The 137,729-nt window shown below is 38.1% G+C and overlaps 13 protein-coding genes and 3 long non-coding RNA genes across 17 annotated transcripts; 7 read left to right on the forward strand and 9 right to left on the reverse strand.

Moving 5' to 3' along the window:
- Nucleotides 1-16,135: 16,135 nt before the first annotated feature.
- LOC122989849 lies at nucleotides 16,136-18,104 on the reverse strand. Its single transcript, XM_044362867.1, has 6 exons — nucleotides 18,062-18,104; nucleotides 17,636-17,962; nucleotides 16,917-17,273; nucleotides 16,687-16,812; nucleotides 16,427-16,488; nucleotides 16,136-16,337 (listed from the first exon to the last, which is right to left on the reverse strand). The coding sequence occupies exons 1-6, from the start codon at nucleotides 18,102-18,104 to the stop codon at nucleotides 16,218-16,220; spliced, it is 1,035 nt and encodes a 344-aa protein (XP_044218802.1). The 3' UTR covers nucleotides 16,136-16,217.
- Nucleotides 18,105-18,845: 741 nt separating this feature from the next.
- On the forward strand, nucleotides 18,846-34,757 carry LOC122990108. Its single transcript, XM_044363230.1, has 6 exons — nucleotides 18,846-19,298; nucleotides 23,534-23,912; nucleotides 24,035-24,382; nucleotides 26,639-26,755; nucleotides 33,835-33,899; nucleotides 34,415-34,757. The coding sequence occupies exons 1-6, from the start codon at nucleotides 18,846-18,848 to the stop codon at nucleotides 34,562-34,564; spliced, it is 1,512 nt and encodes a 503-aa protein (XP_044219165.1). The 3' UTR covers nucleotides 34,565-34,757.
- Nucleotides 34,758-35,077: 320 nt separating this feature from the next.
- On the reverse strand, nucleotides 35,078-36,894 carry LOC122990109. The gene is made up of 6 exons (XM_044363231.1): nucleotides 36,891-36,894; nucleotides 36,376-36,702; nucleotides 35,884-36,252; nucleotides 35,587-35,694; nucleotides 35,313-35,362; nucleotides 35,078-35,215 (listed from the first exon to the last, which is right to left on the reverse strand). The coding sequence occupies exons 1-6, from the start codon at nucleotides 36,892-36,894 to the stop codon at nucleotides 35,081-35,083; spliced, it is 993 nt and encodes a 330-aa protein (XP_044219166.1). The 3' UTR covers nucleotides 35,078-35,080.
- Nucleotides 36,895-39,641: 2,747 nt separating this feature from the next.
- Nucleotides 39,642-41,808, forward strand: LOC122990740. The gene is made up of 3 exons (XR_006405469.1): nucleotides 39,642-39,755; nucleotides 40,693-40,757; nucleotides 41,266-41,808. It is a non-coding gene; the product is annotated as an uncharacterized LOC122990740 (long non-coding RNA).
- An 856-nt stretch (nucleotides 41,809-42,664) lies between these two features.
- LOC122990110 (immunoglobulin superfamily member 2-like) lies at nucleotides 42,665-43,963 on the reverse strand. Its single transcript, XM_044363232.1, has 4 exons — nucleotides 43,836-43,963; nucleotides 43,358-43,684; nucleotides 43,171-43,214; nucleotides 42,665-43,009 (listed from the first exon to the last, which is right to left on the reverse strand). Exons 1-4 carry the CDS (start codon nucleotides 43,876-43,878, stop codon nucleotides 42,665-42,667), a joined length of 759 nt encoding a protein of 252 aa, XP_044219167.1. The 5' UTR covers nucleotides 43,879-43,963.
- A 9,896-nt stretch (nucleotides 43,964-53,859) lies between these two features.
- LOC122990112 lies at nucleotides 53,860-58,842 on the forward strand (the record flags this gene model as incomplete). The annotated part of the gene is made up of 4 exons (XM_044363233.1): nucleotides 53,860-54,238; nucleotides 54,355-54,702; nucleotides 55,501-55,632; nucleotides 58,835-58,842. Coding segments are annotated over 4 exons (867 nt in total), but the record flags the coding sequence as incomplete, so codon positions are not given.
- A 4,356-nt stretch (nucleotides 58,843-63,198) lies between these two features.
- LOC122990521 (signal-regulatory protein beta-2-like) lies at nucleotides 63,199-65,447 on the reverse strand. The gene is made up of 6 exons (XM_044363881.1): nucleotides 65,163-65,447; nucleotides 64,690-65,022; nucleotides 64,114-64,470; nucleotides 63,786-63,917; nucleotides 63,611-63,669; nucleotides 63,199-63,504 (listed from the first exon to the last, which is right to left on the reverse strand). Exons 1-6 carry the CDS (start codon nucleotides 65,203-65,205, stop codon nucleotides 63,382-63,384), a joined length of 1,047 nt encoding a protein of 348 aa, XP_044219816.1. The 5' UTR covers nucleotides 65,206-65,447; the 3' UTR covers nucleotides 63,199-63,381.
- A 6,786-nt stretch (nucleotides 65,448-72,233) lies between these two features.
- Nucleotides 72,234-76,088, forward strand: LOC122990113. Its single transcript, XM_044363234.1, has 5 exons — nucleotides 72,234-72,276; nucleotides 72,399-72,764; nucleotides 72,886-73,227; nucleotides 74,696-74,812; nucleotides 76,078-76,088. Exons 1-5 carry the CDS (start codon nucleotides 72,234-72,236, stop codon nucleotides 76,086-76,088), a joined length of 879 nt encoding a protein of 292 aa, XP_044219169.1.
- Nucleotides 76,089-80,757: 4,669 nt separating this feature from the next.
- On the reverse strand, nucleotides 80,758-83,621 carry LOC122990547. Of its 2 annotated transcripts, XM_044363919.1 has the most exons (6): nucleotides 83,401-83,621; nucleotides 82,928-83,260; nucleotides 82,351-82,707; nucleotides 82,027-82,158; nucleotides 81,846-81,904; nucleotides 80,759-81,739 (listed from the first exon to the last, which is right to left on the reverse strand). In XM_044363919.1, the coding sequence occupies exons 1-6, from the start codon at nucleotides 83,441-83,443 to the stop codon at nucleotides 81,605-81,607; spliced, it is 1,059 nt and encodes a 352-aa protein (XP_044219854.1). In that variant the 5' UTR covers nucleotides 83,444-83,621; the 3' UTR covers nucleotides 80,759-81,604. The 2 variants fall into 2 exon arrangements, with proteins under 2 accessions (XP_044219853.1, XP_044219854.1); XM_044363918.1 differs by having other exon boundaries at nucleotides 80,758-81,739; nucleotides 82,928-83,621.
- A 6,474-nt stretch (nucleotides 83,622-90,095) lies between these two features.
- On the forward strand, nucleotides 90,096-92,095 carry LOC122990114. Its single transcript, XM_044363235.1, has 4 exons — nucleotides 90,096-90,466; nucleotides 90,627-90,968; nucleotides 91,090-91,431; nucleotides 92,058-92,095. Exons 1-4 carry the CDS (start codon nucleotides 90,424-90,426, stop codon nucleotides 92,093-92,095), a joined length of 765 nt encoding a protein of 254 aa, XP_044219170.1. The 5' UTR covers nucleotides 90,096-90,423.
- Nucleotides 92,096-92,912: 817 nt separating this feature from the next.
- Nucleotides 92,913-96,904, forward strand: LOC122990555. The gene is made up of 3 exons (XR_006405404.1): nucleotides 92,913-93,016; nucleotides 95,358-95,422; nucleotides 96,013-96,904. It is a non-coding gene; the product is annotated as an uncharacterized LOC122990555 (long non-coding RNA).
- A 50-nt stretch (nucleotides 96,905-96,954) lies between these two features.
- LOC122990557 lies at nucleotides 96,955-97,528 on the reverse strand. The gene is made up of 3 exons (XR_006405406.1): nucleotides 97,339-97,528; nucleotides 97,152-97,210; nucleotides 96,955-97,045 (listed from the first exon to the last, which is right to left on the reverse strand). It is a non-coding gene; the product is annotated as an uncharacterized LOC122990557 (long non-coding RNA).
- A 110-nt stretch (nucleotides 97,529-97,638) lies between these two features.
- LOC122990115 (signal-regulatory protein beta-2-like) lies at nucleotides 97,639-98,813 on the reverse strand. The gene is made up of 3 exons (XM_044363236.1): nucleotides 98,695-98,813; nucleotides 98,223-98,555; nucleotides 97,639-98,003 (listed from the first exon to the last, which is right to left on the reverse strand). Exons 1-3 carry the CDS (start codon nucleotides 98,735-98,737, stop codon nucleotides 97,639-97,641), a joined length of 741 nt encoding a protein of 246 aa, XP_044219171.1. The 5' UTR covers nucleotides 98,738-98,813.
- A 7,434-nt stretch (nucleotides 98,814-106,247) lies between these two features.
- Nucleotides 106,248-111,272, forward strand: LOC122990549. Its single transcript, XM_044363921.1, has 6 exons — nucleotides 106,248-106,337; nucleotides 106,484-106,825; nucleotides 106,946-107,293; nucleotides 108,760-108,876; nucleotides 110,299-110,357; nucleotides 110,537-111,272. Exons 1-6 carry the CDS (start codon nucleotides 106,295-106,297, stop codon nucleotides 110,684-110,686), a joined length of 1,059 nt encoding a protein of 352 aa, XP_044219856.1. The 5' UTR covers nucleotides 106,248-106,294; the 3' UTR covers nucleotides 110,687-111,272.
- Nucleotides 111,197-112,762, reverse strand: LOC122990554. The gene is made up of 5 exons (XM_044363928.1): nucleotides 112,651-112,762; nucleotides 112,121-112,477; nucleotides 111,809-111,940; nucleotides 111,634-111,692; nucleotides 111,197-111,528 (listed from the first exon to the last, which is right to left on the reverse strand). Exons 1-5 carry the CDS (start codon nucleotides 112,685-112,687, stop codon nucleotides 111,406-111,408), a joined length of 708 nt encoding a protein of 235 aa, XP_044219863.1. The 5' UTR covers nucleotides 112,688-112,762; the 3' UTR covers nucleotides 111,197-111,405.
- Nucleotides 112,763-123,983: 11,221 nt separating this feature from the next.
- Nucleotides 123,984-136,301, reverse strand: LOC122990116. Its single transcript, XM_044363237.1, has 8 exons — nucleotides 136,254-136,301; nucleotides 135,979-136,109; nucleotides 132,197-132,606; nucleotides 131,622-131,978; nucleotides 131,291-131,428; nucleotides 130,291-130,349; nucleotides 130,074-130,184; nucleotides 123,984-124,391 (listed from the first exon to the last, which is right to left on the reverse strand). Exons 1-8 carry the CDS (start codon nucleotides 136,299-136,301, stop codon nucleotides 123,984-123,986), a joined length of 1,662 nt encoding a protein of 553 aa, XP_044219172.1.
- Nucleotides 136,302-137,729: the final 1,428 nt, after the last annotated feature.

The raw sequence follows: 137,729 nt of genomic DNA on the forward strand, positions 1-137,729 counted from the left end.
GTGAGTCCCAGTATCAGAGCTGCTGACATTGTTCCTGAAGAAGTCGTAGACGCATTTCTGTAAAGACTGAATGTCAAGACTCTTCTCACTTCGATCATTACTGTTTTCATGAGTATAAATAAAACCGGCGTTAAATTTATCCAAACTGGCACTGAACCAGTAAACACTGTGTTCTTCTAGACATGTTTTGTTTGCCGAGAGGACTGAACACTGGAGAGTCACAGAGTCTCCTGCACGCACTGGATCAGATGGAGGGACTGTAGTGATATCTGCATGTGGTCTTGATCCTTGGAAATTGAAAAAAGGATAAAAACTTCAAAGATTAATTTATATGTTCAAGTCTGGAAATTTTATGTAAATTACAATAGACGCTTTGATGTATTTACCTTCAACTTTTAGATGTGTTCCTCTCAAAAATATCAACTCTTGTTGTGATGTTCTCATACAGTAGTAAACTCCAGTATCACTAAGATTTACATTTGTAATACGTAGAACAAATTTTCCATGTTCTTCTATGGCTGTAATGCGACGATCATCCTCAGAGCCATATGGTCTTCCGAAGACCTGAGGCACATTTTCAGAAACAAGTTTGAACCAAAATATGGTTTCAGCTGTCTTGTGGGGACATGTCATTGTCACATAACTTCCAACACCAACAAACTTTGTCATATAGATCCAATCGTCTGCACATCCTGAGAAGACATTAAACAAGAATCATATACACTGTCTCCTAAGTTACTGTAAGAGGATGACAATACTTTAAATATACTGTATATCTGGAGTAAATCTGACCTTTCTACATATACTTACGCCCAACTCTGTGCATCAGCAGTAAATAAAGTATGATCAGCATTTTCCTGTTAATCCACTTGAGACTGCAGTTAAATCATACTGTATTAGAAGAGGATTCGCCTTAATGTAATCATATCAAGTGGGAGGGAACAATTTCAGAGCAACCTGATTGGCCTCTCACTACGTTGATGTTTCACTGTACCACAGTGGAAATAATCTTGACTAGCTTTCCAAACACATGACACAAAACCAGCATGAACCCCTCTCATCTCATATTTGATTCTCATTGTGGGTTTCTATAACTGCCACTTACAGTAAACATGACTGATCTTTTGTTTACAATATCTTTGCTGTAAATATAAGGTACAAAAACAAAATAAAGTTTTTTTTAAATATCATGGCTCTTATTTCACTTGATCTTGATGTGAAATAATCTCCCACTGTCAATATATAGATGGACTTTTCTGCTGATAGGCTTGTGTGAAAATGCCATCCAAGCTGTTGAAGCCACACACAAATATCTCCAACTTAAATATCATTTTATCCTGTGGGGTCATGTATCAAGTAAATATGCCCCATTTCCCTTAAAGGGGAACTCCACCAATTTTACACATCAAAGTCTGTTTACAGGTGTTGGGGAGTACTACTTCATGTGTGAAAAAAGTTTGTATAAAAAGCGTTTTGTGGCTGCAGGGGATGCTTCACAGAGTTTCATAAATTACCTCAAGTAATGTTACTTGAGTCAGCATCAGTTGGGACTGAAGACTACTAGGTTTGAAAATGAAAAAAATTCTCAGGCTGTGGAGTTAGAAAGAAGTGAATTTACCAGGCCTCTGTAGCCAGCTGCTCAACTCTGCTTGAGCCTAGCGGCTAAAGGCTACATTAACCACTACTTGCATAATGCACCCTGATCTGCACAGTCAAGTGAATCAAGTCAATTTGCATTGTGGGTAATGTAGGCATGAGGTTTTGACAAGGACGACAAATGTATGGAATAAGAAATACGATATCTCTGGTTGTGCTGCATAAATTGTCATCCTTTTTGTTAACTATCCGTCGAGAGTCTGATAATGTTATGAGTGCAATACTAAATCAGTGGATTACTCTTTTAGCACAATACAGTACATTGTACTGTTTTGTACATCTTGCTCTGTCTCACTGTCATTCACTGTAGCACTACCATGTTTATGGGGGGATGTGACCTGGTTTCTAAAATCCCTGAAATAGACTGTCTGAATTTATTGTCTTGATTTGAGTCTTTTCACAAACACCCAAGATTACATCAATGATGAAGACAATGTTGACTTCAAATGTTCGATGCCATTTTTTATAGCATAATTAAGACATGGTTAAGGTGAAGCAACTGCATGTTGTGATCTGAGAGAGGGAGGTGAACCTGGGAGAAAACCCAATTAAATTCAGCGAATAAAGAATCAGGGCCGAAATGTGAACTCAAGACCTTGCTGCTGTGAGGCAGCATGTTTATGACAGAGAGACTAGACTAGAAGCTTTTCACTTACAGTAAAAATACCAACTTAATTAACATAAAGAAAACCTTGGCTACCCCACTGGTGAACACCCTGGTCAGAACAGGAACACACATTGCTCTCTCTTTGACCTTACAGTCACCCTGACACTGCATAAGACAAATACACAGCACTCACAGAGAGAGTGCACAGAGGAGAAGTAACAGTTACAAAATTCAAAAGTCCTGTGATGAATACTTTTATGTGCTTTGTGTCCTGCTTTGTACTTTATACTTTACCCTTGCGCACGCATGCACAACCACATACACACACACACACACACACACACACACACACACACTTAGTTACAGTTTGTTTACTGGAACAAACAATGTATGGAAAGTTTAGTATTATTGTGGTTCGGCTTTTAAAATAAGGTGTGAATTCAAAAGGGGCTCCTCTTCCTGTCCCACTCTCAGTCTGAAGTCTGAGCACAACTGTTTGACCTGTTCATCAAGGCAAATGCAATAACATTACATGATTGTATCATCACAACCATTTACAGGAGTAGACAGGGGTTTTTGCTTTTTAATGATAGTTGCTGAGAGAAGATGCCACAAGGATCTGGTTGAGACCATCATTCTTCTGAATGAGATCATTGTGAAGGTGCTGACGCAAGTGGTCTGGCAAAAAAGCTGAACCTGGCTCAACCTTCCAGGGCTGTAAAATCCTTCATCATTGCATCACATTACACAAATTCTTGTTGCTTACAAAATTGAAGATACATTTAGTCATCACGCATGGGTCGCAAGTATGACGCTGTTTTGATAAGTGAAATGTGTCCAAATTAAAGAAAGAGGGAATGTTGCAAATTTCAGCTTGCATATCGCACACTTTGTGAAATGAGCTCCAGGATTGTATTTCATCATCTTTCTGTTATCTAAAGCAACGCACCTGCACTAACCCCCTGCTTTTTTTTAATGCAAGGCTGTTTTCGGTATGAATGCCCACTTACTGGCACATCTTCAATATCAAGCACCTCCACTTCACTTACCCTTCATAAAACCGTGGAACCAAAAGGTAAAATACATGGTCATAATAACTCTCTTAGCTGAAGTCAGCGTAATCAGCAAGGCTATCATCACCAAGTGTTGTCTCCTAACTCCCAAAAACCCTCATGACAGGAGGAAACAGCTGTTGCATATACTTTAACAGTGGCATGAATCAGCCCCTTTTCAACCAGATATTGTAGAAAACCTTTCTCACTGCACATGTCAGGAGGTCTAATCTCCTTTACTCATACCAGCGTTTGAATCCCAATCACTTTGCTTGTAGCAAGCAATGGTGGATCCTGCTCTCGCTGCCTGGACTGGTCTTCACCATCTGTCTGTCAGTCTGTCCCTCTCAGGAGCCAAGTCTCGAGAGATTGGCCCAATGTGGGCAGTGCACCTATCAAGCCGGCTTCCTGCGACAGAGCCCCCCAAACTTGAAGGATGGGCCAGGGCTGGGCTGCCAACATCTGGGTCATCTCTGCTTACCACAGCACTGAATGGCAGTCCAGGGCTATCAGGATGACTGACAGCTGCTCTTGTCTCACTCTTTCCAACAGAGGGGGAATGAGACAAAGAGGAGTAAAGATGTAAAGCAGCCTCCCGGCCAAGGCGCACATGCAAACGCACCCCCCCCCCCAGGGATGGATCCTCTTGGAGGAGAACCAGAGTGGGCAGTGGGTGTTGTTTCGACTGGAAAACAGGTCCACATCCACTCTCCTGAACCGGTTCCAAATCTGCCCCCACTCGTTTGCCAGAGGGCTGCCTCTTAACGTGAAGTCGGCACCCCTGAGTGAAACAGACATGACGTCTCCTCTCCTTGGTTTGTGTGTGAGCCTGTTGCTTTACTCCTTAAGGAGGAGATAATGCTGCTGGCCACGCCATCATTAACCCGAGAAATAAGCTGTGTGTGCTGGTCCCATGAGGGATGACGACAAGATCAGCGGGAGACAATGTTGACACTAAGTAGACATGTAGTGTCCTCTCCCCGCCCAATGTGTGTGCACAAAGCTTTATTCCTCAGTGAAGAGGTAACATTGCTAGATGCATCACCATTAGATGCATCACCGTTAGACTCATCACCATTAGCTGGAGAGATGAGCTGTGCTAGCTGGTCTAAGATGATGCCAGGGAGCACAGTGAGAGACAGATCTGCTTCTCTGTGTCACTGTGTCGGGTGGGATGTGTTTCTTTCTCACAACATCGTGCCTAACATAGCACTCGTGCATGGTCTTGGCGCTGAGCTTTTCCCGGCTAGCATAGCATGTAGTTGAATGAGGCCGCCCCCCATCTGCTTCCCTAACAGTGGGAAGAGAGGCAGGGGTGCCAGCTGAATGAGTGACGCTGTGCACTCTTACACAGCCTCTGTGATCAGCTGAATGAAGCAGGCTGGGCCGCTATCATCACAGTGTCATGGAGGGCCTGAGAGGTGGTAGAGGGAAGGGTGGAGGATTTTGCTCTTTGATGGAAAATGTCATTTGTTTTATTAAAACATTTTCAACACAGCAGAACACATGAACATGAACAGTGGTGGGAGAGGCCAGTGAACTCCACTGACACATTCAGGTGGGGCGCTGTTGAACATAACCCGTGCTGATATGATGCTCTCTCCCACTAACAGTCACTTCAGTGCTGCTGCTCTTCCTACATGCAGGGCTTCTGCGTGGGACTGCCGGCATTTTTCATTCTGGCATGGACCGCTCCACGGTTACGGACAGCAGAGGGAAGGAGGGAACAGAAAGGGGAGGGAAGGGAGATGAAAGGAAGGGAAGGAGTGGCTACCAAGTCAAAGTTGACTTAATCCATATGTACACATGATAATTCACCAATCTCTCTGTCTACTCTCTCTCTTTCTCTCTCTCTCTCTCTCTCTCTCTCTCTATATATATATATATATATAAAAATTCACACACAAATTCACTGTGTGTGTGTGTGAATTTATATATATATATATATATACATTTGGTGTGAATGCAGCCTTACAAAGACAAAAACTAATGACACTTTTCAGTGGTCCTGAACAACAACCAAATATACATAGGCCTATGACAAGTATCAACAGTATGAGCTGGGATGTTTCAACATGGACAACTGACCATCAATGTAGCAGGTTACTGTTAACATATAACTTTGATTATTATGTCATAATGTGTTAAAGAAGTTTGTGATGCTATCTATCCAGATATGCTAACTATCCAGGCTGCTTACAAGATTAGTGAAGGTTATTACTTGTTTACCATTAACCCTGCAGTGTTTTTTTCAGTACAGTTAATATCAGATTTACCAAGAACCCCCGAACTCTGACCACCCGAACTCAAACAAACGCCTACAGGAATGCAGTTTCTTTTACCTGTATTTAGTCATAAACTCTATTTTCATATTCATATGTCATGGTCACAGGTTGCCATTTGTCATTTGTGATAGGTTGCTAAGCTTCAAGAGGGCAGGTCTTATCTAATATGTGTCTGTCACATATTAGAGAGCAGACACCAGGAGATGAGAGTAGAGATATGGACGTATGAGAATAGCATGCTACTGTTTGAAGCAACTCTTGGTTTAGTTTCTGTCTGCGTCTATTTGTTAATCTAAATGAACTGAAACCAACACTGAACTCAGTGCATCAATAGCGACACAGGAAGAGGGTCACGTAGCCGAGTGAGGCCCAGATCCTGTTGTTGGCAATCAAGGCTTTTAGTATTTTGGAGTGGTAGTAACCGGTACAGCCATAAGACTTAGCAGTGATTGAAACCAAATATTTTCGGTCTTCACATTATCAGGGATTATCATCATTACCATTGAATTGCATAATACACAATGACTGTTACACGCGTAAAACGAAGGAAATACTTCCACAGGCAGTTCAAAACCAGTTTGTCTCATATGTTCCAAGACCGTGGCTATTGTGAAGTGCCTCTACAGACAAAGTACAAATCTTTTGAGCAAACACAGTGTGAGCAGCACATTTAGCAGCAGTAGCAGCAGTGAGTCAACTGTTGTGTCTACACAGGAGGCGTTCAGGTACATGGTGGAGTATAGGTCACCGCTCAGAACACAATACATAATGACTGTAGTTATGTGCCTAAAACAAAGTAAATACTTCCAACGGGCAGTTCAAAACCAGTTTGTCTCTTATGATCCGAGAATGTGGCGATTGTTGAGCGCCACGACAGACAAAGCACAAACCTTTGGAGCAAACATACCCACTATGCCTTCCAGAGAGAAAATAGAAACATTTTAAGAGACCAATACGATTGATCCACTTCATTTTAGGATGCACATTGTTTTACTTTTTAAATGCAGCCCTTATTTTACTTGAAATGAAAAAAGAATATCTATTTACTGTCAGAGTATTAATTATTTATAGCATCTGTATATAATATAATGTTAGTTCTTTCATGTTGTTGGTGTATATACTCATTCACACCTCACATCAACTGTATTCATTTTTCTATGCTTTGAGTTAGCGGCTGGAAGCCAAGCAATCGGCCCGTTCTGAACAGACACTGCACTAGTTCATCATTAAACAAGACATTCAGTCAGTCAGTCAAACTTTATTAAGCTAGAGGCAAACTACACTGATTGTGATTTTTAAAATAAACACATCATGGCTAAAATTAAGATAGATGAGAATGTAAAAAAGTGTTTGGGAAAGAATAGTGCAGCAAAGGTTAAACGTTGTGTTCTTAATTTAATCATTAGTTTGGTATCTGTTGTCATAATGTATATTTCTTAATTAAGAAGAAAGCACATCTACACAACCACCAATTCATTTTAATGCAATACTTTGGCATGGCATTGAAACAGATGTGGGTCATGCAGGAAATTAATAGACTTAAAAATACGAAATATACGCTCTGATAAAAACTAACACAATAAAACAAACATTCATAGATGTGGGACACCTACTTCATAGGTCTAACAAAAAGCTTAAATATTATATTTATTTAATTTATTTTTTGCATCATGATAACTAATTTCCTTAAACATATACAGTATATACATGTATAAATAAAATGGCAAAAGTAAATATAATACATGTTGCAGATTATCAAAAAAAAAAAAAAATTCACCAACTCAACAGCTGAAATGTGTACATCAGTATATCTCCCACACAATGTGTCATACAAACATTATATCAGCATCATATTTGTGTTTAGGCTGTTAATTCAACCTGAGAGCACTGGCATCAGTGTAGATAATATCTTCCTCTGCAGTTTTTCTATCCCTTGTCCTGGATTTGCAAGATTTGCTTGTGAAGGTTGCTGTAGAATAAACCAATGAGTCCTCCTCTCTCTGAGTATAATATAAAACATATAAGAAATATATGTGTCAAAAATGAAATAGAAGATGTCAAAATTTATTCAGAAAGAAAAACACACTGATAAGCGTTTCAGTTACATTTTATGCTTGTATACCTTACCTGCCAACTTTGCTGAACACCACTGGCTGCAGTATTTGTGTGCAGATCAACTGTAGCTGTATTATAAAATAAAAACACAACACTCATATGAATCATGTGAATCTAATTTTGCCAAATATGTTTGATTAATCAATGTATGAGTGACTTCTCTTACCGTTAAAACAGTCACAAGATTTTTTCTTGATTTTCTTGATTGAATAAATGAGAACGACTATAACAATCAGACTGAGAGCCGAAGCAGCACACAGCAGAAAGAGAACTGTATTGTCCTTCTGCGAATCACAGATGTTGACTGCTGAAACAGTATGAAATGGTGCAAATGATGTAAAGAACGAGGTTCAGAACGAGTAAAAGTGTATTTAAGAGCAATGTATAATTTGATTGATTGATTTGATTTATTGAACAGGACAGTGTGCAATATTAAGCATAAGTGATGCACTGCACCAGAGTTAGCTTGAAGCTAATTTGCATCTGCAGCTTATGTTATTTGATAAGATGTTAAAGTACATTAAGGATACAAACTAGACATAAATAGGGTAATTCCCCCATTAGACAGAAATATTATTTGATGCAGTTACCTTCCGTGTTGAGTTTTGTTCCATTTCTACTCAGTGTCTCCCCACATGTGGTCACAGCACAGTAGTAAGTCCCAGCATCAGAGCTGCTGACATTGTTTCTGGAGAAGTCGTAGATGCATTTCTGTAAAGACTGAATGTCAAGACTTGTTCGATCACTACTGTTTCCATGAGTAAAAATAAAACTGGCGTTAAATTTATCCAAACTGGCACTGAACCAGTAAACATTGTGTTCTTCTAGACATGTTTTGTTTGCCGAGAGGACTGAACACTGGAGAGTCACAGAGTCTCCTGGACGCACTGGATCAGATGGAGGGACTGTAGTGATATCTGTATTTGGTCTTGGTCCTTGGAAATTGAAAAAAGGATGAAAACTTCAAAGATTAATTTATATGTTCAAGTCTGGAAATTTTATGTAAATTACAATGTATGCTTTGCTGTATTTACCTTCAACTTTTAGATATGTTCCTTTCAAGAATATCAACTTTTGTTTTGGTGTTCTCACACAATAGTAAACTCCAGTATCACTAAGCTTTGCTTTTTTAATACGCAGAACAAATTTTCCAGGTTCTTCTATAGCTGTAATGCGAGGATCATCCTCAGAGCCATATGTTCTTGCTAAGACCTGAGGCACATTTTCAGACACAAGTTTGAACCAAAATATGGTTCCAAATGACTCTCGGGTACAATTCAGTCGCACATTATCTCCAACATGAACAGTCTTTGTCTCATAGATCCAATCGTCTGCACATCCTGAGAAGACATTAAACAAGAATCATATACACTGTCTCCTAAGTTACTGTAAGAGGATGACAATACTTTAAATATACTGTATATCTGGAGTAAATCTGACCTTTCTACATATACTTACGCCCAACTCTGTGCATCAGCAGTAAATAAAGTATGATCAGCATTTTCCTGTTAATCCACTTGAGACTGCAGTTAAATCATACTGTATTAGAAGAGGATTCGCCTAAATGTAATCATATCAAGTGGGAGGGAACAATTTCAGAGCAACCTGATTGGCCTCTCACTACGTTGGTGTTTCACTGTACCACAGTGGAAATAATCTTGACTACCTTTCCAAACACGTGACACAAAACCAGCATGAACCCCTCTCATCTCATATTTGATTCTCATTGTGGGTTTCTATAACTGCCACTTACAGTAAACATGACAGATCTTTTGTTTACAATATCTTTGCTGTAAATATACAAAAAAAGTTTTTTTTAAATATCATGGCTCTTATTTCACTTGATCTTAATGTGAAATAATCTCCCACTGTCAATATATAGATGGACTTTTCTGCTGATAGGCTTGTGTGAAAATGCCATCCAAGCTGTTGAAGCCACACACAAATATCTCCAACTTAAATATAATTTTATCCTGTGGGGTCATGTATCAAGTATATGTGCCCCATTTCTCTTAAAGGGGAATTCCACCAATTTTACACATCAAAGTCTGTTTACATGTGTTGGGGAGTACTACCTCATGTGTGAAAAAAGTTTGTATAAAAAGCGTTTTGTGGCTGCAGGAGATGCTTCACAGAGTTTCATAAATTACCTCAAGTAATGTCACTTGAGTCAGCATCAGTTGGGACTGAAGACTACTAGGTTTGAAAATGAAAAAATTCTCAGGCTGTGGAGTTAGAAAGAAGTGAGTTTACCAGGCCTCTGTAGCCAGCTGCTCATCTCTGCTTGAGCCTAGCGGCTAAAGGCTACATTAACCACTACTTGCATAATGCACCCTGATCTGCACAGTCAAGTGAATCAAGTCAATTTGCATTGTGGGTAATGTAGGCATGAGATTTGACAAGGATGACAAATGTATGGAATAAAAAATACGATATCTCTGGTTGTACTGCATCAATTGTCATCCTTTTTTCAACTATCCGTTGAGAGTCTGATAATGTTATGAGTGCAATACTAAATCAGTGGATTACTCTTTTAGCACAATACAGTACATTGTACTGTTTTGTACGTATTGCTCTGTCTCACTGTCATTCACTGTAGCACTACCATATTTATGGGGGGATGTGACCTGGTTTCTAAAATCCCTGAAATAGATTGTCTGAATTTATTGTCTTGATTTTGAGTCTTTTCACAAACACCCAAGATTACATCAATGATGAAGACAATGTTGACTTCAAATGTTCGATGCCATTTTTTACAGCATAGTTAAGACACAGTTAAGGTGAAGCAACTGCATGTTTTGATCTGAGAGAGGGGGGTGAACCTGGGAGAAAACCCAATTAAATTCAGCGAATAAAGAATCAGGGCCGAAATGTGAACTCAAGACCTTGCTGCTGTGAGGCAACATGTTTATGACAGAGAGACTAGACTAGAAGCTTTTCACTTACAGTAAAAATACCAACTTAATTAACATAAAGAAAACCTTGGCTACCCCACTGGTGAACACCCTGGTCAGAACAGGAACACACATTGCTCTCTCTTTGACCTTACAGTCACCCTGACACTGCATAAGACAAATACAGTGAAATACAGAGAGAGTGCACAGAGGAGAAGTAACAGTCACAAAATTCAAAAGTCCTGTGATGAATACTTTTATGTGCTTTGTGTCCTGCTTTGTACTTTATACTTTACCCTTGCGCACGCATGCACACACACGTACACACACAAACACACACACACACACACTTAGTGTGTTTACTGGAACAAACAATGTATGGAAAGTTTAGTATTATTGTGGTTCGGCTTTTAAAATAAGGTGTGAATTCAAAAGGGGCTCTTCTTCCTGTTCCACTCTCAGTCTGAAGTCTGAGCACAACTGAGCACAACTGTTTGACCTGTTCATCAAGGCAAATGCAATAACATTACATGATTGTATCATCACAACCATTTACAGGAGTAGACAGGGGTTTTTGCTTTTTAATGATAGTTGCTGAGAGAAGATGCCACAAGGATCTGGTTGAGACCATCATTCTTCTGAATGAGATCATTGTGAAGGTGCTGACGCAAGTGGTCTGGCAAAAAAGCTGAACCTGGCTCAACCTTCCAGGGCTGTAAAATCCTTCATCATTGCATCACATTACACAAATTCTTGTTGCTTACAAAATTGAAGATACATTTAGTCATCACGCATGGGTCGCAAGTATGACGCTGTTTTGAAATGTGAAGTGTGTCCAAATTAAAGAGAGAGGGAATGCTGCAAATTTCAGCTTGCATATTGCACACTTTGTGAAATGAGCTCCAGGATTGTATTTCATCCTTTCTGTTATCTAAAGCAACACACCTGCACTAACCCTCTGTTTTTTTTTAATGCAAGGCTGTTTTCGGTATGAATGCCCACTTACTGGCACATCTTCAATATCAAGCACCTCCACTTCACTTACCCTTCATAAAACCATGGAACCAAAAGGTAAAATACACGGTCATAATAACTCTCTTAGCTGAAGTCAGCGTAATCAGCAAAGCTGTCATCACCAAGTGTTGTCTCCTAACTCCCAAAAACCCTAATGACAGGAGAAAACAGCTGTTGCATATACTTTAACAGTGGCATGAATCAGCCCCTTTTCAACCAGATATTGTAGAAAACCTTTCTCACTGCACATGTCCGGAGGTCTAATCTCCTTTACTCATACCAGCGTTTGAATCCCAATCACTTTGCTTGTAGCAAGCTATGGTGGATCCTGCTCTCGCCGCCTGGATGGTCTTCACCATCTGTCTGTCAGTCAGTCTGTCCCTCTCAGGAGCCAAGTCTCGAGAGATTGGCCCAATGTGGGCAGCGCACCTATCAAGCTGGCCTCCTGCGACAGGGCCCCCCAAACTTGAAGGATGGGCCAGGGCTGGGCTGCCAACATCTGGGTCATCTCTGCTTACCACAGCATTGAATGGCAGTCCAGGGCTATCAGGATGACTGACAGCTGCTCTTGTCTCACTCTTTCCAACAGAGGGGGAATGAGACAAAGAGGAGTAAAGATGTAAAGCAGCCTCCAGGCCAAGGCGCACATGCAAACACATCCACCCCCAGGGATGGATCCTCCTGGAGGAGAACCAGAGCGGGCAGTGGGTGTTGTTTGGACTGGAAAACAGGTCCACATCCACTCTCCTGAACCAGTTCCAAATCTGCTGCACCACCTAGGGGTGCAGCCCCCACTCGTTTGCCAGAGGGCTGCCTCTTAACGTGAAGTCGGCACCCCTGAGTGAAACAGACATGATGTCTCCTCTCCTTGGTTTGTGTGCGAGCCTGTTGCTTTACCCCTTAAGGAGGAGATAATGCTGCTGGCCACAGCATCATTAACCCGAGAAATAAGCTGTGTGTGCTGGTCCCATGAAGGAGTATGACAAGATCAGCTGGAGACAGTGTTGACACTAAGTAGACATGTAGTGTCCTCTCCCCGCCCAATGTGTGTGCACAAAGCTTTATTCCTCAGTGAAGAGGTAACATTGCTAGATGCATCACCATTAGATGCATCACCGTTAGACTCATCACCATTAGCTGGAGAGATGAGCTGTGCTAGCTGGTCTAATAGCTGGTGCCAAGGAGCGCAGTGAGAGACAGATCTGCTTCTCTGTGTCATTGTGTCGGGTGGGATGTGTTTCTTTCTCACAACATCGTGCCTAACATAGCACTCGTGCATGGTCTTGGCGCTGAGCTTTTCCCAGCTAGCATAGCACGTAGTTGAATGAGGCCGCCCCCCATCTGCTTCCCTAACGGTGGGAAGAGAGGCAGGAGTGCCAGCTGAACGAGTGCTTTCTGCACTCGTTCAGAGGCTGTGCACTCTTACACAGCCTCTGTGATCAGCTGGATGAAGCAGGCTGGGCCGCTATCATCACAGTGTCATGTAGGGCCTGAGAGGCACTTCTGCACGAGTGCTTTCTGCACTCGTTCAGAGGCTGTGCACTCTTACACAGCCTCTGTGATCAGCTGGATGAAGCAGGCTGGGCCGCTATCATCACAGTGTCATGTAGGGCCTGAGAGGTGGTAGAGGGAAGGGTGGAGGATTTTGCTCTTTGATGGAAGATGTCGTTTGTTTTATTAAAACATTTTCAACACAGCAGAACACATGAACATGAACAGTGGTGGGAGGGGCCAGTGAACTCATTCACTGACACATTCAGGGGGGCGCTGTTGAACATAACCCGTACTAATATGATGCTCTCTCCCACTGACAGTCACTTCAATGCTGCTGCTCTCCCTACATGCAGGGCTTCTGCGTGGAACTGCCGGCGTTTTTCATTCTGGCATGGACCGCTCCACGGTTACGGGAGGGCCAGTGCTGCGGTGTCTCTGTTGAGGTGGTCTGGGAGGTGGCTGATGGTGCTGACGGTGCTCTCCTCCTTGCCATGGTGTTGCGGCAATACACCTCATCACCTCTCTGGCTAGAAGAAGGCCTCTTCCAGCCTCTTGAAGCACTGATACAGTCATGTGACTGCATCACACGATTGTCTTGCTGAAGTATACTTCAGTGTATACTTCATCTATGGTTGCATCATTGAAAACACACATAAAATACACATTTTCAGATACGAGCCCATTAACAAGCAACTAAAACAGTCAATTTGTTCGACTAAACTTAGCCTGCTATTAAAGCTTGCCGCATTCTAGATCATCTGTAGAGGTTTGAGTGTACATGCAGGGAGGCCTGCCAGTAAGGAGTTGCAGTAGTCGATACGTGATATTACAAGAGTTGTGCTGCAAGCTCAGACAGGTAGGGTCTGATCTTCCTGATGTTGTACAGGGCAAATCGACACGATCGAGTGACTGAAGCCACGTGAACCTTAAAGGTTAGTTGGTCATCAATCATGACACCCAAGTTCTGGGCAGACTTTGTGGACAAATGCAGACAAACACACACACAACACAAACACGACATCATCTGACCTTTCCTTGTCTCAGAGCCACGTTGTAAAGTCCATGTCATTGTAGCCAACTTGTGATAAAACAGAAGCCTTGTCTCTGGAGTTATAACATTATATATTGTAAATAAAACCTGGCACTGAACTGCTGCTGCTATTCCTGATTTGAGTTGTGGATCTGCGGTAAAACCCAGAGTGGACTTTTGAGTTGCCATTCTTTTGTATTTGTGAAATTAAATGGGATTGGACTGAACTGATTTGGGGCTGTGGTGAAAACAAAGCGGATTGAAATCTGAGATTTTGGGATGCATTACACTTTTGCGTTAAAAATAACACAAAAGATATGTTCCCTTGTAACTAATTACTTTTTATATGCAATAATTGGTAAAGTAATTCAATTACTTTTTGAGAGAAGTAACTTTAACTAATTACTTTAACTATAACTTGCCCAACACGGTTTAAGACATGGTAAAGGTTAGGCAACTGCATGTTTTGATCTAAGGGAGGGCAGAGAACCTGGGAGAAATCACAATAAAATTCTGCAAATAAAGAATCAGGGCTGAAATGTGAACTCAAGACCTTGCTGCTGTGAGGCAGCATGTTTATGACAGAGAGACTACGACAAAAAAGAAGCTTTTCACTTGCAGTAAAAATACCAACTTAATAACTTAACATAGCACCCTAGTTAGAACAGAAACAGGAACACACAATGTTATCCAGTACAACAACACAAAGAGCTCTGGCATCAAAAAATGACCTTACAGTCAAATTAAGGATTCCCGGACACTGCATAAGACAAATACACAGTGAAATATACAGAGAGTGCACAGAGGAGAAGTAACAGTTACAAAATTCAAAAGCCCTGTGATGAATACTTTGTACTTGTACTATGTGCTTTGTGTCCTGCTATGTACTTTATACTTTCTCTTCGCGCACGGACACACACGCACACACACGCACACACACATACACTTAGTAACAATCTGTTTACTGAAAGAAATGATGTATGGAAAGTTTAGCATTGTTGTGGTTGGGCTTTAAAAATAAGGTGTGAATTCAAAAGGGGCCCTTCTTCCTGTGTCACTCTCAGTCTGAAGTCTCAGGAAGCTGGGCTTGAGCACAACTGTTTTACATGTTCACCAAAGCAAGTGCAGTAACAATGCACAATTGTATCATCACAACCATTTACAGAAGTAGACAGAGTTTTTGCTTTTTATTGATAGTTGCTAAGAGAAGGTGGATCTGAGTGAGACCAGTGACCATTATTCTTTTGAATGGGACCATTGTGAGGGTGCTGATGCAAGTGCTCTGGCAAAAAAGACGAATCTAGCTCAACCTTCCTGAGCAGTAAAATCCTTCATCATATCATGTTACACAAATGATTGCTCCCTGAGAAGACATTAAACAAGAAACATATACACCTTCTAATGCTATCTCTCTCTTTCTCTCTCTCTCTCTGTCTCGCCCTCTGTTGTAAAAGGATGACAATACTTTAAATATATATCTGGAGTAAATCTGACCTTTCTACATACTTATGCCATTTTATATCCCATTTTATTGCACTATAAGTTACTGTAGTTACTGCCTCCAAACCTGAACAAATAAACAACTTGCAGCATAGATGAAGCATTTTAAAGCTGAAGTGACAACCTCTGCCTTAAATATTGTGTCTGTTTTTTGTGTTGCATCCTATATGCTGCAAATTATATGTGTATAATTAATATAGAAAGTAGAATGCAATAATGTGAAACAAAAACATTGTAGGCTGTAATCAGCCTCAACAAGTTTCAAAAATCAACAAATATGTACATTTATTCTTTCATAAAACAATGGACATGGAGTAAATATTTCTAGGACAACACCCCACAATGTAAATACACAACATAGAACATAAAGAGCAATTATGTGAGCATGTATACATTTAGATATGTATATGCATATATGTATAGGCATCTAAATGAAGATATGTGCCTATATGTATACATGCATAAAGGCATATATATGTATGCTCACTCTCAACAAAGTTAGAAGGAAATCCAATACATTTATTTACATAGACTGTCAAAGGTCAGTCCTGTTAACCAAACCTCAAGTTGTCAGCGTTTAACTTGAGCGTAAACACTTTCATCTGTCAACTCTTTTTTCTTCCAACCTCTTGTAGCTTTTGTTTTAGAGAAATGCAACCCAGCATAGTTCAGATCATCTCCACCTTCAGTCTGTGCAGAAAATGAAAGCTCATTATAAAGTCAGGTTGTTATATAGTGCAGTAATGAAATAGCACAAGTGACTTGGTGTCATTACTTACAATCTCATGTACTGGTTGTCTCAAGTTGTCATTTCTTGCTTGTGAAGAGGCGCTTTCTATTCCTAATGATGAATAAAAACATGAATATTATGTTCCTCATTGTTTACTGTAAAGTGAAAGTTTAATTATACACATTGGCTGCAGATTATTGGTAAAAATATTTGCTGCCACACTATTAATTAATTGACACAAGGCAAAATTACAGACTTCAGCTGATATCTAGTATATCTCATCAGTTTGATCCAGTCAACAACACTTACCTTTAAACTGTGCAAACACTGCTCTTGGAGTTCGGTAACAGATGAAAACAATATTTCCTATCAAAGAAATGGCCAAGCAGACTATTGCTATCACCAGTCCAGTAAATTCATAACTTGTTGTTTGCTCTAGATGAGAAAGAAAAAAAAGATATATCAATGCCTCTGTAAGAAAAGTCTTATCAGTCATGACGTTAACATATTACCCCCAGTATTGAACACAAAAATCATACCGATTTGCAATTTAGTTCCATTTCCAAATAATATCACTCCACATGTGGCCACAGCACAGTGATAAGTCCCAGCGTCAGAGGGGCTGACGTTTTTAGAGAAGCGATGAACACAGGTCTTTAAACTGTCAGGTCTCTTGTCACATTCATCAGGTCTATTTCCATCAGTGTAGATGATGTCTGGATGAGATCCATCTGATCTGGCTCTGAACCAGTAAACACTGTGTCCTCCAGGACACGTCTTGTTCTCAGAGTCAGAGAGGACTGAACACTGCAAAGTCACAGAGTCTCCTGAATGGACTGGATCAGATACTGTCGGCCACTGAACAACAGTATAGTTTGATGTTCTTTCAGTGTTTCCTATGAAATACAAAACTATTAGAAGTTTGGAATCTCCAAGCACTTTTAGATATCTTAAAAGTTGTTCAAAGTTCAAAAGTAAAATAAGCATAACATACAATGATTTGACATAGTACTCCAAAATAATGTCAAATTAGGATTTGTAATATTCATTACATGTGTCCCAGAGGTAAAATAAGAACTGGGTGAAACCTCAATGTGGAAGAAAATTACAATTTGATATTTTAAGTTACACCATGTAATGAAATTGAGATTCTTTCAAAAAATGGTTGATGACATACAGTAAGACAAATCATTTACATAGTGCAGTATGAAGTATTTAAAGCAATTCCAAAACATTGAAAAAAAAATCACATAATTACCTTTTAATGACAAATAGGTCCCACTCCAAGTATTCTGCAACCAATCCGTGACTGCACAGTGATACATTCCCTCGTCTTCTTGAATCGTCCTTAAAATAGTGAGATTGCTAATATTCTTATAATTATTTAACTCTAATCTAGAGGCAACAAACCCTGGTGCATATTTAGGTTTTACGTTTTTCAACAGTTTCACAATTAATTTCAGAGTATCTCCGACATTCTGCTTGTACCAGTAGATTTCTTTAATGCCATAATCTTCATCAGGCGAAACACATGTAAAGGTCACAGGTTCACCAAGTTGAACAGTGATCACTGGTATCAGCGTATCTAGATTAAAGGAAAATATACAATATATGAAACAAAAATAAAGGACAATCGCTGTATGATGTAAAAAATCTTGATAATTTGTTATTTGATAACACTTACATCCTTGATGAAGGAGAAGCAATGTAACACACAACAGGATCATCTTGACATTGCCTGTTATTAGGAAACTTGTTGGTATTTAAGTGAAAGAGGTGAGATGGTCGTGATAAGTCAGACCGTCAAATACATCTGATTGGTTATCACAGAATATACAATCAAAGTGCATTTCCTGCCACACTGGTCGTATCTCTCATTCTTATCCATTCACTTAAGTGACTGTTTTTTACTAAAGATTCATGTTTATCTGAATTTCATTAACTCTTTAAAGATTTATTCTCAACTTGGAGTGGTTTTCATTTTTTAATTCAACATTTTCAGTTCTTGCTAATATATCCAACTGATATTATGCCTAAATCATTCATCAGCTCCACTGGCTTAAAAAAGAAAACAAGACATGTCTACAGCCATGCCATCAGCTCTGTGAGGCTGATGGAAATGCCATTAGCTTTGCAGGTAATTGGTCACAAAGCAAAGTATTGGACAAAATTAAGTTTTGACCTGATAATGGCCCCAGAGGAAAGGTCAGGGGATGACCTAAGTTATTACATTTCATCCTGAGGGAGACATGAGTGTGTGTACCAAATGTCATGGCAGTCCATCCTATGTTTAACAGCCCCCACCGGATGTGACCTCCTTCATAGTAATGTTCACAGATGCGCCCCTGACAGGGTGAAGGGGCACCTGCCTGTAGAGAGTGATAGGTAGTGGGAGGCCTTCAGGGTAAAACTGACATATCAACCTCCTCGAACTTCAGGTTGTGCTCTTGGTTCTCCAAGACTGCCTGATGCGGGTTCGGGGAAGTCATGTGTCGGTAAGAACAGACATCTGCACCACGGTTGACCAAATCAACAGGCAGGGTGGAGTCCGATCCACAGCCCTGTTGAAGATGGTGGAGAACCTGTTGTTGTGGGCTTCAGAACACCTCCTGTCTCTGAGAGCCCTCCACATTCTGGGTCCAGATAACAGGGGTGCTGACATCACATTAAGAGGCCCTCTGGCAAATGAGTGGTCTGCACCACGAGGTGGTCATCCTGATAGCCCTGGACCACTGCTCGGCGCTGCAGTACACAGAGATGGCCTGCATGTTGGTGGCCCAGCTCTGGTCCACCCCTCAAGTTTGGGGGGCCCTGTCCCAGGAGGCGGGCTTGATAGGCGCACTGCCTACGTTGGGCCAGCCTCTCCAGGCTTGTCTCCTGAGAAGGACAGACTCATGTGGGCTGAACTGTCTGTACAGGTGGTACAGACCATCCAGGCAGCGAGAGCAGGATCCACCATTGTTTGCTACAAAGCAAAGTAGTTGTGATTCCTATGCTTGTGTGAGGAAAGAAGAGGAAAGAACCGGACCCCCTGACGTGCAGTGGGGGAGATTGATGGGATGATATATTGTCCATTTCCATCACAATTTAGCTCACTGTTTGATCTATACTAACCCTTTCAAACTCAAACTCAAACCAAAATATGTTCAGAGACATCTTTCCAAACAACATTTTGATGTTGAGTAATTCTGCAAACCCAAGATTATGTTTAATTGTGGAGATTTTACTTCATGAACAGCAAACTACTTCCTGCACTGGAACTGAACATTAGCACTGGATATTTATGTCAGCACATACTGCAGAAATGTCTACATAATACCTATATGACTATATACTAAAATGTGCATTTTAGAATGGTAGGATTCATATAAAAATGACAATATTGCCTTTTAATTAGGCGATCCAATAGTTTTGTGCTACAGCATGGCACTAACATGTCAAGGGATGGGGTTCGGTTGGATTTGATCAAAATATATGTAATTTGCTCTTTCTGTACATCACTGCAGTCTTTTAGTGAAAGTCAGATGACTCAACAAACAGAGGATAAGATTTACAATAAACTTCTGACTAACTAAATGTACATTTTTTAAGGGGGTACTGATGCCTCTTAGCCTTTAAATATATATAGCACATAAAATACTGCACATATTGTAAATATAATGTCTCCTGGTCTGGTGTAAAATCCTGCAACAATGTCTGTAGCATCAGAAATTGTGTACAATTTTAAAAAATGCATCCAGCCATTTGCCACACTGACACACAAAGATAGAGGGGCTGTCTTGAATATTGTGGGAGGCAGCCAATCCAGATGTTCCACATCATCAATGATGACCCGCCCACTGTGCCTGTCAGTCACATCAGCAGGAAGAGCTGATGATTCTAGTCAGGGGGCTGGTGAAAGGAGAGCAGAGCACAACTCTGTCACAGCGCTATCACAGAAACTAATTCAGCTGCAGGTAGTTTAGAATTTCTAACTCAACTAACCTGCATGTTTTGATCTGAGGAAGGGGACTTGTGTGAAAAGGGGAGAAAATCACAAATAAAATAACCCAGCTGAGATTTGAACCCAAGGCTTTGTTGTTGTGAGGCAGCATATTAATCACTGAGAGACAAAAGGGTGTTTTTTGTAGTAAAGGGAAGTTTTTTCACATGCAGTAAAACAGTAAAAATGCCACCTTGCCACCCCATGAACAGTGGTGGATACATTCACAATAACAAGACAGAACCAGCTGACACTATAATGCAGTCAAGTGCAACACCACAGGCTCTGATATCAAAAAGAAGTAGAAGTTTCTGACACAGCTCTACTTTCTTCTCCTACTTGCAAGATGTATAGATGTACATATTTGTGGCACACAAACACTATGTGTTTATGAAGTTTCTTCTGGAGTTACTTTCATGTACTTTTGTCCTGTTTTGTACTTTCTGCTTTTTTTCCACTCCTAGTAATCGACACACAAACAGACACAGATAAACACGCATTTACAGTCAACACTGGCCAAAAAATGTTGCACGGAAAGTTAGTCATTATTGTGTTTGCGCCTTCAATGTAAGGTGTGAATTCAAAGAGGCTTTTCTTCCTTTCTGCTTAAGCAACAGGAAGCTGGGCTTGCACTGCTCTTTCACCTCTTTTAAAGGCTAGTTGAATAACATTAAATTATTGTCATGATTATTGTTAACATCACAACATCTTACAGTGTTAGGGTGCAAAAGGGCTGGGGAGACACAACTTTAGAGTTACCCTATATCATGACTATTACACTTTTCTGTGATTCAGTGCTTTTCATTGGGAGTACTACTCATTCACTGGTCCCATTCCAGTCGGTTTGAACCATGATCTTAAATTCAGTTTGCCCGATTATCTGCAAATAGATTTGACAACCTTGCTAAAGTGTGTTCCAACATGCATCACTAGGCGTAGTGATGGACTTGTAGTATGTCCAAATGAATGGTGAATGAATCAATACCTTTACATAAAATTATAATAAAATATGAACTTATATAAAGACTGTGTATCGCAGATATGACTGTAGGTGTCTATGGTTGCACCTTTAAAAACACAATTTAGAGACATTATTTGTTCTTAAAATGAGCATTTCAAACAATCATTTCAACCTGTTCAATAAAAAATGGTCTGCTGAAGCCTCATGCAGCTTTTCTCTCCCGCTTTAAACTTGTTAAGCCCACAGTCACATCTATTCTGAGTAAACAGCCTCAGTGGTTGGTCAAAGGGTGGAGAAATGGCCCACCACAGCTTTTGTCTAACAGTGTAGCTGTTGCATGTGGCTTTGCTCAGTTGTTCTCAAGACAGACATGCAGTATGCATTTGCAAAGTGCTGTGAGACAAGAAAAATGGAGGTGTTAATTTTTTGCAGCTGTCCCCTTACATTTTATACAGCATATTTTAGTAATGTTCTTAAAGAAAGGAACATCAACTTAACAGCAAGTTCTCCACATCACTTGACTTCCTGTGTGGTTTTAGCCACATTTCCTCTGGCTTTCCCCTGCAACTGCCCCTCAAAACTGCAGGCTACCACCTACTCTGTAGTTAATGTCATTTCAGAAGTCTCTTTTCCTCTTCTTAGGTTGTTGTCATAGTGAAGTTCTAATCAGGCTATTTCACAAACAAAACAACACAAACTACAGGTCCAGGATGAGTTTAGCCTAGCTTAGCACAAATACAGAAAGCAAAACAGATAGTGTATACAGAGAGACAAGAAATACACCTTTCAGCTCCAACAGTGTCTGGTTTACAGTGTCTTGTTAGCTAGCGAACTGTATACCAGTGCTTCCAGAAACATCATTGGGGTTTTGTCTTTACTGTGAGGACAGGATGTTTTTGTTGTCTGCAGGCCCAGTTGTCATGGTTTAGGAAATAGCTCCAATGCGTAAGATGACTTCCCATGAAAAGCCCTGCACACCCATGGTACACCCACACAGGTGATTTCACTTATTCTGGTTTATTCTCAGATGTGTGTGGGTGTCTACAGGCTGTTTGACTGAAATCTATGTGACTCTATTGTAAGCTTTATTGCATCTGTTTCACCTTTATCATTGTAACTATTTCAAATAATCAAGTGACGTCATGTAGCCTACACTCTGCCATAGCTTTGCCCACATTCAACCTCAACAGACATCTAACCAGCCAAATGGATTGAAAACACCTTTGTGTGTGGGTTATGTTTTCATTGTTTCTCACCAGAACACGTTGCTTGCTCCTTTGAGGCATACTGTAACTCTTTCCTTTACTTAAAAAATTGAAATCTACATTGTTTACAGCCTTATTTGCTAGCTAGCTATGATCTTCTTTGTGTAGCAGTGCTATGTCTCTTGCCACACGCATGTACACTCACCGGCCACTTTATTAGGAACACCTGTGCAATCTAATGCAATCCAGTACAACAGCTCTGCAATAAATTCTACTTATACAAAGCTTTTATGTTTTCAGTTTTTGTTGACATTATCAGAAAGATGATAATTCTACTTTATGTTTATTATTGAGAACGTAGTGGGTGGTGTTGGTGTACTGGAATGCATTATATTGAAAAGTGTGTCTAATATTTTGTCCCCCTCATGAAGATTAATAGAGTGGACAAAATATTAGGAACACCATTCAATATAATGTACTCCAGTACACCACCACCACCAACTATGACCTCAATAATAAACATAAAGTAGAATTATCACCTTTCTGACAATGTCAACAAAAAACTGAAAATGTATAAGCTTCATAAATGTAGAATTTATGGCAGAGCTGTTGTATCAGATTGCATTAGATTGCACAGGTGTACCTAATGAAGTGGACAGTGCATGTATATCTCTTATCAACGGGAAATGGATCACTGGTTTGTTAAATCTAGGGGGAAGTTCATGTTCTACATTTTAGCCAATCACTATGATTCCCCTCCATAAACCTTTATCACCTTACGACCAAATTTTCCATCTGGGTGGGAGGATATCAGTTGTAGAAGACAAGAGTGCTATACCACAATGATCCGACGACTGGCTGATTTGATTCTTCTTACTGCAGTGTGTAAGTACAATTCTTATCATGTGTAGGAAACCATTGTCTATACTGAACAGTCTGTAATAACAATGCATATGAGACAAAGCACTGTAAAAATCTTGACAAATTCTACATTTTTCATTATTTTAGTGCTGTTTTCTAGTAAGTCTCTTCTGTTTTTCTTCAGCTCTGATTCAGACTGCAGAGGTTCCTCACCTGATCTCACTGACTTTGGTTGAACCTGGTGACAATGTTACTTTTCACTGTCCAGTCTTTGAGAAGGACAAATTCTTTCACTGGTATAAGCAGCCTCTTGGACATATGGGCCAAGCAGTCGCCTCTGGACTTGTTGGCAAAATAACAGTCAGTGAACAATTTAGAGAGTCACGTTTCACATTCACAAGAGAGGATGCTCAGTATTCTCTCATCATCAGAAATGTAAGCAAAGAGGATGAAGCGACATATTTCTGTCACAATGGAGCATCATATTCACAGACTTTCGTCAATGGCACATTCTTGGCTGTGAACGGTAAAAATAATCTTAAATGTATCTTATGTCAATGATCATTTTAGTTTTTAAGTCATTCAAATAATTTAAATTGTGAATTCTTTTTTGTTGCATTTTTAATGTTATTTTTCTAAATCACGCAGACAACAATCAACGCAAATCAGTCTATGTGAAACAAAGTCCGGAGACAGCATCAGTCCAGCTGGGAGACGTACTGACTCTCCAATGTTCACTGCTCTCCAAGAACACAACAGAAAACACAGATCAGTGTCCAGGTGTACGCAATGTGTACTGGTTCAGAGCTGGATCAGGAGGATTTCATCCAGGCGTTGTTTACACTCACAGAAACAGGAGTGATAAACCTGTGGAGAGGAGCTGTGTCTACAGTCTGTCCAAAACTATACAGGACTCCTCTGATACTGGGACTTACTACTGTGCTGTGGTCACATGTGGAGAAATCCTGTTTGGTGAAGGAACTAAAGTGGACACAAGTATGTATTTACAGTTGTATTTAAATCATAAAGAGATTTCGCATATGGATTTAGACAACTTAAAATATATTAAACTTATAGTTTTTTTTTATTAAACTGTTGTTTTATTCTAAGTTTAAGACAGTAACTTGGTGGTGATAAAAACATGATGCCAATAGTTATCAACAAAATCTTTATCCCATTGTGTAAACTTTAATACCTTAAACATTTAATATCCATAAATATTGAAAAAGGAATTAATTCAGTGGTAATAAATATATTGTTATTTAGGAGAAGCATACAAACATATGTGCCTCACTCCATCTATGTGGAGTATTTCACCCAAAACTCAATTAAACATTATATTTAAACATCATAATTACTCTAGTAAACATACACATAAAAAGTGAAAGTAAAACAGGTAAAATACTCAACAGTTAGGCCATCCCAACAGTAATTTAACAGTTTCAGTATTCTATATTTCATTAGCAACAAACAAGGGCTGTGTCCAAAATCACTCACTATATTCACTACTCCCTATGTAATAGACACTTAATAGTTTACTCAATAGTGAGCAGTATATCAAGATTTGAGATATTCACTAATCATTGTCATTTGGTGTCATCAACATCAGCTATAAGTTGTGCCACAGTATTTTCACATCTATAAAATGTGGAGCATTGCTTTGTGGGATTGTTTGCAGAAAGTAGTGTAGGCCTACATGCTATGAACACTACTGTTTTAATTCCATTGTGGAATTTTCGAGGGCACTACATAGCGGATATATATTTAACACACTCTGCATTTGGACACTCAAATGAAATGGCCTAAGGTAAATGTAGTGCACTATATTGTAAACAGGCAGTAATTTCGGACACAGTCATTAGCTCCAGATAGCTAGTAAAGTGGCTAGCTTTGTTAGCAGTAAGCTGAGGACACTACTCCAACAAGGGCAAGAGATAAAAGGTGTCTTTGCTTAGTCACAAATCTGATAAAAGGCTGGATGCACATGCATCATATTCACACAGTGGCCATTTTCCTGACGTCACACTCAGGGTGGGAACCTGTCAAGTGAAGCTTGTGTGAGAATGGTGAGATGGTTGTGTGAACTTCATTTTTTATATGTAAAATTGATCTGATAAGAGTTACACGGACCCACAGTTGTAATATTATTGACTTTTTAACATTTACATAAGCCAATGGATTCATTTGTCATCTGACTGCTTTAATGGCGCTAACATTGACATTAATGTTAATTGCAGACTTCAGGTTTGCTATCCTAACATTACAGTGTTTCCAATGTGGGCCGGGCAGGCTCCGGTCTTACCTTCAACATTGTGGATGTAAGCTTCAATCCAATTGCTGTATCCTTTTTTTTTTTTTTTTTTTTTTTTTTAATCCTTTTGGGGATCTTGACAAATCAATTTTATCAATTTGGTCAGAGAAAGCGATGGTAGGATTAGGGTTAGTCAAGTCAAGTTTTTCAACCATCTTGCACAGGCTTTACTTGACAGTGTTCAAGTCAATCAATCAATCAATCAATTTTATTTATATAGTGCCAAATCACAACAAAGGTCATCTCAGGGCACTTTTCACATAGAGCAGGTCTAGACCCTACTCTTTAATTTGCAGAGACCCAACAATTCCCCCATGAGCAAGCACTTGGTGATAGCGGTAAGGAAAAACTCCCCTTTAACGGGTAGAAACCTCAAGCAGAACCCGGCTCTTGGTGGGCGGCCATCTGCTTTGACCGGTTGGGTTGAGAGAGTGAGAGTGTGTGAACATGTATCCTGTAGTGTGTGATGCACCATTATTTTCAAATCTTGTAGTGTGTGCATATTTAGAACATCTGTGAAGTTTTTTTTGACCATCTTGCACAGGCTTTACTTGACAGTGTTCAAGAGTGTGAACAAATATCTTGTCGTGTGTGATGCACCATTATTTTCAAATCTTGTAGTGTGTCCATGTTTGACATTATCTAGATTAGAGAGAAGAACATCTATGAAGTTTTTCCTTATGTGCGTGATGCAATGCGATTTCAAAATTGGTTAGGATTTTAAAACTCCTGTAGACTGAGCCCGGCTTTAAGCGGCACCTACAATAGAGTTGGGCCAGTAGTGGTTGTTATTAGCAGCAGAATGTTAAACTGAAACCAACATCAATGTACCAATTTTGCCTGCTGACAAAATGTAATTACTGTGGTTTTTTAAATGTATTTATAGTAGCAAATGTTGACAGTCCATTATTTAATATCTTTGGATTGTTTTCTGGTTCCAGGCTCAGGATTGGATCCAGTTGTCCTTGTACTTGGAGCACTGTTGGTCTGCTGTGTGACTGTGATTGCTGTTCTTATTTTCTACATTAACATGAGGAGAGTTTGTGAACATTGCAAAGGTATGTTCACTGTATTTTGCTTTCTGTTTCAGTTAAAGTCCCCTCAACTCAACGTATTGTTACTTCACTTGGATGTTGGACCTTCACTGTGCAGAATGATGTATTGTATGTACATGTTTGACTCTCAAACATTGTTTTCATTAGCACAGGGAAAATTTCTCCGTGCCAACGTTTAATCTGAATTTAAAGGCTGTTTTAAGTTGATTTTCTATATTTTTCTTATTGTCAACAAATCTCAGGTGCAGAGCCAAACCAACCATGAATTGATCCTATTTGTGTGTATCCAAAGTCAGATACATCCTATTCCCCTGTGATGCAGACCTCTATAGTTATCCAATTTTTTTTTTAAACATGTCAGGGAACCACACCGCTGCACTGGGTAACATGTTTATTCATTATGAAGAGTATGGGCACAGTAGTTTGTTTAGAAACAGTTCCAAAGACTATTAACAGCAATCACTTCTTTTCATTGTTTCAGTGTCAAAAGTGTAAAAAATACATTTTTATAGTGATAAAATATTGTAAACCTTAAGGAGTGAACAATTTTATGACTTCACTATCCTGTATGTTTTTTTGTTTTTTTTTAATTATTTTAATTTCCCTAAGTAGCAGTAACTTCTACTGGTCGATGAATGTTCTTTCATCATGTGAATAATGATTGTGTCCTTTTTGTATATTGAACATTTAATTTCAGGTGTTATATGGCATTACAAACTGTAGTTTCCCATGAGCAAAACACTTCACCTCTAACTGCTCAGTCCTCTGGTAGACTTGGTCAAGGGGCAGCCAAGGGACTGAAGTGAACTGCAGAGACAACTGTGTAACTAATGTGAACAAAGATTTGCTTTGTTTATTTCTGTCTTTTAATGAGACACAAATCACACTGATACAACAGCAGTAAACACACTGAAGGATTTGCTTTTATTAACAGGAACAACAGGAGCTTCTCATAATCTTAGACATGACAAGTCAACAGTGGATCAATCAAATGACCCGGTAATTATGCTTCTGGTAAATATGTGACGGTGTGTTGCCCTGTTTGCACTGGCTAGGTCTAGTGATCTTGATGTAGGAGTGTAATGAATATTTTGCCAACTTTTTCCTTTTTTCTTTGGTCAGATCAAGAAGTTACAAAGTAAAATAAAATAAATTCACTGTTAAGTAACATAATGTTTTTGCTATATGATAAACATGAATAAAATCAAGTGGTATGAATACAAAACAGATCACTGAGAAATATCATAGGAGTATTTAAAAATAGTATAGTGACATTAGAAATGACATAAAAGAATGTTAAATTGCTTTTTTAAAAGCAGTTCTATTCAATAATACAACACATCTGCTGCTTTCATGATAGAGGAATGAATAATCAATAAGACATTTAGGCTAATGACACTGACTAAATAAGTCACGTAAGAAAGTAACCTCATTGTTCAGTTAATGATGTTACAGTCATGATCTCTAAATTATTTAATAACACACAAATATATTTTTTGCAGGATGGTGAAGCAAAGGCAGTAAACTATACAGCGCTGGATTTCTCCATGATGAAAGTGAAAAGAGGGAGTAAAATGAGGAGAGAGAACACACAGTGTGTTTACTCTGATGTTAGATCAGATTACCACATCCAGCAACACTCCTCTCTATAGGCAGAGTAGGACCTTTACACTGCTCCCCAACTCTCTGCAGAGGTCTGTAGCTTAGCTTGTTTTAGGGTGTACAGTATATTATGTGCACAGACAGCGACAGGAGGAAGTTGAACATCAGTCCTCTTGAAATTCTTCGCAAAATGCAAATTTCATGATGTACATTTGTTTATGTAAAACAAAAGCAGAACATATATACAAAGACTGATGTCTTTTAGTATAATACCTTAATATGGCATTGATAATAGATGTGGGTAAAGGGGGATTGTTTAAACCTTAAAAATGCAGATCAGATAAAGAAGGCAAATAGGAAATCGTCCTCATGAATCACTTTAAGATGAATGTTTCAAGAAGATAGTTTGGGTGTCATCACAAGCTTAGTGAATACTTTCATGATGATTCATTCATGTTTCTGAAGTAAATAAAAGACATTGGTGTAGACACAATTTTCCTCCGTTGCTTTTGCATTCCTTTTCCCTGCTTTGCCAGTTGTCTTCTTGGTCAGTGCAGAATAAACCAAATAGTCCTCATATATCTGAGGAAATACATCATGCATGTCAATATAAAAAGGTGCAAACAGAAAAAAAACATGCTGATAACTTTTCTCATGATATCTTCTCTTTAAATTCCTTACCTGCTGACCACCACTGGTTGTTTCAGCATGTGTTTGCAGAGCAGCCGCAGCTTTATTATAAATATAATAATAATAATTAAAAACAGAAAATAATGATAAATAATGATCAGCAACACAGGCTTCACTGGTTTCACTTTACCAGCGATAAATGGTCCAGTAATCTGATTTATACACAACTCTAATATGAATCTAAAGATTTTACAGCTTTTACCAAATACTGTTTGATAGACTGATGTTTGAGTAGTTTCCTTAACTTACCATTGCAAGATTTTTTCTTAACAACCAGACTTATAGCGAAAGCAGCACACAGCAGAAAGATAAGTGTGTTGGCCTTCTGTAAATCCCACCAGCTGACAACTGAAGCATTACGAAAAGAAGGAAATGATTTAACATTAAGAAGTAGTAATTAATAATGTTGGTATTATGATACGATGATGTTTCATGAAGAACAAATGTTTTTGTTAGTTGATCTAAAGGGATTGTACTTGACTCCTGATAAAACACACACAAATATAATAATTTCACCATTATATAGAAATTAATTTACCTTCAATGATGAGTTTAGTTCCATTTCCGAATAATATCTCTCCACATGTGGCCACAGCACAGTAATAAGTCCCATCATCAGAGGAGCTGATGTTTTTAGAGAAGCGATAGACACAGCTCTTTGGAGACGAGTGAATGCCAGTTTTCTTTCTACATTCATCACGGCTACTTCCATCAGTGTAGATGATATCTGGATGAGATGCATTTGATCCATCTCTGAACCAGTAAACACTGTGTACTCCTGGACACGTCTTGTTCTCGTATTCAGAGAGGATTGAACACTGGAGAGTCACAGAGTTTCCTGGACGGACTGGATCAGATACTGTCGGCCACTGAACAACAGTATAGTTTGATGTCCTTTCAGTGTTTCCTATGCAATGCAAAAATGTAAAAATTTTGAGATCACTTTTGAAAATATAAATTTATGTTTTGTGATGAAATTGGGGAATTTAGTGACACTTTAAAGTTAAAGTAAAAGAGATCACATTATCACCTTTAACTAACAAATATGTCCCACTCCATTCAAGATTATTCCACTCCTTGATTGCACAATGGTACATTCCCTCGTCTTCTTCGGTTGTACTCAAAATGGTCAGGTTACTAAAATTCTTATCAGTTTGTACATCCAATCTTGTAGAAGAAAACACATACTGAGGTGTTTTAGATTTATACAGTTGCACAAATAATTTCAGAGTATCACCGGCACTCTGCTTGTACCAGTAAAGACTATGTGTGCTGAAATCATAATTACGCAAAGCACATGTCAAGTTTGCAGGTTCACCAGGTTGAACTGTGATCACTGGAATCAGCGCATCTGAATGAAATGAAAATATAGAAAACACATTGTAAATAACAGTTATTGTATGATGTACAAAATGCATTATGCACAAAGATGATATTTGAACCTCCAAACATTTTGTTGCAAATTCTTAGTTGTATACAGAATACACAGAATTAGATGGCACTTACATCCTTGATGAAGAACAAGCAGTGTTACCCATAACACGATCATCTCGACATTGTCTCTTGTTAGGAACCTTTCTGGTATTTCACTGTGTAAAGGAGGTGATGTAACGTGGCCACGACACTGAATCTCACACTGAGAAATGCATGTGATTGGTTATCACAGAATCTAGATTCAAAGACTAACTTCCTGTCACATTGATCTTATCCTGGTCTTAGTGAAGCATATTTCACCTCTCATTGTTCACCATTCACTCAGTCATTTAAATGATAATCTCAAAGATTTTTGTTTCTATGAATTTTGGGAACTCTTCTATTAATGCTCTCATCTTGTAGCGCTTTTCATCTTTGGTCGGCATGTCAAGCTTCTGTCCTCACTCTGCGTGTAGGTGCACAGCTCTGCAGCGAGCTAAACACACTTCCAACAGTGGTTGAAGACAGGAGTGGCCTGTGAGGATTTTACTGGAACAAATAGTAAAACTGTGAAAACAGTATCAGAAAGAAATTTAATGATATTGATTGCAAATCAGAAAAAGCTAAGATACCACAAACAAGTGTCAGAATGTATTGTAAAGATGAATTACAGAAACAGGAAAACTGGATTCACAAAATATTGATAAATATAATTAAATTAGTTACTTGTCCCTCATGTAAGGATGAAACAAAATATAAGTGCAGATCAACATTATAGAGACTATAATTGATACTTTGATATTGATATTTAAATAGACGTTTTTTGCACTTATCTGCAGTGGTTTTTATTGATAGTTGCTGAGAGAAGTTATATCTTTGTGGGACCAGTGACCCTCATTATTTTGAATGGGACCACTGTGAGGATGCTGACGCAAGTGATCTGGCAAAAAATTTGTACCTGGCTCAACTTTTCTGAGCAATGAAATCCTTCCTCATAGCATCACATTACACAAATGATCCTGAGAAGACATTAAACAAGAATCATATACGCCCTCCCCTAAATTACTGTAAAAGGATGACAATACTTTAAATATACATTACTATGCAAAAGTTTTAGGCACCTTAGATGTTTAGACTCTCATCTATTATGCAATACCATCAGAGAGGTGTCTGATTGGTCCCAGTTTTATTCATGACATGACAATGACCCAAGCATACAGCTAGAGTCATAAAGAACTATTTTCAGCAACAAGAAGAATGATAAGTCCTGCTATAGATGGTTTGGCCCCCACAGAGCCCTGATCTCAACATCATGGAGTCAATCTGGGATTACATGAAAAAGCACCTGAGATGGCCTAAATTGTAAATCCACAGAAGAACATCTTTCTCCAGGATGGTTACAACAACCTACCTGCAAGTTACCATGAAAAACAGTGTTAAAGTGAACCGAGGAGAATTGCTGCTGTTTTAAAGGCAAAGCTGCTCACAGCAAATATTGATTTCATTTAGGTTTCTGCTGTTTACTCAACTTGGAAGAAGTTAATTGATAAATTAAAACAATTCACAACATCTTGATGTGAACTAATCTCCCAATGTCAATATTGTGGCTCCTGCTGACAGTCACCATCTCTGGTTGTGCTGCATTAGTTTTCATCCTTTTTTTTAACTATCCATTGTAAGTCTGACAGTGTTACAGGAGTGCAATACTAAATCAGTGGATTACTCTTTTAATACAAGACAGCACATTGTATTGTTTTGTACATTTTGTTGTGTCTTGTTGTCTTTCATTGTGGCACTACCATATTTATGGGAGTTTGTGACCTGGTTTCTAAAATCCCTGAAATAGATTGTCTGAACTTATTGTCTTGATTTTGAGTCTTTCCACAAACACCCAAGATTACATCAATGATGACGACAATGTTGACTTCAAATGTTCGATGCCATTTTTTACAGCATAGTTAAGACATGGTTAAGGTGAAGCAACTGCATGTTTTGATCTGAGAGAGGGAGGTGAACCTGGGAGAAAAACCCAATTCAATTTCACAAATAAAGAATGAGGGTTGAAATGTGAACTCAAGACCTCGCTGCTGTGAGGTGGCATGTTTATCACAGAGAGACTATGACAAAACAGTCTTATTTTATAAAAAATGAAGCTTTTTACTTGCAGTTAAAATACTAACTTAATTAACATGATGAAATCCTCGGATGCCCCCCTGGTGAACACCGTAGTTAGAACAGGAACACACAATGTTCTCCAGTACAACAACACAAAGAGCTCTGGCATCAAAAAATGACCTTACAGTCAAATTAAGGATTCCTGGACACTGCATAAGACAAATACACAGTGAAATATACAGACAGTGCACGGAAGAGAAGTAACAGTAACAAAATTCAGAAGCCCTGTGATGAATACTTTTCTGTTCTTTGTGTCCTGCTTTGTATTTTATACTTTCTCTTTGCGCATGGACACACGCACACACACAAGTGTGCGCACACACACACACACGTAGTAACAGTCTGTTTACTGAAAGAAACAATGTATGTAAAGTTTAGCCTTGTTGTGGTTCGGCTTTTAAAATAAGGTGCAAATTCGAAAGGGGGCCGTTCTTCCTGTCTCACTCTGTCTTAAGTCTCAGGAAGCTGGGCTTGAGCACAACTGTTTTACCTGTTTATCAAGGCAAGTGCAATAACAATACACAATTCATCACAACCCTTTACAGGAGTAGACAGAGGTTTTGCTTTTTATTGATAGTTTCTGTGAGAAGATGGATCTGGGTGAGACTAGTGACCATCATGGGACCACTGCGAGGGTGCTGATGCAAGTACTCTGGCAAAAGGGATGAACCTGGCTCAACCTTCCTGAGCAGTAAAATCCTTCATCATAACATCATGTTACACAAATGATTGCTCCCTGAGAAGACATTAAACAAGAATCATATACGCTCCTCCCCTAAATTACTGTAAAAGGATGACAAAACTTTAAATATATATCTGGAGTAAATCTGACCTTTTTACATATACTTATCCCCAACTCTGAGCATCAGCAGTATATAAAATATAATCAGCATTTTCTGGCTAATCCGCTCGAGACATGATGTAATCTAATCTACCAATGTCGTATACTGAACATTTAATTTCAGGTGTTATATGGCATTACAAAGTGTAGTTTGCCATGAGCAAAGCACTTCACCTCTAACTGCTCAGTCCTCTGGTAGACTTGGTCGAGGGGCAGCCAAGGGACTGAAGTGAACTGCAGAGACAACTGTGTAACTAATGTGAACAAAGACTTGCTTTGTTTATTTCTGTCCTTTAATGAGACACAAAGCACACTGATACAACAGCAGTAAACACACTGAAAGTTTTGCTTTTATTAACAGGAGCAAAAGGAGCTTCTCATAATCTTGGACATGACAAGTCAACAGTGGATCAATCAAACGACCTGGTGATTATGCTTCTGGTAAATATGTGACGGTGTGTTGCCCTGTTTGCACTGGCTAGGTCTAGTGATCTTGATGTAGGAGTGTAATGAATATTTTGCCAAATTTTTCCCTTTTTTCCTTTGTCAGATCAAGAAGTTACAAAGTAAAATAAAATAAATTCACTGTTAAGTAACATAATATTTTTGCTATATGATAAACATGGATAAAATCAAGTGGTATGAATACAAAACAGATCATTGAGAAATATCATAGGAGTATTTTAAAATAGTATAGTGACATTAGAAATGACATAAAAGAATATTGTTTGTTTTATAAAAACAGTCCTGTTCAATAATATAACACATCTACTGCTTTCATGACAGAGGAATGAATAATCAATAAGACTTTTCACATTTAGGCTAATAAAACTGAATAAATAAGCCACCAAAGAAGAAGAAAATAACTTCATTGTTCAGTTAATGATGTTAAAGTCACGATCTCTAAATTATTTAATAACACACAAATATATTTTTTGCAGGATGGTGAAGCAAAGGCAGTAAACTATACTGCAGTGGATTTCTCCACGATGAAAGTTAAAAGAGGGAGTAAAATGAGGAGAGAGAAAATACAGTGTGTTTACTCTGATGTTAGATTAGATTACCACGCCCAGCAACACTCCTCTCTATAGGCAGAGTGGGACCTTTACACTGCTCCCCAACTCTCTGCAGAGGTCTGTAGCTTAGCTTGTTTTAGGGTGTACAGTATATTTTGTGCACAGACAGCGATAGGAGGAAGTTGAACATCAGTCTTCTTGAAATTCTTTGCAAAATTCAAATTTCATGATGCACATTTGTTTATGTAAAACAAAAGCAGAACATATATACAAAGACTGATGTCTTTTAGTATAATACCTTAACATGGCATTGATAATGCCATGTTAAGGTATTAAAGGGTAAAGGGGGATTGTTCAAACCTTAAAAATGCAGATCAGATAAAGAAGGCAAATAGGAAATCATCCTCATGAATCATTTTAAGATGAATTTTTCAAGAGGACAGTTTGGGTGTCATCACAAGCTTCTTTGTGGAATTTAATTTAAAAAAAATCCACAAACATTAAACAAAATGGTATGCTAAAGACTATCCCAAAATGTTTAAATGTTCACTATTAAATGTGAATACTTTCACATGATTCATTCCTGATGATTCATTCCTGTTTTTGAAGTAAATAAAAGATATTGGTGTAGACACAATTTTCCTCTGCTGCTTTTGCATTCCTTTTCCCTGCTTTGCCAGTTGTCTTCTTGGTCAGTGCAGAATAAACCAAATAGTCCTCATATATCTGAGGAAATACATCATGCATGTCAATATAAAAAGGTGCAAACAGACAAAACATGCTGATAACTTTTCTCGTGATATCTTCTCTTTAAATTTCTTACCTGCTGACCACCACTGGCTGTTTCAGCATGTGTTTGCAGAGCAGCGGCAGCTTTATTATAAATATAATAATAATAATAATAATAATAATAATAATTAAAAACAGAAAATAATGATAGATAATGATCAACAACAGGCTTCATTGGTTTCACTTTACCAGCGATAAATGGTCCAGTAATCTGACTTTTACACAACTCTAATATGAATCTAAAGATTTTACAGCTTTTACCAAATACTGTTTGAGAGACTGATGTTTGAGTAGTTTCCTTAACTTACCGTTGCAACAATCACAAGATTTTTTCTTAACAACCAGACTTATAGCGAAAGCAGCACACAGCAGAAAGATAAGTGTGTTGGCCTTTTGTAAATCCCACCAGCTGACAACTGAAGCAATATGAAAAGAAGGAAATTATTTAACATTAAGAAGTAGTAATTATAATGTTGGTATTATGATAAGATGATGTTTCATGAAGAACAAATGTTTTTGTTAGTTGATCTAAAGGGATTGTACTTGACTCCTGATAAAACACACACATATATGATAATCTCACCATTATACAGAAATTAATTTACCTTCAATGATGAGTTTAGTTCCATTTCCAAATAATATCTCTCCACATGTGGCCACAGCACAGTAATAAGTCCCAGCATCAGAGGAGCTGACGTTTTTAGAGAAGTGATAGACACAGCTCTTTGGAGACGAGTGAATGCCAGTTTTCTTTCTACATTCATCACGGCTACTTCCATCGGTGTAGATGAGGTCTGGATGAGAAGCATCTGATCTGGCTCTGAACCAGTAAACACTGTGTACTCCTGGACACGTCTTGTTCTTGTAGTCAGAGAGGACTGAACACTGGAGAGTCACAGAGTCTCCTGGACGGACTGGATCAGATACTGTTGGCCACTGAACAACAGTATAGTTTGATGTCCTTTCAGTGTTTCCTATGCAATGCAAAAATGTCAAAATTTTGAGATCACTTTTGAAAATATAAATTTATGTTTTGTGATGAAATTAGGAAATTTAGAGACACTTTAAAGTTAAAGTAAAATAGATCACATTATTACCTTTTACAAACAAATATGTCCCGCTCCATTCATAATCAATCCACTCCACAAATGCACAATGGTACATTCCCTTGTCTTCTTCGGTTGTCGTCAAAATGGTCAGGTTACTAAAATTCTCGTCAGTATGTACGTTCAATCTTGAGGGAGAAAATTCTGGTTCATACTGAGGTGTTGCAGATCCATACAGTTTAACAATTAATTTCAGAGTATCACCAGCAGTTTGTTTGTACCAATAGAGACTTATACTGCTGAGATCATAATTACGCAAAGCACATGTCAAGTTTACAGGTTCACCAAGTTGAACCGTGATCACTGGAGTCAGCGTATCTGAATTAAATGAAAATATAGAATACACATTGTAAATAACAGTTATTGTATGATGTACAAAATGTATTATGCAAAAAGATGATATATGAACCTACAAACATCTTGTCAAAATGCAAATTCTTAGTTGTATACAGAATACACAGAATTAGATGGCACTTACATCCTTGATGAAGAACAAGCAGTGTTACCCATAACACGATCATCTTCACATTGTCTCTTGTTAGGAACCTTTCTGGTATTTCAGTGAGTAAAAGAGGTGGTGTAATGCGGCCACGATACTGAATCTCACACTGAGAAATGCATGTGATTGGTTATCACAGAATCTAGATTCAAAGACTAACTTCCTGTCACATTGATCTTATCCTGTTCTTTGTGAAGCATATATCACCTCTCATTCTTCACCATCCACTCAGTCATTTAAATGATCTAAAAGATTTTTGTTTCTATGAATTTCGGGAATTCTTCCATTACTGCTCTCATCTTGTAGTGCTTTTCATCTTTGGTTGGCATGTCCAGCTTCTGTCCTCACTCTGCGTGTAGGTGCACAGCTCTGCAGCGAGCTAAACACTCTTCCAACTGTGGTTGAAGACAGGAGTGGCCTGTGAGGATTTTACTGGAACAAACAGTAAAACTGTGAAAACAGTATCAGAAAGAAATTTAATGATATTGATTACAAATCAGAAAAAACTAAGATACCACAAACAAGTGTCAGAATGTATTGTAAAGACGAACTACAGTAAACTGGATTCACAAAATATTGATAAATATAATTAAATTAGTTACTTGTCCCTCATGTAAGGATGAAACAAAATATAAGTACAAATCAACATTATAGAGACTATAATTGATATTTTGATATTGATATTTAAATAGAGGTTTTTTGCACTTATCTGCAGTGGTTTTTATTGATAGTTGCTGAGAGAAGTTGTATCTTTGTGGGAATCATATATGTTCCTTCCCTAAATTACTGTAAAAGGATGACAATACTTTAAATATATATCTGGAGTAAATCTGACCTTTCTACATATACTTATCCCCAACTCTGAGCATCAGCAGTATATAAAATATAATCAGCATTTTCTGGCCAATCTGCTCGAGACTGCAGTTAAATTATAACTATTAGAGGATGATTTGTCATGTAATCAAGGAATCAAACACCAGACACAGAACCAGCAGTGAGCCCCTGTTATCTTGTATTTGATTCTTGTTGTGGGTTTCTATAACTGACTCTTACAGTAAACATGACAGATCTTTTGTTTACAATATCTTTAATCATGATGTAATCTAATCTACCAATGTCAATATTTGGATGGTCTCTCCTGCTGACAGTCACTCCTATGATCATCTGGCTTATCTGAAAATGTCATCTAAGCTTTTGAAGGCACAGATGAATATCTAATAACAATAATACCCATAATATATAACATCAAAAACAAAAGCCCTGTGAACTATACTTCAATGTACTTTGTGTCCTGCTGCATACTTTATTTTTTGTGTTGATGTCTCATTTTTATTGCACGTTATGTTACCGCAGTTATTGCCTCCAAACCTGGACAAATAAACAACCTGTAGCATAGCTAAAGTATTTTAAAGCAGAAGTGACTACCTTCGCATGAATTTCATTTTTTATATGTAAAATTGAACTGATAAGAGTTGCATGGACCCACATTTGTAATTTGATTTCTTTTTGGACCACAGTTGGAGTTTTCTCAGGCTGGTTAGGAGTTCATCTGTCCGGACTGCTGCTAACACAATGCCACTGAACACTGTTAGCTTAGCCTGTTAGCACCTGCTACCGCCAATGTTACTGAGAAAAATAACTTAACATAAAATAGCTTGCAAGCTAATTAAATCTATATCTACAGAGCTATTGGTTAATCAGGGATCCAGGAACAAAACCAGCGTAATCAGATGCATAATTGCAGATAGGCTGAAAATAAAGCTGCTAACATTAGCTAGCCTGATTCACTCAACACTCAACAGTTCATAAATACATCTTAAAAACTCATATTTTTATCCCGCTGATTTGGTTGCTAAACTGTCATATTCACACCAAAATGAAGAGTCAGTCTGTCAGTCAAACTGCCAGGTTTTATCATGTTCTGTGAACATCCTGCTCTCAGAAATCGATATTAAATCTCAACATTTTTGAATGGAATTCTGCACACAACAAGCTGATCTGCTATCATATTACTGTATCTTTGATGCCGGTTGATCATGAAACTATATAATGTTAGTTACTTTTTAATATTTGCATAAGCCAATTGAATGATTTGTCATCTGACCGCTTTAGTAGTAGTAGAAGACTTAATGTTTATTTGCAAACTTCATGTTTGCTATCCTAACATACAGTGTTTCCAGTGCGGCCGGGCAGGCTCTGCTCTTATCTTCAACATCGTGAATGTAAGCCTCAGTCCAGTTGATTCAGTCCTTTTTTTTTTTTTTTTTAACCCTTTTTGGGATCCTGACAAATCAATTTTATCAAATTGGTCAAAGAAAGTGATGGTAAACAAGTTAAGTTTTTTGACCATCTCGCACAGGCTTCAATTGACAGTGTTCAAGTGTGTGAACAAATATCTTGTCGTGTGTGATGCACCATTATTTTCAAATCTTGTAGTGTGTCCATGTTTGACATTATTTAGATTAGAGAGAAGAACATCTATGAAGTTTTTCCTTATGTGCGTGATGCAACTGGATTTCAAAATCAGTTAGGATTTTAAAACTCCTGTAGTCTGAGCCCGGCTTCAAGCAGCACCCATGACAAAGTTGTGCCAGTAGTTGTTATTAGCAGTAGAATGTTGAACTGAAACCAACATTAATGTACCAAAGTTGCCTGCTGACAAAACATAATTACTGTGGTTTTTTAAATGTGTTTGTAGTAGCAAATGTTGACAGTCCATTATTTAATATCTCTTTGGATTGTTTTCTGATTCCAGGATCAAGATTGGATCTAGTTGTCCTTGTACTTGGAGCACTGTTGGTCTGCTGTGTGACTGTGATTGCTGTTCTTATTTTCTACATTAACATGAGGAGAGTTTGTGAACATTGCAAAGGTATGTTCACTGTATTTTACTTTTTGCTTCAGTTAAAGTCCCCTCAACTCAACGTATTGTTACTTCACTTGGATGTTGGACCTTCACTATGCAGAATGATGTACTGTATGTACATGTTTGACTCTCAAACATTGTTTTCATTAGCACAGGGAAAATTTCTCTCTGCCAACTTTAAATCTTTAAAGGCTATTTTAAGTTGATTTTCTATATTTTTCTTATTGTCAACAAATCTCATGTGCAGAGCCAAACCAACCATGAATTGATCCTACTTGTCTGTATCCAAAGTCTGATATATCTTACTCCCCTGTGCTGTAGACCTCCATAGATATCCAAAAATTATTAAAAACATGTCAGTGAACCACACTTTGCATCAGGCGACATGTTTATTCATTATGAAGAGTATGGGCACAGTAGTTTGTTTAGAAACAGCTCCAAAGACTAATAACAGCAATCACTTCTTCTCAATGTTTCAGTGTCAAAATTACAATTAAAAAGTGTAAAAAATACATTTTTATGGTGATAAAATATTGTAAACCTTTAAGGAGTGAACAATTTTATGACTTCACTATCCTTGTATGTTTTTTTTTTTTAAATTATATTAATTTCCCTAAGTAGCAGTAACTTCTACTGGTCGATGAATGTTCTTTCATCATGTGAATAATGATTGTGTCCTTTTTGTATATTGAACATTTAATTTCAGGTGTTATATGGCATAACAAAGTGTAGTTTCCCATGAGCAAAACACTTCACTTCTAACTGCTCAGTCCTCTGGTAGACTTGGTCGAGGGGCAGCCAAGGGACTGAAGTGAACTGCAGAGACAACTGTGTAACTAATGTGAACAAAGACTTGCTTTATTTATTTCTGTCTTTTAATGAGACACAAATCACACTGATGCAACAGCAGTAAACACACTGAAGGTTTTGCTTTTATTAACAGGAACAACAGGAGCTTCTCATAATCTTAGACATGACAAGTCAACAGTGGATCAATCAAATGACCCGGTAATTATGCTTCTGGTAAATATGTGATGGTGTGTTGCCCTGTTTGCACTGGCTAGGTCTAGTGATCTTGATGTAGGAGTGTAATGAATATTTTGCCAACTTTTTCCTTTTTTTCCTTTGTCAGATCAAGAAGTTACAAAGTAAAATAAAATAAATTCACTGTTAAGTAACATAATGTTTTTGCTATATGATAAACATGAATAAAATCAAGTGGTATGAATACAAAACAGATCACTGAGAAATATCATAGGAGTATTTTAAAATAATATAGTAACATTAGAAATGACATAAAATAATGTTAAATTTGGTTTTTAAAAGCAGTTCTGTTCAATAATATAACACATCTGCTGCTTTCATGACAGAGGAATGAATAATCAATAAGACATTTAGGCTAATGAAACTGATTAAATAAGCCACCTAAGAAAGTAACTTTATTGTTCAGTTAATGATTACAGTTACAGTCATGATCTCTAAATTATTTAATAACACACAAATATATTTTTTGCAGGATGGTGAAGCAAAGGCAGTGAACTATACAGCGGTGGATTTCTCCACGGTGAAAGTAAAAAGAGGGAGTAAAATGAGGAGAGAGAACACACAGTGTGTTTACTCTGATGTTAGATTAGATTACCACATCCAGCAACACTCCTCTCAATAGGCAGAGTAGGACCTTTACACTGCTCCCCAACTCTCTGCAGAGGTCCGTAGCTTAGCTCGTTTTAGGGTGTACATTATATTATGTGCACAGACAGCGACAGGAGGAAGTTGAACATCAGTCTTCTTGAAATTCTTTGCAAAATTCAAATTTCATGATGCACATTTGTTTATGTAAAACAAAAGCAGAACATATATACAAACATTGATGTCTTTTAGTATAACACCTTAATATGGCATTGATAAATGATGTGGGTAAAGGGAGGATTGTTCAAACCTTAAAAATGCAAATCAGATAAAGAAGGCAAATAGGAAATCATCCTCATGAATCATTTTAAGATGAATGTTTCAAGAAGACAGTTTGGGTGTCATCACAAGCTTCTTTGTGGAATTTAATTTTAAAAAAATCCACAAACATTAAACAACTACGGTATGCTAAAGACTATCCCAAAATGTTTAACTATTGAATGTGAATACTTTCATGATGATTCATTCATGTTTCTGAAGTAAATAAAAGACATTGGTGTAGACACAATTTTCCTCTGCTGCTTTTGCATTCCTTTTCCCTGCTTTGCCAGTTGTCTTCTTGGTCAGTGCAGAATAAACCAAATAGTCCTCATACATCTGAGGAAATAAATCATGTATGTCAATATAAAAAGGTGCAAACAGAAAAAAAACATGCTGATAACTTTTCTCGTGACATATTCTGTTTAAATTTCTTACCTGCTGACCACCACTGGCTGTTTCAGCATGTGTTTGCAGAGCAGCGGCAGCTTTATTATAAATATAATAATAATAATTAAAAACAGAAAATAATGATAAATAATGATCAACAACAGGCTTCATTGGTTTTACTTTACCAGCAATAAATGGTCCGGTAATCTGACTTATACACAACTCTAATATGAATCTAAAGATTTTACAGCTTTTACCAAATACTGTTTGAGAGACTGATGTTTGAGTAGTTTCCTTAACTTACCATTGCAACAATCACAAGATTTTTTCTTAACAACCAGACTTATAGCGAAAGCAGCACACAGCAGAAAGATAAGTGTGTTGGCCTTCTGTAAATCCCACCAGCTGACAACTGAAGTATTACGAAAAGAAGAAAATTATTTAACATTAAGAAGTAGTATTTAATAATGTTGGTTTTACGATGATGTTACATGAAGAACAAATGTTTTTTGATAGTTGATCTAAAGGGATTATACTTGACTCCTGATAAAACATACACATATATGATAATTTCACCATTAAACAGAAATTAATTTACCTTCAATGATGAGTTTACTTCCATTTCCAAATAATATCTCTCCACATGTGGCCACAGCACAGTAATAAGTCCCAGCATCAGAGGAGATGACGTTTTTAGAGAAGCGATAGACACAGCTCTTTGGAGATGAATGAATGCCAGTTTTCTCTCTACATTCATCACGGCTACTTCCATCAGTGTAGATGAGGTCTGGATGAGATGCATCTGATCTGGCTCTGAACCAGTAAACACTGTGTACTCCTGGACACGTCTTGTTCTTGTAGTCAGAGAGGATTGAACACTGGAGAGTCACAGCGTCTCCCGGACGGACTGGATCAGATGGAAAGTCTTGAGTGATGGCAGTGATATCAGGTTCTGGTCCTGTGGTATTGAAAATACAAATATTTTATATATAATATACTTATTTTGCATACTTGAGTGAAATTAATTATTGCCACAACAATGTAGACATTCATTTATATACAAAAACATTTTCCTATAAATTATCGGCCACTGAACAACAGTATAGTTTGATGTCCTTTCAGTGTTTCCTATGCAATGCAAAACTGTTAAAATTTTGAGATCCACATACACATTTTTAAAATAGTAAATAATATTTAAGTTTTGTAATGAAATTGGGAAATTTAATGGCACGTTAAAGTTAAAGTAAAAGTAAAATAGATCACAGTATTACCTTTAACTAACAAATATGTCCCGCTCCATGTAGTATTCGTCCACTCTGTGATTCCACAATGGTACATTCCCTCGTCTTCTTGGGTTGTCCTCAAAATGGTCAGGTTACTAAAATTCTTATCAATATTTGTGTCCAATTTTGTGGAAGAAAACTCTGGTGCATACTCAGGTGTTCTAGATTTAATCACTTTCAGGATTAATTTCAGAGTATCACCGGCACTCTGCTTGTACCAGTAGAGATGTTTTAAGCTGAACTCATCATTAGGGAAAGCACATCTCAAGTTTGCAGGTTCACCAGGTTGAACCGTGATCACTGGAACCAGCGTATCTGAATGAAATGAAAATATAGAATACACATTGTAAAGAACAATTATAATATAATGTACAAAATGTATTATGCAAAAAGATGATATATGACCCTCCAAACATCTTGTTGGCATGCAAATTCTTAATTGTATAGAGAATTAGATGGCACTTACATCCTTGATGAAGAACAAGCAGTGTTACCCATAACACGATCATCTTGACATTGTCTCTTGTTCGGAACCTTTCTGGTATTTCACTGAGTAAAGGAGGTGATGTGACGTGGCCACGACACTGAATGTCACTCTAAGAAATGCATGTGATTGGTTGTCACAGATTCAAAGTGCACTTCCTGTCACATTGGTCTTATCTTGGTCTTTGTGAAGCATATTTCACATCTCATTCTTCACCATTCACTCAGTAATTTTAATGATAATTTCAACGATAAGCAATGATAATCTCTTGTTTTTATGCATTTTGGAAACTCTTCCATTAGTGCTCTCATCCTGTAGCGCTTTTCATCTTTGGTCGGCATGTCCAGCTTCTGTCCTCACTCTGCGTGTAGGTGCACAGCTCTGCAGCGAGCTAAACACACTTCCAACAGTGGTTGAAGACAGGAGTGGCCTGTGACATTATCAGAAAAAAATCCAATGATATTGATTACAAATCAGAAAAAGCTAAGATACCACAAACATGTATCAGACCAAACGTACTGTAAAGACGAACTACAGAAACAAGAAAACTGGATTCACAAAATATTGATAAATATAATTAAATTAGTTTCTTGTCCCTCATGTAAGGATGAAACAAAATATAAATTAAAGACTATTAAAGAGGATATATTTATATTTTGATATCGATATTCAAAGAGCAGGTTTTTTTGCACTTATCTGCAGTGGTTTTTATTGATAGTTGCTGAGAGAAGTTGGATCTTTGTGGGACCAGTGACCCTCATTATTTTGAATGGGACCACTGTGAGGATGCTGATGCAAGTGATCTGGCAAAAAAGTTGAACCTGGCTCAATTTTTCTGAGCATTGAAATCCTTCTAATAGCATCACATTGCACAAATGATCCTGGGAAGACATTAAACAAAAATCATATACGCCCTCCCCTAAATTACTGTAAAAGGATGACAATACTTTAAATATATATATGGAGTAAATCGGACCTTTCTACATATACTTACACCCAAATCTGAGCATCAGTAGTATAAAAAATACCATAATTTTCTGGTTAATCCACTTGAGACTGTAGTAAATTATAACAATCAAAAGATAATGTAATCAATTGGGAGGGAACAATTTTAGAGCAACCTGATTGGCCTCTCACTACAGGAAAAAAACTCAATTATCTTTCCAAACACAAGACACAAAACCAGCAGTGAGCCCCTGTCATCTCGTGTTTCTCTCTATCTCTGTTACAGTAAACATGACAGATCTTTTGTGCACTATATCTCTGATCTTGATGTGAACTAATCTCTCAATGTCAATATTGTGGATGGACTCTCCTGCTGAGAGTCACTATCTCTGGTTGTGCTGCATCAGTTCTCATCCTTTTTTTAAACTATCCATTGTGAGTCTGATAATGTTATAAGAGTGCAATAATAAATCAGTGGATTACTTTTTCATCACAAGACAGCACATTGTACTGTTTTGTACATCTTATTGTGTCTCGTTGTCATTCACTGTAGCACGACCATATTTATCGGGGTTTGTGACCTGGTTTCTAAAATCCCTGAAATAAATCGTCTGAACTGCATTAGACAAATACACAGCGAAATATACAGGGAGTACACAGAAGAGAAATAATAGTTGTATAATTCAAAAGTCCTGTGATGAATACTTTTATGTTCTTTGTGTCCTGCTTTGTACTTTATACTTTCTCTTTGCGCGCGGACACACATGCACACACGCACACACACACACACACACACACACACACACACTTAGTTACAATCTGTTTACTGAAACAAACGATGTATGGAAAGTTTAGAATTGTTGTGGTTGGACTTTTAAAATAAGGTGTGAATTCAAAAGGGGCTCTTCTTCCTGTATCACTCTGTATCAAGTCTCAGGAAGCTGGGCTTGAGCACAACTGTTTTACCTGTTCATCAAGGCAAGTGCAATAACAATACATGATTGTATCATCACAATCATTTACAGGCGTAGACAGAGGTTTTTGCTTTATATTGATAGTTGCTAAGAGAAGTTGGATCTGGGTGAGACCAGTGTTGGGCCTCAACCCTGGGGTCAGACAAAGGCAGGCCTACATGTAAACTCTGAAGTCTGACCACAAGGCCGCCTTTGTACTTTAACCTCTGAAACAAAAGAGCTGTGCCAATATGCTGCTCTCACAGACTATATCTCCCAGCCTGCTTTTGCAGTTTGCACCTTGGTGTGAAATCTGGGAAACCCCAAACTCTCATCTCCCATTGGCAGAGACTCACTAACACCACTGTGAGTCATAGTAACGCAGCCGTGACCTCACTGCAGCTTTAATAAGTGACTGAACAAATTTGACATTGCCTTGCCCATTACCGGAAACTTTGCTTTTTTAATTAAGGATGTAACCCCGTGCACCTGTAATTTTCCTCGCCGAGTTTGAAGAGCCTCCTCTCACTGGACGAGCTGGGACTTTGCCCCGTGTTCACCCGAACGCAATCACTGTATCCGGGAGACAGACCACTGCTGCAACTCAGCGCTCTCGATTTGCCTGCAAAAGGGAGAAAGGATTTCTTCACAGAGATGAAGGACTGCCTCATCTTTAACTGAGTCGACTCTGCTGTTTTGTCCGCAATGCCCGCCGAGGATCAGCTGTGGTCAAACTCGCCGTCAGAGTGGGAGGACGGCCCCGTCAGCATCCAAGCAGAGGAACCGCGTCGGACTGGGCTTTCTAAAGCGACCAAGAGGTGTCTGGGCAGAGACAGTGTTAAATTGTGTATTCTTAGCTTTTAGCTTTTTAAGCTTTATTGCTTGTGTTATTATTGCGTGAATTGACGGACTTCCGAGTCTGTTTGCCTGAGTGGTCTTGTGTAGTCTTCACCACACTAGACTGCCTTGTTTGTGCCACCTGGGTCTGCTGTTGTGCTACCATAAAAGGTAAGTTGCTTTGTCAGTTAACAAACCAGACAACATTCGTACAGACTACCGTTCATACGTGTGCTTTCTGTGGATAAGGCAAAGCGCTGCTCTCCCCTCACCATCGCGGAACTCCACTGATAGTCAGCTTTCCCCTTTTCTTTTTTCTCTTGCTACTAACCCACACACACGTGCAAACACATACACAATACACGCACCTCTCTTACACATCTGATGGTCAGATAACATGGGACACAGCGCCGCTCTGCCCCTTGTCACCTACCATCAGACACGTGTGTTTGATACATTGAATTGAGTGCAGAGACGCTGACCCCCAGGCGGCACCATCTTTCTATTGTCTAACCAAAACACCGCGGTCACATCCGTTATTTGGTCCTTGTGTGACGTGACTTCCTCCTATAGTCATGTCCACCATCTAAACTCTTGCGTGACGTTATCACACCAGATCACGTCCACCATTTTGCCAGCTACACACACACACACACACACACACACACACACACACACACACACACCTGTGTTTTACCATGTACAGCTGTTTGCTTAGGTAGAATTAGATTTTAGGATAGTGATTTATTGATCAAAGCATCGGCTAAAGGTTGTTAACTTTGCTATTGTTTAATAAACACTGTTATACATTTCAAGAGAAGTCTTCTGTGATTATTGTGCTCATTTATGAGCTAATTGAGAGAGTCAGAGCTCAAACTCAAACCTTCTTTGTTCACCTACAAATGTTGATATCCCTCAGATATTGACATTCTAGATTAACTCATTTATGAAACTACCTCACTGTCTGTTATTGGTTCCGGTATCCAGGTGGTGCCCTGTTATTATTAATTAATATTAATATTTTTATTAATATAATACAGCATTTTCTTGTTAATTCACGTAAGACAGCAGTTAATTTAAACAGGATCAGAAGATGATCTGCCTTAATGTAATCATATGAAATGGGAGGAAACAATTTCGGAACAATCTGATTGGTTGCTCGTTATGTTGGCATTTCAGTGAACTACCACAGTGGAAATAATATCAAACATCTTTCCAACCTAAACACATGAAACAACACCAACAGCAAGCTTTTGTTTCATGTTTCATGGTGGGTTTCTATTACTGACACTGAGAGTAAACACAAGAGATGATTTAATTCAATCTTGACGTGAACTACAATAACCTGAAACACTCTTGTTCGTAACATTTTGTCTAGATTTCTACGATATTTGGATGGACTTTTCAGCTGATAGTTATGGTCAAGTTGTTTAGGACACACACAAAAATCACCATAAACTGGAATTAATTTTATCCTGATGGGGTCATGCATCAAGGAACTTTTGGATGATTTGTCAGATTTTCATTTGTGGGAAGAAGTGACACTTTTAGAGCATTGTTGTCATTACTACCATATTTATTGGCCAGTAGCCTGATATCCAGAATCTCTAAAAAACATAGCAGGTGCTTTTTTTTGTGATTGATGGGGTGATATACTAACCCTATAAACTAGAAATCAAACCAAAAGATGTTCAGAGACATCTTTCCAAACAAAACCTTAATGTTGAGTAATTCTTCATTATGTTTAATGGTGGAGATTTCAAGTGTTCAATGTCTTTTATTTTATTTTTTACTGCAACTTAAAGTCCCCCTCCACTCAAAAATGTTTTTTGCTTATTGTTCCTTCAGTTGGATGGTCGGCCTTCACTGTGCAGAATGATGTGCAGAGTTTGACACTAGAAGGCTGTCTTCACGTTTATCTACTAAAGAGGGAAAGTTTCTCTGTGCCTGTTTAAGAGGTGGGCCTATGTGCGTGATTCGTGACATCACAAAGATGGAGGGGCCATCTTGAATATTGTAGGAGGCAGCCAATCCAGATGTTCCACATCATCAATGATGACCCGCCCACTGTGCCTGTCAGTCACATCAGCAGGAAGAGCTGACGACTCTAGTCAGGGGGCTGGTGAAAGGAGAGCAGAGCACAACGCTGTCACAGAAACTAATTCAGCTGCATGCAGTTTAGAATTCTGACTCAACTAACCTGCATGTTTTGATCTGAGGAAGGGGACTTGTGTGAAAAGGGGAGAAAAATCACAAATAAAATAACATCAAGATTTGAACGCAAGACCTTGTTGTTTAGAGGCAGCATGTTAATCATTGAGAGACTTTCCCAAAAGGGTGTTTTTTGTAGTAAAAGGAAGTTTTGCACATGCAGTAAAACAATAAAAATTCCACCTTGCTACCACATGAACAGTGGTGGACACATTCATAATAACAAAACAGAACCAGTTGACACTATAATGCAGTCAAGTGCAACACCACAGGCTCTGGTATCAAAAAAAAGACAAACGTGGAGGTTTCTAACGCTCTACTTCCTTCACCTACTTGTATGTAGGTGTATTTGTATAGAGAATGAAACTAGATAGACTGATAATGTAAAGGGTCAAAACTGCAGCAACACTTGTCTGCATTTCTGTTTGTGGTTAAGTCTGACGGTCTGACAAAAAATTGTTCTTACTACTACAAGTGTTGAACGGCACATCAAAATGACTATACTGTACACAATGCTGTGTAATAAAATAAATAAATAAATAAAATAATCCAGCAGAGATTTGAACCCAAGACCTTGTTGTTGTGAGGCAGCATGTTAATCACTGACAGACAAAAGGTTGTTTTTTGTAATAAAAGGAAGTTTTTCACATGCAGTAAAACAGTAAAAATACCACCTTACTACCCCATGAACAGTGGTGGACACATTCACAATAACAGAACCAGTTGACATGATAATGCAGTCAAGTGCAACACCACAGGCTCTGGTATCAAAAGAATACAACAGTGGAGGTTTCTGACACTCTACTTCCTTCACCTACTTATATGTAAGTGTAAGTGTATAGAGAATAACGTTAGATAAATTGTTAATGTAAAGGGTCAAAACTGCAGCAAAACTTGCCTGAAGATGCATTTCTATTTGTGGTTGAGTCTGACAGTCTGACTACTACAAGTGTTGAACAACACATCAAAATTATCGTACTGTACAGATAAACCAGTGGTTCCCTGACACAGTGGTGTGTCCAGCAAGGTGGATACAGGAACAGTAACAACTGCAGTAAATACTTTCATGTACTTTGTGTCCTGCTTTGTACTTTCTGCTTTTTCTTTTTGTGCACAGTACTGCTTGCAACCACAACACAAACAGACACAGATAAACACGTATTCACAGTCAACACTGGCCAACAAATGATGCATGGAAAGTTAGGCGTTATTGTGGTTGGGCTTTCAATGTAAGGTGTTGTTTTCATTGGTAGTTGCTGTGAGAGAGGGAGTGCTCATTCACTGGTCCCACCCCAGTCGATTTCAACCATGATCTGAAAGTTAAGTTTGCCTGATTATTATTTGACCTCCTTTGTTAAAGTCTCTTCATGTGTGTATGGTTGTACCTTTAAAAACAATTTGTATTTACAGACATTATTTGTCCTTAAAATGAACATTTCAAACAATAATTTCAATTTGTTCAATAAAAATGAGACTGCCGAAACCTCTTGCAGCTTGTCTGTCCTGCTTTAACCTCACCACCTACAGTATATCCTGTTGCAGCTCACAGTCAGGTCTGTTCTGAGTAAACAGCATCAGTTGTTGGTCAAAGGGCGGAGAAATGGCCCACCACAGCTTTTGTCATTCAGTGTAGCTGTTGCATGTGGCTTTGCTCGCCTGTTCTCAAGACAGACATGCAGAATGTATTTACAAAGTGCTATGAGACAAGAAAGATGGAGGTGTTTATTCCTTTGAGTAGCTGTCTCCTTACATTTTTATGCATATTTTTAGTAAACATTTTCTTTAACAAAGAAACATCAACTTACCTGTGAGTTCTCCACATCTCTTGACTTTCTGTGTAGGTTTGGCCACGTTTCCTCAGGCTTTCCCCTGCAACTGCCCCTCAGACCAGCAGGCTACCACTGATGCTGTAGTTAATATTATTTCAAATGTCTTGTTTCCTCCTCTTAAACCTGATTTGAACATCCAAATTCTACCGAATACAGGTTTGGAATTAAATTAGTAATGTCCTCATTAGGCTATTCATCTGCTTTAGTGGAGATTACACAAACTGCAGGTTCAGGATGACATTAGCTTAACTTAATGCAAACACTGAAGCACTCTGTGTGATGCACCAAAAACACTCAGCAGTATAGTAAACATCATGGGACAACGTAGGTCCTGGATGTGCTTGTAACAATAAATTTGTAATAACAGTCATATCAATATCACTTATCAGGCAGCAGCTCACTAATGTTTTTCACCTTTCTGGTTTACTTCACTACCGGCGGAGATCTTGTGATTCCCGTTCCCACTGGAGCAGAGGGAAACCCTGAAAACCCTCTGCATGTAAATGGGAATATTAGTGGAATATTCATTCTCATTAGTTATGTAAACAGCTTATTAGGAAAATTGCCAAAAACTGTGTACCCAAAATTATTGGGGTTTTGTCTTTACTCTGTGGACAGGATCATAGGCGCCTGGCTATGTTTTAAAATGGGGAAGCAAACTTGGAAAAATAACTAATTGTATGGGGGGGTCTAGGGGAGTTATTCTAAGTAGCACCATTAGCTGATGTAGTTGTAGTTATAGTTGGCTCTATAAATGGGCATGTAAACACAGTGGCTTAGAGCGAGCAACACAACACAAATCCAGCCAATCAGCATGCTCATGCACCGGACAGGGGGAAGTCATCAGAGCAGTTGTTTGTGTGAGGACATGATAGTCTCCCGTCTTCCCGTCTTCAGCAATTCAATATAGAAAGCATTTTCTCATGGAACAAATATGCCTCCATTTTATTAAATGTATCGATCCACGCTGAATGGAGACTCATGGAGGCTCATGGAGACCCCCCACGTTTTTTTACACTCTGAGTCTGTCTCTGTTGCGTTTAATGAAGTATAATCTGAGCAGGCAGCTGCTTAAATTACACAAATGTCATGCTATATATATGTTTTCAACTTATTAACTGTATCAATTTATCAATAAATACAAACTCTGTCAATTTCCACCTGTGGAGTCGACATGCAAACTATTTTGGTTCAGTAAATTTCTGTTGTCAGTCAGCCTGGTGAATGCAATTTGTCCTCTCAGCTCCCTGGGAGCTGTAGCTGACAAACGGCTGCTTCTGTGGACAGAGACGCTAAACGCAGGTTAAGTGAGAAGTGGGGAGGCCGCAGAGAGGTGGAGAGTGTGGATGGACTGTTGTGCTCACATGAGAATTTTTTTTCCCACTTGAGATAAACTGTGAGAGGAGCAGAAGTGACTCTACAGTGGATACATCGCCTTGTATTCCACCATATTTGTCTTTTGGTTGTTGCCATGGTAATGTGTGTCCATGAATTTTGAGGGTGGAGCTTCTGAAGGAGCACAAAGGGAGGGGTGTTTTTGTTTGGGTGTTTAGTTCAAATGTCAACAGTCTTTTTCCAGAATGACTGACTATACCTTTACCTCTTTTTCTCTAATCTTTTTTTAAAATGAGTCGGGAAGCCAACAGAAAAGTGTAACTTAACTTTTAACATTATATAACTTATATAACGTCTTTGGCCATGAGGACCATGGCAGAGTTTACAGCTCTGATCAGTCTGATCTCATCGCACCTCTGACTCTGGAACACTGGCATGCTATGTAAAAGGACACATAGAGACGGCTTTATGCCGGCTTTTTGTGGATCAGTGTAAAAAAATCAAATGCAGCTCAAAGGCAGATCCTCTTTATGGCTACAATGCGGGTTCTCCATATAAAAGAGGCTTCTCTCTTCAGGTTGGGCTGAACCAACTCAAAGGGTGGTCCAAAAATGTGTGATTTTTTATTACTTGTTTTTGTCAATTGCTGAAAATAGTAAAATGATCATTGATATAGGCTGCTTAAATATAATCACCTGATTGCGGGGACTGTATGATGATACGTTCATTTTTAAAAAGACAAAAAGTGGGGTAGCAAAACCATAACTTTGCTCCCCCTAATTGAATAATGGGGATGCATTTGCTCCACTTGCTCCACTGTTGAGGTGCCTATGGACATGATGATATTGTTACATTCAGCCATCGGGCCCAGTTGTTGTGGGTCAGTAAATAGCTCCAATGTGTAAGCTAACTTCCCATTAAAAGCCCTGCACACTCATGGTACACCCACACAGGGTCAACCTGAGCAGATGCGTAATCAGCCAAAATAACTGAAAGCACCTGTGTGCGTGTGAATAATTTCAAGCAGTATTACAGTATTGTGTTTGCTATTTCTAGCTCCATTACAGGCACCCCTACACACTTGTGCCAACAGTTTCACACTATTCTACACTCTGTGGTGGTAATGTGGCTAGAAACACAGCATTGCTACAGGAAGCGGAAGACTGTTAGCTAGGAAACATAGCTGTAAATAATGCAGGTTTGAAAGTATGAAGTAAATGTTTTTTGAAATGTTTTGTGAGCAACGAGTTACAGTATGTCTCAAGGAAGCAAAAAATGTGTTCTGGTAAGAAACAAGGAAAATATAACTTTGTTCAAAAGAAAATTACAGTCATCTTCGTGCCTGTGCTGTGTACGTGTGTTGGTAGGTGGCGATATCCAAACATAAAGGTAAAAAAATTGCGTCATAGCTCCATCTTTAAATACACTCACGCAGTTGTACACACAGTACACAAAACACAGAAACAGGAATTACAGACACAAAGAAATTGAACTTAATTGTAGTTCAAGTGGTCAGAATATAGAGAATGCTTTGAAAACAATACAAACACAACAATTATGTGCATGTACATCTTGTGTCAATGGAAAATAGATCACTGGTTTGTCTAAGGGGAAGTTCATGTTCTGCATTTCGGCCAATCACTATGTTTTCCACTACGTAAACCGTGATCACCTTGTGACCAAACGTTCCATCTGGTGAGAAGACATCAGTTGTGAAGACGAGTGCTGTACCACAATGATCCGACATCTGGCTGCTTTGATTCTTCTTACTGCAGTGTGTAAGTACAATTCTCATTAGATGTGGGAAACCATTTAGTCTGAGTAGTCTGTGATAGTAATGTGTATGAGACAAGGCCTTGTAAATAAATTTGAAATGAAAAAAAAATTTCATTGTTTTTGTGCTGTTGTCTAATAAGTCTTTTTTGTTTTTCTTCAGCTCTGATTCAAACTGCAGAGGTTCCTCACCTGATCTCTTTGACTTTGGTTGAACCTGGTGCGAATATTACTTTTCACTGTCCATTCTCTGACAACGACAAATTCTTTACCTGGTATAAGCAGCCTCTTGGACATATGAGCCAAACAGTTGCTTCTGGACTCACTGGCAAAATAACAGTCACTGAACAATTTAAGTCACGTTTCACTGTCACAAAAGAGGATGCTCAGTATTCTCTCATCATCAGAAATGTAACCAAAGAGGATGAAGCAACATATTTCTGTCAGAAAGGAACGTCGTTTTATCCAACTTTCGTCAATGGCACATTCTTGGCTGTGAACGGTAAAAATAATATGTGCCTTATTTCAACAATCTTTTACATTTTTAAGTCATTCATAAATTTAGATTGTGAATTAATTTGGTTACTTTTTTAAATGTTGTTTTACTGAATCACACAGACAACAATCAGCAGAAATCAGTCTATGTGAAACAAAGTCCGGAGACAGCATCTGCCCAGCTGGGAGACGTACTGACTCTCCAATGTTCACTGCTCTCCAAGAACACAACAGAAAACACAGATCAGTGTCCAGGTGTACGCAGTATGTACTGGTTCAGAGCTGGATCAGGAGGATTTCATCCAGGCATCGTTTACACTCACAGGAACAGGAGTGATAAACCTGTGGAGAGGAGCTGTGTCTACAGTCTGTCCAAAACTATACAGGACTCCTCTGATACTGGGACTTACTACTGTGCTGTGGTCACATGTGGAGAGATCCTGTTTGGTGAAGGAACTAAAGTGGACACAAGTATGTATTTACAGTTGTATTTAAATCATAAATAGATTTTGCATAAATGTATTTAGCTGAGTTAAAATATATTATATTTCGGCTTTTTCTTTTTAAAAATGTATTATTAGTTTGTTGCTTTCTCCAAAGTTTTAAGCCTCCATGTATGTGCACGGCACATACAAGTGCAAAAGGCACTTGTATGTGCAGCAGCACCAAGTGCAAAAAGGCTGGATGAAGGTGAATAAAGATCAGTTGGTGTGATGATTATTAAATACTCTTTCAGCCAGTTACATTCATGGTCTCAGCTCAGAAACAGCTGTGCCAATCAAAGTTAAGCATGATAATGACAGATGAACAATGGGAAAGCTTTTCTTTAGGAAATGTCTACACCAAACCATGAACACACATCACCACAAATCTGCAGTCAAAGACGGATGGTATAGAAATTTTCATCAGTTAGTTAGGCTACTATAACAATGTTAAAATAAAAAAAAAAATAGAAAAATTTAATTTGGTGAAGCCGTTTATATGATTGCATTGGACTGACACTATTTCAGCTATAATTATCATTTATAAATCAAATTTTGTTTATTAGCATTTGTCAAATCCAAAACTCAAATGAAAGAAGAGGATACTTTTGACTAAATATTATACATACTCTATGTATAGAAAGTAAAAGTAAAAAGAGTAAAATACTTAACATCATTCCAACACTAAGTTAACAGTTATTTAGATTGTTGACAAAATGTAATTAATGCCAGCAAATGATGACTCCTGACAGTCCATTAATAAATAATGTTTAATGTCTCTTTGGAGATTATTTGGTTCCAGGATCAGAGTTGGATCCAGTTGTCATTCTACTTGGAGCGCTGTTGGCCTGCTGTGTGGCTGTGATTGCCGTCCTCATTTTCTACATTAATGGGAGGAGAGTTTTTGAACATTGCAATGGTAGGTTCACCATATCTTACTTTTTGTTTCAGTTGAATCAAATAAAATCAAATCAACTTTATTTATATAGCACTTAACAGACAACACAGTAGATCCAACGTGCTTCCTAGTACACAGAGAGGAAGACAAAACAAAACAAAATTAATGCTGCAAGCAGCGTTGGTCAGGACCTTGCACTCTGGCCTGTTGGGATCAGATCATTTTGCTTTTTAAAAATGAGAGATATTTCTTACAAGTGTGGTGTGCTTTTATTTTGAAAGTTTGATTGACAGGATGAGAATTTTCTGCAGGGTGAGACATGTCTGTCTTGCTCACCCCTGTGTCATCAAAATTATGCAAGTTTTGGGCCCATTCACTTGAATTTCAATTAGTAAATTGAAAACTCTTGATGAGTTTGTGTGTAAAACAAATTATTTTCCTAATTTTCATCAAGTCTATTTTTAGAAAAGGAAAGACTTTTAACCCACATGACCTGGTCAAAGTTTGATTGAAATGTGTACTGTCAGGTGTGTTGAGACAATAAGTAACTGCAGCTGGACACAGAAAAATACTCATATATTTGAATGGAGAGTGTGAGCGAACCCACACCTTTTTGAACATTTACTGCTTCCGCATAGTTTTAGATACAAACTTCATCCTTCTTCAAAACTTTAAATGAGTCACAAGACTTTGACCTACAAATCTTGAATTTACATGTTTTCTATCTTTTATTGTTTTTGAGATATTAGAGTGTGAGGTTTTTTTTTTGAGTCTTTTCTTGCTCCTCCTGTGATTTTATAATGAGTGTGTATTGTGGAGTGTTTCACAGCACTGAGGGAGTGACATAACCAGGAGCAGTTGGAGAGGAGGATTTTAAAATACGCTTTTGTGAAATTTCCTCATAAATCCCATGACTTTGTCTAAATCTTACATTAAAAATCATAGTTTTTAGAGGAAATTTCATTGCGAATCAATTGATACAGGTTTGAAAGTGGTCAGACGTATACTTTAGACATCAGAAGCCTCTGTTTGACACAAAGTTCATGCCCATAGATTGCCTTCCCATTGTTTTACATGGTAAGGTGTGATGTGGCACCGCAACTTTCAGGGCTTATAAAATCCAAACCGTTCGAGTTATTACAAAGTTTTTAACAACTTTTTTTCAGCATAGTGTCATAAGTCACCTATTAAAGTTTGAAGCCGATACCATTAATGCACTTGGCACTTTAGGGGTTATTTTTACATTTTATCAAATTTTTCACCAGACCTGATGTGCGTGCCAAATTTGGTGAGTTTTTGAGCATGTTTAGGGGGTCAAATTTAGGTGTGATGTCCCATAATAATAAAGAAAGAAAGAATGAAAGAAAGAAAGAAAGAAAGAAAGACAGACAGAAAGAAAGAAAGAAACACATGAAAAACAATAGGGTCCTTGCCCTTACCTCGCTCTGTTTTACAGTAGTCCTCTGCCTTTTGGGCTCGGTCCTTAATAACAGAAAAAAGAGAGAAAGAAGAGATTTACAGAGACTTCAGGAAGAATATCTGACTTGGATTACGTTAGTCACAGTTAAAGGCTAATGAATTTAAGTATGATTTAACATGACACTTAGTGGGGGAGAATCAGATGGTGGGAGGAAGAGAATTCCATAATTTTGGGGCAGTAATAGACTAAGCCCTGTCCCCATAACACTTTGCCCTGGATCTTAGGACAGACAGAAGTCTTTGGTCAGATGATTTCGTTCTCTGACAGTGTGCTATGGGTATAGGAGTTCTGTAAGAGAGGGCAAATACATTTAACACCTTGTAAACAAACAACAGAATTTTAAAATCAATTCTTTAGCTAACAACCTGATTAATTTGTCAAACTTCAATCCTAAATCAAAAATGACATGAAATGAACTTTTTTGCATTTGATTTAACAGATGGAACCAATGGGTCTAGATGAGGAGAAATAATGTTGGTTAAATTCTGTGGTCCAAATAAAATAACTTCAGTTTTATTCTCATTGAGGTGGAGAAAGTTTGCAGCCATCAAGGATTTGATGTCTTGAAGACAGTTATTGAGGTTGTTTAATTTGTTGTAGTTATTGGGCTCTAGGTGGAGGTAGATCTGTGTGTCATCCACATAACAGTGAAAAGAAATGTGCTTTTGAACAATATGACCTAGCAAATAGATGGAGAACAGGATTGAACCAAGAATGGAGACTTGAGGGACACCACAGGACAAGGGGGCAGAGGAAGAAGATAAGTTGCTAATAGAGACACTGAAGGATCTGTTGGGCAAATATGAAGAAAACCAGTTTAATGCAGGGCCAGAAACCCCCGCCCACTGGCTTAAGCTGTGAATGAGAATGGAATGATCAACAGTGTCAAAGGCTGCAGTTAGGTCTAAGAGCAAAAGGACAGAGCAGTTACTTGAGTCAGCAGCAAGAAGGAGTCATTGGTTATTCTCAGTAGTGCAGATTCTGTACTGTGCAGGGGTGTGAAGCCAGATTGGAATCTTTCAAAGATGCCGTTTTTGAGCCAAGTGGGACCACAGTTGATTAAAATCTACAGTGTCAAGGATTTTAGAAAGATAGGGGAGTTTGGAGATTGGCCTGTAATTACTGAGGACTGTAGGGTCCAGATTCTGTTTTGTTAAAAGTGGCTTGACACTGGCTGGTTTCCAGGAAGCTACTGATAATTGAAAGAATGCTGGGGCCAATGGTGCCAATAACGTCTTTGAAGAGTTTAGTTGGAATAATGTCAAGAGAGCAGGTGGAGGTTTTCATAGAAGAGATGATATGATGAAGTTCTGGTAGAGTGATGGAGTTAAGGGAATTTAGAACTGCGGTGTTCTCAGAGGAGATGGACAGGCTATTTACAAATGAAATGATACTAGCTCTGATGCTAAGTACTTTGTCTTTAAAGAATTGTAGGAATCATCAAATTTAGAGACAGATGCTTCTGAGTATGAGGTGGGAGTGGAGGAGGTGACAGACTTTAATACACTAAAAAGTACCCTGGGATTATGACAGTTTTTGTCAATGAGATCAGAAAAATGTTGAGCCTAGCATTTTTGACAGCCAGCTGGTATTTCTCTCTATAGGCGTCTGCAAACCTAGTGGCAGTGGAAGAATTTAGCATGCAGGAACGAAGAAGTGCAGGGTGGACATGAGAAGCATGTGGCAAATTGAGATAATAAATGATAGCCCTGTGATCAGAATGGTTAAAATCTTCTCTCACAGGGTTGTAGATGGAGAGACTTGAGGAGAGAACTATGTCTAGGATGTGTCCTTTAACATGGATTGTTTACAGATCACTGCAGACCAAAGGATTAAAATAAATTTATAAAATTATGGGACATGGCTTCAGAGGGACAGCAAATGTGAATGTTGAAATATCCGAGAACGAGAATATCGTCATATTTCGGAGCAATGTGGGAGAGGAGATCAGAGAATTCACTGATAAAGTCCATATTGGGCTTAGGGGTCTGTACAGTTGTAGGCAGAAGACTGGTGAGATGCCATCTATCACAAAAGCCAAAGGTTCAAAAGATGAAAAGGGCCCTATGGAGATAATGGAGCACTTGAGGTCACTTTTGTGAATTACGGCAACCCCACCACCTCGTGCATGTGACCTGGACTGATGAAAGTGAGAGTAACCTGGAGGATTGGCTTCAGTGAGAGGGGGGGGGGGGTCATCGGGGTAAGCCATGACTCAGTGATGAAAAAACAGTTTTGGGACATAATGACATCTTGACAGATAAATGATTTGTTAGACAGCGATCTCACATTCAGCAGACCAAATTTGGAGGGAAGGAGGGAGGGAGTGTGTGGCGAGGATGGAACTATAGTGTGTGTAATAGTAATAAGATTGTCATAATTTACTGAACGGGATATGGTGTCTGAGTGTTAGGTGGATTGGGATGTGATTTACAGCTAGTTCAGCTGAATGTGAGTTTGACTGTCCATGCCCCATGAGTAGTAGGGGTAGATTTGGCCAGATTTTGTTGAAATTTCATTTGTAACAGGGACCCTGCCAGTGGATTTACGGTGGCAGTGAACATTATTTTGATTGTGTGTGTGGATTACCTCATGGTTGAATGGACTGTCTTAAAGGCATTCTGCAGGTCAACCAAAGCATAGTCAATGTTTGCAGAGAGCAAATTTGCCCCGTGTAGGTTTGGATGGAGCCTGTCAGGTCTGTGCAGTTGGCTGCGGTTCCAGAACAGGTTGAAATTATCAATATAGTCCACGTTCATTCGTGCTGCACTGGATTCTTGTTTCAGCCAAGTGTGCAGTGACAGCAAACGGGGAAACCGACCACAGCCCCGCCCAAGGGACAGGATCGGACCAGATATGAAGATGCGTTTCCCAGTGTCTTTAAGCGCAGAGATGAGTAGTTGGAAGTCAGCATGGAGGATTTCAGACTGTTGTTGGCTGACGTCATTTGATCCCACATGAATAACCAGGTTGGAGCAGTCTGGATGACATTCAAGGACAGAAGGCAGTTTATCACAAATGTCTCAAACGTGGGCTCCAGGAAAGCAGTGCATGTGGGCACCTTTGGCTCTGATGTTCCTTACCATGGACCTTCCGATAATCAGTGTTTAAAGGCGAGGCAGAGAAGGGGTTTGTGGCTGTGGTGGTCGCAGATCTGATCGGGGATGTACCTCGGCGCTCCAATTATTTTGCCAAGGTAGGCGAGACTAGGAATTCCCAGGCCGTGATCTGACAGAGGAGCCAGTGGAGGTGACCACAGGAGAATCAGCGGTGACAGGATGTGAGACGGCCGCTGTAGCAGAGCCGGTAGTGGACTGGGCGGGGGGACAGGCAGCCGAGGGCACAGATCTTCCAGACCTCGAGCCAGCAGCAGAGCACAGGTTGGCAGCTGCATCCACGGAGAGATCCACTGGGTGTATCGCCACTTTGTTCTGAAGAATCGTGAAGCGATTTGAAAGATTGAGGGTAGGTGATCTGCCTGGTGACCACTCTTCTTGTGGCCCCTGACCACTACCTCAGACCAGGTAGCTGGGTGAGTGGGAGTTGAGCAGGAGGAAGGTTGCGGACATGTTACTGGATCCCACAGAATGGTGTCGGATATAGCAGAGCTCATAGCTGATATCATTTTAGCCTAGGCAGAGGCGATGTCAATGAAGCTGGATAGGAGGCTTTCTTTTTCAGCTAATCAGAGAATCTATGGATGTCCTACTTGAGGTTAGTTATGTTTCTGTTTGCCTTCTGGAGCAGCTGTCAGTCTTCACAGGGCATTGTAGCTCCTGATACAATCAGACTGTTGTGAGGGAGACGGATGTTAGCCTCACAAGTGGGAGACCACGACCGAGTTAAAGTTCCCCTCCACTCAAAAATGTGTTTTGCTTTTTCTTATTTCACTTGGATGTTGGACCTTCACTGAGCAGAATGATGTATGTTTAGTGTTTGACTCAAACACTGGTTTCACATTAATCTGCTTAAGTGGGAGAATTTCTCTGTGTTCACCTTAAATCTGAGTTTAAAGGACATGGCTGGCCATTTTCTATATTTGTCTCATTGTCAACAAATTGCATGTGGAGAAACCAAACCAACAATGAATAAATCTCACTTACAGGTATTGTCTGTGTATCCGAATGTCATTCTTCTGTGCCATAGACCTCCATAGTTATCCAAAAACTATTAAAAACATGTCAATGAGCCACACTGTTGCACTGGATGACATGTTTATTCATTATGTTTGGGCACGGTAGTCTGTTCAGAAATGGCTCCAAACACTAATAACAGCGTCTTCAGTGAGTGGTTAGATCATTTCATTTTGTGTCACTATTACAATTAAAAAATGTCAAAATTGTAGTCGTACAATATTGTGAACGTTTAAGAAATGAACCATTTTATGAGGTCACTATAGAGTATTTATATTATTGTCAAATTACATTAATTTCCCAAACTAACTTGTAACTTCCATTGTCTGATGAATGTTCATCATGAGAATGATGATTCAATACTTTTATATATGTGTAGTGAACATATAATTTCACATGTTATATGACATTACAGTGTAGTTTCCAATGTGAAAGCACTTCAACAATGACTGCTCAGTGCTCAGGGGCCAGCAAGGGACTGAATCTGGGCACATGTGTGTGTAACTGTAACACCAAGACCTTATCAATGTGCTCAAAGTCTTGTTTTGTTCATTTCTGTCTTTTAATGAGACACAAACACACTGATATGACATCAGGAAACATATTCCCACTGTGAACACACTCAAGGTTTTGCTTTTATTAACAGGAGCAGCAAGAGCTTCTCATAATCTTGGACATGACAAGTCAACAGTGGATCAATCAAACGACCTGGTAATTATGCTTCTGGTAAATATGTGGTGGTGTATTTCCCTGCTTTCACTGGCTAGGTGAAGAGATCTTGAAGTGGGAGTGTGATGAGTATTTTGCCTACTTTTTCCTTTTTCATTAAGTAAAGTAAAGTGAGTTCACTGTTAAGTAACATAATGTTTGTTCCTATATAATGAACATGGATAGAGTATGTATCTTAGAGTATGTATCTAAGACGATGTTAAATAATCAGATATGTCATTATAGACAAAATATAGGAACATTATAAAGTGCATGAAATAAAGTAAATGAACAAGTGCACCAAATGATTTTAAGTCAGTACTTGTTGATATTGCTCACATTTTTAATACAGTCCTGTTCAATAATATAACACATCTGCTACTTTCATGACAGAGGAATGAATAATCAATAACACATTTCACATTTAGGCTAATGACACTTATTAAATAAGCCACCTAAGAAAGTAACTTCATTGTTTAGTTAATGATGTTACAGTCGTAATCTCTAAGTTTTTTATAAACACACAAATATTATATTTTTTGCAGGATGGTGAAACAACAGCAGTGAACTATACAGCGCTGGATTTCTCCACACAGAAAGTGAAAAGAAGGAATAAAATGAGGAGAGAGAACACACAGGAGTGTGTACTACGATGTTAGATCAGATTATCACAACCAGCAACACCCCTCTCTATAGGCAGAGCAGGACCTTTACACTGCTCCCCAACTCTCTGCAGAGGTCTGTAGCTTAGCTTGTTTTAGAGTTACAGTATGATGTGCACAGACAGCGATAGGAGGAAGTTGAATATCAGTCAGAATGTGTTTTCTGAAAAGTGTTGCACCCAGCAGATTTCCAGACAGACTGCTCTCAAAAGTTGAGAAAGATTTAGTTCTTGAGAAAAACAAACAATCTCACCTGCTTTTCATTTCAAAATATACATTTCATGATGCATATTTGCTTATTTAAAACTAAAGTAAAACATGTACACAAACATCAGTTTCAAGGAATTGATAGATAAGCGTCATATGAGATTTTCAAACCTTAAAAATGCAGATCAGATAAAAAAGGCAAATAGGAAACTTTCCTCATGGCTAATTCATTTCAAACCAACTCTTTCAAGATTAATCTTTTAAAAAGCCAGTTTGGGTGTCATCACAAGCTTGAGACAGTAAACAAGATATAGAAGATATGGTATGCTAAAGACTATTCTAAATGTTTAACTATTAGATGTTATTTTTGCAGCATGATGATTAATTTTCTTTTTTGAAATAATGATATAAACAGAATGATACACCAAAAATCTTTTATCCAAAATTGAAAAATCATTGTGTTACAGAGTTCAGAGGTGAAAGGCATGTGCTAGAGCAGCTTAAACACTATTTTCACAGATAATGTGACAGAAAAAAACTTAATATTAGAAACAATCTGGTGTGTGAATTAATCTGACCCCTAAGCCCTGACAGTATTGTAGACACAATTTTCTTCTGCTGCTTTTGCATTTCTTCTCCCTGCTTTGCCAGCTTTCTTCTTGGTGAAGGTTGGTGCAGAATAAACCAATGAGTCCTGATATCTCTGAGAAAATAAATCCCAAAATATTGTGAGATGGGAAGTCAATGTAAGGATGTGCAAACAGATAAAACATGCTTCTCAAATTACATATTATCTTTAAATTCCTTACCTGCTGACTTTGTTGGCCACCACTGGCTGTTTCAGTATTTGTTTGCAGAGAAACAGCAGCTGTATTATAAAATAATAATAACATGACTTATACGCAGCACTGATGTGAATCTAAAGATGTTATAGCTGTTACTGAATACTGTTTGATAGATTAATGTTTGAGTAATTTTTCTTACCGTTAAAACAATCACAAGATTTTCTCTTGATGCCACATATGAGGAAGGCTGTTACAACTAGACTTATAGCCAAAGCAGCACACAGCAGGTAGATAATTGTGTTGGCCTTCTTTAAATTCCACCTGCTGACAACTGAAGCATCATGAAAATAATAAAATAAAATAAATAATTTGATGTTACAAAGTAGCAATAACTAATTTATGGTATGTGAAAAGATAAAATGAAGAAGAATAAATGTTTTTTGATAGTTGATCTAAATGGATTGTACTTGACTCCTAATAAAACACATAGATAGGGTAATTTCACCATTATATAAAAATTAATTTACCTTCAATGTCCAGTTTAGTTCCATTTCCAAATAATATCTCCCCACATGTGGCCACAGCACAGTAGTAAGTCCCAGCATCAGACGAGCTGACCTTCTTAGAGAAGTTGTAGACACATTTCTGTGGAGAGCGAGTCTCAGGACTCTTTTCACATTCATCGCTGCTGTTTCCATGAGCGTAAATAAAACTGGGATGAGATTCATCTGATCCAGCTCTGAACCAGTACACTCTGTGTTCTTCTGAACACTTTTTATTCTCAGAGTCAGAGAGCACTGAACACTGGAGAGTCACAGAGTCTCCTGGATGGACTGGATCAGATGGAAAGTCTTGAGTGATGGCAGTGATATCAGGTTCTGGTCCTGGGGAAGTGAAAATACAAATTATGAACATGTTTTACTCACTTTAATGAAAACAGTTACACACGTTCATTCATATATGAAGAACACTTTCTTATAAACTATGGAAACATTAAAATGTAAATATGTAAACTGCTGTTATAAATAGTTTTGAATGTAAGCAGATAAACTGATGATTACATTTAAGGAACGTGAAATCTTTGCTTGCTGACTTTTATTTACCTTTAATCCTCAGAAATGTTCCTTTCAATAATGTCATGTTAAGTAGGTGTACTTTTATACAGTAATAAAGTCCAGTATCGCTTAGCTTAGCTTTATTTATATGCAGGACAAATGTCCCAGGCTCTTGTTTTGTTGTAATGTGAGTAATCTTATTAACACGATCATGATCAAAGGCATATGTTCCTCCCAAGAATTCAGGTACGTTTCCAGAAACAAGCCTGATCCAGAACAAGGTGGTTGCTGCAGACACAGCTTTCTGTCGGATACATGTCAGAGTCACATTATCTCCAACATTAACAGTCTTTGTCACAAAGATCTGATCGTCTGCACATCCTGAAAAAAAGATAAAAAATAAACACAGAGCAATAATAAACAACAGACATGGCTTCATATATGCTTTCTGCTAAATTGCTGCAAGAAGATGACAATATAATTGAAATAAATCTAGAGTAAAGCTGACTTTATATACTTACGCCCAACTCTGAGCATGAGCAGGATATAAAATCCAAACAGCATTTTCTTGTTAATTCAGGTAAGACAGCAGTTAATTTAAACAGGATCAGAAGATGATCCGCCTTCATGTAATCATATGAAATGGGAGGGAACAATTTCAGAACAATCTGATTGGCTGCTCGTTATGTTGGCGTTTCATTGTACTACCACAGTGGAAATAATATCAAACATCTTTCCAACCTAAACACATGAAACAACACCAACAGCAAGCTTTTGTTTCATGTTTCATGGTGTGTTTCTATTACTGACACTGAGAGTAAACACAAGAGATGATTTTATTCAATCTTGATGTGAACCAAAATAATCTCAAATACTCCTGTTCGTAACATTTTGTCTAGTTTTTTCTACAATATTTGGATGGACTTTTCAGCTGATAGTTATGGTCAAGTTGTTTAGGACACACACAAAAATCACCATAAATTGGAATTAACTTTATCCTGATGGGGTCATGTATCAAGAAATGTTTGGATGATTTGTCAGATTTTCATTTGTGGGAAGAAGTGACACTTTTAGAGCATTGTTGTCATTACTATAATATTTGTTGGCCAGTAGCCAGTTTCCAGAATCCCTAAAAAAAAAAAGGGGGTGATATATTGTCCATTTCCAGCACGATTTATCTCAGTGTTTTGTCTATACTAACCCTATCAAACTCATAATCAAACTAAAAGATGTTCAGAGACATCTCTCCAAACAAAACCTTGATGTTGAGTAATTCTGCAAACCCAAGATTATGTTTAATGGTGGAGATTTCAATTGCTCAAGATTTCGATTACAGCAACTTAAAGTCCCCCTCACTCAAAAATGTGTTTTGCTTCTTGTTCCTTCAGTTGGATGTTTGGCCTTCACTGTGCAAACAGAGTTTTACACTGGAAGGCTGTTTTCACATTCATCCACTAAAGAGGGAAAGTTTCTCTGTGCTTGTTGAAAATCTGAGTTTAAGGGCTGGGCCTACGAGCATGATTTGTGACATCACAAGTCTTTTGTAAGCTAATGTAGTCCAATTTATACAAGTGTGATGTGGACATTTGAAGCCTCCAGTGCACATACACAGAGAATCGACTTTCTGTGAAGAAGGACACATCTTGTTTCCAGCAGTTAAAATTTTGAAATGAACAATATTTACATAAGACATTGAGCAAGTGTTCAATGTCTTTTATTTTATTTTTTACTGCAACTTATAGTCCCCCTCCACTCAAAAATGTGTTTTGCTTCTTGTTCCTTCAGTTGGATGGTCGGCCTTCACTGTGCAGAATGATGTGCAGAGTTTGACACCAGAAGGCTGTTTTCACGTTTATCTACTGAAGAGGGAAAGTTTTTCTGTGCTTGTTTAAGAGGTGGGCCTATGTGCATGATTTGTGACATCACAAAGATGGAGGGGCCATCTTGAATATTGTAGGAGGCAGCCAATCCAGCTGTTCCACATCATCAGTGATGACCCGCCCATTGTGCCTGTCAGTCACATCAGCAGGAAGAGCTGACGACTCTTGTCAGGGGGCTGGTGAAAGGAGAGCAGAGCACAACGCTGTCACAGAAACTAATTCAGCTGCATGCAGTTTAGAATTCTGACTCAACTAACCTGCATGTTTTGATCTGAGGAAGGGGACTTGTGTGAAGGGGAGAAAAATCACAAATAAAATAATATCAAGATTTGAACCCAAGACCTTGTTGTTGAGAGGCAGTATGTTAATCATTGAGAGACTTTCCCAAAAGGGTATTTTTTGTATTAAAAGGAAGCTTTTCACATGCAGTAAAACAGTAAAAATGCCACCTTACTACCCCATGAACAGTGGTGGACACATTCACAATAACAAGACAGAACCAGTTGACATGATAATGCAGTCAAGTGCAACACCGCAGGCTCTGGTATCAAAAGAATACAACAGTGGAGGTTTCTGACACTCTACTTCCTTCACCTACTTATATGTAGGTGTAATTGTATAGAGAATGAAACTAGATAAATTGTTAATGTAAAGGGTCAAAACTGCAGCAAAACTTGTCTGAAGATGCATTTCTATTTGTGGTTGAGTCTGACAGTCTGACTACTACAAGTGTTGAACAACACATCAAAATTATCGTACTGTACAGATAAACCAGTGGTTCCCTGACACAGTGGTGTGTCCAGCAAGGTGGATACAGGAACAGTAACAACTGCAGTAAATACTTTCATGTACTTTGTGCCCTGCTTTGTACTTTCTGCTTTTTCTTTTTGTGTACAGTACTGCTGGCAACTGACAAATAAACAGACACAGATAAACACACATTCACAATCAACACTAGCCAACAAATGACGCATGGAAAGTTAGGTGTTATTGTGGTTGGGCTTTCAGTGTAAGGTGTTATTTTCATTGGTAGTTGCTGTGAGAGAGGGAGTGCTCATTCACTGGTCCCACCCCAGTCGATTTCAACCATGATCTGAAAGTTAAGTTTGTCCGATTATTATTTGACCTCCTTACTAAAGTTTGTTCATGTGTCTATGGTTGTACCTTTAAAAACACAATTTATAGACATTATTTGTCCTTTAAATGAGCATTTCAAACAATAATTTCAATTTGTTCAATAAAAATGAGACTACCGAAACCTCTTGCAGCTTGTCTGTCCTGCTTTAATCTCACCACCTACAATATATATCCTGTTGAAGCTCACAGTCAGGTCTGTTCTGAGTAAACAGCCTCAGTTGTTGGTCAAAGGGCGGAGAAATGGCCCACCACAGCTTTTGTCATTCAGTGTAGCTGTTGCATGTGGCTTTGCTCGCCTGTTCTCAAGGCAGACGTGCAGAATGTATTTACAAAGTGCTATGAGACAAGAAAGATGGAGGTGTTTATTCCTTTGAGTAGCTGTCTCCTTACATTTTTATGCTGCATATTTTTAGTAAACATTTTCTTCAACAAAGAAACTTCAACTTACCTGTGAGTTCTCCACATCTCTTGACTGTCTGTGTAGGTTTGGCCACGTTTCCTCAGGCTTTCCCCTGCAACTGCCCCTCAGACCAGCAGACTACCACTTATGCTGTAGTTAATATTATTTCAAATGTCTTGTTTCCTCCTCTTATCCTGATTTGAACATCCAAATTCTATGAAATATAGGTTTGGAATTAAATTAGTAATGTTCTCGTTAGGCTATTCATCTACTTTAGTGTAGATTACACAAACAAAACAACACAAACTGCAGGTTCAGGATGAGCGCTCTGTGTGATGCACCAAAAACACTCAGCAGTGTAGTAAACATCATGGGACAACGTAGGTCCTGGATGTGCTTGTAACTATAAATTGACAATATCGGTCATATCAATATCACTTATAAATATCAGACAGTAGCTCACTAATGTTTTTCACCTTTCTGGTCTATTTCACTGCCTGTGGAGATCTTGTGATTCCCGTTCCCACTGGAGCAGAGGGAAACCCTGAAAACCCTCTGCATGTAAATGGGAATATTAGTGTAATATTCATTTTCATTAGCCATGTAAACAGCTTATTGGGAAAATTGCCTTTTTTCTGAATAAGGGCAAAATCTTTGTACCGAAAATCATTTGGGTTTTGTCTTTACTCTGGGGACAGGATCATGGGTGCCTGGTTATGTTTTAAAATAGGGAAGCAAACTTATTGTTGGGGGGCGTAGCACTACTAGCTGATGTAGTTGTAACATTATACAGGAATGAATAATCATAACTTCAAAAGCATTTTAACTTACATTATCTCAAATCAAGGACTATTTTAATGCACAACTCAGAAGGTGATTTTTGCTCCTCAAGACTTAAAAGGGCCATTTTAGTTGAGGACTAGACCTTACTGCCAAACCACCCCTGAGAGTAAACTTGCACCTCTCATTTACCCTGTATGAGAAAATGAGAGAATAATTGTAATAATGACAGCACATCACAGAGCAGCCAGATAAAAGCAGAGATCATTACATGGAGCAATAATTCCATCCAAAGTCTGACTAAAACTGAAACATAAAGGTATGGTTAGCGATTCTAATCCAATACACTTTTTGTCAAATTCAGTGAATATCTTCTCACGGTCCGCTAGCTGTGTGAGCGTCGAGAAAAAAATCCAGTGTCCATTCACAACACTGGCTCTGTAAATGGGCATGCAAAAACAGCGGCTTGGTGCAAGCCACACAACACTACTCTGACCAATCAGCAGGGGGCGTTCATGCTCGTGCACAGGACAGGGGGAAGTCATCAGAGCAGCTGTCTGTGTGAGGACATGATAGTCTCCCGTCTCCAGCACCCGACTGGTGGGGGAGGGCTGACGAACTGGAGAGAGAGAGGCCGTGGCCAATTCATATGGAAAGCGTTTTCTCACAACAGATACGCTCCATTTTATTAAATGTATCAATCCACACTGAATCCGAGACATTCTCATGGAGACCCCCCGCGTTTTTTTATGCTCCAAGTCTGTTTCTGTCATGTTTAGTGAAGCATAATCTGAGCAGACAGCAGTTTAAATCACACAAATATTGTGCTATATATGTGTTTTGAACTCATTAACTGATCAATGAATCATAAATACAAACTGTCGATTTCTTCCTGTAGAGCGGACATGCAAACTTTTTTGGTTCAGTAAATTTCTGTAATTCAGTTGGCCGCTTCTGTGGACAGAGACACCCAGGTTGAGTGAGTAGTGAGGAGGCCGCAGAGAGGCGGAGAGTGTGGATGGACTGTTGTGCTCACATGAGATGATTTTTTTCCCCACTCATGATAAAGTGTGAGAGGAATAGAAGTGACTCTACAGCTGACACATCGCTTTGTACTTGCCATATTTCTCTTTTGGTTGTTGCCATGGTAATACGTGTCCATGAATTTGGAGGGCGGAGCTTCTGAGGGAGCACGAAAGGAGTGGTGTTTTTGTTTGGGTGTTTAGTTCAAATATCAACAGTCTTTCTCCAGAATGACTGACTTTACCTTTAAACAAAGCAGTATGTAGAAGTCAAAATAAGTCACTTTCCATCGAACATTTGACTGTTTGTTAATTCAGACACTTTCGCGCCGTAGGGAAAAGCTCCGCTCTCTCTCTAGCCCCATTTACTCATCCCATTCAAGGTGGGAATACTGCCTGTAATCCGCCTCACTGTTCTGGTACAGATACCGAGTGGAGGGGGAAGAGTTGCTCTGCCAATAAGCTGGCTATAGAGGTAGTCACAGAACCGGATTGACTGTGTGTGTAAAACAGACAGCTGGCACAGCGGGACAGGGAGCTGACGCTGTTGTGTTAGCCCATATTCAGACCAAATCAGGCGGTGTGGTGTACAGCTGCAGGGTTGAACAGAGGTGTTGAGGTGTTTGTGCTTTAGAACGTAACCGCTGTGAAACAATAAGAAAATAACATTTTATTGTTCTGATTCACTGGCTTTCTCACTACCAGCGCTCCCTCTCTTCTTTCACTCTCTAGGTCACTCGACCACAGCTGTCATCCCTCTCTCACTAGTGCTCTCAGCTCTCTCTCTCTCTTTTTCTCGCGTCTTTTTAAAAATGAGTTGAGAAGCCGACAGAAAAGTCTAACTTAACTTTTAATGTTATATAATTTATGTAACGTCTGGAACGCTGGCATGCTATGTAAAAGCACACACAGAGACGGCTTTAGGCTGGCTTTGTGGGGATCAATGTAAAGAAATCAAATGCAGCTCAAAGGCAGATCATCTTTACGGCTATAATGCGGGTTCTCTGTATAAAAGAGGCTTTCTCTTCGGGGACTGAACCAACTCAAAGGGTGGTCCAAAATTGTGTGTTTTTTATTACTTGTTTTTGTCAATTGCTGAAAATAGTAAAATGATCATTGATATAGGCTGCTTAAATATAATCACCTGATTGCGGGGACTGTGTGATGATACATTTATTTTTAAAAAGACAAAAAGTGGGGTAGCAAAACCATAACTTTGCTCCCTCTAATTGAATAACGGGGATGCATTTGCTCCACTTGCTCCATTGCTCAGGAGCCTATGGACGTGCTGATATTGTTGCATCAGGCCCAGTTGTTGTGGGTTAGTAAATAGCTCCAATGTGTAAACTAATTTCCCATTAAAAGCCCTGCACACCAACGGCACACCCACACAGGTGATTTCACTTATTCTGGCTGATTCTCAGATCTGTGTGGGTGTCTACAGGCTGTTTGATTGACATCTACATGACTCTATTGTTGGTGTTGTTGCATCTGTTACACCTTTATCATTGTAATTATTTCGAGTAATCCAGTGACCTCATCTAGACCCAAGTATAGTTTTAACCTTGCCAGGGTGAACCTGAGCAGAAGCCTAATCAGCCAAAATAACTGAAGGCACCTGTGTGTGTGTGAATAATTTCAAACTACAGTATCGTGTTTACTATTTCTAACTTCATTACAGGCACCTCTACACATTTGTGCCGACAGTTTCACGCGATTTTACACTTTTACACTAGCCACATTACACACACTGGTGGTAATGTGGCTAGAAACACAGCATTGCTACAGGAAGAGGAAAAGACTGCTAGTTAACAAACGTGGCTGTAAATAATGCAGGTTTAAAAGTAGTAAGTGAAGTAAATGTTTTTTCAAATGTTTTGTGAGGAAAGAGTTAAGCTTGTCTCAAGGAAGCACACAATGTGTTCTGGTAAGAAACAATGAAAATATAACTCTTTGTTTAAAAGAAAATTACAGTCATCTTCGTGCCTATGCCATGTGTGTGTGTTGGTAGGTGGCGATATCCAAACATAAAGGTAAAAACATCCATCTTTAAACACATGGACATAGTTGTTAGACAAAGGCATCTGTGTTTGTGCCAATCTTAGCTAAACACAAGAACAGGAAATTGAATTAATGATACTTCAAGCGGTCAGAATAAAGACAATGCTTTGAAAACAATACAAACACAACAATTACGTGCATGTACATCTCTTATCAATGGAAAATAGATCACTGGTTTGTCCAAGAGGAAGTTCATGTTCTGCGTTTCAGCCAATCACCATGATTTCCACTTTGTAAACGTTGATCACCTTATAACCAAACCTTCCATCTGGGTGAGAAGACATCAGTTGTGAAGACGAGAGCTGTACCACAATGATCCGACGACTGGCTGCTTTGATTCTTCTTACTGTAGTGTGTAAGTACAATTCTCTTTGGATGTGAAAAACCATTTAGTCTGAGCAGTCTGTGATAGTAATGTATATGAGACAAGGCCTTGTAAAAATTTACATTTTTCATTGTTTTCATGCTGTTGTCTAGTAAGTCTCTTTTGTTTTTCTTCAGCTCTGATTCAAACTGCAGAGGTTCCTCAGCTGATCTCTTTGACTTTGGTTGAACCTGGTGACAATGTTACTTTTCATTGTACAGTCTCTGAGAATGACAGATTCCTTCTCTGGTATAAGCAGACTCTTGGACATATGGGCCAAACAGTCGCTTCTGGACTCGTCGGCAAAATAACAGTCAGCGAACAATTTAAAGAGTCGCATTTCACAGTCTCAAGAGAGGATGCTCAGTATTCTCTCATCATCAGAAATGTAAGCAAAGAGGATGAAGCAACATATTTTTGTCAGAGTGGAACAGTATATTCACAGAAGTTCATCAATGGCACATTCTTGGCTGTGAATGGTAAAAAATAATTTGTGCCTTATTTCAATGATCATTTACATTTTTAAGTCATTCAAATAATTTAGATTGTGAATTCCTTTTCTTGCGTTTCTTTTTAATGTTATTTTACTGAACCACACAGACAACAATCAGCAGAAATCAGTCTATGTGAAACAAAGTCCGGAGACGGCATCAGTCCAGCTGGGAGACGCACTGACTCTCCAATGTTCACTGCTCTCCAAGAACACAACAGAAAACACAGATCAGTGTCCAGGTGTACGCAGTGTGTACTGGTTCAGAGCTGGATCAGGAGGATTTCATCCAGGTATCATTTACACTCACAGGAGTGATGAACGTTTGGAAAGGAGCTGTGTCTACAGTCTGTCCAAAACTATACGGGACTCCTCTGATATTGGGACTTACTACTGTGCTGTGGTCACATGTGGAGAGATCCAGCTTAGTGAAGGAACTAAAGTGGACACAAGTATGTATTTACAGTTGTATTTAAAGAATTAATAGATTTTGCATAAATTTATTTAGCCTGGTTAAAATATATTAGATTTTGGCTTTTTAATGTATCATTAGTTTGTTGCTTTCTCCAAAGTTTAAATTCCCCCTCCACTCAAAAATATGTTCTTCTTCCTGCTACTTCAGTTGGATCTTTGAACGTTAGCATGCAGAATGATGTACGTGCAGACTTCTTGTAACATTACAACTAGTTTGGAAGCCAATTCTGGTCTAGTTTGTATCTTACTCAAGTGTGATGTGGGAACTTGAAGCCTTGAGTGCACATACACTGAGAATTGACTCTTTGGTGAAGTTGGAAACATCTTGTGTCCAGCAGTTGAACTTTTGAAATGAACAATATTTACATATTCATAGATTATGGATTTGTAATAAGGGAGAAGGTGTAGATGCAATTTCAAGAATTTAAATGAGGTTTTTTTATATTTCTTAAAATATGTCTTGAGGGGATTTTTAAGAAGGTTTCATAGAGCCCTATTTTAACCACACAAGTGCAACAACAAGTGCAGAGTGGTAGGTCTTGGGTGCACTGACTGTGTGGGCATCTTCATGCACACCTGCTATTTTGGTTTATGTATGTGCAGCAGCACCAAGTGCAAAAAGGCTGGGTGAAGGTGAATGAAGATCAGTTGGTGTGATGATTATTAAATACTTTTTCAGTCAGTCACATTCCTGATCTCAGCTCAGAAACAGCTGTGCCAATCAAAGTTAAGCATGATAATGAGAGATGAACAAAGGGAAAGCTTTTCTTCAGGAAATGTCTGTGCCACACCATAAACACTCATCACCACAAATCCAAAGACAGATGGTGTAGGGTTTTTCATCAGTATTATTTTTATTTATTTATTAGTTTATTTGTCAGGGACGATGCAAAAAATATTGTAACAGGTTAAAATAACAGGAAACAGATGTATTGCATATAAGATTTATAGCCAAGGCTAATGTGCAACCCTTGTCCCTGGTTAGGCTTTTCTACTTAAAATAATCATAACGTATCACTACCAGAAATACATTAATTAAATAAAGTTCACAATAAATAGTGAGTAATAGTTGGTTAGGCTACTATAATAATGTTAAAATAAAAAAATAAAAAAATAATAATTTGATGGTGTTTATATGATTGCATTGGACTCACACTATTTCATCCATAATTATTATTTATAAATCAAATTGTGTTTATCAGCATTTATGAAGTCCAAAACTCAAATGAAAGAAGAGGATACTTTTGACTAAACAATACACATACTCTACGTAAAGAAAGTAAAAGTAAAAAGTAAAATACTCTTATTCCAACACCAACTCAACAGTTATTTAGATTGTTGACAAAATGTAATTAATGCCACTCAATTTCTATTAGCAAATGATTACTCCTGACAGTCCATTAATAAATAATGTTTAATGTCTCTTTGGAAATTTTTTGGTTCCAGGATCAGGGTTGGATCCAGTTGTCGTTCTACTTGGAGCGCTGTTGGCCTGCTGTGTGACTGTGATTGCTGTCCTTATTTTCTACATTAATGGGAGGAGAGTTTTTGAACATTGCAATGGTAGGTTCACCATATCTTACTTTTTGTTTCAATTAAATCAAATCAAATCAACTTTATTTATATAGCACTTTACACACAACACAGTTGATCCTAAGTGCTTCCCAGCACACAGAGAGGAAGACAAAACAAAACAAAACAGAGAAAAGAGAGAAAGAAGAGAAAGACTTACAGAAACTTCAGGAAAAAACATCTGGGCTGGATTAAGTTAGTCACAGTTAAAGGCTTATGAATAGAAGTATGTCTTAAGATGATACTTGAAAATCTCAATAATGGGGGAGAATTGGATGGTGGGAGAAAGAGAATTCCATAATTGCGGGGCAGTAATAGACTAAGCCCTGTCCCCGTAGCACTTTGTCCTGGACTTAAGGATAGACAGTAGTCTTTGGTCAGATGGTCTCAGTTCTCTGACAGTGTGATACGGGTATAGGAGTTCTGTAATGTAAGAAAGGGCAAATCCATTAAACACTTGGTAAACAAACAGAAATTTAAAATCAATTCTTTAGCTAACAGGCAGCCAGTGTAGAGAGGCAAGAATGGGTGTGATATGTTCCCTCTTTTTTGATCTTGTCAAATCTCATGCTGCTACATTTTGAACTAGTTGGAGTCGTGATAAACAAGATTGTGTGATACCAAAATATAACAAGTTGCAGTAATAAAGGTGTGAAGATATGAAGGCATGGATGACTTTCTCAAGGTCAGTGGTACAGAGAACTGATCTGAGTTTGGAGATGACGCGGAGCTGCATGAAACTTAACTTTACAACCTGATTTATTTGTTTGTCAAACTTCAATCCTGAATCAAAAATGCATGTGATTTAACAGAAGGCACCAATGGGCCAAGATGAGGAGAAATAATTTTGGTTGAATTCTGTGGTCCAAATAAAATAACTTTTTATTCTCATTGAGGTGGAGAAAATTTGCAGCCATCCAGGATTTGATGTCTTGAAGACAGTTATTGAGGTTGTTTAGTTTGTTGTAGTTATTGGGCTCTAGGTGGAGGTAGATCGCATAATCCGCAGTGAAAGAAATGTACTTTTGATTAATGTGACCTAGTGGAAGCAAATAGAAGGAGAACAGGATTGGACCAAGAATAGAGCCTTGGGGGACACCACAGGACAAGGGGCAGAAGAAGAAGATAAGTTGCTAATAGAGACATTGAAGGATCTGTTGGAGAAATATGAAGAGAACCAGATTAATGCGGGGCCATAGATCCCCGCCCACTGGCTTAATCTGTGAATGAGAATGGAATGATCTCCCGTGTCAAAGGCTGCAGTTAGGTCTAAGAGCAAAAGGACAGAGCAGTTACTTGAGTCAGCAGCTAGAAGGAAGCCATTTATTATTCTTAGTAATGTAGATTCTGTACTGTGAAGAGGTCTGAAGCTGGATTGGAATTTTTCAAAGATGCCCTTTCGAGCCAGGTGGGATAACAGTTGATGAAAATCTACAGTGTCGAGGATTTTAGAAAGATAGGGGAGTTTCGAGATTGGCCTGTAATTATTGAGGACTGTAGGGTCTAGATTCTGTTTTGTTAAAAGTGGCTTGACACTGGCTGGTTTCCAGGAATCTATTGATAATTGAAAGAATGCTGGGGCCAATGGTGCCAATAACGTCTTTGAAGAGTTTAGTTGGAATAATGTCAAGAAAGCAGGTGGAGGTTTTCATAGAAGAGATGATATGATGAAGTTCTGGTAGAGTGATGGAGTTAAGGGAATTTATAACTGCGGTGTTCTCAGAGGAGATGGACAGGCTATTTATAAATGGAATGATACTAGCTCTGATGCTAAGTACTTTGTCTTTAAAGAATTGTAGGAATCATCAAATTTAGAGACAGATGCTTCTAAATATGAGGTGGGAGTGGAGGAGGTGACAGACTTTAATACGCTAAAAAGTACCCTGGGATTATGACAGTTTTTGTCAATGAGATTAGAAAAAGTTGAGCCCTAGCATTTTTGACAGCCAGCTGGTATTTCTCCAACAGATCCTTCAGAGTTTGAAATGAGATCTGCATTTTATCCTGCTTCCACCTCCGCTCTTCCTTTCTGCATGCTCTCCTTATTTCTCTAATATTACTATTATTAAGCCACGGTAAGGCCAGAGGCTTTCGTATTTAGTTCTGACTGGTGCAACAGAGTCAGTGGTGGCCGAAACAGTACTGTTAAAAAGTGAGACAAATTCTTCTGTGCTCACATGAGATGGTGCAGTCTCAATACTGGTGGTGATGGGAGCCCCTCTATAGGCGTCTGCAAACCTAGTGGCAGTGGAAGAATTTAGCATGCGGGAACGAAGAAGTGCAGGGTGGACATGAGAAGCGTGTGGCAAATTGAGATAATAAATAATAGCCCTGTGATCAGAATGGTTAAAATCCTCTCTCACAGGGTTGTAGATAGAGAGACTTGAGGAGAGAACTATGTCTTGGATGTGTCCTTTAACATGGATTGGACTGTTTACAGATCACTGGAGACCAAAGGATTCAAATAAATTGATAAGATCATGGGTCATGGCTTCAGAGGGACAGCAAATGTGAATGTTGAAATCTCCGAGAACGAGAATATTGTCATATTTCGGAGCAATGTGGGAGAGGAGATCAGAGAATTCACTGATAAAGTCCATATTGGGCTTAGGGGTGGCACAGTTGTAGGTAGAAGACTGGTGAGATGCCATCTATCACAAAAGGGGTCATCGGGGTAAGCCATGACTCAGTGATGAAAAAACAGTTTTGGGACATAATGACATCTTGACAGATAAATGATTTGTTAGACAGCAATCTCACATTCAGCAGACCAAATTTGGAGGGAGGGAGGGTGTGGCGAGGATGGAATTATAGTGTGTGTAATAGTAATAAGATTGTCATAATTTACTGAATGGGATACTGTGGAAACAGAATTATGGTGTCTGAGTGTCCATGCCCCATGAGTGGTAGGGGTAGATTTGGCCAGATTTTGTTAAAATTTCATTTGTAACAGGGACCCTGCCAGTGGATTTACGGTGGCAGTGAACATTATTTTGATTATTTTGGCAGTGAACATTATTTTGATTGTTTGTGTGGATTACCTCATGTTGGCATGTACTGTCTTAAAGGCATTCTGCAGGTCAACCAAAGCATAGTCAATGTTTGCAGAGAGCAAATTTGCCCCATGTAGGTTTGGATGGAGCCTGTCAGGTCTGTACAGTTGGCTGCGGTTCCAGAACAGGTCGAAATTATCAATATAGTCCACGTTCATTTGTGCTGCACTGGATTCTTGTTTCAGCCAAGTGTGCAGTGACAGCAAACGGGGAAACTGACCACAGCCCCACCCAAGGGACAGGATTGGACCAGATATGAAGATGCGTTTCCCAGTGTCTTTAAGCGCAGAGATGAGTAGTTGGAAGTCAGCATGGAGGATTTCAGACTGTTGTTGGCTGACATCATTTGATCTCATGTGAATAACTAGGTTGGAGCACTCTGGATGACATTCAAGGACAGAAAGCAGTTTATCACAAATGTCTCAAACACGGGCTCCAGGAAAGCAGTGCATGTGGGCACCTTTGGCTCTGATGTTCCTCACCATGGACCTTCCGATAATCAGTGTTAAAGGCGAGGCAGAGAAGGGGATTGTGGCTGTGGTGGTGGCAGATCTGATCAGGGATGTACCTCGGCGCTCCAATTATTTTGCCTAGGTAGGTGAGACTAGGAATTCCCAGGCCGTGATCTGACAGAGTAGGCAGTGGAGGTGACCACAGGAGAATCAGCGGTGACAGGATGTGAGACGGCCGCTGTAGCAGAGCCGGTAGTGGACTGGGCGGGGGGACAGGCAGCCGAGGGCACAGATCTTCCAGACCTCGAGCCAGCAGCAGAGCACAGGTTGGCAGCTGCATCCACGGAGAGATCCACTGAGTGTATCGCCACTTTGTTCTGAAGAATCGTGAAGCGATTTGAAAGATTGAGGGTAGGTGATCTGCCTGGTGACCACTCTTCTTGTGGCCCCTGACCACTACCTCAGACCAGGTAGCTGGGTGAGTGGGAGTTGAGCAGGAGGAAGGTTGCGGACATGTTACTGGATCCCACAGAATGGTGTCGGATATAGCAGAGCTCATAACTGATATCATTTTAGCCTGGGCAGAGGCGATGTCAATGAAGCTGGATAGGAGGCTTTCTTTTTCAGCTAATCAGAGAATCTATGGATGTCCTACTTGAGGTTAGTTATGTTTCTGTTTGCCTTCTGGAGCAGCTGTCAGTCTTCACAGGGCATTGTAGCTCCAGATACAATCAGACTGTTGTGAGGGAGACGGATGTTAGCCTCACAAGTGGGAGACCACGACCGAGTTAAAGTTCCCCTCCACTCAAAAATGTGTTTTGCTTTTTCTTATTTCACTTGGATGTTGGACCTTTACTGTACAGAATGATGTATGTTTAGAGTTTGACTCAAACACTGGTTTCACATTAATCTGCTTAAGTGGGAGAATTTCTCTGTGTTCACCTTAAATCTGAGTTTAAAGGACATGGCTGGCCATTTTCTATATTTGTCTCATTGTCAACAAATTGCATGTGGAGAAACCAAACCAACAATGAATAAATCTCACTTACAGGTATTGTCTGTGTATCCGAATGCTATTCTTCTGTGCCATAGACCTCCATAGTTATCCAAAAACTATTAAAAACATGTCCATGAGCCACACTGTTGCACTTGGTGACATGTTTATTCATTATGAAGAGTTTGGGCACGGTAGTCTGTTCAGAAATGGCTCCAAACACTAATAACAGCGTCTTCAGTGAGTGGTTAGATGTTCATTTTTCATTTTGTGTCACTTTTACAATTAAAAAGTGTCAAAATTGTAGTTTTACAATATTGTGAATGTTTAAGAAGTGAACAATTTTATGAGGTCACTATAGAGTATTTATATTATTGTCAAATTACATTAATTTCCCAAACTAACTTGTAACTTCCATTGTCTGATGAATGTTCATCATGAGAATGATGATTCAATTACTGTGTAATGAACATATAATTTCACATGTTACATGACATTACAGTTTAGTTTCCAATGTGAAAGCACTTCAACAATGACTGCTCAGTGTTCAGGGGCCAGCAAGGGACTGAAGCTGGGCACATCACAAGTGTGTAACTTTAAAACCACAACGTTATCAATGTGATCAAAGTCTTGTTTAGTTCATTTCTGTCTTTTAATGAGACACAAACACACTGATATGACATCAGGAAACATATTCCCACTGTGAACACACTCAAGGTTTTGCTTTTATTAACAGGAGCAGCAAGAGCTTCTCATAATCTTGGACATGACAAGTCAACAGTGGATCAATCAAACGACCTGGTAATTATGCTTCTGGTAAATATATGGTGTATTTCCCTGCTTTCACTGGCTAGGTGTAGAGATCTTGAAGTGGGAGTGTGATGAATATTTTGCCTACTTTTTCCTTTTTCCTTAAGTAAAGTAAAGTGAGTTCACTGTTAAGTAACATAATGTTTGTTCCTATATAATAAACATGGATAGAGTCAAGAGTTATAAATACAAAATAGATCACTAAGAAATATGATAGGAATATTTTAAAATAAGTGTATGTATCTAAGACGATGTAAAATAATCAGATATGTCATTATAGACATATTGTAGGAACATTATAAAGTGCATGAAATAAAGTAAATGAACAAGTGCACCAAATGATTTTAAGTCGGTACTTGTTGATATTGCTCACATTTTTAATACAGTCCTGTTCAATAATATAACACATCTGCTACTTTCCTGACAGAGGAATGAATAATCAATAACACATTTCACGTTTAGGCTAATGACATTTATTAAATAAGCCATCTAAGAAAGTAACTTCATTGTTTAGTTAATGATGTTACAGTCGTAATCTCTAAGTTTTTTATAAAAACACAAATATTGTATTTTTGGCAGGATGGTGAAACAACAGCAGTGAACTATACAGCGCTGGATTTCTCCACACAGAAAGTGAAAAGAAGGAATAAAATGAGGAGAGAGAACACATAGGAGTGTGTACTACGATGTTAGATCAGATTATCACACCCAGCAACACCCCTCTCTATAGGCAGAGCAGGACCTTTACACTGCTCCCCAACTTTCTGCAGAGGTCTGTAGCTTAGCTCGCTTTAAAGTTACAGTATAATGTGCACAGACAGCGATAGGAGGAAGTTGAATATCAGTCAGAATGTGTTTTCTGAAAAGTGTTGCACCCAGCAGATTTCCAGACAGACTGCTCTCAAAAGTTGAGAAAGATTTAGTTCTTGAGAAAAACAAACAATCTCAACTGCTTTTCATTTCAAAATTCAAATTTCATGATGCATATTTGTTTATTTAAAACTAAAGTAAAACATGTACACAAACATCAGTTTCATGGAATTGATACTAGATGAGCACCATATGAGATTTTCAAACCTTAAAAATGCAAATCAGATAAAAAAGGCAAATAGGAAACTCTCCTCATGGCTAATTCATTTCAAACCAACTCTTTCAAGATGAATCTTTTAAAAAGCCAGTTTGGGTGTCATCACAAGCTTGAGACAGTAAACAAGATATAAAAGATATGGTATACTAAAGACTATTCTAAATGTTTAACTATTAGATGTTATTTTTGCAGCACAATGATTAATTTTCTTTTTTGAAATAATGATAAAAACAGAATGATACACAAAACATCTTTTATCCAAAATTGAAAAATCATTGTGTTACAGAGTTCAGAGGTGAAAGGCATGTGCTAGAACAGCTTAAACACTATTTTCACAGATAATGTGACAGAGAAAAACTTAATATAAGAAACAATCTGGTGTGTGAATTAATCTGAACCCTGAACCCTGACAGTATTGTAGACACAATTTTCTTCTGCTGCTTTTGCATTCCTTCTCCCTGCTTTGCCAGCTTTCTTCTTGGTGAAGGTTGGTGCAGAATAAACCAATGAGTCCTGATATCTCTGAGGAAATAAATCCCAAAATATTGTGAGATGGAAAGTCAATGTAAGCATGTGCAAACAGATAAAACATGCTTTTCAAGTTACATTTTATCTTTAAATTCCTTACCTGCTGACTTTGTTGACCACCACTGGCTGTTTCAGTATTTGTTTGCAGAGCAACAGCAGCTGTATTATAAAATAATAATAATAATAACATGACTTATACGCAGCACTGATGTGAATCTAAAGATGTTATAGCTGTTACTGAATACTGTTTGATAGATTAATGTTTGAGTAATTTCTCTTACCGTTCCAACAATCACAAGATTTTCTCTTGATGCAATATATGAGGAAGGTTGTTACAACCAGGCTTATAGCCAAAGCAGCACACAGCAGGTAGATAATTGTGTTGGCCTTCTGTAAATCCCACCTGCTGACAACTGAAGCATCATGAAAATAATAAAATAAAATAAATAATTTGATGTTACAAAGTAGCAATAACTAATTTATGGTATGTGAAAAGATAAAATGAAGAAGAATAAATGTTTTTTGATAGTTGATCTAAATGGATTGTACTTGACTCCTAATAAAACACATAGAATAATTTCACCATTATATAAAAATTAATTTACCTTCAATGTCCAGTTTAGTTCCATTTCCAAATAATATCTCCCCACATGTGGCCACAGCACAGTAGTAAGTCCCAGCATCAGACGAGCTGACGTTCTTAGAGAAGCTGTAGAAACATTTCTGTGGAGAGCGAGTCTCAGGACTCTTTTTACATTCATCGCCGCTGTTTCCATGAGCGTAAGTAAAACTGGGATGAGATTCATCTGATCCAGCTCTGAACCAGTACACTCTGTGTTCTTCTGGACACTTTTTATTCTCAGAGTCAGAGAGCACTGAACACTGGAGAGTCACAGAGTCTCCTGGATGGACTGGATCAGATGGAAAGTCTTGAGTGATGGCAGTGATATCAGGTTCTGGTCCTGGGGAAGTGAAAATACAAATTATGAACATGTTTTACTCACTTTAATGAAAACAGTTACACACGTTCATTCATATATGAAGAACACTTTCTTATAAACTATGGAAACATTAAAATGTAAAATATGTAAACTGCTGTTATAAATAGTTTTGAATGTAAGCAGATAAACTGATGATTACATTTAAGGAACGTGAAATCTTTGCTTGCTGACTTTTATTTACCTTTAATCCTCAGAAATGTTCCTTTCAATAATGTCATGTTAAGTTGGTCTACTTTTATACAGTAATAAAGTCCAGCATCGCTTAGCTTAGCTTTATTTATATGCAGGACAAATGTCCCAGGCTCTTGTTTTGCTGTAATGCGAGTAGTCTTATCAACACCATCGTAATCAAAGGCATATGTTCCTCCCAAGAATTCAGGTACGTTTTCAGAAACAAGCCTGATCCAGAACAAGGTTGTTGCTGCAGACACAGCTTTCTGGCGGATACATGTCAGAGTCACATCATCTCCAACATTAACAGTCTTTGTCACAAAGATCTGATCGTCTGCACATCCTGAAAAAAAGATAAAAAATAAACACAGAGCAACAATAAACAACATATATAGAATCATATATGCTTTCTGCTAAATTGCTGCAAGAAGATGACAATGTAATTGAAATAAATCTAAAGTAAAGCTGACTTTATATACTTACGCCCAACTCTGAGCATGAGCAAGATATAAAATCCGAACAGCATTTTCTTGTTAATTCAGGTAAGACAGCAGTTAATTTAAACAGGATCAGAAGATGATCTGCCTTAATGTAATCATATGAAATGGGAGGGAACTATTTCAGAACAATCTGATTGGCTGCTCGTTATGTTGGCGTTTCATTGTACTACCACAGTGGAAATAATATCAAACATCTTTCCAACCTAAACACATGAAACAACACCAACAGTGAGCTTTTGTTTCATGTTTCATGGTGTGTTTCTATTACTGACACTGAGAGTAAACACAAGAGATGATTTCATTCAATCTTGACATGAACTACAATAATCTCAAATACTCTTGTTCATAAGATTTCTTCTGGATTTCCACAATATTTGGAGGGACTTTTCAGCTGATAGTTATGGTCAAGTTGTTTAGGACACACACAAAAATCACCATAAATTGGAATTAACTTTATCCTGATGGGGTCATGTATCAAGAAATGTTTGGATGATTTGTCAGATTTTCATTTGTGGGAAGAAGTGACACTTTTAGAGCATTGTTGTCATTACTATGATATTTGTTGGCCAGTAGCCTGATATCCAGAATCCCTAAAAAAAAAGGGGGTGATATATTGTCCATTTCCAGCACGATTTATCTCAGTGTTTTGTCTATACTAACCCTATCAAACTAAAGGATGTTCAGAGACATCTCTCCAAACAAAACCTTAATGTTGAGTAATTCTGCAAACCCAAGATTATGTTTAATGGTGGAGATTTCAATTGCTCAAGATTTCGATTACAGCAACTTAAAGTCCCCCTCCACTCAAAAATGTGTTTTGCTTCTTGTTCCTTCAGTTGGATGTTTTGCCTTCACTGTGCAAACAGAGTTTTACACTGGAAGGCTGTTTTCATATTCATTCACCAAAGAGGGAAAGTTTCTCTGTGCTTGTTGAAAATCTGAGTTTAAGGGGTGGGCCTACGAGCATGATTTGTGACATCACAAGTCTTTTGTAAGCTAATGTAGTCCAATTTATACAAGTGTGATGTGGACACTTGAAGCCTCCAGTGCACATACACAGAGAATCGACTTTCTGTGAAGAAGGACACATCTTGTTTCCAGCAGTTAAAATTTTGAAATGAACAATATTTACATAAGACATTGAGCAAGTGTTCAATGTCTTTTATTTTATTTTTTACTGCAACTTAAAGTCCCCCTCCACTCAAAAATGTGTTTTGCTTCCTGTTCCTTCAGTTGGATGGTCGGCCTTCACTGTGCAGAATGATGTGCAGAGTTTGACACTAGAAGGCTGTTTTCACGTTTATCTACTGAAGAGGGAAAGTTTTTCTGTGCTTGTTTAAGAGGTGGGCCTATGTGCATGATTTGTGACATCACAAAGATGGAGGGGCCATCTTGACTATTGTAGGAGGCAGCCAATCCAGCTGTTCCACATCATCAGTGATGACCCGCCCACTGTGCCTGTCAGTCACATCAGCAGGAAGAGCTGACGACTCTTGTCAGGGGGCTGGTGAAAGGAGAGCAGAGCACAACGCTGTCACAGAAACTAATTCAGCTGCATGCAGTTTAGAATTCTGACTCAACTAACCTGCATGTTTTGATATGAGGAAGGGGACTTGTGTGAAGGGGAGAAAAATCACAAATAAAATAACATCAAGATTTGAACTCAAGACCTTGTTGTTGAGAGGCAGTATGTTAATCATTGAGAGACTTTCCCAAAAGGGTGTTTTTTGTAGTAAAAGGAAGCTTTTCACATGCAGTAAAACAGTAAAAATGCCACCTTACTACCCCATGAACAGTGGTGGACACATTCACAATAACAAGACAGAACCAGTTGACATGATAATGCAGCCAAGTGCAACACCGCAGGCTCTGGTATCAAAAGAATACAACAGTGGAGGTTTCTGACACTCTACTTCCTTCACCTACTTATATGTAGGTGTAATTGTATAGAGAATGAAACTAGATAAATTGTTAATGTAAAGGGTCAAAACTGCAGCAAAACTTGTCTGAAGATGCATTTCTATTTGTGGTTGAGTCTGACAGTCTGACTACTACAAGTGTTGAACAACACATCAAAATTATCGTACTGTACAGATAAACCAGTGGTTCCCTGACACAGTGGTGTGTCCAGCAAGGTGAATACAGGAACAGTAACAACTGCAGTAAATACTTTCATGTACTTTGTGCCCTGCTTTGTACTTTCTGCTTTTTCTTTTTGTGTACAGTACTGCTGGCAACTGACAAATAAACAGACACAGATAAACACACATTCACAATCAACACTAGCCAACAAATGACGCATGGAAAGTTAGGTGTTATTGTGGTTGGGCTTTCAGTGTAAGGTGTTATTTTCATTGGTAGTTGCTGTGAGAGAGGGAGTGCTCATTCACTGGTCCCACCCCAGTCGATTTCAACCATGATCTGAAAGTTAAGTTTGTCCGATTATTATTTGACCTCCTTACTAAAGTTTGTTCATGTGTGTATGGTTGTACCTTTAAAAACACAATTTATAGACATTATTTGTCCTTTAAATGAGCATTTCAAACAATAATTTCAATTTGTTCAATAAAAATGAGACTACCGAAACCTCTTGCAGCTTGTCTGTCCTGCTTTAATCTCACCACCTACAATATATATCCTGTTGCAGTTCACAGTCAGGTCTGTTCTGAGTAAACAGCCTCAGTTGTTGGTCAAAGGGCGGAGAAATGGCCCACCACAGCTTTTCTCTGTCAGTGTAGCTGTTGCATGTGGCTTTGCTCGCCTGTTCTCAAGGCAGACGTGCAGAATGTATTTACAAAGTGCTATGAGACAAGAAAGATGGAGGTGTTTATTCCTTTGAGTAGCTGTCTCCTTAAATTTTTATGCTGCATATTTTTAGTAAACATTTTCTTCAACAAAGAAACTTCAACTTACCTGTGAGTTCTCCACATCTCTTGACTGTCTGTGTAGGTTTGGCCACGTTTCCTCAGGCTTTCCCCTGCAACTGCCCCTCAGACCAGCAGACTACCACTTATGCTGTAGTTAATATTATTTCAAATGTCCCATTTCCTCCTCTTATCCTGATTTGAACATCCAAATTCTATGAAATATAGGTTTGGAATTAAATTAGTAATGTTCTCATTAGGCTATTCATCTACTTTAGTGTAGATTACACAAACAAAACAACACAAACTGCAGGTTCAGGATGAGCACTCTGTGTGATGCACCAAAAACACTCAGCAGTGTAGTAAACATCATGGGACAACGTAGGTCCTGGATGTGCTTATAACTATAAATTTATAATATCAGTCATATCAATATCACTTATAAATATCAGACAGTAGCTCACTAATGTTTTTCACCTTTCTGGTTTATTTCACTGCCTGTGGAGATCTTATGATTCCCGTTCCCACTGGAGCAGAGGGAAACCCTGAAAACCCTCTGCATGTAAATGGGAATATTAGTGTAATATTCATTTTCATTAGCCATGTAAACAGCTTATTGGGAAAATTGCCTTTTTTCTGAATAAGGGCAAAATCTTTGTACCAAAAATCATTTGGGTTTTGTCTTTACTCTGGGGACAGGATCATGGGTGCCTGGTTATGTTTTAAAATAGGGAAGCAAACTTATTGTTGGGGGGCGGGTCTGGTGGAGCTATTCTCAGTAGCACTACTAGCTGATGTAGTTGTAACATTATACAGGAATGAATAATCATAACTTCAAAAGCATTTTAACTTACATTATCTCAAATCAAGGACTATTTTAATGCACAACTCAGAAGGTGATTTTTGCTCCTCAAGACTTAAAAGGGCCATTTTAGTTGAGGACTAGACCTTACTGCCAAACCACCCCTGAGAGTAAACTTGCACCTCTCATTTACCCTGTATGAGAAAATGAGAGAATAATTGTAATAATGACAGCACATCACAGAGCGGCCAGATAAAAGCAGAGATCATTACATGGAGCAATAATTCCATCCAAAGTCTGACTAAAACTGAAACATAAAGGTATGGTTAGCGATTCTAATCCAATACACTTTTTGTCAAATTCAGTGAATATCTTCTCACGGTCCGCTAGCTGTGTGAGCGTCGAGAAAAAAATCCAGTGTCCATTCACAACACTGGCTCTGTAAATGGGCATGCAAAAACAGCGGCTTGGTGCAAGCCACACAACACTACTCTGGCCAATCAGCAGGGGGCGTTCATGCTCGTGCACAGGACAGGGGGAAGTCATCAGAGCAGCTGTCTGTGTGAGGACATGATAGTCTCCCGTCTCCAGCACCCGACTGGTGGGGGAGGGCTGACGAACTGGAGAGAGAGAGGCCGTGGCCAATTCATATGGAAAGCGTTTTCTCACAACAGATACGCTCCATTTTATTAAATGTATCAATCCACACTGAATCCGAAACATTCTCATGGAGACCCCCCGCGTTTTTTTATGCTCCAAGTCTGTTTCTGTCATGTTTAGTGAAGCATAATCTGAGCAGACAGCAGTTTAAATCACACAAATATTGTGCTATATATGTGTTTTGAACTCATTAACTGATCAATGAATCAATAAATACAAACTGTCGATTTCTTCCTGTAGAGCAGACATGCAAACTTTTTCGGTTCAGTAAATTTCTGTAATTCAGTTGGCCGCTTCTGTGGACAGAGACACCCAGGTTGAGTGAGTAGTGAGGAGGCCGCAGAGAGGCGGAGAGTGTGGATGGACTGTTGTGCTCACATGAGATGATTTTTTTCCCCGCTCGTGATAAAGTGTGAGAGGAATAGAAGTGACTCTACAGCTGACGCATCGCTTTGTACTTGCCATATTTCTCTTTTGGTTGTTGCCATGATAATGCGTGTCCATGAATTTGGAGGGCGGAGCTTCTGAGGGAGCACGAAAGGAGTGGTGTTTTTGTTTGGGTGTTTAGTTCAAATATCAACAGTCTTTCTCCAGAATGACTGACTTTACCTTTAAACAAAGCAGTATGTAGAAGTCAAAATAAGTCACTTTCCATCGAACATTTGACTGTTTGTTAATTCAGACACTTTCGCACTGTAGGGAAAAGCTCTGCTCTCTCTCTAGCCCCATTTACTCATCCCATTCAAGGTGGGAATACTGCCTGTAATCCGCCTCACTGTTCTGGTACAGATATGGAGTGGTGGGGGAAGAGTTGCTCTGCCAATAAGCTGGCTATAGAGGTAGCCACAGAACCGGATTGACTGTGTGTGTAAAACAGACAGCTGGCACAGCGGGACAGGGAGCTGACGCTGTTGTGTTAGCCCGTATTCAGACCAAATCAGGCGGTGTGGTGTACAGCTGCAGGGTTGAACAGAGGTGTTGAGGTGTTTGTGCTTTAGAACGTAACCGCTGTGAAACAATCAGAAAATAACGTTTTATTGTTCTGATTCACTGGCTTTCTCACTACCAGCGCTCCCTCTCTTCTTTCACTCTCTAGGTCACTCAACCACAGCTGTCATCCCTCTCTCACTAGTGCTCTCAGCTCTCTCTCTCTCTTTTTCTCGCGTCTTTTTAAAAATGAGTTGAGAAGCCGACAGAAAACTCTAACTTAACTTTTAACGTTATATAACTTATGTAACGTCTGGAACGCTGGCATGCTATGTAAAAGCACACACAGAGACGGCTTTAGGCTGGCTTTGTGTGGATCAATGTAAAGAAATCAAATGCAGCTCAAAGGCAGATCCTCTTTACGGCTATAATGCCGGTTCTCTGTATAAAAGAGGCTTTTTTCTTCGGGGACTGAACCAACTCAAAGGGTGGTCCAAAATTGTGTGTTTTTTATTACTTGTTTTTGTCAATTGCTGAAAATAGTAAAATGATCATTGATATAGGCTGCTTAAATATAATCACCTGATTGCGGGGACTGTGTGATGATACGTTTATTTTTAAAAAGACAAAAAGTGGGGTAGCAAAACCATAACTTTGCTCCCCCTAATTGAATAATGGGGATGCATTTGCTGCACTTGCTCCATTGCTCAGGCACCTATGGACAGTTAGTAGTTAGTTAGTAAATAGCTCCAATGCGTAAACTAATTTCCCATTAAAAGCCCTGCACACCAACGGCACACCCACACAGGTGATTTCACTTATTCTGGCTGATTCTCAGATCTGTGTGGGTGTCTACAGGCTGTTTGATTGACATCTACATGACTCTATTGTTGGTGTTGTTGCATCTGTTACACCTTTATCATTGTTATTATTTCGAGTAATCCAGTGACCTCATCTAGACCCCAGTATAGTTTTAAGCTTGCCCGGGTGAACCTGAGCAGAAGCCTAATCAGCCAAAATAACTGAAAGCACCTGTGAATAATTTCAAGCTACAGTATCGCGTTTGCTATTTCTAGCTTCATTACAGGCACCCCTACACATTTGTGCCGACAGTTTCACGCGATTTTACACTCTGTGGTGGTAATGTGGCTAGAAACACAGCATTGCTACAGGAAGAGAAAAAGACTGCTAGCTAACAAACGTGGCTGTAAATAATGCAGGTTTGAAAGTATGAAGTAAATGTTTTTTCAAATGTTTTATGAGGAAAGAGTTAAGCATGTCTCAAGGAAGCACACAATGTGTTCTGGTAAGAAACAATGAAAATATAACTCTTTGTTTAAAAGAAAATTACAGTCATCTTTGTGCCTGTGCCGTGTGCGTGTGTTGGTAGGTGGCAATATACAAACATAAAGGTAAAAACATCCATCTTTAAACACATGGACATAGTTGTTAGACAAAGGCATCTGTGTTTGTGCTAATCTAAGCTAAATACAAGAACAGGAAATTGAATTTAATGATACTTCAGGCGGTCAGAATAAAGAGAATGCTTTGGAAACAATACAAACACAACAATTACGTGCATGTACATCTCTTATCAATGGAAAATAGATCACTGGTTTGTCTAAGAGGAAGTTCATGCTCTGCGTTTCAGCCAATCACCATGATTTCCATTTTGTAAACCTTGATCACCTTGTAACCAAACCTTCCATCTGGGTGAGAAGACATCAGTTGTGAAGACGAGAGCTGTACCACAATGATCCGACGACTGGCTGCTTTGATTCTTCTTACTGCAGTGTGTAAGTACAATTCTCATTAGATGTGGAAAAACCATTTAGTCTGAGCAGTCTATGATATGATGCATAAGATAAGATGCATATGAGACAAGGCCTTGGAAAAATTTACATTTTTCATTGTTTTAGTGCTGTTGTCTAGTAAGTCTCTTTTGTTTTTCTTCAGCTCTGATTCAAACTGCAGAGGTTCCTCAGCTGATCTCTTTGACTTTGGTTGAACCTGGTGACAATGTTACTTTTCATTGTACAGTCTCTGAGAATGACAGATTCCTTCTCTGGTATAAGCAGACTCTTGGACATATGGGCCAAACAGTCGCTTCTGGACTCGTCGGCAAAATAACAGTCAGCGAACAATTTAAAGAGTCGCATTTCACAGTCTCAAGAGAGGATGCTCAGTATTCTCTCATCATCAGAAATGTAAGCAAAGAAGATGAAGCAACATATTTTTGTCAGAGTGGAACAGTATATTCACAGAAGTTCATCAATGGCACATTCTTGGCTGTGAATGGTAAAAAATAATTTGTGCCTTATTTCAATGATCATTTACATTTTTAAGTCATTCAAATAATTTAGATTGTGAATTCCTTTTTTTGCGTTTCTTTTTAATGTTATTTTACTGAACCACACAGACAACAATCAGCAGAAATCAGTCTATGTGAAACAAAGTCCGGAGACGGCATCAGTCCAGCTGGGAGACGCACTGACTCTCCAATGTTCACTGCTCTCCAAGAACACAACAGAAAACACAGATCAGTGTCCAGGTGTACGCAGTGTGTACTGGTTCAGAGCTGGATCAGGAGGATTTCATCCAGGCATCATTTACACTCACAGGAGTGATGAACGTTTGGAAAGGAGCTGTGTCTACAGTCTGTCCAAAACTATACGGGACTCCTCTGATATTGGGACTTACTACTGTGCTGTGGTCACCTGTGGAGAGATCCAGCTTAGTGAAGGAACTAAAGTGGACGCAAGTATGTATTTACAGTTGTATTTAAAGAATTAATAGATTTTGCATAAATTTATTTAGCCTGGTTAAAATATATTAGATTTTGGCTTTTTAATGTATCATTAGTTTGTTGCTTTCTCCAAAGTTTAAATTCCCCCTCCACTCAAAAATATGTTCTTCTTCCTGCTACTTCAGTTGGATCTTTGAACGTTAGCATGCAGAATGATGTACGTGCAGACTTCTTGTAACATTACAACTAGTTTGGAAGCCAATTCTGGTCTAGTTCGTATCTTACTCAAGTGTGATGTGGGAACTTGAAGCCTTGAGTGCACATACACTGAGAATTGACTCTTTGGTGAAGTTGGAAACATCTTGTGTCCAGCAGTTGAACTTTTGAAATGAACAATATTTACATATTCATAGATTATGGATTTGTAATAAGGGAGAAGGTGTAGATGCAATTTCAAGAATTTAAATGAGGTTTTTTTTATATTTCTTAAAATATGTCTTGAGGGGATTTTTAAGAAGGTTTCATAGAGCCCTATTTTAACCACACAAGTGCAACAACAAGTGCAGAGTGGTAGGTCTTGGGTGCACTGACTGTGTGGGCGTCTTCATGCACACCTGCTATTTTGGTTTATGTATGTGCAGCAGCACCAAGTGCAAAAAGGCTGGGTGAAGGTGAATGAAGATCAGTTGGTGTGATGATTAATAAATACTCTTTTAGTCAGTCACATTCCTGATCTCAGCTCAGAAACAGCTGTGCCAATCAAAGTTAAGCATGATAATGAGAGATGAACAAAGGGAAAGCTTTTCTTCAGGAAATGTCTGTGCCACACCATAAACACTCATCACCACAAATCCAAAGACAGATGGTGTAGGGTTTTTCATCAGTATTATTTTTATTTATTTATTAGTTTATTTGTCAGGGACGATGCAAAAAATATTGTAACAGGTTAAAATAACAGGAAACAGATGTATTGCATATAAGATTTATAGCCAAGGCTAATTTGCGACCCCTGTCCCTGGTTAGGCTTTTCTACTTAAAATAGTCATAACGTATCAGTACCAGAAATACATTAATTAAATAAAGTTCATAGTAAATAGTGAGTAATAGTTGGTTAGGCTACTATAATAATGTTAAAATAAAAAAATAAAAAAATTTAATTTGATGATGTTTATATGATTGCATTGGACTGACACTATTTCATCCATAATTATTATTTATAAATCAAATTGTGTTTATCAGCATTTGTGAAGTCCAAAACTCAAATGAAAGAAGAGGATACTTTTGACTAAACAATACACATACTCTACGTATAGAAAGTAAAAGTAAAAAGTAAAATACACTTATTCCAACACCAACTCAACAGTTATTTAGATTGTTGACAAAATGTAATTAATGCCACTCAATTTCTATTAGCAAATGATTACTCCTGACAGTCCATTAATAAATAATGTTTAATGTCTCTTTGGAAATTTTTTGGTTCCAGGATCAGGGTTGGATCCAGTTGTCGTTCTACTTGGAGCGCTGTTGGCCTGCTGTGTGACTGTGATTGCCGTCCTTATTTTCTACATTAATGGGAGGAGAGTTTTTGAACATTGCAATGGTAGGTTCACCATATCTTACTTTTTGTTTCAATTAAATCAAATCAAATCAACTTTATTTATATAGCACTTTACACACAACACAGTTGATCCTAAGTGCTTCCCAGCACACAGAGAGGAAGACAAAACAAAACAGAGAAAAGAGAGAAACAAGAGACAGACTTACAGAGACTTCAGGAAAAACATCTGGGCTGGATTAAGTTAGTCACAGTTAAAGGCTTATGAATAGAAGTATGTCTTAAGATGACACTTGAAAATCTCAATGATGGGGGAGAATTGGATGGTGGGAGGAGGAGAATTCCATAATTGTGGGGCAGTAATAGACTAAGCCCTGTCCCCGTAGCACTTTGTCCCGGACTTAAGGATAGACAGTAGTCTTTGGTCAGATGATCTCAGTTCTCTGACAGTGTGATACGGGTATAGGAGTTCTGTAATGTAAGAGGGGGCAAATCCATTAAACACTTTGTAAACAAACAGCATTTTAAAATCAGTTCTTTAGCTAACAGGCAGCCAGTGTAGAGAGGCAAGAATGGGTGTGATATGTTCCCTCTTTTTTGACCTTGTCAAATCTCGTGCTGCTACATTTTGAACTAGTTGGAATTGTGATAAACAAGATTGTGTGATACCAAAATATAACAAGTTGCAGTAATAAAGGTGTGAAGATATGAAGGCATGGATGACTTTCTCCAGGTCAGTGGTACAGAGAACTGATCTGAGTTTGGAGATGACACGGAGCTGCATGAAACTTAACTTTACAACCTGATTTATTTGTTTGTCAAACTTCAATCTTGAATCAAAAATGCATGTGATTTAACAGACGGCACCAATGGGCCAAGATGAGGAGAAATAATTTTGGTTGAATTCTGTGGTCCAAATAAAATAACTTTTTATTCTCATTGAGGTGGAGAAAATTTGCAGCCATCCAGGATTTGATGTCTTGAAGACAGTTATTGAGGTTGTTTAGTTTGTTGTAGTTATTGGGCTCTAGATGGAGGTAGATCTGTGTGTCATCCACATAATCCGCAGTGAAAGAAATGCACATTTGATTAATGTGACCTAGTGGAAGCAAATAGAAGGAGAACAGGATTGGACCAAGAATAGAGCCTTGGCGGACACCATAGGACAAGGGGGCAGAAGAAGAAGATAAGTTGCTAATAGAGACACTGAAGGATCTGTTGGGCAAATATGAAGAGAACCAGTTTAATGCGGGGCCAGAAACCCCTGCCCACTGGTTTAACCTGTGAATGAGAATGGAATGATCTCCAGTGTCAAAGGCTGCAGTTAGGTCTAAGAGCAAAAGGACAGAGCAGTTACTTGAGTCAGCAGATAAAAGGAGGTCATTTATTATTCTCAGTAATGTAGATTCTGTATCATGAAGAGGTCTGAAGCCGGATTGGAATTTTTCAAAGATGCCCTTTCGAGCCAGGTGGGACAACAGTTGATTAAAATCTACAGTGTCAAGGATTTTAGAAAGATAGGGGAGTTTGGAGATTGGCCTGTAATTACTGAGGACTGTAGGGTCTAGATTCTGTTTTGTTAAAAGTGGCTTGACACTGGCTGGTTTCCAGGAAGCTACTGATAATTGAAAGAATGCTGGGGCCAATGGTGCCAATAACGTCTTTGAGGAGTTTAGTTGGAATAATGTCAAGAGAGCAGGTGGAGGTTTTCATAGAAGAGATGATATGATGAAGTTCTGGTAGTGTGATGGAGTTAAGGGAATTTAGAACTGCGGTGTTCTCAGAAGAGATGGACAGGCTATTTACAAATGGAATGATACTAGCTCTGATGCTAAGTACTTTGTCTTTAAAGAACTGTAGGAATCCTCACATTTAGAGACAGATGCTTCATAATATGAGGTGGGAGTAGAGGAGGTGACAGACTTTAATACGCTAAAAAGTACCCTGGGATTATGACAGTTTTTGTCAATGAGATGAGGCTCCAGGAAAGCAGAACATGTGGGCACCTTTGGCTCTGATGTTCCTTACCATGGAGCTTCCGATAATCAGTGTTGAGGGGCGAGGTAGAGAAGGATATTGTGGCTGTGGTGGTGGCAGATCAGACTGGGGATGTACCTTGGTGCTCCAATTATTTTGCCTTACAAGTATTGTCTGTAGTTTCCAATGAGCAAAGCACCTCACCAGTGACTGTTCAGTGCTCAGGTGCCACAAAGGACTGAAGCTGGGCACATCACAAGTGTCTAACTTTAAAACCAAGACCTTATCAATGTGATCATAGTCTTGTTTAGTTCATTTCTGTCTTTTAATGAGACACAAACACACTGATATGACATCAGGAAACATATTCCCACTGTGAACACACTCAAGGTTTTGCTTTTATTAACAGGAGCAGCAAGACCTTCTCATGATCTTGGACATGAAAAAACAACTGTGGAACAATCAAACAACCTGGTAATTATGCTTCTGGTAAATATGTGGTGGTGTATTTCCCTGCTTTCACTGACTAGGTGTAGTGATCTTGAAGTGGGAGCGTGATGAATATTTTGCCCACTTTTTCCCTTTTCCTTAAGTAAAGTGAGTTTACTGTTAAGTAACATAACATTTGTTCCTATGAGATAAACATGGATAAAGTCAAGAGTTATAAATACAAAATAGGTCACTGAGAAATGTCATAGAAATATTTTAAAATAAGTGTGTTAAACTCTCTAAGACGATGTAAAATAATCAGATATGTCACTATAGAAATATTATAGGAACATTATAAAGTGCATGAAATAAAGTAAATGAACAAGTGCACCAAATGATTTTAAGTCGGTACTTGTTGATATTGCTCACATTTTTAATACAGTCCTGTTCAATAATATAACATATCTACTGCTTTCATGACAGAGGAATGAATAATCAATAACACATTTCACATTTAGGCTAATGACACTTATTAAATAAGTCACATAAGAAAGTAACTTTATTGTTTAGTTAATTATGTTACAGTCCTAATCTCTAAATTATTTATTAACACACAAATATCATATTTTATGCAGGATGGTGAAGCAAAGGCAGTGAATTATGCAGCGCTGGATTTCTCCAACATGAAAGTGAAAAGAGGGAATAAAATGAGGAGAGAGAACACAAAGTGTGTTTACTCTGTTGTTAGATCAGATTACCACACCCAGCAACACCCCTCTCTATAGGCAGAACAGGACCTTTACACTGCTCCCCAACTCTCTGCAGAGGTCTGTAGCTTAGCTTGTTTTAGAGTTACAGTATATTATGTGCACAGACAGTGATAGGAGGAAGTTTAGCATCAGTCAGAATGTGTTTTCTGAGAAGTGTTGCACCCAGCAGATTTCCAGGCAGAGTGATCTCAAAAGTTGAGAAAGATTTAGTTCTTGAGAAAAACAAACAATCTCAACTGCTTTTCTTTTCAAAATTCAAATTTCATGATGCATATTTGTTTGTTTAAAACTAAAGTAAAACATGTACACAAACATCAGTTTCATGGCATTGATACTAGATAAGCGTCATATGAGATGTTCAAGCCTTAAAAATGCAGATCAGATAAAAGAGGCAAATAGGAAACTCTCCTCATAGCTCATTAATTTCAAACCAACTCTTTCAAGATGAATCTTTTAAAAAGCCAGTTTGGGTGTCATCACAAGCTTGGGACAGTAAACAAGATATAGAAGATATGGTATGCTAAAGACTATTCTAAATGTTTAACTATTAAATGTTGTTATTTTGCAGCATGATGATTCATTTTCTTTTCTGAAGTAATGATAAAAACAGAATGATACACAAAACATCTTTTATCCAAAATTGAAAAATCATCATGTTACAGAGTTCAGAGGTGAAAGGCATGTGCTGGAGCAGCTTAAACACTATTTTCACAGATAATGTGACAGAGAAAAACGTAATATTAGAAACAATCTGGTGTGTGAATTAATCTGAACCCTGAACCCTGACAGTCGTGTAGACACAATTTTCTTCTGCTGCTTTTGCATTCCTTCTCCCTGCTTTGCCAGCTTTCTTCTTGGTGAAGGTTGGTGCAGAATAAACCAATGAGTCCTGATATCTCTGAGAAAATAAATCCCAAAATATTGTGAGATGGAAAGTAAATGTAAGGATGTGCAAACAGATAAAACATGCTTTTCAAATTACATATTATCTTAAAATTCCTTACCTGCTGACTTTGTTGACCACCACTAGCTGTTTCAGCATTTGTTTGCAGAGCAACAGCAGCTGTATTATAAAATAATAATAATAATAACATGACTTATTCACAGCACTGATGTGAATCTAAAGATGTTATAGCTGTTATTAAATACTGTTTGATAGATTAATGTTGAGTAATGAGTAATATTTCTTACTGTTACAACAATCACAAGATTTTCTCTTGATGCGATATATGAGGAAGGCTGTTACAATCAGACTTATAGCCAAAGCAGCACACAGCAGGTAGATAACTGTGTTGGCCTGCTGTAAATTCCACCTGCTGACAACTAAAGCATCATGAAAAAAAAATGAATAAAAGAAACAATTTAAGGTTAAGAGAAAGGAATAAATAATTTATGGTATTTGATAAGATGATATGAAGAACAACAAATGTTTTTTGATAGTTGATCTAAATGTATTGTAATTTACTCCCAAGAAAACACATACAAAGATGATCATTTACCTTCGATGTTGAGTTTTGTCGCATTTCCAAATAATATCTCTCCACATGTGGCCACAGCACAGTAGTAAGTCCCAGCATCAGACGAGCTGACCTCCTTATAGAAGCTGTAGAAACATTTCTGTGGAGAGTGAGTCTCAGGACTCTTTTCACATTCATTACCACTGTTTCCATGAGCGTAAATAAAACTGGGATGAGATTCATCTGATCCAGCTCTGAACCAGTACACTCTGTGTTCTTCTGGACACTTTTTATTCTCAGAGTCAGGGAGCATTGAACACTGGAGAGTCACAGAGTCTCCTGGACGGACTGGATCAGATGGAAAGTTTTGAGTGATGACAGTGATATCAGGTTCTGGTCCTGGGGAAGAGAAAATACAAATTATGAACATGTTTTACTCACTTTAATGAAAAAAGTTACACACATTCATTCATATATGAAGAACACTTTCTTATAAACTACGGAAACATTAAAATGTAAATATGTAAACTGCTGTTATAAATGGTGTTGAATGTAAGCAGACAAGCTGATGATTACATATAAGGAACGTGAAATCTTTGCTTGCTGACTTTTATTTACCTTTAATCCTCAGAAATGCTCCTTTTAATAATGTCATGTTAAGTCGGTCTACTTTTATACAGTAATAAAGACCAGCATCGCTTAGCTTAGCTTTATTAATATCCAGAACAAATGTTCCAGGCTCTTGTTTTGCTGTAATGTGAGTAATCTTATTAACACCAACATAATCAAAATCATATGTTCCTCCCAAGAATTCAGGTATATTTCCAGCAACAAGCCTGATCCAGAACAAGGTTGTTGCTTTTAACTCAGATGTCTGGCGGATACATGTCAGGGTCACATTATCTCCAACATCAACAGTCTTTGTCACAAAGATCTGATCGTCTGTGCATCCTGAAAAAAAGATAAAAATAAACACAGAACAATAATGAACAACAGACAGATAAAATCATATATGCTTTCTGCTAAATTGCTCCAAGAAGATGACAATATAATTGAAATATCCAGAGTGAAGCTGACTTTTTATACTTACGCCCAACTCTGAGCACGAGCAAGATATAAAATCCAAACAGCATTTTCTTGTTAATTCACGTAAGAAAACAGTTAATTTAAACAGTGTCAGAAGATGATCCGCCTTAATGTAATCATATGAAATGGGAGGGAACTATTTCAGAACAATCTGATTGGCTGCTTGTTATGTTGGCGTTTCTGTGTACTACCACAGTGGAAATAATATCAAACATCTTTTCAACCTAAACACATGAAACAACACCAACAGCAACCTTTTGTTTCATGTTTCATGGTAGGTTTCTATTACTGACACTGAGAGTAAACACAAGAGATGATTTCATTCAATCTTGATGTGAAGCACAATAATCCGAAACACTGCTGTTCATAAAACTTTTTTTTGTGATTGTTGGGGTGATTTCCAGCACAATTTATCCCATTTTTTGGTCCATACTAACCCTATCAAACAGGACACCAACAGGAGTTCAGTGACAACAACTTTGATGTTGAGTAATTCTGCAAACCCAAGATTATGTTAAATGTTGGAGTTTTCAATTGTTCAGTATATATAAATACATATTTTTGTTACAGCAACTTAAAGTCCTCCTCTATTCAAAATGTGTTTTGCTTCTTGTTCCTTCAGTTAGATGTTCAGCCTTCACGGTGTAGAATGATATATGTGCAGAGTTTGACACTAGAAGGCTCTTTTCACATTTATCTACTTTTGAGATGAACAATAATGGCATATTCAAAGATTTTTCAATGAGGGAGAAGGAGATGTCATTTTAAGGATTTTAACTAGAAAATTGGACTTTTTTATTTTTGGAAAAAACATATTAGACACATTATTATTCTCAGCAGAGTATTCTTTATATATCTTACAACATGTCTGGAGGAGATTTTAAGTAAAACTACTTTGTTATTGTTCGGGAAAGATCATTGCAATGGCAATAAACCACAGTATAATGACAGACTATGACAGACACCATACTTCATGAACTGCACACTACTTCCTGCACTGGAACTGAACATTAGCACTGGATGTTAATGTCAGTACTCACTGTAGAAAAGTCTATATAATACTTACTACTTACCTTAGAAACAGTTGTAAAGCCTGATATATATTGAGACTGTCTTTCTCCAGTTGACCTTCCTCAACTAAGTTCAACAATTTCTTCATCTAAACCATCACCCTGTCTCTCAGACCCCATCCCAACTATGCTGCTTAAGGAAGTCTTACCCTTAGTTAGCAATTCTTTACTAGATATGATCAATCTGTCTTTAGTAACAGGCTATGAACCACAGTCCTTTAAAGTAGCTGTAATTAAACCTCTTCTTAAGAAGCCTACTCTTGATTCAGGCATTTTAACCCGCTATAGACCCATATCTAATCTTTCTCTCTAAGATCCTCGAGAAAGCAGTTGCCAATCAGTTGTGTGACTTTCTACATAACAATAGTTTATTTGAGAATTTTCAGTCAGGATTTAGAGCACATCATAGCACAGAGACAGCACCAATGAAAGTTATAAATGATCTCCTAATGGCTTCGGACAAAGGACTCTCTGTACTTGTCTTGTTAGATCTTAGTGCCGCATTTGACACCATTGACCATCACATCCTATTAAGAGACTGGAACACTTAATTGGCATTAAAGGAACTGCATTTAAGTCCTATTTATCAGATCAATTTCAGTTTGTACACGTTAACGATGAATCCTCCATGAAGGCAAAAGTGAGACACGGAGTTCCACAAGGTTATGTGCTTGGACCAATACTATTCACCGTATATATGCTTTCTTTAGGTAATATTAAAGTGTAATGTGTAATATTACACTCCATAAATTTTCATTGTTATGCGGATGATACTCAAATACATTTATCAATGAAACCAGATTAAACTAATCAGTTAATGAAACTCAAGCATGCCTTAAGGACATAAAAACCTGCATGACCTGCGATTTTCTGCTACTAAACTCAGACAAAACTGAAGTTATTATGCTTGGCCCTAAACACCTTAGTAACACATTACCTAATGATATATAGTAACAGTAGAAGGCATTGCCCTGGCCTCCAGCACCACTGTAAAGAATCTGGGAGTTATTGATCAGGATATGTCCTTTAACCCCCACATAAAACAAATCTCAAGGACTGCCTTTTTTCACTTACATAATATTGCAAAAATGAGGCACATCCTGTCTCAAATAGATGCAGAAAAACTAGTCCACGCATCTGTTACTTCTAGGCTGGATTATTGCAATTTTTTATTATCAGGCTGCCCTAATAAGTCTCCAAAGACTCTCCAGCTGGTCCAGAATGCAGCTGCGTGTGTACTGACAAAAACTAGAAAAAGAGATCATATTTCTCCCATTTTAGCTTCACTGCATTGGCTTCCTGTTAAATCCAGAATAGAATTTAAAACCCTTATCTTCACCTACAAAGCCGTTAATGGTCAGGCACCACCATATCTTAAAGAGCTCATAATACCCCATTACCCCACTTTAACACTGTGTTCCCAGAATGCATGCTTACTTGTGGTTCCTACAGTCTCCAATAGTAGAATGGGAGGCAGAGTCTTCAGCTATCAGGCCCCTCTCCTGTGGAACCATTTTCCAGATTCGGTCCTAGGTGCAGACACCCTCTCTACATTTAAGATTAGGCCTAAAGCTTTCCTTTTTGATAAAGCTTATAGTTAGGGCCAGCCAGGCTTGCCTTAGATTAACCCTTAGTTATGCTGCTATAGGCCTAGACTGCCTGTAATTTGCTCTTTCTGTACATCACTGCAGTCTTTAAGTCATATGACTCACCAAACAGAAGATAAGATTTGCAATAAACTTTTCACTAGCTAAATTTACATTTTAAAGGGGGTACAGATGCCACTAGCCTTTAAATATTAATATCACCCAAAATACTGCATATCTGTAAATAAAGAGGCCTAAGTCTCTAGGTCTGGTGTGAAATCCTGCAATAATATCTGTAGCACTCAGTTAAATAGGAAATTAGTAAATCTAATATTAAATTTAAAAAAAAATGCATCCAGCCCTTTGCCACACTGATACACAAAGACAGAGGGGATGTCTTACATATTATGGGAGGCAGCCAATCCAGATGTTCCACATCATCAATGATGACCCACCCACTGTGCCTGTCAGTCACATCTGCAGGAAGAGCTGACGATTCTAGTCAGGGGGCTGGTGTAAGGAGAGCAGAGCACAACTCTATCACAGCACTATCACAGAAACTAATTCAGCTGCAGGCAGTTTAGAATTTTTTACTCAGCTAACCTGTATGTTTTGATCTGAGAAAGGGGACTTGTGTGAAAAAGGGAGAAAATTACACATAAAATACCTCAGTTCAGATTTGAACCCAAGACCTTGTTGAGAGGCAGCATGTTAATCACTGACAGGCTATCCCAAAAGGGTGTTTTTTGTAATAAAAGAAAGCTTTTCACATGTAGTAAAACAGTAAAAATGCCACCTTGCTTCCCCATGAACAGTGGTGGACATATTCACAATAACAAGTCAGGACCAGCTGACACTATAATGCAGTCAAGTGCAACACCACAGGCTCTGGTATCAAAAAAATACAAAAGTGGAGGTCTCTGACACTACTTCCCTCACCTACTTGTATGTAGGTGTAGGGTTAGAGAATGAGAATGAGAATGAAAGATAATGAAAGTAGATAGATTGGTAATGTAAAAGATCAAAACTGTAGCAACACTTGTCTGAAGATGCAGTTCTGTTTGTGGTTGCGTCTGACAAAAAACTAACCCTAACCCTCTTACTACTACAAGTGTTGATATGACACATTAAAATTACCATACAGTTTAACCAGTGGTTCCCGGACACAGTGCTGTGTCCTGCTCTGTGCTTTCTGCTTTTTCTTTTGTTGCACAGTACTGCTGGCAACTGACACATAAACAGACACAGATAAACACACACTGACAAGCAACGATGGCCAAGAAATGACGCAATGTTGTGGTTAGGCTTTCGATGTAATCTGTTGTTTTCATTGGTAGCTGCTGTGAGAGAGGGAGTGCTACTCATTCACTGGTCCCACCCCAGTTGGTTTGACCCATGATCTGAAAATAAAAGTTTGCGCGATTATTATTTGAGCACCTTGTTATAGTCTGTTCATGTGTCTATGGTTTCACTGTTAAAAACAGACATAGACATTATTTGTACTTAGAATGAACATTTCAAACAATAATTTCAATTTGTTCAATAAAAAATTAGCCTGCCGAAAGCTCTTGCAGCTTGTTTCTCCTGCTTTAATCTCACTACCTACAGTATATCCTGTTGAAGCTCACAGTCAGATCTATTCTGAGTAAACAGCCTCAGTGGTGGGTCAATGGGCGGAGAAATGGCCCACCACAGCTTTTTTCTCAGTGTAGCTGTTGCATGTGACTTTGCTCAATTGTTCTCAAGACAGATGTGCAGAATACCTTTACAAAGTGCTGTGAAACAAGAAAGATGGAGGTGTTTAGTCATTTGAGTAGCTGTCTCCCTACATTTTATACTGCATTTTTTAGTAAACATTTTCTTTAACAAAGAAACATATTACACACAACTGTGTGGTTTTGGTCACATTTGCTCTGGCTTTCCCCTGCAACTGCCCCTGAAACCTGTAAACCACCACTTATGCTGTAGTTAATGTTATTTCTAATGTATCCTCCTCTTAAGCCTGATTTTAACATCCAAATTCTAACAAATACAGATTTGAAATTAAATTAGTGACATGCTCATTAGGCTATTCATCTACTTTTGTATAGATTACACAAACAAAACAACACAAACATCAGGTTCAGGATGAGATTAGCTTAACGTAATGCAAACACTGAAAGCAAAACAGCTAGCCTACACTGGGAGACAAAAAATACAGCTCCAACTCTGGCAGTAACTAAATTGTTTCCCTTTTGTCACAGCCCAGCTCATAGGCTGTGACAAAATATGGGAAACCAGACAAGTTTTTGCAACTTAGGATAAGTGTTTATTTACAAAATAATAAATGAGAATGAAAAAAACGTGGAAGTCAGTAATCAGTACTGTAGGCATGTGTGGATGTGTGTGTCGGCAAACAAAAAAACAAAACAGCCATGCCGTGCCCCGCTCGGAATGGAAGAGGCGAGATGAAGGAGGAGAGAGAAACTCTGTCGAAGGCCAAGCTTTAAAGTCACGACCACACCGGGCCCAGGTGTGGCTCATGATGGCGATGATGATCCTCCACCCTGCCCCGGATCCTGCAAGACAAAAGGAAACAGCAAACGGAACGCAGGAGCATCTAGTGGAGTGGAAGGGTTGTCACACTTTAGCTATCAAGTTATGTGCCAGTGCACCCGAAAACATCATTGGTGTTTTGTCTTTACTGTGAAGACATGATGATTTTGTTGCATGCAGCCATCAGGTCCATTTGTTGTGGGTCAGTAAAGAGCTCCGATGTATAAGCTGACTTCCCATTAAAAGCCCTGCGCACCCATAATACACACACACACAGATGAATTCACTTGTTTTGGCTGATTCTCATATCTGTGTGGATGTCTACTAGGGCTGTCACGATATCAGATTTTCACAACACAATTATCGTGGCCAAAGAAATAACCATATATAAGATAAAGATAACCATATATGAGTGTAGGGAGGTGGAAAGACAGTCGGTAACCATAACTGTACATGCTACAGAAAATTAATATTTTACACATTTTTCTAAGGGTATGTTTCTAAGGGTCTTCCAAAAAAGGCCATTTAGAGACACCAAATAACCCCTGCTTCAGAGTAACTGAAGCATAAACACATTATAGTGCTTTTCCCCTCTTGAACAAAACTTTGTGCATGTAAAAGAGTCAAAACAAGTGTTATGGTGGAAAAGCAGTTCATTTAAAAGTAAATCACAGCAAACTATTTATATTTGCACAATTTCAATGTTGTGGCTTTATAAAAAGCAATAAAGCAGCATATGGTCATTTTTGGAATTTCATTGGCTATTTGAAGCGCCTGTCATTGGCAGAATCTGTTCTGGGTAGGCACCCCCTTTCAGTGCGGACTCTCGTTGGGTATTGCAGGCTGTGGACAGGACATGGGTCAAGTGAGGTGTCAATTGAAAGGTCAGAGTGCAACCGCCATTTTGATACCAAGATGTTGCTAATATTTACATGATGCAAGAGCCAGGGGCGGCTGTGGCTCAGGAGGTAGAGAGGGTTGTCCACTAATCGGAAGATCGGCGGTTCGATTCCCGGCTCCTCCAGTACACATGCCGATGTGTCCTTGGGCAAGACACTTAATCCCAAATTGCTCCTGATGTTCACATTCATTCACTGATCATACACATTCATACACTGTGCCATCAGTGTGTGAATGGTTAGCTTTCTCTGATTGGTCTTGCATGGTAGCCCCTGGGTAGCCCCATTTAGCGTATGAATGTGTGTGAATGGGTGAATGGGTGAAAGTGATTTGTAGTGTAAAAAGCGTGGTCGGAAGACTAGAAAGGCACTATACAAGTACAGTCCATTTACATAGCATAGTTGTGTACTTAAAAGTCGCAACATTAAGGGGTTTTAAGAAGCGCTGGATTATTTACACTACATTATCATGTGTATATTATATTATGTTATTATATGATATCAATATTTCATTTTTTAAATATCACAATTATCGTCAATACTGGTATAATGCAACACCCCTAGTGTCTACAGGCTGTTTGACTGACATCTACATGACTATTGTTAGCTTTGTTGCATCTGTTACACTTTTATCATTGTGATTAGTTCAAGAAATCCAGTGACCTCATGTTAACTCCAGCATATTTCTAACCTTGCCAGGGTCAACCTCAACAGATGCCTTATCAGCCAAAATAATTGAAAACATATGTGTGTGTGTGAATAATTTCAAGTTATGGCATCATGTTTGCTATTTCTAGCTTCATTACAGGCACCTCTACACATTTGTGCTGACAGTTTCACACTATTCCACACTCTGTTGTGGTAATGTGGCTAGAAACAAGCATTGCTACAGTAAGAAGACCACTGATGGCTAACAAACATGGCTGTAAACAATGTAGGTTTCAAAATATTAAGTAAGTGTTTTTTTAGAAGTTTTATGAGGAAAGAGTTAAGTATGTTTAAAGGAAGCGCGCAGGGTGTTCTGATAAGAAACAATGAAAATATAACTCTTTGTTTAAAAGAAATTTACACGGGTCATCTTCCTGCCTTTGCCGTGTGCATGCGTTGGTAGGTGGCAATATCCAAACATAAAGGTAAAAACATTGCTCCATAGCTCTATCTTTAAATACACACACACAGTTGTTAGACAAAGGCATCTATGTTTGTGCTAATCTAAGCAAAACACAAAAACAGGAATTACAGACACAAAGATATTAAACTTAATTATAGTTCAAGTGGTCAGAATATAGAGAATACTTTGAAAACAATAGAAACACAACAGAAACACAATTATACGCATGTACATCTCTTATCAATGGAAAATAGATCACTGATTTGTCTAAAGGGGAGGATCATGTTTTGCATTTCAGCCAATCACCATGATTTCCACTTTGTAAAACTTGATTACCTTGTGACCAAACCTTCCATCTGGGTGAGAAGACATCAGTTGTGAAAGACAAGAGAGCTGTACCACAATGATCCGACGACTGGCTGCTTTGATTCTTCTTACTGCAGTGTGTAAGTACAATTCTCATCAGATGTGAAAAACCATTTAATCGGAGCAGTCTGTGATAAAGATGCATATGAGACAAGGCCTTGTAAAAATGTGCATTTTTCACTGTTTTCATGCTGTTGTCTAGTGAATCTTTTTTGTTTTTCTTCAGCTCTGATTCAGACTGCAGAGGTTCATCACCTGATCTCTTTGACTTTGGTTGAACTTGGTGACAATGTTACTTTTCAATGTCCATTCTCTGAGAATGACAACTTCATTCATTGGTATAAGCAGTCTCTTGGACATATGGGCCAAACAGTCGCTTCTGGACTCATCGGCACAGTAACAGTCAGTGACCAATTCAAAGAGTCTCGTTTCACTGTCACAAAAGAGGATGCTCAGTATTCTCTCATCATCAGAAATGTAAGCAAAGAGGATGAAGCAACATATTTCTGTCAGAAAGGAACATCATTTTCACCGACTTTCGTCAATGGCACATTCTTGATTGTGAACGGTAAAAATAATATGTGCCTTATTTTAATGATCATTTACGTTTTGAAGTCATTCAAATAATTTAGATTGTAAATTCCTTTTGTTGCGTTTCTTTTTAATGTTGTTTTACTGAATCACACAGACAACAATCAGCAGAAATCAGTCTATGTGAAACAAAGTCCGGAGACAGCATCAGTCCAGCTGGGAGACGCACTGACTCTCCAATGTTCACTGCTCTCCAAGAACACAACAGAAAACACAGATCAGTGTCCAGGTGTACACAGTGTGTACTGGTTCAGAGCTGGATCAGGAGGATTTCATCCAGGCATCATTTACACTCACAGGAACAGGAGTGATAAACCTGTGGAGAGGAGCTGTGTCTACAGTCTGTCCAAAACTATACAGGACTCCTCTGATACTGGGACTTACTACTGTGCTGTGGTCACATGTGGAGAGATCCTGTTTGGTGAAGGAACTAAAGTGGATACAAGTATGTATTTACAGTTGTATTTAAATCATAAATAGATTTTGCATAAATATATTCAGCCTGCTTAAAATATATTAGATTTTGGCTTTTTAATGTATCATTAGTTTGTTGCTTTCTCCAAAGTTTAAATTCCCCCTCCAGTCAAAAATATGTTCTTCTTCTTCTTAATTCAACTGGATGTTTGAATGTTAGCATGCAGAATGATGTATGTGCAGACTTGTTGTGATTTTACAACTAGTTTGGAAGCCAATTCTGGTCCAGTTTGTATCCTACACAAGTGTAGTGTAGAAACTTGAAGCCTTCGGTGCACATACACTAAGAATTGACTCTTTGGAAAAGTTGGAAACATCTTGCGTCCAGTAGTTGAGCCTTTGAAATGAACAATATTTACATATTCATAGATTTTGAATTTTAAATAAGGGAGAAGGAGTATATGTCATTACAAAAATTTTAATTAGGTATTTTTTATACTTCTTAAAATTTTTAAGAAGGTTTCATAGAGCCCTATTTTAACTTCACAAGTGCAACAACAAGTGCAGTGTGGTAGGTCTTGGGTGCACTGACTGTGTGGGCGTCTTCATGCACACGTGCTATTTTGGTTTATGTGTGTGCAGCAGCACCAAGTGCAAAAAGGCTGGGTGAGGGTGAATAAAGATCAGTTGGTGTGGTGATTATTAAATACTCTCTCAGCCAGTCACATTCATGGTCTTAGCTCAGAAACAGCTGTGCCAATCACAGTTAAGCATGATAATGAGAGATGAACAAAGGGAAAGCTTTTCTTCAGGAAATGTCTGCGCCACACCATGAACACTCATCACCACAAATCTGCAGCCAAAGACAGATGGTGTAGGATTCTTCATCAGTTAGTTAGGCTACTATGATAGTGATAGAAATGAAAACAAAAAAATTGGTGAAGACGTTTATATGATTGAATCGGACCAACACTATTTCATCCATAATTCTAATCAAATTCCAACCAAAATAAAACAACTTGCTTTATGCTCCTTCATTTGAATGAAACTCACACCTGTGCACCATGTGTTCTGCCACACAGACAGGTAAAGTGAGTTTCAAGGTCAGGAAAATACCAAACAGTCGGAGCATGAAGCGAAAAGTCAACAAAATCTAATCATTATCCCATTATGTAAGTTTGTCATTCAGAAATATTGAAAAAGGATTAATTCATCCATAATAATACTTCATGCATACATTGCATTTCACCCAAAACTCAAATAAAATAAGATCATACTTTTGACTAAATACTATAAATATTCTAGTAAACATGCACATAGAAAGTAAAAGTAAAAAGAGTAAAATACCTAACAGTTGTTCCAACAGTAATTCAACAGTTATTTAGATTGTTGACAAAATGTAATTATTCTCACTCAGTTTCTAATAGCAAATGATTACTCTTGACAGTCCATTAATAAATAATGTTTAATGTGTCCTTGGAAATATTTTGGTTCCAGGATCAGAGTTGGATCCAGTTGTTCTTGTACTTGGAGCACTGTTGGCCTGCTGTGTGACTGTGATTGCCGTCCTTATTTTCTACGTTAATGGGAGGAGAGTTTGTGAACATTGCAACGGTAGGTTCACTATATTTTACTTTTTTGTTTCAGTTAAAGTCCCCTCCACTCAAAATGTGTTTTGCTTTTTCTTACTTCATTTGGATGTTAGACCTTCACTGTGCAGAATGATGTATGTGCAGAGTTTGACACTCAAATGCTGGTTTCACATTCATCTGTTGAAGTGGGAGAGTTTCTCTGTGATCACCTTGAATCTGAGTTGAAAGGACATGGCTGGTCATTTTATATATCTGTCTTATTGTCAACAATTTACATGCACAGAGACCAAACCAACAATGAATTAATCCCACAGTATTGTCTGTGTATCCGAATCCTATTCATCTGTGCTGTAGACTTCCATCGTATCCAAAAACTATTAAAAACATATCAATGAGCCACACTGCTGCATGGTGACATGTTTAATCATTATGAAGAGTTTGGACACAGTAGTTTGTTCAGAAATGGCTCCAAAGACTAATAACAGCATCTTCAGTGAGTGTTAGATGTTGCTTTTTCATTGTTTGTCACTATTACAATTAAAAAGTGTCAAAATAAAATTCATCTTTGTGAACATTATTTTTTGTAGTGTTACAATATTGTAAACGTTTAAGAAGCGAACCATTTTATGAGGTCACTATAAAATATTTATATTTTTGTCAAATTATATTAATTTCCCAAACTAGCTTCTACCAAAGAATGGCTAGAGCAGAAGAAAGATAATGTTTTGGAATGGTCGAGTCAAAGTCCTGACCTTAATCCTAAAGAAATGCTGTGGAAGGACCTGAAGCAGGCAGTTCATGCAAAGACACCCACCAACACTCCTGAATTGAGACTATTCTGTAAAGAGGAATTGGCTAAAATTCCTCCAAGCAAATGTGCAGAGCTGATAAACAGTTACTGGAAACGTTTGCTGAAGTTATTGCTACAAAAGAGGGTCACAACAGTTACTGAAAGCAAGGGTTCACATAATTTTGCCTCCTAAAAATATGTAAGTTTGGATAATTTTCCTTAATAAATAAAAGTTTTTTCTTTGTCTCATTTGTTTAATTGGGTTCACTTTATCTAATTTTAGGACTTGTGTAAATATCTGATCATGTTTTAGGTCATATTTATGCAGAAATACAGAAAAATCCAAAGGGTTCACAAACGTTCAAGCAGCACTGTATATGTGTATTGAACATTTCAGTTCACATTTTACATGATGTCACAATCCAGTTTTCAATGAGCAAAGCACTTCACTAGTGTCTGCTCAGTGCTCAGGGGCCACAAGGGACTGAAGCTGGGCACATCACAAGTGTGTAACTGTAAAACGAAGACCTTATGAATGTGATCAAAGTCTTGTTTTGTTCATTTCTGTTTTTTAATGACACAAAGTTCCCTGATATGACATCAGTAAACATATTACCACTGTGAACACACTCAAAGTTTTACTTTTATTAACAGGAGCAGCAGGAGCCTCTCATAATCTTGAAACATCAACGGTGGATCAATCAAACAACCTGGTAATTATGCTTCTGGTAAATATTCATGACAGAGGAATGAATAATCAATAACACACATGTAGGCTAATGACACTGATTAAATAGGCCATCTAAGAGAGTAACTTTATTGTTTAGGTAACAATGTTATGGTTGTAATCTCTACATTATTTAATAACACACAAATACTTTATGTTTTATAGGATGGTGAAGCAAAGGAAGTGAACTATGCAGCGCTGGATTTACCCACAATTAAAGTGAAAAGAGGAAATAAAATGAGGAGAGAGAACACACAGTGTGTTTACTCTATTGTTAGATCAGATTACCACAACCAGCAACACCCCTCTCTATAGGCAGAGCGGGACCTTTACACTGCTTCCCAGTTCTCTGCAGAGGTCCGTAGCTTAGCTTGTTTTAGAGTTACAGTATAATGTGCACAGACAGGGATAGGAGGAAGTTGAACATCAGTCAGAATGTGTGTTTTCTGAAAAGTGTTGCACCCAGCAGATTTCCAGACAGACTGCTCTCAAAAGTTGAGAAAGATTCAGTTCTTGAGAAAAACGAACAATCTCAACTGCTTTTCTCTTCAAAATTCAAATTTCATGATGCATATTTGTTTATTTAAAAGTAAAGTAAAACATGTACACAAACATCAATTTAATGGCACTGATAATAGATGAGGGTCATATAAGAAACTTTCCTCATGGCTAATTAATTTCAAACCAACTCTTTCAAGATTAATCTTTTAAAAAGCCAGTTTGGGTGTCATCACAAGCTTGAAACATTAAACAACATTTAAAAGATATAGTATGCCAAAGGCTATTCTAAATGTTTAACTATTAAATGTTCTTATTTTTGCATCATTTTCTTTTTGAAGTAATAAATATATTAAACAATGATACAAACAGAATGATACACAAGACATATTTCATCCAAAATTAAAAATCATTACGTTACAGAGTTCAGAGGTGAAAGGCATGTACTAGAGCAGTTTAAACACTATTTTTACAGATAATGTGACAGAGAAAAACTTTATATGAGAAACAATCTGGTGTGTGAATTAATCTGACCCCTAAGCCCTGACAGTATTGTAGACAGAATTTTCTTCTGCTGCTTTTGCATTCCTTCTCCCTGCTTTGCCAGCTTTCTTCTTGGTAAAGGTTACTGCAGAATAAACCAATGACTTCTCATATCTCTGAGGAAATAAATCCAAAATATTGTGAGATGGTAAGTCAATGTAAGGATGTGCAAACAGATAAAACATGCTTTTCAAATTACATATTATCTTTAAATTCCTTACCTGCTGACTTTGTTGACCACCACTGGCTGTTTCAGCATTTGTTTGCAGAGAAACAGCAGCTGGATTATAAAATAATAATAATATGACTTATACACAGCACTGATGTCAATCTAAAGATGTTATAGCTGCTTTTAAATACTGTTTGATAGATTAATGTCTGAGTAATTTCTCTTACCGTTCCAGCAATCACAAGATTTTCTCTTGATGCGATATATGAGGAAGGCTGTTACAACCAGATTTATAGCCAAAGCAGCACACAGCAGGTAGATAATTGTGTTGGCCTTTTGTAAATTCCACCAGCTGACAACTGAAGCATTATGAAAAAAAGAAATAAAATAAATAATTTAAGGTTACGAAATAGCAATAACTAATTTACGGTATTTGATAAGAAGAAGAACAAATGTTTTTTGATCTAAATGGATTGTACTTAACTCCTAATAAAACACATAGATAGGATAATTTCACCATTATAGAGAAATGAAGTTACCTTCAATGTCCAGTTTAGTTCCATTTCCAAATACTATCTCCCCACATGTGGCCACAGCACAGTAGTAAGTCCCAGCATCAGAAGAGCTGACGGTCTTAGAGAAGCTGTAGACACATTTCTGTGGAGAGCGAGTCTCAGAACTCTTTTCACATTCATCACCACTGTTTCCATGAGCGTAAATAAAACTGGGATGAGATTCATCTGATCCAGCTCTGAACCAGTACACTGTGTCTTCTTCTGGACACTTTTTATTCTCAGAGTCAGAGAGCACTGAACACTGGAGAGTCACAGAGTCTCCTGGACGGACTGGATTAGATGGAAAGTCTTGAGTGATGACAGTGATATCAAGTTCTGGTCCTGGGGAAGTGAAAATACAAATTATGAACATGTTTTACTCACTTTAATGAAAACAGTTACACACATTCATTTATACACGAAAACTGCTGTTATAAATGGTATTGAATGTAAGCAGATAAGCTGATGATTACATATAAGGAACATGAAATCTTCGCTCACTGACTTTTATTTACCTTCAATCCTCAGAAATGTTCCTTTTAATAATGTCATGTTAAGTAGGTCTACTTTTATACAGTAATAAAGTCCAGCATCGCTTAGCTTAGCTTTATTAATATCCAGGACAAATTTTCCAGGCTCTTGTTTTGTTGTAATGCGAGTAGTCTTATTAACACCAACGTAATCAAAATCATATGTTCCTCCCAAGAATTCAGGTACATTTCCAGCAACAAGCCTGATCCAGAACAAGGTTGTTGCTCCAGACTCAGCTTTCTGACGGGTACATGTCAGAGTCACATCATCTCCAACATCAGCAGTCTTTGTCACAAAGATCTGATCGTCTGCACATCCTGAAAAAAAGACACAGAGCAATAATGAACAACAGACAGATAAAATCATATATGCTTTCTGCTGAATTGCTTCAAGAAGATGACAATATAATTGAAATATCCAGAGTGAAGCTGACTTTTTATACTTACGCCCAACTCTGAGCATGAGCAGGATATAAAATACAAACAGCATTTTCTTGTTAACTCATGTAAGAAAACAGTTAATTTAAACAGTATCAGAAGATGATCCCCCTTAATGTAATCATATGAAATGGGAGGGAACAATTTCAGAACAATCTGATTGGCTGCTCGCTATGTTGGCGTTTCATTGTACTACCACAGTGGAAATAATATCAAACATCTTTCCAACCTAAACACATGAAACAACACCAACAGCAAGCTTTTGTTTCATGTTTCATGGTGGGTTTCTATTACTGACACTGAGAGTAAACACAAGAGATGATTTCATTCAATCTTGATGTGAACTACAATAATCTTAAACACTCTTGTTCATAAAACTTTTTTTGTGATTGTTGGGGTGATTTCCAGCACAATTTATCCCATTTTTTGGTCCATACTAACCCTATCAAACTCAAAATCAAACCAACAAGAGTTCAGTGACAACAACTTTGATGTTGAGTAATTCTGCAAACCCAAGACTATGTTTAATGTTGGAGTTTTCAATTGTTCAGTATATATAAATACATATTTTCATTACAGCAACTTAAAGTCCTCCTCCACTCAAAAATGTGTTTTACTTCTTGTTCCTTCAGTTAGATGTTCAGCCTTCACGGTGTAGAATGATATATGTGCAGAGTTTGATACTAGAAGGCTCTTTTCACATTTATCTACTTTTGAAATGAACAATAATGGCATATTCAAAGATTTTTCAATGAGGGAGAAGGTCATTTTAAGGATTTTAACTAGAAAATTGGACTTTTTTATTTTTGGAAAAAACATATTAGACAAGTTATTATTCTCAGCAGAGTATATATCTTACAACATGTCTGGAGGGGATTTTAAGTAAAACTACTTCGTTATTGTTTGGGAAAGATCATTGTAATGGCAATAAACCACAGTATGATGACAGACATACTGTGACAGATGTCTGGCAGATGACAGACACCATACTTCATGAACTGCACACTACTTCCTGCACTGGAACTGAACATTAGCACTGGATGTTAATGTCAGTACCTACTGTAGAAAAGTCTATATAATACTTACTACTTACCTTAGAAACAGTTGTAAAGCCTGATATATATTGAGACTGTCTTTCTCCAGTTGACCTTCCTCAACTAAGTTCAACAATGTCTTCATCTAAACCATCACCCTGTCTCTCAGACCCCATCCCAACTATGCTGCTTAAGGAAGTCTTACCCTTAGTTAGCAATTCTTTACTAGATATGATCAATCTGTCTTTAGTAACAGGCTATGAACCACAGTCCTTTAAAGTAGCTGTAATTAAACCTCTTCTTAAGAAGCATACTCTTGATTCAGGCATTTTAGCCCGCTACAGACCCATATCTAATGTTCCCTTTCTCTCTAAGATCCTCGAGAGAGCAGTTGCCAATCAGTTGTATGACATTCTCCATAACAATAGTTTATTTGAGAATTTTCAGTCAGGATTTAGAGCACATCATAGCACAGAGACAGCACCGATGAAAGTTATAAATGATCTCCTAATGGCTTCAGACAAAGGACTCTCTGTACTTGTCTTGTTAGATCTTAGTGCCGCATGTGACACCATTGACCATCACATCCTATTAAGAGACTGGAACACTTAATTGGCATTAAATGAACTGCATTAAACTGGTTTAAGTCCTATTTATCAGATCAATTTCAGTTTGTACACGTTAACGATGAATCCTCCATGAAGGCAAAAGTGAGACACGGAGTTCCACAAGGTTATGTGCTTGGACCAATACTATTCACCGTATATATGCTTCCTTTAGGTAATATTAAAGTGTAATGTGTAATATTGCACTCCATAAATTTTCATTGTTATGCGGATGATACTCAAATACATTTATCAATGAAACCAGATTAAACTAACCAGTTAATGAAACTCAAGCATGCCTTAAGGACATAAAAACCTGCATGACCTGCGATTTTCTGCTACTAAACTCAGACAAAACTGAAGTTATTATGCTTGGCCCTAAACACCTTAGTAACACATTACCTAATGATATATAGTAACAGTAGAAGGCATTGCCCTGGCCTCCAGCACCACTGTAAAGAATCTGGGAGTTATTGATCAGGATATGTCCTTTAACCCCCACATAAAACAAATCTCAAAGGACTTTTTTCACTTACATAATATTGCAAAAATGCCCTAATAAGTCTCCAAAGACTCTCCAGCTGGTCCAGAATGCAGCTGCGTGTGTACTGACAAAAACTAGAAAAAGAGATCACATTTCTCCCATTTTAGCTTCACTGCATTGGCTTCCTGTTAAATTCAGAATAGAATTTAAAATCCTTCTCCTCACCTACAAAGCCATTAATGGTCAGGCACCACCATATCTTAAAGAGCTCATAGTACCCTATTACCCCACTTTAACACTGTGCTCGCAGAATGCAGGCTTACTTGTGGTTCCTAGAGTCTCCAATAGTAGAATGGGAGACAGAGTCTTCAGCTATCAGGCCCCTCTCCTGTGGAACCATTTTCCAGATTTGCTCCAGGGGGCATACACCCTCTCTACATTTAAGATTAGGCCTAAAGCTTTCCTTTTTGATAAAGCTTATAGTTAGGGCCAGCCAGGCTTGCCTTAGATCAACCCTTAGTTATGCTGCTATAGGCCTAGACTGCCAGGGGACTTCCTGTGATGCACTGAGCTCCTCTCTTCTCCTCCTCTCCATCTGTATGCATTCATGCACCATTAATGCATGTTACTAACTTGGCTTCCTCCCCAGAGATTTTGTGCTTTCTTGTCTCGCAGAAACTTCAGAGTCTGATGGATGATGGCGTGGTCCTGTGGGTATCCTGTCTGGACACCTTCTCTGGCTATTATTGCTAGCTATTGATTGTTATTGCTAGTCATATCTCTATTATTATCATCATTGTTATTGTTATTTTTGTTGTTATTATGCTTCTCTGTGTCTGTCTCCCCCCTCTCCCCCTCCCTCCCTTTTTGTCTCTCAACCCAACCAGTCAAGGCCCACCTAGAGCCCAGTTCTGCTTGACGTTTCTTCCGGTTAAAGAGGAGTTTTTTCCTTGCTGCTGTCACCAAGTGCTTACTCATGGGAGAATGTTGGGTCTCTGTAAATTAAAGAGTATGGTCTAGACCTACTCTATGTGAAAAGTGACCTGAGATAACTTTTGTTATTATTTGGCGCTATAATATATAATAAAATTGAAGTGAATTGAATCAAATTACTTATTTCCATGTGCAAGATGTGTATTTTAGAATTGTAGGACTCATATAAAAATGACAATATTACCTTTTAATTAGCAATGAACATAAAATAGTGAATAAAATAGTGTCTTTTGGTGATCCAATAATTTTGCACTACAGCATGGCACCAACTAGATTGGATTTGATCAAAACATATGTAATTTGCTCTTTCTGTACATCACTGCAGTCTTTAAGTCATATGACTCACCAAACAGAAGATAAGATTTGCAATAAACTTTTCGCTAGCTAAATTTACATTTTAAAGGGGGTACAGATGCCACTAGCCTTTAAATATTAATATCAGCCAAAATACTGCATATCTGTAAATAAAGAGGCCTAAGTCTCTAAGTCTGGTGTGAAATCCTGCAATATTATCTGCAGCACTCAGTTAAATAGGAAATTAGTAAATCTAATATTAAATTTTAAAAAATGCATCCAGCCCTTTGCCACACTGATACACAAAGACAGAAGGGGATGTCTTACATGTTATGGGAGGAGCCAATCCAGATGTTCCCGCCCACTGTGCCTGTCAGTCACATCTGCAGGAAGAGCTGACGATTCTAGTCAGGGGGCTGGTGAAAGAAGAGCAGAGCACAACTCTATCACAGCGCTATCACAGAAACTAATTCAGCTGCAGGCAGTTTAGAATTTTTGACTTAGCTAACCTGTATGTTTTGATCTGAGAAAGGGGACTTGTGTAAAAAAGGGAGAAAATCACAAATAAAATACCCCAGTTGAGATTTGAACCCAAGACCTTGTTGAGAGGCAGCATGTTAATCACTGACAGGCTATCCCAAAAGGGTGTTTTTTGTAATAAAAGAAAGCTTTTCACATGTAGTAAAACAGTAAAAATGCCACCTTGCTTCCCCATGAACAGTGGTGGACACATTCACAATAACAAGACAGAACCAGCTGACACTGTAATGCAGTCAAGTGCAACACCACAGGCTCTGGTATCAAAAAAATACAAAAGTGGAGGTCTCTGACACTACTTCCTTCACCTACTTGTATGTAGGTGTAGAGTTAGAGAATGAGAATGAGAATGAAAGATAATGAAAGTAGATAGATTGGTAATGTAAAGGGTCAAAACTGTAGCAACACTTGTTCTGTTTGTGGTTGAGTTTGACAAAAAAAACTAACCCTAACCCTCTTACTACTACAAGTGTTGATATGACACATTAAAATTACCATACAGTTTAACCAGTGGTTCCCAGACACAGTGCTGTGTCCTGCTCTGTGCTTTCTGCTTTTTCTTTTGTTGCACAGTACTGCTGGCAACCGACACACAAACAGACACAGATAAACACACACGGACAAGCAACGACGGCCAAGAAATGACGCATTGAAAGTTAGGCATTGTTGTGGTTGGGCTTTCGATGTAATCTGTTGTTTTCATTGGTAGCTGCTGTGAGAGGGGGAGTGCTACTCATTCACTGGTCCCACCCCAGTTGGTTTGACCCATGATCTGAAAGTAAAAGTTTGCTCGACCTGCACCTTGCTATAATCTGTTCATGTGTCTATGGTTTCACTGTTAAAAACAGACATAGACATTATTTGTACTTAGAATGAACATTTCAAACAATAATTTCAATTTGTTCAATAAAAATTAGCCTGCCGAAAGCTCTAGCAGCTTGTTTCTCCTGCTTTAATCTCACTACCTACAGTATATCCTGTTGAAGCTTACAGTCAGGTCTATTCTGAGTAAACAGCCTCAGTGGTGGGTCAATGGGCGGAGAAATGGCCCACCACAGCTTTTGTCTCAGTAGCTGTGGCACACACACTGTGTGGTTTTGGTCACATTTGCTCTGGCTTTCCCCTGCAACTGCCCCTGAAACCTGTAGGCTACCACTTATGTTGTAGTTAATGTTATTTCTTATGTATCCTCCTCTTAAGCCTGATTTGAACATCCAAATTCTAACAAATACAGATTTGAAATTAAATTAGTGACATGCTCATTAGGCTATTCATCTACTTTTGTATAGATTACACAAACAAAACAACACAAACATCAGGTTCAGGATGAGATTAGCTTAATGTAATGCAAACACTGAAAGCAAAACAGCTAGCCTACACTGAAAGATGAAAAATACAGCTCCAACTCCAGCAGTGACTATGTTGTTTCCCTTTAGCTATCAAGTTATATGCCAGTGCACCCAAAAACATCATTGGGGTTTTGTCTTTACTGTGAAGACATGATGATTTTGTTGCATGCAGCCATTAGGTCTATTTGTTGTGGGTCAGTAAAGAGCTCCAATGTATAAGCTGACTTCCCATTAAAAGCCCTGCGCACCCATAATACACACACACACAGATGAATTAACTTGTTGTGGCTGATTCTCATATCTGTGTGGATGTCTACTAGGGCTGTCATGATATCAGATTTTCACAACATGAAAAAATTCAAGATAATGATATTAATGCGATATCTATAGAAAATTTGAAAAGAAAATGCTATCAGTCAAATCTTTAACTTTGTTTATTGTATGTTTTGCTTCTTTTCTGGCAAATGGATTACACTCAAAATACGAGTGTAGGGAGGTGGAAAGAGAGTCGTAACCATAACTGTACATGCTACAGAAAATAAATATTTTACTCATTTTTCTAAGAGTATGTGTAGCCGTCTTCCAAAAAAGGCCATTTAGAGACACCAAATAACCCCTGCTTCAGAGTAACTGAAGCATAAACACATTATAGTGCTTTTCCCCTCTTGAAACTAAACTTTGTGCATGTAAAAGAGTCAAAACAAGTGTTACGGTGTAAAAACAGTTCATATAAAAAGTAAATCACAGCAAACTATTTATATTTGCACAATTTCAATGTTGTGGCTTTATAAAAAGCAATAAAGCAGCATATGGTCATTTTTGGAATTTCATTGGCTATTTGAAGCGCCAGTTATTGGCAGAATCTGTTCCTACTGGCTCGGTCTTTATAGAGAAGAAGAGGGGTAGGCACCCCCTTTCAGTGCGGACTCTCGTTGGGTATTGCAGGCTGTGGACAGGACATGGAAGCTCCTATTGGGTCAAGTGAGGTGTCAATTGAAAGGTCAGAGTGCAACCGCCATTTTGATACCAAGATAATATTTACATGATGCAACAGCCGTTTGTGGATATTTATTGATGTAATAATGTGTTTTGGACTAAATATTTTACTGGATTGGACCATTTTTGTTGGATTTGCATCAGTCAGCAGAATAATATGAGGCTTCATGGATGAGTAGCGTGTATTTTGTAATTGTTTGTTTTTTGGTGGTCTGACAGAATCGTTGATTGTACTTGCTGTTGCGATAGTATCTTGAAATGGTTTGCATCAGTTGAATCACAAGAATCTTAGCTTTCCAAAGATGTGTCACATGGGTACCCACTTAAAGACAGGAGTTGTGTACATAGCATAGTTGTGTATTTAACAGTCGCAACATTAAGGGGTTTTAAGAAGCGCTGGATTATTTACACTACATTATCATATGTATATTATATTATATTATATTATTATATGATATCAATATTTCATTTTTTAAATATCATGATTATCGTCAATACTGGTATAACGCAATACCCCTAGTGTCTACAGGCTGTTTGACTGACATCTACATGACTATTGTTAGCTTTGTTGCATCTGTTACACTTTTATCATTGTGATTAGTTCAAGAAATCCAGTGACCTCATGTTAACTCCAGCATATTTCTAACCTTGCCAGGGTCAACTTCAACAGATGCCTTATCAGCCAAAATAATTGAAAATATATGTGTGTGTGTGAATAATTTCAAGTTATGGCATCATGTTTGCTATTTCTAGCTTCATTACAGGCACCTCTACACATTTGTGCTGACAGTTTCACACTATTCCACACTCTGTTGTGGTAATGTGGCTAGAAACAAGCATTGCTACAGTAAGAAGACCACTGATGGCTAACAAACATGTCTGTAAACAATGTAGGTTTCAAAATTGTTCAAAAGTGTTTTTTTAGAAGTTTTATGAGGAAAGAGTTAAGTATGTCTTGAGGAAGCACACAGGGTGTTCTGGTAAGAAACAATGCAAATATAACTCTTTGTTTAAAAGAAATTTACATGGGTCATCTTCCTGCCTGTGCCGTGTGCATGTGTTGGTAGGTGGCAATATCCAAACATAAAGGTAAAAACATTGCTCCATAGCTCTATCTTTAAATACACACACACAGTTGTTAGACAAAGGCATCTATGTTTGTGCTAATCTAAGCAAAACACAAAAACAGGAATTACAGACACAAAGACATTAAACTTAATTATAGTTCAAGTGGTCAGAATATAGAGAATACTTTGAAAACAATAGAAACACAACAGAAACACAATTATACGCATGTACATCTCTTATCAATGGAAGATAGATCACTGATTTGTCTAAAGGGGAGGATCATGTTTAGACTTTCATCGTATCCAAACATGTTAATGAGCCACACTGCTGCATGGTGACATGTTTAATCATTATGGAGAGTTCGGGCACAGTAGTTTGTTCAGAAATGGCTCCAAAGACTAATAACAGCATCTTCAGTGAGTGTTAGATGTTGCTTTTTCATTGTTTGTCACTATTACAATTAAAAAGTGTCAAAATAAAATACATCTTTGTGAACTTTTTGTAGTGTTACAATATTGTAAACGTTTAAGAAGCAAACCATTTTATGAGGTCACTATAAAGTATTTATATTTTTGTCAAATTATATTAATTCCCCAAACTAGCTTCTACCAAAGAATGGTTAGAGCAGAAGAAAGATAATGTTTTGGAATGGTCGAGTCAAAGTCTTGACCTTAATCCTAAAGAAATGCTGTGGAAGGACCTGAAGCAGGCAGTTCATGCAAAGACACCCACCAACACTCCTGAATTGAGACTATTCTGTAAGGAGGAATGGGCTAAAATTCCTCCAAGCAAATGTGCGGAGCTGATAAACAGTTACTGGAAATGAAAGTTATTGCTGCAAAAGAGGGTCACAACAGTTACTGAAAGCAAGGGTTCACATAATTTTGCCTCCCACAAATATGTAAGTTTGGATAATTTTCCTTAATAAATAAATGAAAACGTTTTTTTTGTCTTATTTGTTTAATTGAGTTCACTTTATCTAATTTTAGGACTTGTGTAAATATCTGATCATGTTTTAGGTCATATTTATGCAGAAATACAGAAAAATCTAAAGGGTTCACAAACGTTCAAGCAGCACTGTATATGTGTACAGAACATTTAAGTTCACATGTTACATGATGTCACAATCTAGTTTCCAATGAGCAAAGTTCTTCACTAGTGTCTGCTCAGTGCTCAGGGGCCACAAGGGACTGAAGCTGGGCACATCACAAGTGTATAACTGTAAAACGAAGACCTTATGAATGTGATCAAAGTCTTGTTTTGTTCATTTCTGTTTTTTAATGAGACACAAAGTTCCCTGATATGACATCAGTAAACATATTCCCACTGTGAACACACTCAAAGTTTTACTTTTATTAACAGGAGCAGCAGGAGCTTCTCATAATCTTGAAACATCAACCATGGATCAATCAAACAACCTGGTAATTGTGCTTCTGGTAAATAATCATGACAGAGGAATGAATAATCAATAACACATTTCACATTTAGGCTAATGACACTGATTAAATAAGCCATCTAAGAGAGTAACTTTATTGTTTAGGTAATGATGTTACGGTTGTAATCTCTACATTATTTAATAACACACAAATACTCTGTTTTATAGGGTGGTGAAGCAAGGGAAGTGAACTATGCAACGCTGGATTTACCCACAATTAAAGTGAAAAGAGGGAATAAAATGAGGAGAGAGAACACACAGTGTGTTTACTCTGATGTTAGATCAGATTACCACAACCAGCAACACCCCTCTCTATAGGCAGAACAGGACCTTTACACTGCTCCCCAACTCTCTGCAGAGGTCCGTAGCTTAGCTTGTTTTAGAGTTACAGTATAATGTGCACAGACAGCGATAGGAGGAAGTTGAACATCAGTCAGAATGTGTGTTTTCTGAAAAGTGTTGCACCCAGCAGATTTCTAGACAGACTGCTCTCAAAAGTTGAGAAAGATTCAGTCATTGAAAAAAACGAACAATCTCAACTGCTTTTCTCTTCAAAATTCAAATTTCATGATGCGTATTTGTTTATGTAAAACTAAAGTAAAACATGTACACAAACATCAATTTCATGGCAATGATAATAGATGAGGGTCATGTGAGATGTTCAAGCCTGAAAGATGCAGATCAGATAGAAGAGGCAAATAAGAAACTCTCCTAATGGCTCATTAATTTCAAACCAACTCTTTTAAGATTAATCTTTAAAAGCCAGTTTGGGTGTCATCAAAAGCTTGAAAAAATGCTTAAGTCTATCCCAAAATGTTTAACTATTAAATGTTGTTATTTTTTCATTGTGATGATTCATTTTCTTTTTGAGGTAATAAGATTCAAAGATATTAAACAATGATACAAACAGAATGATTTCAAATTTCATGATGCATATTTGTTTATTTAAAACTAAAGTGAAACTTGTACACAAACATCAATTTCATGGCAATGATAATAGATGAGCATCATATAAGAAACTTTCCTCATGGCTAATTCATTTCAAACCAACTCTTTCAAGATGAATCTTTTAAAAAGCCAGTTTGGGTGTCATCACAAGCTTGAAACATTAAACAACATTTAAAAGATATAGTACGCTAAAGGATATTCTAAATGTTTAACTATTAAATGTTCTTATTTTTGCATCATGATGATTCTTTTTCTTTTTTGAAGTAATAAATATATTAAACAATGACACAAACAGAATGACACACAAAACATATTTCATCCAAAATTAAAAATCATTATGTTACAGAGTTCAGAGGTGAAAGGCATGTGTTAGAACAGCTTAAACTCTATTTTCACAGATAATGTGACAGAGAAAAACTTTATATGAGAAACAATCTGGTGTGTGAATTAATCTGACCCCTAAGCCCTGGCAGTAGTGTAGACACAATTTTCCTCTGCTGCTTTTGCATTCCTTCTCCCTGCTTTGCCAGCTTTCTTCTTGGTAAAGGTTACTGCAGAATAAACCAATGACTTCTCATATCTCTGAGGAAATAAATCCCAAAATATTGTGAGATGGCAAGTCAATGTAAGGATGTGCAAACAGATAAAACATGCTTCTCAAATTACATATTATCTTTAAATTCCTTACCTGCTGACTTTGTTGACCACCACTGACTATTTCAGTATTTGTTTGCAGAGAAACAGCAGCTGGATTATAAAATAATAATAATATGACTTATACACAGCTCTGATGTCAATCTAAAGATGTTATAGCTGTTACTAAATACTGTTTGATAGATTAATGTTTGAGTAATTTCTCTTACCATTGCGATATATGAGGAAGGCTGTTACAACCAGACTTATAGCCAAAGCAGCACACAGCAGGTGGATAATTGTGTTGGCCTTCTGTGAATTCCACCAGCTGACAACTGAAGCATCATGAAAATAATAAAATAAAATAAATAATTTAAGGTTACGAAATAGCAATAACTAATTTACGGTATTTGATAAGATGATACAAAGAAGAACAAATGTTTTTTGATCTAAATGGATTGTACTTAACTCCTAATAAAACACATAGATAGAATAATTTCACCATTATATACAAATTAATTTACCTTCAATGTCCAGTTTAGTTCCATTTCCAAATAATATCTCCCCACATGTGGCCACAGCACAGTAGTAAGTCCCAGCATCAGAGGAGCTGACGTTCTTAGAGAAGCTGTAGAAACATTTCTGTGGAGAGCGAGTCTCAGGACTCTTTTCACATTCATCACCACTGTTTCCATGAGCGTAAATAAAACTGGGATGAGATTCATCTGATCCAGCTCTGAACCAGTACACTCTGTGTTCTTCTGGACACTTTTTATTCTCAGAGTCAGAGAGCACTGAACACTGGAGAGTCACAGTGTCTCCTGGATGGACTGGATCAGATGGAAAGTCTTGAGTGATGGCAGTGATATCAGGTTCTGGTCCTGGGGAAGTGAAAATACAAATTATGAACATGTTTTAGTCACTGGATGAAAAAAGTAGTCACATTCATTCATATATGAAAAACACTTACTTATAAACTACGGAAACATTAAAATATAAATATGTAAACTGCTATAAATGGTGTTGAATGTAAGCAGATAAGCTGATGATTACATATAAGGAACATGAAATCTTCACTCACTGACTTTTATTTACCTTTAATCCTCAGAAATGCTCCTTTCAATATTGTCATGGTAAGTTGGTCTACTTTTATACAGTAATAAAGCCCAGCATCGCTTAGCTTAGCTTTATTAATATGCAGGACAAATTTTCCAGGCTCTTGTTTTGCTGTAATGCCATTAGTCTTATCAACACCATCATAATCAAAGGCAAATGTTCCTCCCAAGAATTCAGGTACATTTCCAGCAACAAGCCTGATCCAGAACAAGGTTGCTTCAGACTCAGCTCTCTGGCGGGTACATGTCAGAGTCGCATCATCTCCAACACCAATAGTCTTTGTCACAAAGATCTGATTGTCTGCGCATCCTGAAAAATAGATAAAAATAAACACAGAGCAATAATAAACAACATATATAGAATCATATATGCTTTCTGCTAAATTGCTGCAAGAAGATGACTATATAACTGAAATATATCTGGAGTAAAGCTGACTTTATATACTTACGCCCAACTCTGAGCATGAGCAGGATATAAAATCCAAACAGCATTTTCTTGTTAATTCACGTAAGAAAACAGTTAATTTAAACAGGATCAGAAGATGATCTGCCTTAATGTAATCATATGAAATGGGAGGGAACAATGTCAAAACAATCTGATTGGCTGCTCGTTATGTTGACGTTTCCATGTACTACCACAGTGGAAATAATATCAAACATCTTTCCAACCAAAACACATGAAACAACACCAACAGTGAGCTTTTGTTTCATGTTTCATGGTGGGTTTCTATTACTGACACTGAGAGTAAACACAAGAGATGATTTCATTCAATCTTGATGTGAACTGCAATAACCTGAAACACTCTTCTTCATAACATTTTGTCTAGATTTCTACGATATTTGGATAGGCTTTTCAGCCAATAGTTATGGTCAAGTTGTTTAGGACACACACAAAAACCACCATAAATTGGATTTAATTTATCTTGTTGGGGTCATGTATCAAGAAAGGATGATTTGTCAGAGTCCCTAAAAACATAGCAGGTGCTTTTTTTGTGATTTATGGGGTGATATATTGTCCATTTCCAGCATGATTTATTTCAGTCTTTTGTCTATACTAACCCTATAAACTCAAAATCAAACCAAAAGATGTTCAGAGACATCTTTCCAAACAAAACTTTGATGTTGAATAATTCTGCAAACCCAAGATTATGTTTAATGGTGGAGATTTCAATTGTTCATTTTTTTTTTAATCATTATTACAGCAACTTAAAGTCCCCCTCCACTCAAAAATGTTTTTTGCTTCTTGATCCTTCAGTTGGATGTTTGGCCTTCACTGTGCAGAGTTTGACACTAGAGGGCTGTTTTCACATTCATCCACTAAAGAGGGAACGTTTCTATGTGCTTGTTGAAAATCTGAGTTTAAGGGGTGGGCCTACGAGCATGATTTGTGACATCACAAGTCTTTTGTAAACTAATGTAGTCCAATTTATACAAGTGTGATGTGGACACTTGAAGCCTCCAGTGCACATACACAGAGAATCGACTTTCTGTGAAGTAGGACACATCTTGTTTCCAGCAGTTAAAATTTTGAAATGAACAATATTTACATAGTCATAGATTTTCAGTGAGGGAGAAGGAGGAGATGTTATTTTAAGCATTTTAATGAGGTAATTGGACTTTTTTGTGGTAAAACAAATTAGATACACATTATTGTTCCAAGCAGAGTATTCTTTATATATCTTACAACATGTCTGGAGGGGATCTTTAAATAAAACTACTTGTTTAAGGTTAAGGAAAGATGATTATGACAGCAAATAAACCACAGTATGATGACAGACATACTATGACAGATGTCTGGCGGATGGCAGACACAATGCTTCATGAACGGCACACTACTTCCTGCACTGGAACTGAACATTAGCACTGGATGTTAATTTCAGTACCCACTGCAGAAATGTCTACATAATTCTTAGTACTTATTGCCATGTTCAAGATGTGCATTTAAGAATGGTAGGATTCATATAAAAATGACAATATTGCCTTTCAATTAGCACTAAACATAAAATAGTGATGTCTTTTATTGATCAAATAGTTTTGTGCTGCAGCATGGCACCAACATTTCCAGGGATGAGATTAGATGGGATTTTATCAAAACATATGTAAATTGCTCTTTCTGTACATCACTGCAGTCTTTTAGTGAAAGTCAGATGACTCAAGAAGCAGAAGATAACGTTTACAATAACATTTTCAGCTAAATGTTAATGTTAAATGAAGTACTGATGCCATTAGCTTATCAATATAAACATCACACATAATATATCTGTAAATATAGAGGCCTATGTCTCCTGGTCTGACGTAAAATTCTGCAACAATGTCTGTAGCACTCAGTTAAATAGGAAATTGTGTAAATTTAAAAAATGCATCCAGCCATTGGCCACACTGACAGACAAATAAGATGGACTGTCTTAAATATTGTTGGAGGAAGGGGACTTGTGTGAAAAGGGGAGAAAATCACAAATAAAATAACCCAGCTGAGATTTGAACCCAAGACCTTGTTGTTGTGAGGCAGCATGTTAATCACTGAGAGACTATCCCAAAAGGGCATTTTTTGTGATAAAAGGAAGCTTTTCACATGCAGTAAGATAGTAAAATACCACCTTGCTACCCCATGAACAGTGATGGACACATTCACAATAACAAGACAGAAACAGCTGACACTATAATGCAGTCAAGTGCAACACCACAGGCTCTGGTATCAAATAAAAAGACAAAAGGGGAGGTTTCTAACACTATGTCCTTCACCTACTTTTTTTATTTATGTATTTTTTGGGACCATGTACAGTGTTAAACATACATGTTACCATTTGATGTGCTATACCAGAGTTAGCTTATAGCTAATTTTCATCTGCAGTCCCTTAGGCAGGTCACAACAACAGCACAATAACAAACAGTTCAAAGCAAAGAACACACAGGACACATAATACAAAATACAAAGCTACACACAATAGGACATCACATACAGCCACAATGTCAACTAGAAATTAATAATGTAAGCTTGTCAAATTAAAGGAAGATTATTTGTATTTACGAGAAGACCATGAGATGAAATTCAGAATCAGTGATTACAGAGCTGAGTAGTTTTTAGCAGACTTTTTAATTTGGTTTTAAACGTACTGATGGAACTGCAGCTCTTCATATCATCAGGTCAGACGTTCCACTGAGTTGTGGCTTTCACAGAGAAGGCTGATTGCCCAAGTCACACGGTGAAGGAGGGGCCAAACCATTTAAAATTTTCATAAACTAGGCACAAATTTGAGAATAATCTAAAATTATGTTCCCAGTACCCTACAATGATGGAAATGCATTGGCTTTTTGTACAGAGTTCTTAGAGTTTGTTTGTATAAGGACTCAAAAGGTCTTATGGCATTTTCTCCAGCCTGCCCCCAACATGTGATGCAATAAGACATATGGAAAAGAATCATAGCATGCATAAATATCTTGGCTGCGTCCAAAGAGAGACAGTTTCTAATATGTCTAAAATTTGCTAAATTGTATTTTATGGTTTTAACTATTTTTTTAAACATGTTTCTTAAAGTTCAAATTTGGATCCAGTGTCACACCAAGATATTTAAAATCAGTGACTATGTCAATCCTTTCACGTTTGATGAGAATATCAGCGTTAGGAGGTTGAACCATGGTTTTAGAGAAAAACATATCTTTTGTCTTGTTTACATTTAGATTCAGACATGATTGATCAAGCCAATGTGTGATCCTTTCCAATTAGCAGCAGCCAACTCAGCTGTTTTTGCATGTGTGTACTCAACAGTGTCATCTGCATACTGTTGTAGCTCTACATCATTACACTATTAAGAGAGATCATTAATTTATAGGCTAAATAATAGGGGACCTAACACTGACCCTTGTGGAACACCTATTGTGCATTTCATGTTAATGGACAGCGTCACAAATTTGAACACAACCTAATAGATAAATATGAGGACATCCATGCCAGTGCTCTAGATGAGAATTTAAATTTAGAGAGTTTTGATATTAAAACATCATGATTGACTGTGTCAAATGCTTTACTCAGATCTAAAAACACAGCACCAACTACTCCTCCCTTATCAAGTCTTGATTTAATTTGCTCTTTTAAGTGCAAGGTAGCAGTTTCAGTGGAATGATTTGCTCTAAAGCCAAATTCCATATGATGTAGACCAAAATTGCTTGTATTAAGAAAGTTTGTCTGTTGTTCAATGACAACTTTCTCAGTAACCTTGGAGTGTACTAGCAATATACTTATTGGTCTGTAGTTACCTAAAAATAGGTGTGACAATGGCACATTTCCAGTCATCAGTAAAGGAGCTGTGTTTAAAAGACAAGTTAATTAAATGAGCAATGGGGGGTGTTAAAATATCTTTGTGTAATTTAACAAACATGGTGTCAAATTGGAAAGCATCTCTACATTTGGAGCTTTTTAAGGAACTGATGATTTTGTTTACTTGTAACTCATTAGTCTCTACTGGCTTGAAAACCTGGCCTGTAGCATCTATAGGAACAATATCCAGTTACCTTTTCATATTTTTTTTCCCTAGCTCATATACAGACTCAAGAAATAATACATATATATTTTATTTTTTGCAGGATGGTGAAGCAAAGGCAGTGAACTGTGCAGCGCTGGATTTACCCACATGAAAGTGAAAAGAGGGAGTAAAATGAGGAGAGAGAACACACAGTGTGTTTACTCTGATGTTAGATCAGATTACCACAACCAGCAACACCTCTCTCTATAAGCAGAGCAGGACCTTTACACTGCTCCCCAACTCTCTGCAGAGGTCTGTAGCTTAGCTTGTTTTAGAGTTACAGTATAATTTGCACAGACAACAATAGGAGGAAGTTGAACATCAGTCAGAATATGTGTTTTCTGAAAAGTGTTGCACCCAGCAGATTTCCAGAAAGACTGCTCTCAAAAGCTGAGAAAGATTCAGTTCTTGAGAAAAACAAACAATCTCAACTGCTTTTCTTTTCAACATTCAAATTTCATGATGCATATTTGTTTATTTAAAACTAAAGTAAAACTTGTACACAAACATCAATTTCATGGCAATGATAATAGATGAGCGTCATATAAGAAACTTTCCTCATGGCTAATTCATTTCAAACCAACTCTTTCAAGATGAATCTTTTAAAAAGCTAGTTTGGGTTTCATCACAAGCTTGAAACATTAAACAACATTTAAAATATATAGTACACTAAAGGCTATTCTAAATGTTTAACTATTAAATGTTCTTATTTTTGCATCATGATGATTCATTTTCTTTTCTGAAGTAATAAGATTCAAATATATTAAACAATGATACAAACAGAATGATACACAAAACATATTTCATCCTGAATTAAAAATCATTATGTTACAGAGTTCAGAGGTGAAAGGCATGTGCTAGAACAGCTTAAACTCTATTTTCACAGATAATGTGACAGAAAAAAACTTAATATTAGAAACAATCTGGTGTGTGAATTAATCTAACCCCTAAACCCTGACAGTAGTGTAGACACAGTTTTCTTCTGCTGCTTTTGCATTCCTTCTCCCTGCTTTGCCAGCTTTCTTCTTGGTAAAGGTTGGTGCAGAATAAACCAATGAGTCCTGATATCTCTGAGGAAATAAATCCCAAAATATTGAGACTTAGCAAGTCAATGTAAGGACGTGCAAACAGATAAAACATGCTTTTCAAGTTACACATTATCTTTAAATTCCTTACCTGCTGACTTTGCCATCCACCACTGGCTGTTTCAGCATTTGTTTGCAGAGCAACAGCAGCTGTATTATAAAATAATAATAATAATATATAATAATACAAATATGACCTATACACAGCACTGATGTGAATCTTACAATGTTATAGCCGTTATTAAATAATGTTTGATATAGGGATGCATGATATTATCGGCACGTCATCGGTATCGGCCGATAAAAGCTCTAAAATGAAATATCGGCATCGGCCATTTCTGCCGATTATGAGAGGCTGATTCGTTGTCTTCTCCTCTGCTGCCTGACTGTGCTTCCCTCCACAGACTGTTTCACCCTGATGGTCCTGGTGCTTCCTCCGCAGGCTTCACTTCACTCAACTAGAGTACCAAGCCCCGGTTTGTTATTCAAGTTAAAGTGGGAAGAAGCAGCGGGTCTGACAGGCAGCTTGAGTGAAGTGGAGCATGCAGAGGAAGCACCAGGACCGTCAGGTTGAAACAGTCCATCGAGGAGCTGCTAAGTTCAGCTGCACAGATAGGAAACACTTCGGCTGACAGGATGTACCACTCTGTTTGGAAAAAAAAATCTTTTTGGTTTATAACGACGGTTGGCAACCAGCCTATTAGGTGCATTATCGCCACCCTCTGCTCCGGAGTGTGGACCAGAGATTAAATCCTACACATTAATCCTGTCTGTCTAATGAACTCAAAGAAAACTCTACTGCCCAACACACTTGGCAAGTTCATTAAAGTTTTAATGCTGAGCTCCTGAACTCCAGTCTTTTTAAGTTCTTCCTTCATATAATGTCTTTCTTGATCATACTTAGTACAATCTATGCTTGCATGCATAATAGTCCCCTCAGCCAGCTGGAAAAAAAATATGTGCATATATTGGTATCGGCATCGGCAATCGGCCACAATGAGTTGGAAATATCGGCATATCGGATATCGGCAAAAAATTCAATATCATGCATCCTTAGTTTGATAGATTCATGTTTGAGTAATTTCTCTTACCGTTGCAACAATCACAAGATTTTTTCTTGATGCAATATATGAGGAAGGCTGTTACAACCAGACTTATAGCCAAAGCAGCACACAGCAGGTAGATAATTGTGTTGGCCTTCTGTAAATCCCACCTGCTGACAACTGAAGCTTTATGAAGAAATAAATAAATAAATAAATAAAAGACACAATTTAAGGTTAAGAAATAGCAATAAATAATTTATGGTATTTCATAAGATGATATGAAGAAGAACAAATGTTTTTTGATCTAAATGTAATGTACTTGACTCCTAATACAACACATAGATAGAATAATTTCACCATTATATAGAAATTAATTTACCTTCAGTGTTGAGTTTTGTTCCATTTCCAAATAATATCTCTCCACATGTGGCCACAGCACAGTAGTAAGTCTCAGCATCAGAGGAGCTGACCTCCTTAGAGAAGCTGTAGACACATTTCTGTGGAGAGCGAGTCTCAGGACTCTTTTCACATTCATCACCACTGTTTCCATGAGCATAAATAAAACTGGGATGAGATTCATCTGAGCCAGCTCTGAACCAGTACACTCTGTGTTCTTCTGGACACTTTTTATTCTCAGAGTCAGAGAGCACTGAACACTGGAGAGTCACAGAGTCTCCTGGATGGACTGGATCAGATGGAAAGTCTTGAGTGATGACAGTGATATCAGGTTCTGGTCCTGGGGAAGTGAAAATACAAATTATGAACATGTTTTACTCACTTTAATGAAAACAGTTACACACCTTCATTCTTATACGAAGAACACTTTCATATAATCTATGGAAACATGAAAATGTAAATATGTAAACTGCTTTTATAAATGGTGTTGAATATAAGCAGATGAGCTGATGATTACGTTAAGGAATGTGAAATATTTGCCTGCCGATTTTTACTTACCTTCAATCCTCAGAAATGTTCCGTTCAAAAATGTCAAATGACGTTGGTTTACTTTTATACAGTAATAAAGTCCAGTATCACTTAGCTTAGTTTTATCAATATGCAGGACAAATGTCCCAGGCTCTTGTTTTGCTGTAATGCGAGAAGTCTTATCAACACCATCATAATCAAAGGCTAATGTTCCTCCCAAGAATTCAGGTACGTTTCCAGAAACAAGCCTGATCCAGAACAAGGTTGTTGTTTCAGACTCAGCTCTCTGGCGGATACATGTCAGAGTCACATTATCTCCAACACCAACAGTCTTTGCCACAAAGATCTGATCGTCTGCACATCCTGAGAAAAAGATAAAAATAAACACAGAGCAATAATAAACAACATATATAGAATCATATATGCTTTCTGCTAAATTGCTGCAAGAAGATAACAGTATAACTGAAATATATCTGGAGTAAAGCTGACTATATACTTACGCCCAACTCTGAGCATGAGCAGGATATAAAATCCAAACAGCATTTTCTTGCTAACGCACGTAAGACAGTAGTTAATTTAAACAGGATCAGAAGATGATCTGCCTTAATGTAATCATGTGAAATGGGAGGGAACAATTACAGAACAATGTGATTGGCTGCTTGTTATGTTGGCGTTTCCGTGTACTACCACAGCGGAAATAATATCAAACATCTTTCCAACTTAAACACATGAAACAACACCAACAGTGAGCTTTTGTTTCATGTTTCATGGTGTGTTTCTATTACTGACACTGAGAGTAAACACAAGAGATGATTTCATTCAATCTTGAAGTGAACTACAATAATCTCAAATACTCTTGTTTGTAACATTTTGTCTAGTTTTTTCTACAATATTTGGATGGACTTTTCAGCTGATAATTATGGTCAAGTTGTTCAGGACACACACAATTACCACCATAAATTAGACATAATTTTACATCTTGGGGTCATCTATCAAGAAATGTCTGGAGGATTTGTCAGGTTTTCATTTGTAGGAAGAAGAAATGACACTTTTAGAGCATTGTTGTCATTACCACAATATTTATTGGCCAGTAGACTGGTTTTGAGAATCCCTAAAATTCATAGCAAGTGCTGTTTTTGTGATTGACAGGGTGATATAGTGTCAGCACAATTTATCTCATTGTTTGGTCTATACTAACCCTATCAAACTCAAAATCAAACCAAAAGATGTTCAGATATCTTTTTAAACAAAACCTTGATGTTGAGTAATTCTGCAAACCCAAGATTATGTTTAATGGTGGAGATTTCAATTGTTCATTTTTTTTATCATTATTACGGCAACTTAAAGTCCCCCTCCACTCGAAAATAGGTTTTGCTTCTTGGTTCCTTAAGTTGGATGTTTGGCCTTCACTGTGCAGAGTTTGACACTAGAGGGCTGTTTTCGCATTTATCTACCGAAGAAGGAAAGTTTCTCTGTGCTTGTTGAAAATCTGACTTTGAGGGGCGGGCCTATGAGCATGATTTGTGACCATAGACTATAAAAAAGATGGACGTAGCCACCGTGATGTCATCCACTGAGTTCTGAAGAGTGGTTCTGAAGATCAAAGTTGGCGGCTCTGGCCATCACCATCTTGGCACTGCCTGACTCTGCCTGACTCCTGGCTAATCCAAAATGGGCAAAGAGGTGAAGCTGAGACGGGCCGAATGAAGCCTGGTTGCTGAAACAAGCTACATAGTGGGTAGCGACCTGTCACTCAAAGCAGCCACATCCTTAATTACGCATAACTTTACGGCTTAATAAAATTTAAACAGGTGAGTTATAAAAAATAATTCACCCCCCGTACAGTTATCATGAAAGGGGAAATTAATTATAGAGGCCAGCATGTTTATTTCTGCTGTAACGTTTGGGGTCTGTGGTGATTGACTCGCTTTTGGAGTCAGCCTCAAGTGGCCATTGGAGAAACTGCAGTTTTTGACACTTCCACATTGGCTTTACTTTTCAGTCCTGGAGGTTGCCGCTTGTTTGTGACATCACAACTAGTTTGTGAGCTAATGTGATGATGAGTGTGATGTGGAAACTTGAAGCCTCCAGTGCAAATACACAGAGAATTGACTTTTCTGTGAAGAAAGGGACATCTTGTTTCCAGCCGTTAAACTTTTGAAATGAACAATAGTTGCATATCATTGATTTTTCAATGAGGGAGAAGGAGTAGATGTCATTTTAAGGATTTTAACAAGAAAAGTAAAGTTAGTAAAAGTCAGATGACTCAACAAACAGAAGATAAGATTTACAACAAACTTTTCACTTGCTAAATGTTAATTTTTGAAAGGGGGTACAGATGCCACTAGCCGTCAAATTAAAATTTAACATATGATATATCTGTAAATAAAGAGGCCTATGTCTCTAGGTCTGGTGTAAAATCAGATAATGTCTGCAATAATGTCTGTAGCACTCAGTTGAATAGGAAATTATGTAAAATTTAAAAAAATGCATCCAGCCATTTGCCACACTGACAGAAAAAGATAGAGGGGCTGTCTTGAATATTGTGAGAGGCAGCCAACCCAGATGTTCCACATCATCAATGATGACCCGCCCACTGTGCCTGTCAGTCACATCAGCAGGAAGAGCTGATGATTCTAGTCAGGGGGCTGGTGAAAGGAAAGCAGAGCACAACTCTGTCACAGTGCTATCACAGAGACAAATTCAGCTGCAGATAGTGTAGAATTTCAGACTTAACTAACCTGCATGTTTTGATGTGAGGAAGGGGACTTGTGTGAAAAGGGGAGAGAAAAATCACAAATAAAATAACCCAGCTGAGTTTTGAACCCTTGAAGACCGTGTTGTGAGGCAGCATGTTAATTATTGAGAGACTATCCCAGAAGGGTGTTTTTTGTAACAAAAGAAAGCTTTTCACAGGCAGTAAAAAAGTAAAAATGCCACCTTGCTACCCCATGAACAGTGGTGGACACATTCATAATAACAAGACAGAACCATCTGACATGATAATGCAGTCAAGTGCAAGACCACATGCTCTGGTATCAAAAAAAAAGATAAACATGGGGGTTTCTAACACTCTACTTCCTTCACCTGCTCGTATGTAGGTGTACTTGTATAGAGAATGAAACTAGATAGACTGATAATGTAAAGGGTCAAAACTGCAGCAACACTTGTCTGCATTTCTGTTTGTGGTTAAGTGTGACGGTCTGACGAAAAATTGTTCTTACTACTACAAGTGTTGAACGGCACATCAAAATAACCATATTGTACACAATACTGTGTCCAGCAAAGTGGATACAGCAACAGGAAAAACTGTGAAATGTAATTTGAAAAAGCCCCGCTGTAAATACTTTCATGTACTTTGTGTCCTGCTTTGTACTTTCTGCTTTTTCTTTTTGTGCACAGTACTGCTTGCAACCACAACACAAACAGACACAGATAAACACGTATTCACAGTCAACACTGGCCAACAAATGATGCATGGAAAGTTAGGCGTTATTGTGGTTGGGCTTTCAATGTAAGGTGTTGTTTTCATTGGTAGTTGCTGTGAGAGGGGGAGTGCTACTCTTTCACTGGTCCCACCCCGGTCGGTTTCAACCATGATCTGAAAGTTAAGTTTGTCCGATTATTATTTGACCTCCTTGTTAAAGTCTCTTCATGTGTGTATGGTTGTACCTTTAAAAACAATTTGTATTTATAGACATTACTTGTAATTAAAATGAGCATTTCAAACAATAATTTCAATTTATTCAATAAAAATGAGACTGCCGAAACCTCTTGTAGCTTGTCTCTCCTGTTTTAACCTCACCACCTACAGTATATCCTGTTGAAGCTCACAGTCAGGTCTGTTCTGAGTAAACAGCCTCAGTTGTTGGTCAAAGGGCGGAGAAATGGCCCACCGCAGCTTTTCTCTGTCAGTGTAGCTGTTGCATGTGGCTTTGCTCGCCTGGTCTCAAGACAGAATGTATTTACAAAGTGCTGTGAGACAAGAAATATGGAGGTGTTTATTAATTTGAGTAGCTGTCTCCTTACATATTTATACTGCATATTTTTAGTAAACATCTTCTTTAATAATGAAACATCAACTTACCCGTGAGTTCTCCACATCTCTTGACTTTCTGTGTGGTTTTGGCAACATTTCCTCTGGCTTTCCCCTGCAACTGCCCCTCAGACCTGCAGGCTACCACTTGCGCTGTAGTTAATGGTATTTGAAATGTCTCATTTCCTCTTCTTAAACCTGATTTGAACATCCAAATTCCACCAAATATATGTTTGGAATTAAATAAGTGACATTCTCATTAGGCTATTAATCTACTTTTGCGTATATTACACAAACAAAACAACACAAACTGCAGGTTCAGGATGACCTTAGTTTAACTTAATGCAAACACTGAAAGCAAAACAGCTAGTATTCACCAAAAGATGAAAAATACCCCCTACAACTCCAACTCCAACATTGGGTACGTTTACATGCACACTAATATTATTATTATTCCAATATGACATTATTCTGAATTTGATACGGGTCATGTAAACAGCATATTCCCTTTGGATATTCCAAATTAGGCCTTATTCTGAGTTTAGCATTTTCAAATTAAGGCACGTGTGATATACCAGTATGATTCTGGTTTTAGGAGCATTCTTCGGCCATTTATGCAGTGCATTTGGAATATACGCCTCAATTGGGGTTTTTACTGCGGTTTGCAGCACACTGCCCCCTTGCCTCTTTACCTCTGTGCAGGCAAAATGACATATACTAGCTAGCTATGCTAGCGTACCCAAAAATATCATTGGGGGTTTTGTCTCCACTGTGAGGACAAGATTATTTTGTTGCATGCTGCCATCAGGCCCAGTTGTTGTGGTTCAGTAAATAGCTCCAATGCGTGAGCTAATTTCCCAAAAGCCCTGCACACCCATGGCACACCCACACAGGTGATTTCACTTATTCTGACTGATTCTCAGATGTGTGTGGGTGTCCACAGGCTGTTTGCTTGACATCTACGTGACTCTATTGTTAGCTTTGTTGCATCTGCTCTTTTATCATTGCAATTATTTCAGTTAATCCAGTGTCCTCATGTACACTCCAGTTTAGTTTTAACCTTGCCAGGGGGAACCTGTGCAGGTGCGTAATTAGCCAAACTAACTGAAAACAGCTGTGTGTGCTTGTGTGAATTGTTTTCATGTTACAGTATCGTGTTTGTTATTTCAAGCTTCATTACAGGCACCCCTACACATTTGTGCCGACAGTTTCACGCTTTTCTACACTCTGTGGTGGTAATGTGTCTTGAAACACAGCATTGCTACAATAAGAAGATCACTATTAGCTAACAAACGTGGCTGTAAATAATGCAGGTTTCAAAGTATTAAATAAATGTTTTTTCAAATGTTACAGAGGGAAAGAGTTACAGAATGTCTCAAGGAAGCACACAATGTGTTCTGGTAAGAAACAATAAAAATATAACTCTTTGTTTAAAAGAAATGTACACGGGGCATCTTCATGCATGTGCCGTGTGTGCATGTGTTGGTAGGTGGCAATATCCAAACATAATGGTAAAAACATTGCTTC

The sequence above is a fragment of the Thunnus albacares genome, chromosome 10, assembly GCF_914725855.1.
Source record: "Thunnus albacares chromosome 10, fThuAlb1.1, whole genome shotgun sequence".
Taxonomy (NCBI): Eukaryota; Metazoa; Chordata; class Actinopteri; order Scombriformes; family Scombridae; genus Thunnus; species Thunnus albacares.

Coding starts and splice junctions, on each gene's coding strand:
- LOC122989849 (XM_044362867.1), bottom strand. CDS start 18,104: ATGATCCTGTTGTGTGTTACATTGCTTCTCCTTCATCAAGGAT. Junction 16,813..16,916: donor TGGAACTAAATTGCAAATCG/GTATGATTTTTG, acceptor TTTCTCATCTAG/AGCAAACAACAAGTTATGAA. Junction 16,338..16,426: donor GACAACCAGTACATGAGATT/GTAAGTAATGAC, acceptor TTTTCTGCACAG/ACTGAAGGTGGAGATGATCT.
- LOC122990108 (XM_044363230.1), top strand. CDS start 18,846: ATGCGGGTTCGGGGAAGTCATGTGTCGGTAAGAACAGACATCTGCACC. Junction 24,383..26,638: donor AGGAACTAAAGTGGACACAA/GTATGTATTTAC, acceptor TTCTGGTTCCAG/GCTCAGGATTGGATCCAGTT. Junction 33,900..34,414: donor TGGATCAATCAAACGACCTG/GTGATTATGCTT, acceptor TATTTTTTGCAG/GATGGTGAAGCAAAGGCAGT.
- LOC122990109 (XM_044363231.1), bottom strand. Junction 36,253..36,375: donor GACATATTTGTTTGTAAAAG/GTAATAATGTGA, acceptor TGCATTGCATAG/GAAACACTGAAAGGACATCA. Junction 35,363..35,586: donor ATCTTGTGATTGTTGCAACG/GTAAGTTAAGGA, acceptor TTTATAATAAAG/CTGCCGCTGCTCTGCAAACA.
- LOC122990110 (XM_044363232.1), bottom strand. CDS start 43,878: ATGATCGTGTTATGGGTAACACTGCTTGTTCTTCATCAAGGAT. Junction 43,215..43,357: donor GACATATTTGTTAGTTAAAG/GTAATACTGTGA, acceptor TGCATTGCATAG/GAAACACTGAAAGGACATCA. Junction 43,010..43,170: donor ATACTGTTGTTCAGTGGCCG/ATAATTTATAGG, acceptor ATCACTCAAGAC/TTTCCATCTGATCCAGTCCG.
- LOC122990521 (XM_044363881.1), bottom strand. CDS start 65,205: ATGCTGTTTGGATTTTATATCCTGCTCATGCTCAGAGTTGGGC. Junction 65,023..65,162: donor GCTCATGCTCAGAGTTGGGC/GTAAGTATATAA, acceptor TCTTTTTTTCAG/GATGTGCAGACGATCAGATC. Junction 63,670..63,785: donor ATCTTGTGATTGTTTTAACG/GTAAGAAAAATT, acceptor TTTATAATACAG/CTGCTGTTTCTCTGCAAACA.
- LOC122990113 (XM_044363234.1), top strand. CDS start 72,234: ATGATCCGACGACTGGCTGCTTTGATTCTTCTTACTGTAGTGT. Junction 72,765..72,885: donor CACATTCTTGGCTGTGAATG/GTAAAAAATAAT, acceptor TGAACCACACAG/ACAACAATCAGCAGAAATCA. Junction 73,228..74,695: donor AGGAACTAAAGTGGACACAA/GTATGTATTTAC, acceptor TTTTGGTTCCAG/GATCAGGGTTGGATCCAGTT.
- LOC122990547 (XM_044363918.1), bottom strand. CDS start 83,318: ATGATTCTATATATGTTGTTTATTGTTGCTCTGTGTTTATTTTTTATC. Junction 81,905..82,026: donor ATCTTGTGATTGTTGGAACG/GTAAGAGAAATT, acceptor TTTATAATACAG/CTGCTGTTGCTCTGCAAACA. Junction 81,740..81,845: donor GTGGTCAACAAAGTCAGCAG/GTAAGGAATTTA, acceptor TTATTTCCTCAG/AGATATCAGGACTCATTGGT.
- LOC122990114 (XM_044363235.1), top strand. CDS start 90,424: ATGATCCGACGACTGGCTGCTTTGATTCTTCTTACTGCAGTGT. Junction 90,467..90,626: donor GATTCTTCTTACTGCAGTGT/GTAAGTACAATT, acceptor GTTTTTCTTCAG/CTCTGATTCAAACTGCAGAG. Junction 90,969..91,089: donor CACATTCTTGGCTGTGAATG/GTAAAAAATAAT, acceptor TGAACCACACAG/ACAACAATCAGCAGAAATCA.
- LOC122990115 (XM_044363236.1), bottom strand. CDS start 98,737: ATGCTGTTTGGATTTTATATCTTGCTCGTGCTCAGAGTTGGGC. Junction 98,556..98,694: donor GCTCGTGCTCAGAGTTGGGC/GTAAGTATAAAA, acceptor TCTTTTTTTCAG/GATGCACAGACGATCAGATC. Junction 98,004..98,222: donor AGCATTTCTGAGGATTAAAG/GTAAATAAAAGT, acceptor TCTCTTCCCCAG/GACCAGAACCTGATATCACT.
- LOC122990549 (XM_044363921.1), top strand. CDS start 106,295: ATGATCCGACGACTGGCTGCTTTGATTCTTCTTACTGCAGTGT. Junction 106,338..106,483: donor GATTCTTCTTACTGCAGTGT/GTAAGTACAATT, acceptor GTTTTTCTTCAG/CTCTGATTCAGACTGCAGAG. Junction 110,358..110,536: donor TGGATCAATCAAACAACCTG/GTAATTATGCTT, acceptor TATGTTTTATAG/GATGGTGAAGCAAAGGAAGT.
- LOC122990554 (XM_044363928.1), bottom strand. CDS start 112,687: ATGACATTATTAAAAGGAACATTTCTGAGGATTGAAG. Junction 112,478..112,650: donor AACATTTCTGAGGATTGAAG/GTAAATAAAAGT, acceptor TCACTTCCCCAG/GACCAGAACTTGATATCACT. Junction 111,941..112,120: donor AACTAAACTGGACATTGAAG/GTAACTTCATTT, acceptor ATAATGCTTCAG/TTGTCAGCTGGTGGAATTTA.
- LOC122990116 (XM_044363237.1), bottom strand. CDS start 136,301: ATGTTGCCAAAACCACACAGAAAGTCAAGAGATGTGGAGAACTCACGG. Junction 131,429..131,621: donor AACAAAACTCAACACTGAAG/GTAAATTAATTT, acceptor TTCTTCATAAAG/CTTCAGTTGTCAGCAGGTGG. Junction 124,392..130,073: donor AAAACTGTGTCTACACTACT/GTCAGGGTTTAG, acceptor AGTGACTAAAAC/ATGTTCATAATTTGTATTTT.